Genomic DNA, 144,179 nt, shown 5'->3' with positions numbered 1-144,179 from the left:
CGGCACATTTTTGTTTAACTGCTTACTTTTGCAAGTGAGCTAGCTTGCTTAAAAAAAATGAAAACACGTAACATAATGATAATATATGAATGATAGTTCATATTGCAGTAAGAAGTCCTCACTTTCTCTTGCTACAAGATGCAAAGTCATCTCGAAGCTTGCTAGAATGTACTTTTAGCTCATTAAAAAAAATCTTTTGGTTTTCACACTGAGCCACTCACACTCAAATCCCTTAACATCTGGGCCTCCAGCTGCAAGGCTTTCACCTTGTTCCCCAATCTCCTGTGCTTGCTGCTGAACCCAAATGGTCTTTATGACAAGATGACAGCAATCATGCCTGTTTACAGTTAATTTGTTTTGACTGTTAGAACGTAGACTCAAGATTTCAATTCCCGGCACTGAAAACAATACTCAGCACCTTGTTCATAAAATAAGAAATAATTTTCAGTTTTTTTGAAACTAATATTTCCACTTAGAAAGCTCTTGTAGATATCCCCCCATGCAATTTTTTTGAACCTGTAATTTGCCTTTGTGTGTCCTTGTACCGTAGTTCTGCCCAGCTAGTAATTGTGTTATAGCTGCTCCATTATAGAATACGGTCTGTTCCTATCTCAAGTCTCTTTCACTTATATCAAATGTGTCATGTTTAATAACTTAAATGTTTAGGAACAAAAATTTTGACGGGGGAACCAATGCACTTACACAGAGATCATCCCCCATGGAAGGGATAATTCTCATATAGATGTAGTCACAGAAATAGATCCTTTTACAAGCTGTTTGACTTTTCAGTAGTTGGAAATGTACCTGATTCTGTTTGACTTTTCAGTAGTTGGAAATGTGCCTCAGAAACAGTCTTATTCACCTTTAGTGAGGTGTTTCCACAGGGTGTTTTTGCTTCACCTTGGATTTTTAGCTATGTGGATTTCCCCCCTCTCTTACACAGCATCATTTTAGTTGCTTTCCCAGTTTTTCTTTGAGCTTTCCACATTTTTTTGTGGTGGGATGGAAAAAACAAGACTTATCAATCCTCTGGTTGGGGCAGGGGATCCCCTTCCACTAGCAGGCACCTTCTACGGTCAGCTGGCTGGTGGGGGGGGGAAATAGTGGGAAATTGGGGAACAGCAGCAGCATCCTGACACACTGATGTCATTCCCTCTAAGCTATAGAGTTGTGGTCAAATACTAGAGCATCCTAGGTGTCTTCCAGCAATATGCTGGTGTCACTTCTGGGAACAGAGGAATGACATTCACATGTCCTGATGTTATGATTGATGATGTCATTGGCAAGCCCCCATATCTGGAAAGCTTCCCCACTAGTTGCCGGGGGGGGGGGGCTAGCAACTCTCAGAAAAATACAGGAAAGTGTTGAACAAAAACCAGGAGAGCAAAAATGACAAATTATATTGTTAATACAGGAGGGGGAAATCCTATGCAGTGAAGAAGCCAGTGTTACCCAAATAGTCTACATGTGTCTGCCTCTTGAGTATTGGAATGCCCTCCCCCTTCTAAGCATCTCAAGAATAGAAACATGTAACTCAGAAAATTATGGGATCCTGCCTGTATATACTGAGGTCTCAGATCTGGGCAGCGCATTTTATTGGAGAGGGGAGATTCGCAGAAACAAGCAGGCAGAAGACAAAATAAAATGAAAATATTTATTGAGTAACTAATAGAACAGGGAGACAGTGTGAGGCACACAAGAATCCAAACATGCCTGCAAACACACACACATGCAATAAAAATGCTAAACATAACACTACACAACTAAACAATATGCAAAAGGGGATGTGGCAACAGAGAGCATGAGACCTGTCCTGTAGCATGTGAAAATCCTGTAGGGTACTGATGTGGAGTATAGAAGAGTGGAGTGTAGAGACAGAGACCAGCTTGTGTCCCTAAAGAGCCTGTGCCAAGTCACACAGGGGCAGTAGCTGCTGCAAAGTAGAGATGGGCACAAAACAAACCATGGAACAAAATTCCCGATGGAACAGCTGGTTCATAGTCAAAGAAACACACTTTCCATGGGGCCATGTTTTTATGAAACAAATTTTATTTATTTTATTTATTTAATTACATTTTTAGACCGCCCTCCCCGTCAGATGGGCTCAGGGCGGTTTGACAACAAATTAAAAACAGTAAAAACATTATAAAAACATTAAAACATCATATAAAAAACCATTAAAATTGGCGGGTGTAGAATATTAAATATTAAAATGCAGGAAATGACTTTTTCCTACCATTCTGTTGCCAGTTCAGGAAGCCAGACACTTTGGCGCCATTCAATCCATTGCCCAGGCAATGGTGGCAGTCTTTTGGTTGCCCCCAATCTGAGGCCTCCATGCTTGATTGGCAGCTGTCCCTGCCAACTAGAGAGCTCCCATTCTGGCCTATCCAGCCAGGAAAAAGGCCAGCCCCTCAAAGTAGCTGCCAGCAGACACTCCAATTTTTACTACTATGAAGAGAAAATGACAGGAAGGGGGGGACCCATGGATCATGCCTTTCCTGGGGTTCAATCTCTCTGAAACTTAGAGGGATCTTTAGAGGTCAGTGAGGACTAGCTCCCCTGAAAATTTGGTGGGTATTGGACATTGGGAAACTGAGTTTGTAGCCCCTCACAGTAGCTGCCAGCAGACACTCCAGTTTTTACTACTGTGAAGAGAAAATGCCTTTCCCCGGGTTCAATCTCTCTGAAACTTGGAGGGATCTTTAGCGGTCAGTTAGGACTAGCTTCCCTGAAAATTTGGTGAGTATTGGACATTGGGAAGCTCAGTTTGAGCCCCTCAAAGTAGCTGCCAGCAGACACTTTAGTTTTTACTACTGTGAATAGAAAATGACAGGAAGGGGGGGACCCATGGATCATTCCTTTCCTGAGGTTCAAGGTTCTCTGAAACTTGCTCTCTGAAGCTTGCTCTCTGAAACTTGGGGGAGGTCTTTAGAGGACAGTGAGGACTAGCTCCCCTGCAAATTTGGTGGATTTTGTTTGCAAAATGCCACCCCTATCCAAATTAAAAGCAAAACAGTTTGAGTGTAAGCCATATCCAAGGGCAGAAAGAGGGGAGAGTGAAGCAGAAGCTGCTCAAAATTGACGTTCTGCCATGGCGACTCACTGAATATGACTATAGACACTTGACTACACCAGTTACCCAACATGTGCACTGACTGGGGCTACAGGACACGTGTTCATCAGGAGTAAAATGGACACGGGCAGGAAGGAACAGATATGATTCTAGACACTCACATGACCTCGTGTAATTGTCTTGTTTAGTTTGGCTGTGAGTGTGAAGGGGCCCGTTCTGGGTTCCCTCAAACCTTGAACCGTGAACTGGTTCACAAACTGGCTCAAGTTCAGCAAAGTTTGTGGTTCGTGTTCTGTGAAACTGAACAAACCACAAACCACGTGGTTCGTTTTCCCCCCAGTTTGTGCCCATGTCTACTGCAAAGTATTGGGGATTTGGGAGCTATATTTATACTGTAAAAATGCTGGAGAAGCTAAGATCAGGATGCTTATTGCTCAGGATTGGGTTGGAGCCAAAAAGTTTGAATTCTGTTGTGTGACTGAACGTTAACTGTCAGGTAGGAAAATTTTCAGGATAGTTCTGTCAGCTTGTACAGATGTTCATGATCAGGAATGAGCTTGTCATAGGGTGAGGCAGTAATAAATGAACAAAAGACTGGGAGTGACAGATAACTGCCTTCCAGGAATATGATGGGTTTATGATAAGGCTGATTACTTCCTGGATCCTGTCCTGCATTAAGGCTATCAGAAAACCTAATTCTGGAGAGTTGTCCAAAGTTCAAGTGGGAAGGAGTCTGGTATGAGAGCCTCTAGTTAAGCTAGACTGTTTCCTTCTGTTATCTGCTTGGAAATGTCTGGGGGTTGTTAAGAAAGTTAATGGAACGTCTCTTTAGTCCTACTGCACACAGTTGCTGCTAATTTCAGAGGATTCATAAAGTCTGGGCTATGCATGTAGATGGACTGTTTGTGGATCTGTCTGTAGGGTTGCCAGGTCCCGCTATCCTCCTGTCAGGAGGTTTGGGACCCAGCACTTACCTTCTGCAGCTGTCTTTCAAACCTTTTGCATGTGCACAAAGTGTGCACGCGCTCTGACACCAACGTGATGACATCACTTCCATAAGTGACATCACCACACCGGCTGCGCAGCGCCATCACTTCCATAAGTGATGTTATTGCACTGGCCGCGCAAGCGCTCCCATGATAGTGCTCCTGTTCTCTGCACTGCTCCGATTTGCCAGTTTGGGGCCCAAATCAGCCTCAAACAAAGAGCAGGGATGCTCCCACGGCTGGTACCATAACGTCACTTACGAAAGTGATGGCGCCGTGCTGGGTGGGAGTGTGTGCACGGTGCATGCTCCTGAGATGCCTGTTGGTGGCAGGCAAGCTCCAGGAGTTTGCCCCTCCTGCTGATTGTTGGGTGATTTGCAAATGGGGGGGGCAAATCCCTGGGAGTTTGCCCGCCACTGGTGGGCACCTGGAAACTCTATCTGGCTGGGTCCCCTTGGCTGGATATCACCAAGCTGGAGCAAAACCTGCTGCAGAAAAGCCCAGAAGAGGAATAACTATAAAGAATACATTTAGAGAAAGCTGACTTTTAAAAACATAGTTATACTTATAAATAAAATCATATATAGCTATAATCATATATAGCTATAGGTTCTGTAACAAGAGGAAAATGGCATCTCTAAACCTAATGTTTGCTGTTATTTAACTAAGGTCAGCATAACCTCTAAAGTGATAGGAAGTTTGAAAAGCTATCATTCAAACAGCTCCTAAGGTAGTTCCCCCCCTCCCCATCTTGTTTATTTTATTATCCATTTGAGAATTTGTATTATCCATTTAAGGAAGCTCACAAAAAGTAAGAAAGAAATACAAAACCCACACAATTGACAATTTCAATAATTAAGGCCACAAAAATATCAACAAAACAAATGGTAGTAGCTGGGAGGGTACTGATTCATGGACCACTGGGAACTAATCAGATCTGTCTAAATCTCTGGAAAATTGAAGAAGGAGAGAAAAAGTATTTTAGCCAGTGCAGCAATAACAATCAACATGGTCTAGTGGTTGGTATGTTGGTTAAAATTTGAGAGACTCATGTAACTAGTAACTGATCTAACTAGCTTGGATAGTTTTACATTGAAAGTAGGCCATATCTCTCAGGAGGAGACACCATGCTGCCTCTCCTGGTGCATGCAGGGAAGAAGAGAGAGAGGAGGAGGAGAGAAGGAAGGAAGTCCCCCTGGCAGAGCAAGAGACATTGACAGTCCCTTCTTCTAACATCCCCTCTCGATGGATCTTGGTTCAATGTACCAGGCCCATCTTCATTTGGAGAGCTTCAAAACATTCTCTCTCAAGAAGTTTAGTTAAAACATCAGCAATCATTTCGTTGCTAGTACAGTAGACTAATTTAATAGTCCCATCTTTGTACAGATTCTTAACTATGTGGTACTTCAGGTCAATGTGCTTTGAAGATGTACTGACGTCTTTGGTTTGTTACATACGAATGCATGTTTCATTATTCTCACATATGATGACAGGTGTAGGTATATTTAGGCCTAGATCTTCAGTTGAGTAGCCACTGAATTTCTCTGCATCCTAATGCTGCTGAAACATATTCAGCTTCTGCAGTAGATCCAGCAGTAATGGTCTCTTTCTTACTTGCCTAGCTTATGGCTCCACCGCCATAGAAGATTATGTTGCAGCTTATGGACTTCCTGTCAGATTTGTCCCTGGCATGATCTGTATCCATGTAAAGTGTCAATTTAGGCATGTTGTCTGCTGGTAGCCTGAGTTTAAGGCTTGCAGTTTGCTTTAAATATCTTACTAAAGTCATTAGGGCTTTCCATTATTTCTTTGTGGATTTGGTAAACTTTCTGCACAATAGTCCCACTGCTGAACTAATGTCTGGTCATATCAGGGTTGAAATGATTAAGATCTTACCCAATGTCTGGTACTATTATACAAAAATATTTCTGAACCAATTTTCTTATATATTTCTTATAATCACAGGTGCAAACAGGCAAGACAAGGGGCACAAAGCTCCCCCGACTCAACAAGATGCTATCAAGTAGCTTGTTTCAATCTTTCTTCCTCAGGAGTCATGGTAACAATTACACCTGAAAAGCAAAACACCACCATGAGACTCTTTGGTGGGAAGGTCAGCACCTCAAAAGGTACAGCTGCTGATGCAGATCAGTCACAACATCCATATTTGTCAACAATATTTTTCTGTCAAATTTTGTCAACAATATTTGTCAACAAATACGATGACTACAGAAATGCAGCTTGTGGGGAGGGTGAGATCTTACAAATTCCAGGTTTTAAAAAAAACAAACAAAATATCTTGTAGGACATTGATGCAATGGCATACTCTGAAATGTCCCTCTAAACAACTATACTTCCCTTTGACAGATGATACCTCTTGCTTCCTAGTTTCAAGTGGGTTGTCATGTTGGTGTGCAGTCAAAGAACACAATTCAGGACCCAAATCTTGCTTTCTTGCTTCCTGTTTTCAATACCAATTATAGATATCAATTTCTTGCTTAAGATGCAGATTACAATTACATCATAGGTATTTTTGCACCTCCACCTCCCCTGCAAATATAAAGAAACAAATGTCACTCAGTATGTTTGTGGTTCACTTTTATCCTTTTGTCTTAAGGTTCCCATAGCAAAAACAAAGCAGATGAATTCGCAGCCTAATATGATACACATATTTTTAATAAAAATATTCCAACTTTGGAGCCAATTGCTCTGAGCTGAAAGGGAGACGTTATTCCTGTAGTCCTGCTGAGAACAGCCCTGCATTCAGAGTTGAAATCATGCAGTGATAAGCATTAACAGTGGTTGTCTGCCCTGCTATCCTGCTAAAGACCTCGAGAGACAACGAAGGGCATTGGCCACAGCACTGTATATTAATCTCAGCTGCAAATTCTGACTCCTATTGTATCTTATGAAGTGATTAAATCTAGTGGGAAAGGAGGGCAATGGAGCACAGGCATGGCCCTCAATTTTTATCTGAAAAGGTATGCTAAAGTAAATGTAGAGGTAGGTTCGCATACATGCACATTAAAGCACCATCAAAACAAAAGCTTGTATATTAATATAAGATTGCTGCCTTATATTAAGCCAGATCTAGTTCAGTGTTGTATACTATGATTGGTAGCAGATATCCAGGGTTTCAAAAAAATTGGTATCTTTGACATCAACCCTTATATGAAAAACTAAGTGGAAAGGCCAGGGATTGAACCTGGGATCTTCTGCATTCAAAGGAGGAGCTCTGTCACTGGATGACAGGCTCCGTTTAGATGCTCCTAAGTAAAGGTTCTTAAGCACTCTCTGTTATGATCACAGTCTGCTCACAAACGGCAGTTTGTCTTTTTAATGTGTACAAATGCCCAGAATTCAATTGTAATATGCTATCTCATGATGATTTGCAATGGATGCTTCCTCCCCCAAACCACTTTCCACCCAAAAGGGGGAAAATCAAATTTAGAGTTTCTTTCTGAGTAAGCTACTGCCAGCTACACTAACCATGCAATCCTAAGAATATTTTCCTGGGTGTAAGCCCCACTGAACAGACCAAAGTAGGATTCTAAGGGCCAAAATAGATGTAATGGCATCCATGGATCCACCCCATGGATGCCACCACCAATTCAAAGCCTAAGGAGGTGATTTTTAAAAAGTTGTTGCATGTGTGCTGCTGTTGCAGCACTCAAAAAAGCATGGCAGGGGGAAACAAGAGCGTCTTATTCTGGCACACTCATGGGATTTTTAAATTGCCTCATCAGGCTTTAAAAGGGTGTTGTCACCCACAGGTCAGACTCATGGATGTATGTCTAGTTTGGCCCTCAGTAAGTCTGCTTAGGATTGCTCTCTAAAAGTGCTCACTCAGTGATCTGAAAGAGAAATTAACAAGGCTTTTTTAGCTACAGAGTGCTGTGTGGGCAACCAGAAATATATGTAACAGCAGGGCTTTTTTTCTGGGAAAAGAGGTGGTGGAACTCAGTGGGTTGCTCTCAGAGAAAATGGTCACATGGCTGGTGGCCCCGCCCCCTGATCTCCAGACAGAGGGGAGTATAGATTGCCCTCCGCACCGCTCAGCGCTCAGCGGTGCGGAGGGCCATCTAAACTCCCCTCTGTCTGGAGATCAGGGGGCAGGGCCACCAGCCATGTGACCATTTTCAAGAGGTTCTGGAACTCTGTTCCCCCATGTTCCCCCTGAAAAAAAGCCCTGTGTAATAGACATGTTTGTGTGAAGGAGGCCCATTTATTGATTGGGTCCAAACTCACTTTTGGGAGAACCAAGTCTTTATTTTGCCTCTTCCGAATCCTATTTCTAAATCCTATGCTTAGGTTCTAACACCTGGCACCTATAGGGAATAAGGATGACACATACAAATTTTAAGGTATCACTTTACAATAGGACAAAGCTCTGGACAAGTTGGAAGATAGCAATGACACAGAGAGGATTTTATTGAGCAGGATATATCGTGTATTAGTCAGAATCATATAAATCATGTAATTGCATCATATACTAGAATGTCCATAGTAAATGGAAATATTCCAAATAGCAATACCCATGTGCAGCATAAAACTCAAGAGAGACGTGGCTGGTGATTAGAGAGAAGCAGCAGCAGGAAAGCAGACAGGTATATTCTACTCAGATGTCAATTGAGAGAACTGTCTGGTGACGTTACAGGCATCTAGACAGCTGATTGCCTTCTGCACTGTACAAATGGAGAGATTTGGGGTTCCCCAAAGAGGTGCTTGCCTGGGTCAAAGTGGGAATCCAATTCAAAATTCCAGGTAAAATTGAAAGTAAAGTTCTAGGTAGAGTTTGAAACACACAAACTAGGAGTGACTACACCAAGGGTATGCAGAGTACCCAGCAGATTCAGCAGAGCAGAATGCTTTAAGATTGAGATAGTCAGCACGAATTGGGGGATGGTTACAGCTTCAGATTTGGAGGTGGGAGATGCGAGAGAATAATAGGATGTGAAGGAATCCCCCCCCCCCCAGGAAATCTAGGTTAAGTCAGAGGCAAGCCTTCTGATTGTCTGGAAATGTGGGTAAAGAAGTTCTTATGACATGGGAAAGCTTCCAGTTATGGAGAGGGAAGAAGGATCAAACAGGGAAGCACATTAGAGGCAGTCTTCTAAGGCCGTTTGGGCTCTCCTTTATTTTTTAATAGCTGGGTAACCCAGACCCAAATCTTTAAGAACCTGCATGTATAGTTTGACCCTTAGAGTGCCATTCTAAGAATACTTCTCTGAAAGTAGGCTAGATTGAATAGACCTGAGTAGGATTCTGAATAGTCTGTTAAGATTCTCTTTTTAGTCGTATATCTACAAATTAGAACAGTAGAAGTCAATCAAAATAGTACAAAATGAAAGTCAAAACTTACAAAGTGAAGGAGGAAATTTCAGTAGTTAGAGGTTGGTGTCACCAGAATCTCCCTTTGTTAGGGAGCATGCCAAGGACAAGGGACAGTTGTGCCAAGAGCACCTTGATTGAGCCGAAATACTTTGAATAATGGTCTAAAAGTGTTTTGTGCTTGAATGGATCAATATGCCTCTCAGCTGCATTGTGCTAGTTAATATATCTCTGGCATTGTCTTTGTGCCACTGTGGCTATAATGCAATCAGGCGGTATGTCTCCATTGTTGACCCTTCCTCTGCCATCTCACCTGTTTTATTCTGTAAAGGTCCCAAGGCTGCATTTTATGAGCCCCATGAGTGGCAGATACAAACTGCTCATGGAACCAAGATGGAGGGGGGTAAAGAAAGAAGCCCCCACAGTGGACAGTGGACACACTTTTGGAAAATAAAGAACATTTTTTTAAAGTAAAGGAAAAGGAAGAAACAGGAAAAGAGAGAGGAGTTTCACTTACTGATAAATGCTACCAACTGTGGAAGCAGGGCCCAACAACAGAAGAACTGCTTTGACAAGTAGCGTCTGGCGCATAGTAATCAACAATGATCTGCATTTCCTGGCCACGCCAGAGTCTGACACCACACAGCTGCAAAACTGTATCTGTGAATCTTGAAGGCAATCAACATTTTGAATGAGGACATTTGAATGTCAATTGCTTTTTTGCGACATTCTCAGCGTCCCTGGTTATAACTAATTTATTATTTTAATTCTGTTAGTAGAAGTGACTGGAAACATACAATTCAGAACTTCATTTGTATGTGTGGAAAGAAGCATCATGCAAATAAAACCCGGAGGAATTCATGCCCAAAGCTGTCCAATTCATCTGTACTATATATGTTTATAGATAGTCCTACTGGCTGATCCTGGTTTCCTCTAAAGATGTGGAATGCTGCATTATTGTTCCTGATTGGGCTGGATGGACAATCTAGTCCAATGAATCCCTTCAAAATATTTATTAAGGGGAATCATTGCAAGAGCCACCCAGTGAGTGTTCATTGTTTCACAAAACCTGACTTCAGTATAATTGGTTTAAGTTCAGAATCTGTATCTGAGATAAATAACAATGGTGCTTGTATTTTTTGTGATTCCCCCCCCCCTCAATGCTGTCCTTAAGAATTACTTCATGTGACTTCAGCATATTTTGTTGTTTAATGCTCTCTGACAAAGCTGCACACCTGGGAAATAATAGAAAAATCAGATTACAGTATTTTTGCCAGTGTGTAGAGCAATTAATGGAACAACTGGACTCTGAGGACTTCTCTGTAAAGAAGCCTAACAATGGCTAATTAATTTCATGGGTGCAAATACTGCTCACTGTAGGACAGATTTTCCAAATGTTTCCACAGTAGGGAAATGTAATTTTAAAAAGCAGATTAGGAAAACTGGAAAGAGTAAGGAGAGGGAAGAAGTGAAATGGTGTTGAATAAGTGGGATATACAAACAAAAATATGAAATAGGAACCAGGCTATTAGCGGAGGTCCCATAGCTTAATAGTAGAGCTCATGGTTTGCAAAAGATCCAGCACCCAATATCTGAGGTTTCAAGGCCATGCAAAGAAGATTTCAAAAGAGTCAGATATATCAGTGTAAGAGTACACAACACTGGCTAGCTTGATCAATGGTCTGATTCAGTGTATGGCAGGTTGCTATATTCATATTTCAGGCTTATGCTACAAGTGGATCCTGGTGATCTCAAGCTTTCCTTCAGGTAGCAGCACAGCTGCAACTCAATGAAGTCAGATAGGTAGAGAGACTCAGGTTTCCAATTTAAACTTAGAAAACTTAATAGCCAAATCCAACATTTTAGCAAATTCAGCATATTGCAATTCTGTCTTCGTTTCATAGATTGAAATCAGGCTTCCTTTGCTTTTATTAGCATTGCAAATGTTTTCAAAGGACATCTTTCCATCCCCACCCACTGAACACTCAGCATGGGGAACCTGGTTTTGATTAATAAAATTGACTGGGACATGAAGTAACACTTTGTTCCCTCCTTCCAGGACAGTTCCATTCAGCAGAGTATGATGGACAGAGAGGATTGACGTCTGTTTTGGCACTCACTTTGGCTTGGGAAATCCACATCCAGAATGTAATCTTTGCACAGCAATCTGTGATAATTATATTTAGTGGGTTTAAACATTACCTCTTTTCTGGTATCTTGTCAACAACACCCAACGCAGAACCACACTCAGGGCAAAGCTACAAGTGACGAATGACACTTGAACAGCAAGTGTATTTCTCCCTGTTCACTTGCGCTCCACTCAATCCACTTGCCGTTCAAGTGTCATTCGTCACATATAGCTTGGCCCTCAGTAAACTTTTTGTTACTAATTAGTGCATTCCAGATGGGTAGCATCAAAATAAAACAGGAATCTAGTGGCATCTTATTGGCTACTAGAATTCATTCTAGCATAGTTTTCCTCAGCGAGAGTTCATTACATCAATGCATGAAATATACATCTAATACTGGAATGACCTTGGCAGAAATCCTAATGGATGTATACACCATGTAGCTGATGAAGTGAGCTCTGACTCAGAAAAGCTAATGGGCTGAAATAAATTTTGTTAGCTTCCAGCTAGGAGATTGTAACCCACTACTTGAGAATCATAGGGCAGGTGCACTTGTATTTTCACTGTCCTGTTAATTCATCCTTCTGCTCAAACGATCTCTTCTCCCACTAATCCTACAAACAAGAATAGACCCTGAATTGATCCTAATGGCAAATGTGCAGTGTATATGGATAGTCACATGAATGAAATTTAAAATGATTTTGGCCAGTTAAGCAAAATTTCATACAAGGTTTCTGAACATCTCTAAGGTGCTACCAAAATGTTGATTATGAAATTTAGACAGTCAAATTTAGTGTCCTGCAGAGGTGAAATGTTTGTGGATATTTCAAGGACAGCAGAATAGACAATATAATTAAAATCTCTAAAGGTAAATTCACACTCAATTTTTCCTCCTCAGTACTACACTGAAGAACGTATACATTTTATAACCATTTCTTACACTCAAATTTGCACCAATATTTAATGGATATATGTTTAAGATCTCTGATACACAGAGTTTAATTAACATATTATTTTTAAAAGTCCAAATAACGGATCATTTTAATAACCAAAATTTCAGTAGATTTTCTGAAAAAGCAGCAGCATAACTTCAGGCATTAAAAATAGGTTAATTCAAGCATACGTAACTCTTAAAAGAATTTCTCAGTATGGCATCCAATATCTTTATTAGGTAGATTTAAAGAAATGAATACTGTTTTTAACTAAACCTGGACAAAAGCATAGATGATTTTTATTTAAAAGTGATTTATTTCAAACGGGCCATAAATTATGGGACAGCAAACTTGAGGCATTGCCAATATTTTTTGTTCTTATGAGACACAAGGATTGGAATAAGGTAGAGGATATGGAACCTTCACACTTTAGTTTTGCTTTATCTTCTAGTTGTACTGAAGGGATCTCTGACTCTTGAAAGCTTACACTTTGAAAATCTTGTTGGTCTTTAAGGTGCTACTGGACTCAAATCCTGCTGTAGTACTAAATCTAGTAATACCTTGAAGGAAGGAGTCACATTTTCTAAACTACTTTTTAATTCAATCACACTGGGAAAAAGATTTTTCTCTGAAGATTTTAAAGGAATAGCTTCGTAAAGATATGCCAAGCTGAAATGTTGAACATGTTGCAGTCCCAGTTTACTAGTTTGAATAGCTTGGACTCCCTCACATAGGAAGTGAGGCAACAAAATACCTGTAGTGTGATCACTTCACTTAGGGGCAGCATGGCTAGGGCATAAGCAAAAAATGATCTGGGCATGGCGAAAACAAATTCCCCTCTGAAGAAGCTGGACAGATTCCTACCAGCCTCCTAAGAAAGACATTGTCAACTGAAGGGCTTGGCAGAACCTCATCTTCCTGGTTGCTACAGAGATTGAGACATAACTGGTGGTCACTATACACATGTAGAGTTAGGCCAGAGTAATATGGAGAAATGTTTATTAAACGAATCTGCTTGTAACTCCAGGACTCACTGATTCTCCTGGATTTTCTCTCTGTGCTTTCTGTGCTAAGTCACTTACTGTAGTGGTTTCCTCATTCTGTTAGAGTTGCCAGTTCTACATCTGCCAATATTGGGTACTTCTGGGATCAGAGCCTGGTGAGGGGGAGAGCATCATTCCAGATTCTGTGATGTCACTCTTGGGTGATCACCTGGAATTGACATCACAGCAGCTTCATTTTTCTCCAGCTACTCAAGAATGAGTGATTGTGGATGAGGGCAGGAATTGGTGGGCAAATTTGTAAATTTACTTTCTATTTTCTTCTTTCCCTGAGTTATACCCCCATCTCCTTTCCTAACTTACTCCATTCAAGATACATTGATACATCATCAGAAGTTAAAGAACAACCAAGCTTGAAGCCTGTGGGAATAGCACAAACTGGGATTTAAGCCATACTAGAGAATTAGTTACAGTAAAGTTCCATCATCATTATTAGGACTGTTTGTTATCCTTTATCCGTATCATCCCAATCAATTCCTTCTACATTCACTTTCCTCCTTTCCTCCTTTTCTCTCCCTTGGAATGGTAACCTACTTGCTTTGTCGCCAGCCTGAGGTCTCCTAGGCTCGTAATGTTGTCTGCCAAAAGAGAGACTCCCCCTAGCCAGGTAGGCGAACACCTTTGTTTTCAGCTTGTTCTTCCTCAGCCATTTGATTACAACTACCGGGAGTTGGCTTAGGGCAGAGATAACAGCATCCAGAAGTTTATGTAATAAAATATGCTGCCAGGTGTTATCAGCAGCATAATGATGGTAAACTATTCAAAATCTACAGATTGTCTCATTCAAAGATCTTATATTAAACAGCAGGTGACACCACAGGCTAGATGCCATAGAACAGACCCATTATCTTCTACATCAATCTTCTAAAGATAGATAAATACAAAGAACTGAAAGCCATTTTAAAACTATTTTAAAACTATCTCCACAATCCCTAATCCAGTCACCAGCTGCTTTAACGGCACCAACTGGTCAACTATATTGAAGGCAACAGAGAGATTCAACAAGATTAACGAGGAACTATTCCCCCTAGCAATTCACAAATGCAGATTGTTCACCAGAGCCAGAAAAAACTATCTCTGTCCCATTCCCAGGCATGAAGCTAGACTGAACAGGGTCAAGAGCAGATGGGGAAAAGTGGTCAAGGTGGCTGGCAAGAGGAGCAGAGAGTCAGGCCAGAGCTAGGAGCAGGGAGGCAAGCTAGAGTTGGTGCCAATAGTGAGAGGGAGAGGGGGGGAAATGGAATTTGTTCTTCTCTTTTTCTTTTTTTATGGGGGAGGGGTTGGGTGAGTGGAGATGAAGATAGTAAATTGCCTAAGAGAGCCAGTTTGGTGTAGTGGTTAAGATCAGCAGGACTCTAATCTGGAGTACTGGTTTTGATTCCCCACTCCTCTGCTTGAAGCCAGCTGGGTGACCTTGGGTCAGTTACAGCTAGAGATGGCATGAACCACATTATGAACCTCAAAAACCCACGAAAATGGTGATCGTGCAATTGTGACCCGGCAGATCGTGATTGGCCACCGCCCCCAAACCAGCAGTCGGGAGAGGCCTGGTTCGGGGCGTTCGGGTGCAGTTCGGGAAGCCAGAAAGTCAGGCGCCAGCAATCTATTCCCCTGACAACGGAGCCAGGGGAATGCCTGAGCTCTGTCTGCCCTCCTTCTGTCGCCCTGGAAACCTGAATGGAAGCCCAGCTTTCCTTGATCAGCAGGGCTTCCTTCCAACCACGGAGCTGCAAAGCAGTTACAAGTTGGGAGAAGACACCCAGGGGAGGGAGGGGGAAGGGGGTGTTCTGTAGCCATGGACACTCCAATCTCATCCCTGCAAACCCTGATAGGCAGCTCTGATGGCCAAACACAGACGTCCTGTGTTGCTGAATGGGACCCATGCTTATAAATAGCCATGGTCTCCCAGGCTGGGTTTCACTTTCTGTGAGCAGTGGAGTGGGACAGAGCTCTTGCTTGCCACTTGTTAGCCTTTGGAGAGAGAGACTGAGAGAGTACAATTGAGCTTGGCTTTGGGGGATAGCGATCTATCTCCTCTGGTTCCAGGGCTGCTGCCTGGCTCTGGGGCCAAGCTCAGTGGGCACCTCAACTGAGGGCTCACATTGATTATTAATCAGTGCCTGATCTGTTCAGGTCTGTGGGAGCAGTGGGCTAGGGCTCTAGTCCCTCCCTCCCTCTGGTGCCAGGGCTGCTGCCAGGCCCTGGGGCTAAGCTCAGTGGGTACCTCAGCTGAGGGCTCCCATTAGTGCCTGATCTGTTTAGGTCTGTGGGAGCGGTGGGCTAGGGCTCTAGTCCCTCCCTCTCTCTGGTGCCAGGGCTGCTGCCAGGCCCTGGGACCAAGCTCGGTGGGTACCTTGGCTGAGGGCTCACATTATTAATCAGTGCCTGATCTGTTCATGTCTGTGGGAGCGGTGGGCTAGGGCTTTAGTCCCTCCCTCCCTCTGGTGCCAGGGCTGCTGCCAGGCCCTGGCGCCAAGCTCGGTGGGTACCTCGGCTAAGGGCTCACATTATTATTAATCAGTGCCTGATCTGTTTAGGTCTGTGGGAGTGGTGGGCTAGGGCTCTAGTCCCTCCCTCCCTCTGGTGCCAGGGCTGCTGCCAGGCCCTGGGGCCGAGCTCAGTGGGCACCTTGGTGGAGGGCACACAGAGTCATCTCCTTTCCTGTCCTCTTTAATTCTAGTTTGGTGGCACAATGAGTTTTCCTATGTTGGCTGCCAAGGGTGGTTGTGGGATGAAGTGTGATGGCAGTCCTTCTGGTTCAGTTGTGGAAAGCAGTTTTGGGTGTGGCTCAGGGGCTGCAGGGAGTCCTGCCTCTCCTCCCAATTCACCTATGTGGGCTGTGGAGGCCCAAGAGGTCTTTGCGCAGGAGGGAGAGAATCTCTCTCAACATTTTGAGGAGGGGTGGGTGGGAGATGGATCCCTGGAGGAATGTTATGTGTGCTATGAAAGATCCCTCCCATCCCCATCCCAAACTTTCAGTGGTGTCCCCTCCCGCAGTCCACCCCTCACCTCATCATCCGTGTCCAGCCCTGCAGCGCAGCCTGTAACTGTTTGTCCTCCTTCCCCTGGGACAGTTAGTGGCCGGCGTTACAATGCCTCCGTATGGAGGCACTTTCGGGCCCTTCCTGATGACCCCTGTGTGGTGCGGTGCTGTGCCTGTGATGTCCTGGTGCGCAGGGGCAAAAACCCAAAGCACCTCTCTTCGACGGCCCTGACTTGGCACCTGAAGAGGCACCACCCAAGCCTGTCTCGCTCCTCACCCAGTGAAACATCCATTGGGGGGAGAAAGGGGGCCACCAGCTCTTGCGAGCGGGGGTCAGTGGGAGGATCACTTTGCCCTGAGGGTGATGCTGGTGAGAGCAGAGTGCTCCAGCAGGCCGCACTGGCAGAGGTTGTCCCCTCGGGGTCTGGGACAGCGCCGCTTACAACCTCGAAGCTGATGGCTCAGGAGGCGGCCGCCGCCGCACTGTTCCTCAGTGGGACCCTTGGGTGAGGACCCGCGGTGGCCGGGGGATCAGGCCCCCGGTCCGAATGACATGTCCTCTCCCTCCCACTCCGGGAATACCAGCGTGCTCCTCTTTGGCCTGGCGGTTGCGGGGGGATCTTCCCACTTACCCCCCAACATGACAGGTCCTCTCCCTCCCATTCTTTCTGGCAAGGCAGGAAGGTGTGTGATGCTGCTGATGGCAGCCTCCTTTGGGCACTTGTGCAGCAGCTCAGGAACTGTTTTACATATAGTTCTGCCATGCGGAGCCCCATCCATCGCAAACGCAGAGCCCTCTGAGCAGGGGGGAATGGGTCGCTCGACTGATGTCCTTCTTGCAAAGGCAGGAAGGTGGCCGATGTCAGCTGCTGCTGCTGCTGCTGCTGCTGCTGTCCCTTTTCCGTCTCCCCCCCTCAGGACCCACTCTGGCCCATCCAAACAATGCCTCCTGTCCTGCCCATCCCCTACTTTCTGCAAAGGCAGGACAGCGGATCAGGTCAGTCCCTGCTTCATGAGGCACTATCCTGTTACTGCTCCCTCCTTGGTTACACAGCTCAGTTGCCCTCACGCAGCCGATTGTATTGTGTACGGATACAGTCGGTTGACAATGTGGTGGCACCCGTCAATGGGACTGATGGGACCTCTTTCAGCAGGGTGGAAAAGTCTCCCACAACTCCCGTCCTTTCCGGCAAGGCAGGAAGGTGTGTACTGTTGGCTGCCTCTGCCACACTGTTCCTCGTTGGGACCCTCAGGTGAGGACCCATGGATGGTGGGGGATCATCCTTCACCCCTCCTCATGATGACAGGACCTCTCCCACCCACTATGGGAATACCAGCATGCTCTTCTTTGGCCTGGAGGTTGGGGGTGGGATCTTCCCACTTACCCTCCACATGACAGGTCCTTCCTCTCCCTCCCATGTTTTCCGGCAAGGCAGATAAGCTGTGCACTGTTGGCTGCCTCCACAACACTGTTCCTCGGTGGGACCCTCGGGTGAGGACTTGCGGATGCTGGGGGATCTTCCCCCACCCCTCCTCATGATGACAGGTCCTATCCCTCCCATCCTTTCCGGCAAGGCAGGAAGGTGTGTACTGTTCACTGCCTCCACCACTCATCACCCACCGTCCTGTCATCGCAGGGAATACCAGCGCGCTCCAGTTTGGCCTGGCAGGCAGGCACATGGGGGGTGCCACCAGCAAGTGGCCAGACCCCCCTCCCCCTGAGGGGAGGTGGCTTATCGCCGCCTCGCCGTGCCCGCCAGGCCCAGCGGCTGCCCCCAGTACACACCTTTCCTTTCTCGCAGGGAATACCAGCACGCTCCTTTTCGGCCTGGCGGGTCTCTCCGTGCCCGCCATGTCCGGTGGCTGCCGCCAGCACCCACCGTTCCTGTATTGCTGGGAACACCGGGGCGCCCCGCTTTGGCCTCCATGAACCATGAACCACGGGCTGGGTCAGCAATGGGAGATGTTCGTTGTGGTTCGCTAATTCGGGATCGGCGGCGGCACCGAACCACGGTCCGTTGGTTCATTAAATTTTTTTGGTTCGTGCTCATGTCTAGTTACGGCTCTTTCAAACCTCTCTCAGCCCCACCCTCCTCACAGGGTGATTGTTGTAAGAATAATAATATCATACTTTTTAAAGTGCTCTGAATGAGCATTAAGTTGTCCTGAAGGATGGTATATATAAATCAAATGTTGTTGTTATAATAATAAGTAAACGTAGTGAGATTTGTATTGGAGATATCCCAGTTTACACAGCACATGCTTAGTCCCTAGACTGCTTTGCTGCATTTAGTTATGCACGGATGGATTCTACATAATTTATTTATTTATTTATTTTTTCAATTTATATACCGCCCATCCCCAGGGGCTCTGGGTGGTGAACAGTTAAAATCGATAAAAACAAAAACTAAAATCAATATACAAATAATAAAACAAATTAACAAGGTGCAGTGGTGGGGAGAAATGTTGAAAAATGTTGAAAAGTATATATAAAATTTCATGAATCAGGCTATATTCTGTTTTTGAAAGCCTGTTGAGTTTTATAGTAGATAAATGCTCTGTTCAATACTATTGACTATAAGAAAACAGCCTATAGGAAATCATTGTTTCTGTTTTGAATTATATTTGGCTCATGCATCTGAGTAGTCTAGAGGTAATTGTGTCTCTGGGGACTCTTATTAAGGATGTGAATTTATGTCAGGTGAGAGCCGCTGGGTCATGTTGAAGGACTGATTTCAGCATTGTCATTATAATAAATTAGTTCCGAGCAGCCTAATGAACCAAACTGTCAATGGAGATCAATACAATTTTGAAGTAATGAAAAGCTGCTGTTTAACCTCTGTCTACTTTACACAGCTTTTGGCCCCCATTGGATGCCACAGATTGCCATTTCAATTCAGTTGCTTTGTGCATTTAGACAGATAGACAGATGCACTCTTTCCATGACAGACAAATATATCATACAGAGCAAATGTTTGGCTCTTCTACATAGTCTAGTAGCACTCTCTCTGGAGGCACATAAAATGTTACACTAAAGAGTGAAAAGTGTCTGCTGCATGACCATGTTTGTTGTGGCTATTAGGAGCTGGTGTTGCTGCTGCTAAATTTTGAAGGAGGAAAAAAATTCCACTTGTTTTTCTGTGTATCATTTTTTGCCCCTCCACCTACACCCAGAAATAAAAGACACAAAGTTTGAAACCTGGATTAGATAAAGATTTATTTTTTTTAAAAGCTGAGCTGTGTGTATTTAAATTTCCTCACCATGCAATGCAGGTTTTCCTAAAAGACTTCTCAAAGAGGTTGTCAGCATCTGGGGAGTCCCACCATAGCTTCAAACATGGTCCAGCAGTATTGCGAGAGTTGCCAGTCCTCTGCTGGGGGCCACAAGCCGCCGTCCCCACCACTGCTCTAATGGGCATACACGCTCTTGCATCGCTGGAAAATGATGTCATTTCCAGCACGATGCACAACACTAAGCTTGGGGCTGATTTTTTAAGAATCACACACACCCCAGCACAACCTGTGTGGCTCCAGTAATAACATCGTTTTCCAGTGATATAGGACTATGCTACCCTCAACCCCCCCCCCCACTGCCCACTTTCCCTGGGTTGGCCCTTAGGGGAGCTGGTTACTCCGAGAACTGCAATGTCTCATTGTTCCTCACCAATACACAAACAGGTATCAGAACTGATACTGATCTTCCTCCCTGGTGGTGTTGTTATGTGTGTTTGTGGATTTATATGTTTTATTGAATACACATACACACTTTATTTTAAATGTTGTTTTAATGTTGAAATGTTTTAATATATTGATGTTTGTTGTCTTGGGGATTCTATTTGGGTGAAACAGCAACACATAAATTTTTTAAACAAATAAACCAACAACACCATTCCTCATCCCTGTCAGATCAAGGGTCCAACACTGAGAGAGTTCCCTCGAACTCCCTGGGTCTGGTTGGCCACAAGTGACTGGCCTCTCCCATTCTCAAATTCTTCATAATTACTTGTGTGAAAAATTTGCTGGGTTAGATGGATTCAGTAACAACTGCAACACTTCTAAAGAAGTAAAGCAATGATATAATTTGTAGATTACACATGACACATGAAGCTGCCTCATTCTGAACTAGATCATTGGTGCATCAAGGTCAGTATTGTTTACTAAGAGTGACATTCTGGGGCTTCAAGTAGAGGACTTTCATATCACCTACTACATTTTTTTTTAACTGGAGATGCTTGGAATTAAATCTGTGACCTTCTGCATACTAAGCAGATGCTCTAGCACTGAACTATGGCTCCTCCACCAAAAGAAAGAGGGGTCCTATTCCCTAAGTAGTTGGACATACTCTTCTTTGTCATATAAACTTACCAGATCACTTAAAGTCGCTCCAGCACATGGATCGCTCACATAGCTGACTTTAGCATATTTTTAAGTGCACCTCATTTTGAAGAGCATCTTGTATTTGGTAAGATAAATAAATAAAAGAAAACACTTTCTCTTTTAAGTACTGAATATTCCAAGAATCTAAATGTCATGAATGGATAAGGTTTTGTTATGAATGAAGAAAGTTTTCAGCAAAACTACTTGGTACAACCAAGTAGGAGTACCAGACCTGCACATGAAATAAATCATAGTGCTAAAGTTCAGAATAATGTAATACATAGGCAAGATAAATTATCCAGTTAGCAAGGTCTTTATTACTTATTAAGCACAAGTGACAAAGATGGTCATGAACATGAGAGATGGTTGCTTCACACACTCAAAGTGATTCACATTTTTGTCCCCAAAAATGCATTCATGTGCCAAATGTTGCATGATACATAGGGCCTCCATGTAGATTCCCAACAGTTAGTTATGAAACCATACTTTTCAGGCTTTGAAATAATATGAATAACGTATGGGTGGCTGCCCAATTCATGTTTCAGTGTATTCTCATATCTGTCAGTCCTTGGCAGGTAGAAACCTCAAGTTCTCCACAGCAAACATGCAGGTGTATTGGTTGAAGTAACTTTATTAGAGATCCATCAGGTTCAAGGTGCTCAGACAACTGAATTGGCAGAAGTGATGTGGACGGGGTTGGTAGTGTTAGTTATAGGGAAGGTTCCCACCATCAGGATAGGGACCGTTGAAGTTTGGGTGCGAAGGAGCCAGGGGGGGGGGGGTGAAGAGGAGAAGCTAGGTTTAGGCTAGACAGAACAAAGAATGAAATCACCCCAGTTCCCAAGAAGGACACATTTCGAGCCGGCCGCAACCGACCTTCAAGGACACTTGCTGGAGGCAGTGGGGAAAGAAAAAGTAAATACTTGCAAGATAACCTACTGCCTTAACGTCAATAAGAAACTTCTCATGCCCTCAGAGGACCAGTACATAACACAGAATACATTCATGGCAGATATGCAGACAGGCATATATGACAATATCACATTAACTGGCAACATCTATGTGAAGGAATCACATGGGCAATTTATTTATTTATTTCCACATTTCATATCAGGCAGATGCCTTTTACAAAAGTTACTTTTAAAAGAACCAAAAATTGAAATCCAAAACAAACTTTTAATATGTGTATGGCTGTCTCTTCTGCATTCTAGAAGTTGATAACAAGCAAACTTGATTACTTGGAAGTATTGGTTTGCGGGTGGTCCACATGTAGCAGCAAGCATACCGGAACATCCAACAAGCTGATCATTTAGCTCTGAACAGTACACATATGTTCCTGATGGTGCAAAAAAACCCAACAACCCACCCCTAATGCAGCATATTTTCATACAGCTTTCCCCTATTCATCTGCTGTTGCTTATATATGCAGTTCACCATATTCTTTAACTACCCAAAACATTTACGTCTCACAGTGTGTGACTTCCAGATGTGAAAGCATCCGTCCCTTTCTGCTGTCTGACCTAGTGTTTGTTAATTAGGGAATAATTTGGGCATAAGCATTCTAACAACACTTTCTGATGGCTGTTCCTTCTCCAAAACTGTTTTCCACCTCAAAAGGAAAAATATGAACTTACAAAATAGGCTCAGTCGCCATTAGAGATGGATTCCGTACAGCCAAGAACCTTCCTTTCCTTTTCTGGATGGGGAGTGAGGTTCTATTTCTAAAGGTGGCCTCCTTTTTGTAGGAAGAAGTTTTGGTCGATTTCATTCCAGGCTTGCAAGAATCCAATACAGAGTTGAAGAAATGCTAAAGGAATTCTTTATGCTAAAGGAGCATAAGGAATTCTACGATTGCAGCCTATGGAACCTTGCAAAATAATTCCTACTCTGGATTAGAGATGGCAAGAACTAGAAAAAAAAAGAACCATGTGGTTTGTGGTTTGTCATGTTTCACGAACCACAAGCCACGAACTTTCACGGACCTGCCCCAGTTCACGAACTGGTTTGTTTTGGTTCATGAAAATGGCACTTCCAGGCAGCAAACCACCACTTCTGGGTCAGCATAAGGTCATTTCCGGGTCAGCATAAGGTCTGCAGAAAGCCCAGCCCCTGTTGCCTAGGAAACTGATTGATTGGCACCAGGCTGTCTGCAGTGACAAACCAAAAAAACAAAACAAACGAACCACCCTAAAGTTCATGGCGGTTCATCAGAAATCGGCTCTGATGAACTGGACTGGTTCGTGATGAACTTTGGTTTGTATTTTGGTTCATGCCCATCTCTACTCTGGACATAGCTGATTTCCCGCAGCAACCCATTGAGTCTGTTCCATGAGGAACAATTTAAACCAATTCAAAGCATATCCCTCAATACCGACTTTTGCCTCCAAACTCCTCAGCAAGATGGTATGATCTACTGTATTGAATGTGGAGAGGAACAACAGAGAAGCATAGTCTTTGTCTACATCAGATGGAGATTATCAACTAAAACCACCAAAGCCCTATCTGTCCCATTGCCTGGCCTAACTCCAGACTGAAAAGGGTCCAAAGCACCAGAGGTTTCTAAGAAGACCTGAACTGGTCAGTTACTGCTCTCTCAATCACTTGCACAGAAAGGGCAGGTTGGATACTGGGCAATAATTGGGCATGTCATTTTTGTCTAGGGATTTTTTTTTTATTTAGAGGGCTCCTAACTGCTTGTTTGTCCAGGAGAAGGTGCCCTGAGTTAGTAATTGATTTATGTCTGCTTTTGAAAGTGTAAAGGTTCAGATTTAGGAGTTAGAAGATGTCAAGATGCTTTGCACAACTGGGATGTTTGTGAACTAGCTGATGCAATGGTTGGAAAGAAATAACTTTCCTTTTCTGTTTTCATTGGCATTTCATAGGTCTTCTAAAGGGGTCCATAGCATGCTCTATCAGTTTCAGCATGAATTTTCTGCCAGTGTCTTTCCAGACTTCTTCCAGTTATCTTAAGGTCACACAGCTCACAAACAAACAAAACAAAGAGAAAAGGAAAGGTTCCTAGATGTAAAGAGCAAGAGCAGCCTTCCAACTGCACAGGCACAAAAGCAACACATGCAACCTAGTTGTCAATGCAATCCTAAATGGAGTTATACCCTTCTAATCTCATGGATGTAACTCTGTTTAGCATTACACTGTTAATTGCTTTTAAAAGAAACATCCCACAATTTCTTGGGTGATAGAGATCAATCATGCATGATGAGTTGTTACTCAGCTGCCATTTTGAATGCTACCTCTTCATAGATTGTCAAAGCAATCAAATGAAAGGCTCAAAACAAGAGAAATTGGCATTGTGAACAAAGTCCAGCTGTTTGTGAAATTCTCATCTTTTTTGCGGATGGCATTGCCCAAGTTCTAGGTGCTTTCCTCGGAGCTGAGAGTATAGGAATAGCTGACAGATAATGGCAGATAGACAATAAACATGCCAGTTTATAGAAACTGCCCTTTTAATTTAAATATGTGGTTATTTTCCATCTATCCATATGTAAAATATGAATCCCTCCCCCCTGCCTTGAGTGGGAGGGACTGCAGTAAAAGCCCTTAACAGTAACTAAGAACTGTAATTACTGACATAAAAGAAAGAACCTTATACTTGGTCAAGTGACTTTTGTCACTTGTTTGCTTGCCATGAGAAGTATGAGATCAGTTTGGAACAAACTCAGTCACAAATGCCAATATGAATGTGTTGGAACAATTATTTTTATTCATCACACATGGGATGTCAGTACAGTGGGTGACATGAGAAGCTGAATTACAATTTATTTTTCCTTTGTACAGATTGCTAGGGTTGCAATCCGAAGAATATTGAGGATTTAATAAAATGAATGGGGACTAAGTTCTGAGCAGACTTGCTTAGGGTTACCCTGTAGTTCTCCCAATAAGCTAGCACTGAGTGTCTCTTCCCCATCCCCCAGACACAAACAAACATGCACATTCCTTTTTCTTCTTCCACTAAGAAACAGGCATTTGCTGAATTTGCACTTAGATGTCAATGCCTGTGGTTGGAACAAAATAGTCTTTATTAAACTCCAGAGCCCTACAGGGTCATAATCTGCCCCTTGTGCATTTGTATGCGTGCCTTCCAGATGGAAAAGACAAGCTAGATAAATTCTGGTAATACGGGAGACTTTGGATTATACCTGAAGAAGTGACCTTTTTGGTCCAAGAGCTTGTGTGCAATAAATTATTTGTTTGCCCAGCCTTACTTGTATTTTTGGTGTAGCAGTGAAAGTGCTCAGCCTATCAGAAAAAAGTCTAGGAGATGAAACTGCATGGAACATAAATCTTTCCCATAAAGAAATGGGGGGAAAGCACACCGCAGCTTAGCATGACTCTCAACAAAAATAATAAAACTGTCAGTTTCTGCATCCTTGTATAAATGTATGCAGTCTGTTTTTATTTCGTATTGTGCCTTAGGTATGTATACAGAGTGGCCAAATACTTGAGGTGCTCAAAAACATTTCTCAAAACATGAGAGTCTGTTTCTTTGTCACATTGGCCAGCTGCCTCCAGCTTTCCAAGCTCTAAATGAGTGCCTAGAAGAAATAAATGATTCTGCAGTGTGATAGACCCAAACCAAACGTGGGTATTTGGGTAAAAGGGTATCTGACTTCATATCTACTCTCATTGTAAAATTTGATTTTTTTTTGTTGCTCATAATTTTTGTTAATTATAACTTTTCATTCCTTGTGTGGCCAAGATGAACTAATGTGAAGAATTAACAAAGTGGGAAAAGCAAAAGATTTGTATAATCTGATGAGAAACTAGAGCAATGACTAAAGTAACTGCATAGTGAACAACATAATTGAAGATATATCTTATATACTAATAGCTAAGCGGCAAAGATCTGAGGATACTTAAATCTGGAGCCAATGGCTGTGCCGCCCTCCTGACAGGCACTCGAGGGGCATGCAGTGGCTTAGCCAATGCATGGGCCATGATCCCCGCTGGTCAGTAACACTGCCCTGCTTACCAGAGAGCAGGCAGCTGGGAACCACATGCCCCTACAGCCACAGCCCCTGTGGACACAGCGCCCGCACTGGGGCACCCGGCCAGGGAAGGGGGCCTGGTTGAGCAGCAGGTGGGGCCCCCCAGGGAACAGGGTGAGAGCTGCGGCCTGCCAGGATGTGGGGCTGATAAGTTGTGACCAAGAGAGAATGTTTCTCAGTTGCAGTTGACAGGGCCATGAGTGGCAGGAGCAGTTGCCAACTGCCAGGGATACTTTCACCCAGCAGAGAGCAAGTGAACAGGGCTCGCTGCACCCCAACAGAGGTGCCTGCCTCAAGAAGAGCCCTGCTCCATTAGGGGGAGGAACACCGCCAGTGCAGACAGGGCAACCTCCCACCGCTGCTCCAAGTAACATGCACTCCCTCCTTGAACAGTATGACCGGAAAGGTGGTGGGACCCAACAAGGGTCAGGCCCGGAGTCCCTGGCACTCAGGAGCAGCCCTCCAAGTCCCAGAGGGGCAGCTCCTCAGAGGTGGGCAAGGGATGGGTTCTGAAATGAATTACAGGAATGTCTATTGGAAACCATGAGAGAGGCTGGAAGGTCCATTGTGTGTGATGGGATTGCCCAATGATTGACCATTGACCAGTGGCAGCCATGCTCCAAAACCAGAATGATGGCCCCTACAGTGGGATGACAGCCTGTGGGACCAGAGAAACTGCTTGGCAGCCAGCATCCCATCCTTGGCACCATATTCCCAAAGTTCATCCCTGGTTCCACAAACAATGAAAGGGAGCATGATCTGGCCTCGCAGGATAGGAGCCCCAGAGATCCCAGGTCATACAAACCCTCCTGGCAGCAACCTCATCTCCACATGCAATGGTCCTCTGGCTGGCTCATCAGATGCCAGTTGCACTTACGAAGAATGAGAATCCTCTGTGGTGCCCCCTCTCACCAGACACACACAGCCCCCCCCCCAAGCCCCATCCAGCTGCCTGCAGTGAAGTCGAGGGGGGAAGAGGGGAGGGAAGCTGGACAGGCCATGAGCCTCCAAGGTGCCAGTGGACACCCACTCCTCTTGGCAGCAGAGCCACACATAGCCAGCTTTTGGGGCCACCCCGTCCATACTTGCCCAGGGCCACAGACCATTCACTAGCATGTGTGAAAGGGCAGACCAACAGGAAAGTGGAGAGGAAGCTATTGTCATGCACAGGCGAGCAAACAGATGGAGAGGGAGTTATTCAACGAAGACTTTATTTAACAGCTAAAAGGGGTGAGAATGCCCCACTGCTCTTGTTTGGATAGGGAGATGTGCCTGGCAGTGCAGAAGTTGGAGCCAGGAGAGCCATCTCTCATGCTGCTATCTCCAGAGCAGTTGAGTCACAGACTGCCCAGACGAAGGCTCCATGGGCTGGGATCATATGGCAACCGGGACGGATCTCTGGGGGCTGGTACAACTATGCTCCTTGGCCTCCCTGACAGCTAACCACTTGCATGGAAGGGAAACAAACACATGTGTAGAAAGGGGCTGGGCCTTGTATTTGCCGCGGGTGAGTCTGCCACATTCTGGAAGTCTGTCCCTTGCTAGGAGCGGCGGCGGCAGCATATATGTGCTTGACATCCCTCTGGCATTGAGATGTTCCGCTGCTGCATGTCTGCTTGGGGCTCTGATCCTGTGAAGGGGGACAGTCATTGGATTGTGCACCCACAATAGCAGGGAAGTTACAAGAGCAAGCAGCCAGTCACCCCAACCTGCAGCCACACTCTCTCCTCTGCTGGGAGTGGTGGGAGCCCAGCCAAGGGAGTCTGACCGGAACACCAAAATAGGCTGCTGGAAGCCCCCTGGAATGGCTGTGTCAAGTGCGGCTCCCTGGGAAACTGCTCCCCTGGCAGGCATGGGCTGCGCTAGCTCACAGGCAGGGGCCGTGCCCCTGTGCTGGTAAGCCTTGCCCACAAAGGCTGGCATTTGGGAGGGTGTGCATGAGAGGAGGGTGATGTGAATGAGCAAGCCGGGGTGACAACCTCTCCAGCTTCTTCTTATCTGTTATAGTGCCCTTGCCCCTCCCCAAGCCAGGACTCAGAGGCTGGGTAACCTGCAAAAGAACTCAGGTGGTAGTTGTTAGTCAGACATTATGAACTTAGCACTCCTCCCTGAATAAATGCAAAGTACAACCATTTACCACAAAGTTTCTACAGCAGACTCTTTCCCCTCCACCATGTGCAGTCTTTCCCACCTTGCGCTCTAAGTTCCCATGGCTGGGGGCTCTCAGGCAGAGCCTCCAGCTGCCTCCCTACTTACCTAGCATGATGCATGCTCTGGCCAGAGATTACGTAGGGTGTGTGGAGGACTGATTGGCTTCTGAGGTGGGGGGCTCAGCCACTGTGGGGACCTGAGCGGATTGGTCTCCACAGTAGTTAGCAACTTATGCTCCTCCTGGCCGCTTGGGTGGGGCCGGGCATGGGAGTGAGAGCGAGTTCCTCCCATAAAACAGGCGCCAATGGGCTATGCTGCCTTTTTGTGCCATAACATTCCACTGCTGTAGGGGGCATTCCCAGGCCTGGAGCAGCTTAGGGAGCTGACTGATTTGTGCCATGCCCCCCAGCAGACACCCCCAGGCACTGGCGCAGGGACTTACACTGCACTTACATCCGCATGTGGCAGATGCGGCTGCGTGCAGGCAAGGGGCTTTAGAGCAGCACCACCGTGGCAGGATGTCGTCGGGGGGGGGGGGTTTACACCCACATAAGTCTGGGATCTGCTAGCGCGAACCTTAGTGCATTCCCTGAGCAGTTTCTAACCCCCACCTCCGCTTCTGGATTGAGCTGTAAATGTGGATCTGAATTACTGCCAACACTTTTATTAAAGAGAAAAGCTGTCCTAATTGTCCTAAAATCTGTTTTTCACCCAGCACAGTAAAATCCAGTGATCTTCAGTCTTTCCAAGTACGGGACACACCTATGTACAAGCATGTCACAGGAAGCAACATGACATCATAGTCATGTGACATTAGAATTATTTGACAGGAAGAAAAGGAGTCCTGCCTGTGCTAAAAAAGAATTCTCACCCCCTACTGTAACCTTGCTGTCCTGCTTCATTTGCAAAGAGGGGCAGTTGATTATTGTCGTTGTCTTCTCACTACACCTACTCACTTGCAGCAATCAAATATAATGGCTTTATAGGGTCTCATCATGACTGGTAGGTGGGATGCCATATCCTGATCCAGCAGCTGAAGACTTCTGGTTTAATCCAATTACATCTCCATTTTAAGATTTATATTGGGGGCTTTTCCACCATTTTGATTTTATTGAGCACCCAGCCTAAAATAGTGTTCTGAGGAAATGTATCTTTGCTACTTTGCATTGTTTTATATGACCCTAATACAGTGGAATAATAATATAATAATGTAGTTGTTTTGAAGCCAACTATTGTTACTACTCTCTTTTATTGGAACACTTTACTTCCTGGACTCTATCTTATTCTGTTCGAATGCCTATTAAAAATTCTTAATTTAATTTTTTTTTAAATCTCTTAACTCAGTCATGACTGATCTTAAAATGATCTCTGTTTTTTGTCTTTTCCATCCACTTTCCATCTCCTGTGTTCGAGTTTCATAGGTTGTAAATTTGAAAGTACTGAATGGCTTTTCTTTTGTCCGCTGTACATTCAGCAGGAGGGATGGCGGCATGGGTATATCTCAATCTCATTAGATCTTAGAAGCTCAGCAGGATCAGTACTTGGATGGGGGACCACCAGGGAAGACTCTGCAGAAGAAGGCACTGGCTCAGCTTCTCACTTGCCTTGAAAGTACCTTGCTGGGGTTTGCTTAACTACATTCAGCACTTAGTTACTGTAGGCACTACTGAAGAAGTGCCTGTTAACTTAAGAAGCTACTGTTAACTTAAGAAGCTACTGTTAACAATACAAATATGGGAAGTAACAATGTACCAAATGATTGAGCACACATTTGAATTAAATGAATTTATATAATTCTAAATTATGAATATGCCTCTGAACCTATTTTGTTGGAATGATTCCTTTTTGTGCTCTTTTTGCTGATGCACATTGCAGAGGCATTTCTAGTGGCAATGTCGAATCTACATGGAGGTATTCTACATCGTATCCTCTTTGTTAGCAGGAACTGGCTGTGCACCAGCAGAAGGAGGAGGCTACTTTTAGAATAAAGTCTACACAATGCTTGTTGCTTTAGAAAAGGAATGCATACTCTTTATTGTTAGAGAAAATCACACTGACATAGGAAAGGAGAGGTAGGCATTCTATCTGTATTTAGGATACAGAGCGATTCAGAGAGTATAAGTCAGAAACAGAGAACAAAAACAGGAAGGAAAGGAACCAACCAGAAGGAAGGACGTCCCTGAAATTAGCATTCTGGGTAAACAGAGGCATTTCCAAGCTACAGCCATGCTCCTTTGGGGCGGGGGGAACCCCATCCAGATTATGAGATATCCCCATTCCTGATCCTGAGTCAAACCTTGCCCCCACCTATAGCACCTTCATTTGTCAGGATTAAGTTTTAGCTAGTTAGCTGTCATCCATCTCAAAACTGCCTCCAGGCACTGGACAGGCACTCTTGGAAAGCAATCCATTATAATTTCTGACTAACAGACTGACAAAAGTTCTCTCTGCATTAAGGGAAAATATTTATTATAAAATTAATTTTGTTCTTTCCCTTTGTTTTTTAAAAAGATGGACATTGTGGTCACTGTAGAGTTAACTATTTTCAGTTACTGTACTTTGCAGATTAAACCTTCCATTATAGGTAGTTAGTACAGTGTGATCTGGCTGCCTTGCCCTGAGTTGTATGCTGAATATCTGAAGCATATAAGCACCAACAAAAAAGGCCAAACACATTAGATCAAATGTGAACTAGTGATGGTGAGACCTTGGCTGGAGATGGGATATTCCACTCCTACAATTTCTACATGAGCTGACAAAACAGTTGTCTTTTGCTTGGCATGTTCTCTTTCTCAAATTTCATGTTCTTATGGCATTTTATAGCAGCATATAAAATGTTTATAGATTGAAGGTTTGCTAGACTTAGTAGTAAAGCTGGCTTTATGTTGATGCTAGAGACGTTGATCTTGAGCTGCGGCATTAGGTTTGCATCAGTGTCATCAAACTAGCTCTAAGGTATCAGCAAGGCAACAGGCTGCATCCTGAAAGTATCCAGGTTTATTCTTTACCATATAACTTATTTTTAATGTGAGTATTAACTACTGTATATGTATCGTGCACCAGACAACCAGAACTAGGATACTGGCATCATAATGTCTGCAACAGAAATTATTGTATTCTTTTATACAGACTTACAAAGGAACAAATTTGCAAGATGGCTTCATCTCTATTGGTCTCCATTTCCTCTGTTTTACTAAGAACAGGCCTTTTTTCTGGAACATGTCCACAATAAAACAGAAGCCTTTTAAATTGTGCCTTTTAAAACTTATTAGCATTTTTAAACACATGCACTAGAGTTCTTCAGCTTTTTCATCCCATGGGTCTTATAAATTGTTACCAGAACTGCTATTTGGGGGGAAATTAGCGTGCAGTCTGGGTTTAATTAGTGTGGACCTTAACCAGCTATACCAGAGTCCGTCTTCCAGATTACTTGTGCAATAAAGAGGCAATGACTAATAAAGATAAAATGTGTTTTACTAAGAATGTTGCATATGCCTACAATAGCACATACATGCAGAGTATATACAAGAGCTAAGAAATAAAGATCAGGAAAAATAGAGCCGTTTGCATTAGCAGGGAACCCACTTGAGATCGAAGAAGTGGGGCGATACGTACCTGGTCATGGCGAGAAGCAAAGAAACAGCAGCGAAGCAGGGCAATATCTAATGCCTGCACTAGACACGCAGAGTGATGGTCAGGGTTCAAGATAGGAATGGCGCGCACCTCATGGCAGGGAAAGCCTGCTTAAGTACCCAAAAACGTACCCTGAGGTGAGTGCCTTCCATGTGGTTCTCAAGGGGGGAGACAAAGGCTTAATGGGTCTACAACTATCGCTAATGGGCCACTTTAGTGTTTGAATATATGATTGTGACACCTTGGGAAGAAGGGACAAAGGAGGGGAGGGGAGTGCCGGGCAGGTTGATTGAATCTGCCAGGAAGCTGGAGTTGTTTTGATGGCATCTGCTCTGGAATGTGGTGGTTGTATTGAAATGCGTTAATTAGGTGTTCTGGGCAGCTGGCATGTAGCTTCTATTCCAGGGCAGCTTCTAGCGATATGCATAGCAGGGCGAGGCTGGGCTCCATGGACGTGACAGGAGCCGGGTCTTGAGATGGCAGCCTCAGAGTAAACTGTCCATGTTGGTTCTTTGCTGCCTGGGGAAATGGCTTCTTCCTTGGCATGTCTTGGGCCTGCTAGCAGGCTGCCTGGTGGTGAGGGCAGACCCAGTGACCGTCCTGCGAGGGGCTCTCCACGGGAACTGACCAGGGGGTGCCTGGCCAGGCTCGTGGAGGGTCCCTCCAGCTGGCACTGTGCTGCTAGTGGCATGGCTCTGGGACCAGGTGAGGTAGGTGTCCAAGGAGGCAGGAAACAGGCATAGGTGACACAATCCATAACAGCATAGAGGCAGGAAGCAAGCAGGGGCAATGCTGCCCTTAACAGAGTATTAGGTATAGCTTCAAAACGGTAAGACAGGACATTGGCATAATCCAGAGTGGGCTCCAAAACGGGTGTTTGTGTGTGTCCCCTGGCAACAAAATATGTTCCAAGTATGATTGCACAATTCTAAGTTCACTAAGGAACTAAAACACATTGATCTCAGTTACATGCTTAAGTTTCTTTTGTGAGTTTCTGACCAGATATATCTCTTTTTATTTTGGTTCACATCCATTCAAATGCTCAAATGCCAGTGCACTGGCTTCCACCATCCATTACCATCTACCCAGACAGTAAATGCTTATGTTTGAGTTGTTGCTGTTCTACAATAAATATGGGTAGAGCCACTAAGGCATGAAAAATGTTATTCTTTACTTACTTATTTGATGATAACAAATTTCATTGAATCCACTAGGATTTACTTCTGAGTAAATACATTGCAAACATTAGATTGTAAATATCACTTCAAGTTTTAAAAGGCAAACAACTATGGTCAATTTTCTAATGTACTGAGATTCGGGTGTAGGACTGGCTGTTCAAGAACAAATGGATACAATATGTGGTAGGCAGCAAAGAGCCTTCAGCAATATGCAAGGGGATGGGAAAGGTATTCGTGTAGTGATTCATGGTGTGAGAACATGGGTGTTTCAGATATATAAAAGTGTAGCTATTTTCATCTGGAAAATGTTAAGAGTGCATGCTTCTCTTTCCAGAGGGAGGCTGGATGCTTTTTCTGGTCAAACCATTTGCTGTTAGTAAAGAAAGCACAAGTTAGCCTGCTGCTGCAAATGGGGTTGTGCAATGGCATAAATACAAAGATTATTGTTCATGAACAATTATCCAGATGGCTGTTCTCCAAAAGAAGGTGGTAAGCTTATGTAAGGAGTCATTTACTTCATTTTTTTTTCTCCCCATGAGACAGTGCATAATTTATTTATGATTTTTTAAAATTCCACCCTTCAATTTCAGAAGTCTCACAAGCCAGATCAGGGCTTAGTAAAAGTGGCTTCAGACAAGGCCATTTGTAGCCTAGGACTCACATATTTATGGGATCACCTTTCATAATATGATCCACAAGAACAGCTTTGCACATCTGACCAGAACCTTCTGATGGTGCCTCCCTGCAAATGGGTAAGATTGACAGTTGCCCATACCTGAGCATTCTCTGTCATGGCTCCCACCTGATGGAATGGGCTGTCTAATGAAGTCATGGGTTATCCCATACTTTTACAATTCTGTATAATGTATAAAACATAACTCTTCAAGAAGATATACTTATAACAGAGAATACGTTGCAAATGGGTAAGACTGACAATTGCCCGTATCTAAGCTCTGATGAGGCCAAGAAAGCACTCATGCTCTTACCATTCCAAGTTCTTGGAAGTTAAGCAGGGGCAGTTCTTGGATGGATAACCACCAAAGTATATTCTGAAGAGAAAGGCAAGCCATCTCTGCTTCTCACTTTGCCCCTTTACCGAGGCTGCCATAAGTTGATCACAACTTAATGGCACATGCACTTGCACACACACAGTGCATTATTCTCTTAATATTGCAACTCATTCTTATTCACTGTGGTTGTAAATAGAGGTGGGCACGATCCAAAAAAAATACCGATCAAGCTGATTGTGGATCGGCGCCGGCGACGATCCCGAATTAACGATCCACACCCATCATCTCCTGTTTCCGATCCGTGGATCATGGATCGTGGATCATGGATCGTGGAGGCAAAAGCGGAGGGGTGCCTCACTGTTCCCAGCAATACAGGAACGGTGGCTGATGCCGGCGGCATCTGTGTTTGTGTTTGGCTGCCTGTGTTTCGCCGTCAGAGCTGCCTATCAGGGTTTGCAGGGATGAGATTGGAGTGCCCATGACTACAGAACACCCCCTTCCCCCTCCCTCCCTTGGGTGTCTTCTCCCAGCTGGTGACTGCTTTGCTGCTCCGTGGTTGGAAGGAAGCCCTGCTGATCAAGGCAAGCTGGGCTTCCATTCGCATTTCCAGGGCGACAGAAGGAGGGCAAACACAGCTCATGCATTCCCCTGGCTCCGTTGCCAGGGCAATAGATTGCTGGTGCCTGAATGTCTGGCTACCCGATCCAAACACGATCACCCCGATCAAGCCCCGATCAAGCCCCCCTCCCAACCGCTGGATCATTGGCCGTTCCCGAGCACGATCCGCCGGGTCCTGATCACGCGATTGCCATTATCGTGGGTTTTTTTCTATCATAATGCGGATCGTGCCCATCTTTAGTTGTAAATTCTCTATTATTATTATTATTATTATTATTATTATTATTATTATTATTATTATTATTATTATTATTTATTGTTTTAAACTATGTAATCCACCCTGAGCATCAGTGAGAAAGGCAGACAATAAATGGATTAACTAAATGAATAAAGAAATTACCATATCAACATTTCCAAATTTACTTGGAGATATTCATAAAAATTCAAAAAGTTGAATCACAAACAACAGAGAAGCTGACCTTCTGGTTTTACACTGAAGACAGTCATAGGCCTTAATATTGTATGGCTACAGAGCAGCAGTGCACTAAAGTCATTATGGTGAAAACCCTGTATGCTTTTAAAGGGTGTTATTTTTTTTCTTTCAGTCTGCTGATTAATGAGACTCTTTTAAAGCTGCTTTATTCCATTTTTATGCTCTTGCTGGGGCTTTGATGGTCAGGTTTTAATTGTTAATAACTTTTTATGATTTTTATTTATATTTTATTTTGTAAGGCACTTTGAGAAGGTTCTCTGGAGAGGCAGCACAGGATTCTTATAAATAAATAAATAAAAAAGCAAATTAAGATTTTGGAACATTTATATGCTAGCTGGTAATCTTAGGAGAGGAGACTGCTGGGAAATATCCCTGTTTCTGGGGTGGCTTGGGCAGCAGCCTTCTATGCTGTCTGTGGCAGCCATCTTATTCCCCCAACCAATAAGAATGAAGAGGTGTGGTTCGTTGGAGTTTCCTAGAAAATCATATCACTCCGCTGAACACAAAGGAGACTAGAACCAGGCAAGCTTGTAGCTTCTATGTTCCCCATATTGGCAGAAGAAGGCAGATTGCCAGTGGCTGGAGAATGAGAGGTATTATTTAGCACATGATAATTCCGCCTCTGACATTATGTATAGACAGAAGGTTACCCCATAGTAACCAGGTTATTAAAGCCAGAAAAAAGGCAGTATGAACAGCTGCTATAAATATTCAACACTAATGAAGTGTTTTGTCATTCTTTGCTGAACATTATCATAAAGTAGATGTGATGGGTGAATTCCCCTCAACTCAATCTGGAATTGGGTCAATAGTTACAAGCCTCATTGGAAAATGCTAGTAACTCCCCCCACCCCTCCAGCACCTTCTAAATGGACTTGGAATGTAAAAAGAACTTTTAAATTTAATACAGAAGCATCTAGAAGGAATTCTTTCTGCCTTCTCACAATGACTGAAATAATCAAGGAAAATAAGCGGGGAAGGGGAACAAAGACAGAAAGGAAAGGATGTTAGGAAGCCTTCTTCAAATTCAGATGGCACTAAGCTTGGTCTTTTGTTTCCCAAACTTCTGAGTATCCATAGACTTGCTCTGCTTTTAAGGGTCTAATTACATGTCATGTTTTCTCTGGGACATCCCTGAGGCTAGTGGGGAGGCATATCCTGAAATTACATGTTTTCCAGGAGCGCATGGTCCTAATTCACATAAGGATCATGGCACATGGAGAAGGGAGCTTAGATATTCTTCCGATGCTGTTCTCCTGGCCTAAAATGATCTGGAAAGTGCTAGTACCTGGAAACTAAATATGGAAACTCTCCAAATACCATCATCCCAGTCTGAAGTGTATAACTCTGCTTAAGATGTCACTGCTAACTTTGGTATCCTGACTCAACAGGGTGGATTCTAAATATTTGCCAGTATAGTTTCTACAGAACCATGAAAATAGTTTTTCTTAAAAATGTTACATATGCAAATGATTTTAAGATTCCATTGGATGGTAATTGAAAGCAAACTATGTTAAGTAAAAAAAAATTAGTCAATTCAGTCATTAAAAAAGAGTTTTTTATTATCATACAGTGCCAAAGTACTCAGCTTTTAAAATTCAGTTATTGTTTTACATTGCAGCTGTCAGCTCATTCACCCTTTACCCACACAAATTTTTATACCACTCCCTTGTGGGTTTTCCTGCCTAAAAGGCAATGTTTCAGAAATACCACAGAGGAAATTGTTCTTCCAGCAGTGAGTTAGATAAGCAATGGGAGATGGTTGCAGTAGGGAAATTACTTGGGAAAGTTTTTGAATATATTAAGGAGAAACAGAAGAACTGACAATAGAACTTTAGAATTTTAAATGAAATGCTTATAATTGTCGTGGAATACATAACACTGGCATTGTTATAACAAGACAGATGATTACCAGTTAAGTGGCAAAGAATAATGAATATAAAATTCCCATGTGCAGGCTTTTAATTTTATTGGAGAACTTCCATAAGGGAAATTTTCAATATTCTAAGCCCTGATTTTCCAGCATCACAATGTGTTGACTTGTATAGTTGTACAATAGTGTAACTCTATGTTAATAGCATTTGTGTACATCTGTGATTATCAAAACATGTGGATTGTTCTCCAAACAGTTGTGAAGATGCAGGAAATGAGGGACAACAGGCCACTATGCATTCTTGGCATGCTGGTAATAGAGACTGTGAGATCTTTGTTCTGGAATGAACTTCTTGCATAAAGATGCATGCAAATTTTCATCTTATTGATAATGCTTTGTCAAAGAAACACTTCAAAATCTCATTCTGTTTTCTCTTATTTATTCATCACCACTCTACTATGAAGAGCTCAAAGGGATGCACAAGCACCATTTATCATCATTTATATGCACGGTACTTTTCACAGCACAAGAACACAGGATCCTGCCTCCCCAAAATACATTACTTGGTCACAAATCATCTATCTGTTTCCAGAAACTCACTCTGTATATTTGGAGATTATACCATTGTACCTTAACTGCCGGGCAAACTGGTCTTTATTTTAGCAAGTCCCTCAGTGTAGGATTGACTCTTCCCAGATATTTTATTTTTATTCTATCCTCCTAATCTTTTATAAAATACCTATAGAAGTTCCTTCTCAAAGTTTCTTCAAGAGATCCAGCACTGTTCCTCCTTACTGAATATCCCCTGTTCAGTCTCCTTTTTCTCTATTTAAAGTCTTTTAATTGGATTTTATGTGATTTTATTATATTATGTAAAGCATCCTGGATGCCAAAAGAATTTTTATTATATTATGTAAAGCTAGTTGCACACCTACAGGTCAAGGTTGTTGGGTGGGACATAATTTATTATATTTTTGGTGGAACAGGGAAGAATATTCATTCCAGAAAACAATAGCTAGAATATTTAAGTTATTGACTGCACATCATAAATGAATAACTGAAACAATTCTGGAGATTTATTTCAAACAGTATCATCAGAACATAAGAACTACATAACTGATCAAGTGCACCGGAATACCCTGTGTTTCACTCCGTGAAGCCAAGCTCCCTCTTCATTACTTCCTCATTTGGATATTGTATACAGCAGCCTCCAAATTTTCACCTAATGTAAAATTCAACAAAAATTTGGAGGTTCTGCCTGAGGTAAAATATGTGAAGAATTTTGATGGTAGCTTAACAAACTTTGAAAAGGCTAAGGAAATCTATCAGGATTTGGAAGTTCATCAGCATTCCTGAAGGATTCTCTCAGACTCTTGATAGGACAAAGAACAATCTGAACCAACTTATCAAAATATGCAAGCCAGTCTTGGACTGGGAGCTCAACCCATGGGATGTTTCCCCAACACAGTATACTACCAGATGTTTTCTGCTTTCCTAAGTACATTAAAATAGCTGCAATCAAATATTATTAAAACGAGAACTACTTAAATAGTTTTTGTTTTTTTTAGTAAACTTTAACTCTGAAAACTCACATATGTTTGCTCTGAGTTTACATAGACTCTTTTCTACAGTCTTCACCCCAAATCCCAGAGCTGGCAATCCTAAACAAATGCGAGGATAGGTTAACTGATTATTTCTGTTGAAACTTCTGGTTATGATTACAGGTTTATCTGTGTTATTTGGCCTGTGTTCATAGTTGCAAGTTGCCTTGTGCAAAACGGAAAAATAGAATATAAATATTTCAGATAAATAAATGAATATGAATTTATTTAACAAAACCTGAAAAGCCAGCTCTAAGTGTTTAGCAATACAGCATTTCTCCATATCTGCAGCTATTATTTAATATCTTCAAAACAAATATGATATATTTCTTGGACCAGCTCTTCTTGATGAAGCAGACAGCAAGCTCTTGAGGTGTAAAGGGCTTCCCATGCTGTAAGTGTTAAAGAGATCAAAAACTCCTAGTTATTAAGGGGAAGAATCAGATCATTGACAGACAGAAACATAAAAACACAGAGATGGAAGAGTAATCTACTCCAACCCTCTGCACAATGCAGGAAATTCACAGCTACCCCCCTCACCTCCCCAGTGACTACTGCTCTATGCCCAAAGGAAGGCAAAAACCTTCCATGATTCCTGGCCAATCTGGCCTGGAGTAAGATTCCTTTCTGACCCCAAGGTGGTGATCAGCATTGCCCTGAGCGTATAAGAAAGGGCCACAAGAGTTGAGCACTGGCTCATCCATTCCTGCCTTTCCTCCCACGATTTGTCTAAATTCATCCACAGTCATAGAATTAGCATTGCTGTCAGATTAGAGCTGCTGTAGCATAGTGGTTAAGTGGCTGGATTCCAAATCAGCATTCTGCTAGTTCAGCTCCCACTACTGCCATGAACTCTGCAGTTGGCCTTGGGTAAGCCACTCCTCTCAGCACCAGCTCTGCAGCTGTATTGTGGGGATAATAATAACACTAACTTTGTTTACTGCTCTCAGTGTGGCACTATATATATAAGCACTATTGTTGTTGTTGTGACCTAGCCTGTGCTTTAAAACCTCCAAAGAAGGAGAACCCACCACCTCCCAGGGAAACCTGTTCCGCCCTGAGTCTGCTGATGTGGGGAGGGCGGAATATAAATTGAATATAAATCAATAAATTGAAGAACTGCTCTGACAGGAAGTTATTCCTAATATTTAGATGAAAACTCTTTTGGTTTAATTTTAACCCATTAGTTCTGGTCCAACTCTTAGAGGCAATAGAAAACAACTCTGTTCCATCCTCTATGTGACAGCCCTTCAAATGTTTAAAGATAGCTATCATAACTCCTCTCAGTTGTCTCCTCTCCAGGCTAAACATGCCCAGGTCCTTCAACCTTTCCTCATAAGACTTGGTCTTAAGCATAGACATGCTCACAAGATGCTGGTCAAAGGTGGGGAAAAATTACTAGCGAGAAGCAATTCTTCTTAGGGTGAGGTCTTTGGATAAGTAAAGGGGAGATAGAAACTTACTTAAGGTTAAAAGGGGGTATATTTTACTGTATCCTATTGGATTAGTATAGAGTTATAGTATTATAGTATTAAAAAGTTAAGAGTAAGATAGTATATTCATATGGGAAAATATAAGATTGAATAATAAGGTTGTATAGGTTATAGGGTGTATATATGATATTTTAGTGATGTTATAGAAAGAATAGATTTATAATATAGATAATAGGTACCTAAGGAATAGTATATTACACATATATATGTATCTTTTTTTTATTTAGTTAGTATATGTACTTACTATATACTTATATAATTTTTATACTTTTAATTAAGATAAGCAGTATATTAAGGGTAGATAGTTAGGATAAGTAAATAGATTAGATTAGTATGTATAATATAGATATATATTATAGACTTTAAGAATTTATATGATATATTCTTTAGCTTAAGTTGGGTATGGAAAACTGCGGGGAGTCACTAGAAAAGGGGGGGGGAAGGATGGGGAAAATGCAATGGGGTGGAAAATGATAATGATTTTTATGTTTATGTTTGTAAACCCATCCAATAAATTAAAAAAAAAAAGATTCTTCTTAGGGTGAAAGGTAAACACGCACTAGATAGAAATAAGCAGTTAATAATACACTTATTCCTTCCTCTGAGAAAAAGCTGGGCACACAGTGCAATGCAGTATATTGAACAGAAGAGCATGCTTGATGATGTAGATGTTGCCTATACAATGCTCCATTTTCTGTTCTTTTTATAACTCCTTGATGCATACTACTCTCTGCATCATCAGACAATCAATAATGCCAGTAGAAAGAGATACAAGGTGCCTGCTTCTTTTTTCTTTTTAAGTGCATGCTGCAAAATATTGCAATAAAGCTGCACAACAAAATAATGGTACCAAACCTCCAAGAGTGTATGATGTTTCAGAAAAGGTCTTTTTTCCTTCCCGTTTACTCAAGTTTAAAATGAATACAATATACACCTATAATATGACATAGCTCTCTGACTCTATGGAAGCCTCAAGTTAGTTTCAGAATGAAGGAATACATTTAAAATATTGCCTTAAAGGGGGGAGGCATAAGATTTTGATTTTGGATTCTAGGCTTCAATTTAGCTTTTGCTGTAAGACTTATGTGAGACTTGTCACTTAATTGCTTAGTAATTGTGCTTCTATTTATATAAAATGTCATACATACTTCATTCCTGTCATTTTTCAGCCCTTAAGATTCTTTAAATAGTATAAGATGGAGAAATTATCCTCCTTTCCCCCCCAACCCTGCCATCTTCAAATGGGAGAAATAATAAATAAAATTATAGGTAATAAATAAGAACAAATAGGAGTGTTTTGTGTATGTAAAGTTTCCTGGTGCTTAGGCTAGTGAGTATTACTGCCTTGGTGTGAAAATTTCTTTAAAAATCTGAACTTTTTTTTTTTGCAAACATCATTTGATATTTTTATTATTTTCACATAAGAAACTAATCAGATACCCTTGGGAGAGACAATCTGTTTTACAGCTATGGTGACAGCCAGTGTAGTGTAGTGGTTAAAGTGTCAGACCAGGTTATGGAGAACCAGTTTTGAATTCCTGTTCTGCCGTGGGAGATTGCTGGGTGACCTTGGGCCTAACCTACCTCACAGGAGTCCAGAAGTCCAGTAACACCTATAAGACCAACAAAACTTTCAGTTGAGTATGAGTTTTTGTAAGCTACAGCTGAAGTGAGCTGTGGTTTACAAAAGCTCATACCCTACCACAAATTTTGTTCATCTTATAGGTGCTACTAGACTCTTGCTCTTTTCTACTACTACAGACAAACATGGCTACCCATCTTGATCTACCTCACAGGGTTATTGTGGGGATAAAATGAGAAAGAAGAATAAATTAATGAGAAGAATTATGTAAACCTTCTTGGGTCCTCACTGGGAAGAAAGGTAGGGTACAAATTAAATAAATAAATAAGACAATAGAGTGATGAAATTTGTTAGCCAGCAAACAGAGTGGCAGGGTCTAAATATTTAAATAAATAATTACATATTTTTTATTTTAGAATGACAATATACTATATAAGTGAAGGAGGCCTAACATTTCCTTACTGTTGAGTAAAATTACAACCGATGGCAAGGATTGTCCATTTTACGTTCACTTTGGCTATGGAGAGTGCACCTGACCAGAGTTTTCTACACACACTCCTGCATGATCCACTGTTCCTCTTATATTGTTTCCCAACTGTGCTACTGGAAGGATTTGAAAGAGCTTTTTTGAAAAATCTGTACTATAGCAATTGCTGATTTTTTTTAAAAAAGCCCTCAAAAATCTTCTGTGGATTGGAAGGAAAAATGTTAGCTGTGAGGAGCTGATGAACAGAAAATGGAACCAATGTGGATGGGTGGTTCAAAATGCAAAGTTTGTGGAAACAGATGGTGGGTAAATGCTCTTGGGTTGTGCTGTTTCTGAAGAAATCAAAGTAAAGCAGGTTTTCTTACAAAAAGTGTACCGAAAATGGGGGAAACTTGGAAAATGAACAATTAGAGTATGGTGTTGTATGGTTGTTCCCCCCCCAAAAAGCACTCCCATTTGAAAGCAAAAGAGGAAGAAACAATCCACATGGAAGCAGCTTGAGGTGGGAAGGAAGACATAAATATAAAGAAATTGTGAAGACTAAGTACAGGATAGAAAATTTTTAAACTAAATTAATTTAGACAGATGTGATATAAATCCTTCCTAGGTAACAGTTCTCAGAACATGTGCACTATAAAAAAGGGAAATATGCATGAAAATGAGAAAGGGATGTGCACTGAGAAAATGTCAATTTCAGATTCAGTTTCAGGGGTTCTAGAATCATTCCGTTCTATTCCTAATTTGTTTCAGGTAGGCGGTACTGGCTTGGATCTGATCTGTTTGGTTTTTTCCATTTTCATGAGTTTCAGCCTGTTGCAGAGCACAGGGCAGGCATTAGCTATGCATGCATAAATGCACTAGGATGGGGAAATGAGGCTCTGTGGCAACTGTGGCTCTCCACATAGAGCCACCAAAATCACACAGAACACAGTCCTTCCTCTAAACCATCGACCTACTGAGTTTGGGAGTACACAACAATGAAGTTCCCTGAGGAATGTTTGGGGAGGGAGCACATCAAGGCAAGTTTTGTGCAGCTGCACATGTGCGCACGCATTGAAACACACAGAGATCTTTTCAAGGAGGCAAGTTGGGAAACAAGGCTCTATTAATGCTTAACCGAAAACCACATCGTCCAAAAATTCATTGATCCAATGAGTTTCTCCTCAAACACGTGAAAACTCACACAACAGAGGATCCCAAAGAAGGTGAATGTTGGCAGGCATGGTGCACACAATGCAGGAAACTTACTGGTAATGTGGAGTTGACATGGCACACCAATGGTGCACAAGCAGGAAAGCACACCATTGCCAACCAGCCCAGTGCAGCAAAATAAAAAATATATTGTTTCTTTATGATAGCAAATCCATTTATGCTGTTATGTCATGTTTCCCTGTTCCTTGAAGTTTTGTTTCCACAATGAGGGGCAGGTGAATCCCCCTTACCCTAATCTGCTTTGCAGGAGCCCAAGACTCCCTGTTTAAACCTGCCAGCTGCCAGCCTGTCCTTGTGCTGTGAGTAAGAGTCCACAGGAAGAAAGGGCTAGATGTTGGGTTTTTTCCTTCATGGGAAGGAAAGTGGACAGAGGACGGCCCTCTTTTTTTCTATTTTTTACTAGAAAAAGCGGGAGATTGGATAGGTTGCTGGCTGCCAGTCTCCCTTTCCAACTAAAACTGTTAACCCAGAGTTAATTGAAGAAGAAGACAAAATGGCAGGCAGAACTTTGTGGGAAAGATTAAATTCATCCTGGTGCACCTTGACCCACTATCTTCGGAGGACTTCCTAAGTCACAGTGAGTGGCCCTGGCATAATGGCACCTCACTCAGGGATAGGAGCAGCAAATGACCACTGAATGGGCCTCAGCCAGCTCCACATGTCTGGGAGGGACATCGTCAATGCAGCTATCCCTTAATAATTGCATTTTCTTTCCAATTTTCACCCTAATCTGCATAGCATGAACATTTGCGGCAGCTGCATTATAGGGACATTTTGGGGCTGCCACAGGAGGAGGGAGGTGAGAAAGTCACATTCCTTAGGCAGAAATCCTTCTGTCTACCAAAAGGTTCTGCTGGAACCAAACCAACAAGTACTGAGAGATGCAAAGCCAATGAGAATGTGACTTACTAATCAGTTTTCCAACTGTAGCTAGTAAGGCCCAAACTGGGAAAGTCAGTAAAGAGATTGCACTAATTTATTCCAGTTCATGGATTAACTGTGGCCTGGAGAATTCAGCTGTGTTTATACCACAAGGCTTGAGGATAGGCTACACCATTGAGAAATAATGTACAAAACAGTTTCATACCTAATTCAGATAAATTCTCCAATTAATCCTGTATTCCCCAATCATTCTAGTTTTACCTCCTGAAAGCATTTTTTACTTTAAGCTGTACATGTAAAGTGGCATTCAAGTGGCATTTTGCTTTTGTTTTTTATTCCGCGGGCCTTTTCCCATTAATGTTTATGAGGAAATAAAAGTAAATGTCTAGCTAGGGCTTGTTGGATCTCTCAGATTGTGCACCTGACTTAATGCAATTCATTAATCTTTCTTATTAGAACATTGCTTCTTGATGGTTTTTTGATACATTTCCTTGTTTTCAGATATGGGTAAAAATAGAAATGTATTTATTTATTACTTGGGAACTCAACTTGGAGATGTAAGATTCCTAATTTTTTTATCGAAGACTATGCCGTTCTTCAATGGAAATCTTAAATTAGTAGACATTCTGGTTTTTCCAAAAGATATTTTATTCCACAGATATTACATTATCATTTTTCTGGTTTGAAAGATATGACATATATCTTTCTATCACATGTGCATAAAGTTTTTTTTATCTAAATTTGGAATGTTAGACAACAATTGTTTACCACTGATACTGCTACATACTGTCACTGATGTGTGGTAAAATTTTGTTTAAGATTGGAAAGGATGATACAAATGATCACCTTGCAAAGGAATGATGTTTAATTCATTTCTAGACTATCTTTTTCTTTGAGACTTAAGACGGTTTACAAAATATAGAAAGTATTTCAATCAGGCAGCATAAGATATCCAATAAACACAGCAGTAAAACTAGGATTGCAGACTTGGAAAATAATGCTAACAAGAACAACAAAAAAAACCTCTGAGTCATGACATAGCATATTGCAGAAAGTGGGTTACAAAAGTTGAAGGCAATGCAGTAAAAGCAAGGTAACAGAAAATAGGTTGCAATAGACTACAATCCCATTCGTTTAGAAAAAACAACCTACTGAGTTATTCCATTATACTATAGTCCAAATCCTTTTTATGAAATTCCCTGAAATTTCTGTTTTGCACATCCTATGAAATGATAAGTGAGAGAGCCTTCTTAACTAGAGAGGGTCATGAAATGTGAAAAAAAAAGAAATGAGCGTTTCGTGTTTTGTCACGTCCCATGAATCATGGAACATGAACTTTCACAAAATTGTCCCATTTTGTGATATGATTCATTAGTTTTGTGATTTGTCAGAACCCGGGGCACTTCAACAGCACCCTTCATACCCAGAGATGCCAAACACGCAGGAAGACTTCAGCGGACTCTCTTCCACCCACCCTCCCAGTTTGGCCAAGATTGCAAAACATTGACCAGGAAGCAGTCAATGAGAAGTGTGGGAAGTGCTGCCAGAGTACTTGACTGAAATGGGGACCGGGACTTGCTAGGTCAGAACAGGAGGAGGATGAAGGTTTACTAGCAGTGGTGTGGCACTGGGCTGGGAAGATGGGGTAAGGGGTGGACTGCAGGAACAGACAGTCCCAAGAGTTTGGGATGTGGAGGACCTGGATGTTTCTCCAAAACCCCACCACCTAAAAGGTGCTCAGGGGGTGGGGGGTGGCCTGCAGCACCACCCCTCTGCCCCAGTAGGCACCCACTATTTCTGAAAGATGGGTTCTGTCAGTGGCTGCCCCCTTCTCAGTGGTGCCACCTTCCCCTCTGCCCCAACAGGCATCCAGCACTTCCTTCAGATGGGTTCTGTCAGGGGCTGCCCCCTCCTCATGGGCCCAGGAGGTGGTTGACACACTGGACCACCTCCCTTCTGCCCCCCCCCCGGTGCCATGGATGGATGCCTCCCCCTCTTTGGGTGGAGGGTACTCTGTCCCACTCTTGGGAGGGTATCTCCCCCATCCGGGGACGTGAACAAATGGATGGACGGACTGATGGATAACTCCACCTCTTTGGGGGGAGGTTACTCTAATTTCCATTCTTAGGGTGGCGTCCCCACTACCCCAGGACCTGTACTGAATGTGAACAGATGAACAGACGGATGAACAGATTCCCACTCTTGGGGTGCCATCTCCCCCGCCTCAGGACCTGTACTGAACATGAATGGACAAATGGATGGATGGACAGATGTCTCCCACTCTTTAGGGGGTGGGTACTTTAATTCCTACTCTTGGGGATGGCTGCTGACAGAACCCACCTGCCAGATGTGGCGGCACTGACAAAACCCCTGCCCCGGGTCGGGGAGGGAGAGAGATAGTCCACTGCATGGAGACAGCAGGGCAGCACAGCTGAGTTATGCCTGTCCCCCGTGCTGAGGAGTGGTGGCTGCCAACAGAACCCACCTGCTAGACATGGTGGCACCGACAGATGCCCTCCCCTGGTTTGGGGAGAAAGAGCCTATGTCCCCCTGATGGGAACAACAGAGAAACGCAGTAGATTCAAGCCTTCCAGATGTGGCATAACCGATGGATGTCCTCCACACCCACCCAGGAGGGATAGGTGCACAAAATAATAATAATAATTATTATTATTATTATTTACATTTCTAACCCACCCTTCCTGCAAGTGGGCTCAGGGCAAGGCACAACAATAAGACTCTTGCCCACCTCCTGTCAGCAAAACCCACCTGCTGGACGTGGCAGCACCGAATGGACGGACAGACAGATGCCTCCCTTTCTTTGGGAGGAAGGTACTCTAACTCCCACTTACAGGAGGGCTCATCCACCCACTGGGAAGCAACAATAGAAAGTGATGCCCCCCTCATGCTGAGGAGTGGTGGCTGCTGACAGAACCCACCTGCCTGACATGCTGGCAGTGACAGATGCCTCCCCCTCTTTGGGGGGAGGGAATTCTGTCTCACTCTTAGAGGGGCTGTCTCTGTTAATGTCTGGGACATTAACAGAATGGATGGATGGACAGATGGACACCTCCCCCTCTTTTGGGGAAGGTTACTCTTATATCTACTCTTAGAGGGGCTGTCAGACACCTCCCCCTCTTTGGTTTGCAGCAGTACCTACTGCAGCACATGATTGAAACATTGTTAGCCCCCCCCAACTGAGTGGACATGGCCACCATTGCAGAGCAGTGCCCCGCAGTACATTCTGCAGCACACAGTTGAGACATTGTGAACCCCCCCCCAATTGACAGGATGTGGCCACCATCACAGAGCAGCACACTGCAGTACCTTATGCAGCACACAATTAAGACATTGTAAGGCCCCTACAACTGAGAGGACGTGGCTGCTGTCACAAACTAGCGCACTGCAGTACCTTCTGAAGCACACAATTGAGACCCACCCCCCATGAGAAGATATTTGCCACTGCTACAGACAGACTGACACAGCCTTCCTCCATGTGAATGTGTGGGTGGTCCAGAGTCTGACTGTCATGAGTCAGCCTTGCCCTGTGCTCAGTGAAGAGTCATCAGATGAAGAGCTGCCTGCAGTTCACACCCACACTGACCCAGCTGCAGCTGATCTTGAGTTTGATGAACAGCAATTGCCATCTAATCAATCAGCAGAGCCTTCAGCTTTAACAGACTCAGCTGCAGAAGGCCACGCTTCCCCTCCGTCTTTGCCAACACCCTTGCAGCGCTGGTGCTGTCAGAGACAGGTAGAGCTGCAAGAACGCAGGAGGAGTGCATGACTCATGAGTCAGCGGCAACTGTCAATCGACCAGGATGAATGAGTGAGGTCAGGATGTCTACCTAGTAAGTGGCTGACAGTTTAGCTCATTAAGACTTTGCTATAAAAACAGCTGGAAGGAGCAGCAGTTTGTGAAAGCAACCAGTACTGCTCTGGCTAGTGTGCAAATGCTGGACTGCTGATCCTTGGACTGAATTTGACTCTTGGCTTTTCTGGAACTCTGACCCTTGAACTGGACTCTGTTTATTATTTGCTCCCTGGTCATGACTGGCCCCTGCAGTCCAGCCCCTGGGGGACTATCCCAGTACACTGATGGTATATGACTTTACTTTTGGCTAAGCAGGCATGTAACCTGCAGACCCCTACCAATTCAGGACAGGTGCTCCAAGAAAGAATAACAGTCCTATGAGCCCTTGGGGAAGGAACCCACTAAGCTTGGCCCCAGAGCCAGGCAGTGGCCCCCAAGACTGGGGAGGGAGGAGAGCCCCCAAACACCACACAGACACCTTCCTATTAAAGACAGGTGCTCAAAATAAGAATAAAGAGGAAAGAAAACAAAAGGTAGTCCTGTGAGCCCCCAGTGGAAGTGCCCACTCAGCTTTGCTTCAGAGCCAGGCAGTAGCCCAGAGCCTAGAACTGACAGTAAGGAAGAACATTTTGATTTATATACCACCCTTCAGGACAACTTAAAGTCCACTCAGAGTGGTTTACAAAGTATGTCATTATTATCCCCATAACAAACACCCTGTGAGGTGGATGGGGCTGAGAGAGCGCCAGATAGCTGTGACTAGCTCAAGGTCACCCAGCTGGCTTCAAGTGGAGGAGTGGGGAATCAAACATTCGCTGCAAAGTTCTCAGCATACTTAGTCGGGTACCTCTTTGTACCACCAGTGCCTATCCATAAACCCAGCTGTTCTTGGAATTAGTGCTTGCTATTACTTCTCAAATGATTACACAGGCACAAATATGCACTAGCTGGTCATTTAAAAGATTCACCCAGTTGTGCAGGTACAAAAATAGGTCAAACTGTGTATTCCAATACAAGCTGATCAATTTAATGACATAGTCATGATTTGAGGGAGGGGTTCTTGCTCTTTTCTGGTAAATGAGAAGACTAGGCAAAAACAGCTGCAAGTGGCAACAACCAGTAGCATACATGGCTGCTGTGCAGGCAAAAAGTTGTTTAACGTAGAAATATGTTCAAGACAAACTTTGCCAAAGACCATTGAGGTAAGCCAATCAGATGCTCATCTCTCATGTGACTTCAGATGTTATTATTATTTATTATTACCCTGGGCATGTAAGGAAGGGCCACAAGAACTAAGAACTGATGTAATGCTTCCTGCCATCTCTTTCATCATATGCCTAGGATCACAGAATCAGCATTGCTGTCAGAGGGCCACCTAACCTCTACTTAAAAACCTCCAAAGAAGGAGAGTCCACCAGCTCTTGAGGAAGCCTGTTTCACTTCTATCTGAGTAGCTGGTATTTTCCTTTCATTCCCACTCATTTCATTCCCGGTATCATTGGAAAGTTGTACGGGATCAGGAGATTACTGGCTGCAACATACATCAAATACTTGGCTTCTCAATCTTGTATGAAAAGAAACCTCAGCAATTTGCTTATGATCAAAAGCCAGAATTGCATAGTAATCTCAGAGGGTAAAACTGTTATCTTTTCTACTATATTGCTATTAAATTCCAGTTAGACATTTGTGTGTGTGAGAGAGAGACAGACAGACAGACAGAGATCATCTGTACATTGACATTGGATCTGGATAGCACAAGTTGACTATCAGTTACACAGAGATACAAATCTTCCAAATTTTAAGGTGATAGGTAAGAGTATAAAAGGGCAAATTTTGGAGAAAGGTTTTTTTAAAAAAAGTCTTAAATGAAATCTGGAAATAATAAAACTACTATATGTGAGCTTAAACAGAATTCCAAGCAGTAGTGATAAGCATTGCTCAGTTTCTTGAAAGAGCAAGTGGTGGTTTTGTGTTGCTTTTGAAAAAGATAGTATTCATCTTTATTTGCACTACAGCTTTGATAGAATGAACTTAAAAGGCAAGACATTATGAGCTGCACTCAATCTTTAGTGGGAATGACAAGATGATTTTATCACTGCCAGAAGCAATGGGTAGTCTTGTTTTCAGTAACCGTAGAGAAATCAAGATATGTTTTAAATGAAAGTATTTTATATTTAGGGGGAACCAAAGAGAGCTCAGCAATGAATAATTTCAGCATAACCAGGCAGTAGCGCTGCAAGTTAATACTGCATGGCTATGTGTGGGTACATACAATGACATCACTGAAGTGTGCAATTCTTTATAGCACCATTGGGATTTCAGCAATTCATAACAGTCACATTAGATGTTAGGTGAACATTATCAGCCCCTTAAACTTTCTCTGGCTTAGATTTTAATCAGGGATGCTGAGAATTCTGAAAAAAACTTCTATCAACATCAACTCTTATGTGGTGACTCACCTCATGGGGCCAGGGTTTGCAGCACAGTGGTCCTCAGCACAGTGTGGGGCATTATGGACCCCAGAAGGGGCAAGTCCTGGAGGTAGCCTCAGGCCCCCTAGCTTGAGTGGAGGCAGTGGAGACTGAATGGAATCACCATGCCCTGCATGACCAAGCCGGAAGGGAGAGGGATGGACTAGGAGAAACGGTGGATGCCATCAGAAGGGCAGAGACCAGCTGGGAAGGTGGGAGCTTTAAAAGGGAGAGGGCAAGAGAGGCAAGAGGTGGCAGTGGGAGGAGAGAGACAGAGTGTGAGGAAGGTGTGATGCAAGAGTAAAATAGAAGAAGGTCAAAGGAAGGGGCAAGTGAAGGGGCTCTGTTGAAAACTAAGGATGGGCAGCTACCTGGTAGGAGTTCACTTCTCTGCAGGGACCCAAGATTGCGAGAGTGTTCGGGGATGCCCAGCTAGCTGGTGAGGCAGTGGCCCCACCACCAAGAGGACAAAGGCTCGAGAGGGATGACCTGAGACCACACTCAGCTACATGGAAGACATTCAGGAGATCCCAACCACTACAAAGCACATCCTAGTTGTTGGCGAGAACACACTGCGGTGAGGCTGGGGATGAGAAGTGAGACGCCGACAACCTCAGACCAAGCGTCCTGCCTCTGAGGTCTAGGAAAAACCATCACAGCTTAACCTGTTCAAAACACCCATTGTTTTGATACCCTTGAAGATTTGCTCACAAGCAATATGACAAGGGCTTTGCATCTGTGCAAAGGCAACATGTGGGATGCTGTCAGATAACTGATGGTGACACATGCTGGACCACTATGCCCTGGATAATCATGGGTGGTTTCATTTAAAAACTCACAAGTTAGGTTGTATGTTCTGTTTTTGGGCCTGCATGGCTGGCAGTGTTCCTCCATCACTGCTTCTTTCCTTGCTTTTCCTATGGAGGATCTTTTAATTTCTTTTTGTTGTTTTTGATTTATACATACCAATATTGTACATCTCTGTGCCTAAGTGAGCATTGATCATCTTTATTTCAAATTTTTAGCCTTGTTTCTGTGTTTCTCTAAACTACTAATACACTAGCAGAGCAACCTTAAGCAACTAACCCCTAGAAGGGCAATACTTTGCTTTGGATTGCATTGTAAAAGTGCCGGCACCCAGGGCAACCCTAGTCCGACCTTGCGTGCACGCTGTGCGTGCGCGCGCTACTGGCAGTGTGATGACGTCATTTTGGTGACGTCATCTCGCAGGGCAGTGGAAGCGGCATGCAGGGCTGGGAAGCCGCTCGTGCCATTTGCCTCCCTGCAGGCGAATGGCGTGTGTGGTCTCGCAGCCTCCCACGCTGCCTTTCGCTTGACCCGCAGGACAGGGGGCAGCCAGCTTGTCGCACACCCCTTGTCCTGTAGGGCAGGCAAAAGGCAGTGCAGGGGGCTGTGAGGCAACCCGCGCCATGCACCTACCCCGCAGGACAGGGGGCAGCCAGCTGCCACCTCTCCTGCGGGGCAGGCGAATGGCGTGGGCGGCTGCACTGCCCTTTGCCTGCCCTGCAGGACAGGGGGTGCGTGGAAAGCCGGCTGCCCCCTGTCCCACGGGGCAGGTGAAAGTTAGCTTGGGGCTCTCTGAGGCTGCCCACGCTGCTGCCCGCGCGCTCCAGCAGCTGGCAGCTACTCCCGGCGCCCCCAGGAGTGTATTAGTTTGCAGGAGTGCAACTCTGAGCCTAGTAAACTAAAATGCTTTCTTATCCATGAAAATACATGACTTGGAACTCATCTAGCAGAAGGAGTGTGCAAGGCCTGCCTGTTTCGTTAAACCTGATTCGGTTTTAACTGAATCAGGAAACCGTTTCGGTATTCAGGGAATACCGAAACAGCAAGCCAATTCGGTATTCGCGTTTCGGCTTGATTCGGCCATTGTTTTCAATGAGAAAACCTTCTCCCGGCTTTCCGGGTGTCTGGGGGGGCATTTTCTGTCCAAATCACACCAAACTTGGTGGAGACCTTCCCCTAACTCTCCTCTAACTACCCCCCCCCCAAGTTTTAGAAATATTGGACTTTGGGGGAGCCATGTTATGGCCCCCAAACAAGGTGCCCCCATCCTCCTACAATCTCCATGGTTCTCTATGGGGAAAAACAAGTCATCTTTCTAGGGGGCTTGGGGTGGCATTTTGCAAGCTAAATGCACCCAACTTTCAGGGGACCTGCTCCCACCTGTCCTCCCACCCTCCATTAAGGTTCAGTTAGATTCCACTTTGGGGGGCCATTTTATGGCCTCCCAAAGAAGGTGCCCCTATCCACCTCCACTCCACTATTCCCTATGGGGGAAATAAGAGAGGCTTGTGTGGCTAGGGGTGGTATTTTGCATGCAAAATTCCCCCAACCTTCAGGGGCCCATCTCCCACCTGTCCTCCCTCCCTCCACCAAGGCTCAAGCAGATCTCACTTTGGGGGGCCATTTTATGGCTTCCCAAAGATGCTGCTCTTAGCCCCCCTTTCTCCATTATTTCCTATGGGAGAAATAAGAGGCTTGTCTGGCTAGGGGTGGCATTTTGCATGCAAAATGCCCCCAAACTTCAGGGACCCATCTCCCACCTGTCCTCCCACCCTCTACCGAGGCCCAGGCTGATCCCACTTTGGGGGGGGGCATTTTATAACACAACTGACATCACCGTTTTTGACAGCAATTGTGTTTGGGTGATTCTCTTATGTGGAGTGAGTTGTGTTATTTTTGTGTAGAAGACTGCTTTTATGCCCTGTTGTGCCCTCCTACTGTGTAATCTAAAGCAGTTAAAGAAATAAAGTGTTTTTGACAGCAATTGTGTTTTGGGTGATTCTTTAATGTGAAGTGAGTTGTGTTATTTTTGTGTAAGATACTGTTGGCATGCCCTTTGGTGTGCCCCCTGCTGTGTTACCTAAAGCTGTTCAAGAAATAAAGTGTTTTGGACAGGAATTGTGTTTTTGTGATTCTTTAATGTGAAGTGAGATGTGTTATTTTTGTATAGGGGAATGCTGGAATGCCCTTTGGTGTGCTGCCCTGCTGTGTAACCTACAGCTGTTAAAGAAATAAAGTGTTTTTGACAGGAATTGTCTTTTTGTGATTCTCTGATGTTGTGTTATTTTTCTGTATGGGGGACTGCTGGTGTAATGTGTCACAATGCTTTGCCTACCTGTACTTTGAAAGTGAGAAAATATTTTTTTAAAAACTTTATTCAATGTGTGTGTTTTGTTCTTTGTTGTGCAGTTGGTTCCCATCATAGGGAACAATGGGGCTGGCCAGCCAGCCATCTCTGTAGGTGGTGGGGGCATTTGGGAGAGGGTGTCTGTGGTTCAGGTGCACTTTCACAGGGACAAGCTCGCACTCAGGAGTGTGCCCACCATTGTGACACCCCTGGGCTGTGCATAATTGCCCTGGGAAAGAGAGTTTAAAAGTTCCCATCACAGGGAACAATGGGGGACGGCTGGCCAGCTTGCTCCTGGGGTAGTGGCTGGTGTGGGAATGTTGGGGAGGGTGTCTTTGGGTCAGTGTGGGGCTGTGGGGGGTGGATTTAAAAGGGGGACTGTACCTGTGGCCACAGATGCCACATTCCATGGGTTCCTGCTGTGAGAGATTTTCCCATAAGAGGAATCAATAGAAAGTGGCTAGCCACAGGAGAGGGGACGTTAGGTTTGGAGGAGGGTGTGTGTGGTATTTAGCAGTGTGGGTGCAGGTGGACTGTGTCTGTGGCAATTGGCAGCCCCAATCCCATGTGTTTCTGCGGTGTGGAAGTCTTCCTCACACTAGAAAGACAAAGTGGTGTGGCAGGAGAACCACCTTTGGGGGTGGGGCATAAAATGGTAGGAGATGGGCCCCTGAAGGTTGGGGGCATTTTGCATGCAAAATGCCGCCCCTAGCCAGACAAGCCTCTCTTATTTCCCTCATAGGAAATAATGGAGAAAGGGGAGGCTAAGAGCAGCATCTTTGGGAGGCCATAAAATGCCCCCCCAAAGTGGGATCTGCTTGAGCCTTGGTAGAGGGAGGGAGGACAGAGGAGGTCCCCTGAAGTTTGGGGGAGGGTGTGTGTGGTATTTAGCAGTGTGAGTGCAGGTGGACTGTGTCTGTGGCAATTGGCAGCCCCAATCCCATGTGTTTCTGTGGTGTGGAAGTCTTCCTCACACTAGAAAGACAAAGTGGTGTGGCAGGAGAACCACCTTTGGGGGTGGGGCATAAAATGGTAGGAGATGGGCACCTGAAGGTTGGGGGCATTTTGCATGCAAAATGCCGCCCCTAGCCAGACAAGCCTCTCTTATTTCCCCCATAGGAAATAATGGAGAAAGGGGGGCTAAGAGCAGCATCTTTGGGAAGCCATAAAATGCCCCCCCAAAGTAGGATCAGCTTGGGCCTTGGTGGAGGGTGGGAGGACAGGTGGGAGATGGGCCCCTGAAGGTTGGGGGAATTTTGCATGCAAATTGCCACCCCTAGCCACACAAGCCTCTCTTATTTCCCCCATAGGGAATAGTGGAGTGGAGGTGGATAGGGGCACCTTCTTTGGGAGGCCATAAAATGGCCCCCCAAAGTGGAATCTGCCTGAAACTTGGTGGAGGGTGGGAGGACAGATGGGAGCAGGTCCCCTGAAAGTCTCTGTTTCAGTATTACAGAAATTTTTCAGTATTCAGAAAAAGTTTCGGTAATACTGAAAAAAACCAAAATGGCCCTGATTCGATATTTTTAACCTAATCAGAATACCGAATTTCACATCCCTAATCCTGACCAGGGAGAAGTCACCTCTTAGATGCCTGTTTTGTAAATTCCTTTATTCCCATTGAGAAGAAACCAGTTTCGTGGAGGGGTCAGCTATGACAAAACATTGTGAGAACATAGATGCCCAAATTATTTCCAGTCGGGACAGTTTGCCTACCTTTCCTATTAACAAAAACTGTATCAGGCAGCAGTAAAGGACAGAAAGAAAACCTCACAAATCACATCTAAGTCACTTACTATGAAATGTAAATAATTTAGTTATTTAAAGCCTGTAGTGAACAACAGACTGGGAAAGAAGGTGGTGCAATAGATGGGAGAGAGGGAAAGCCACAGGAAAACAGACGGAGAACATGACTTGTATGATCAGCTTTTTTGCACAATCAAAAACATATGCAAATACATAGAACACAAATGAACTGTGCTGAATTTTGACCTGGTTAATCAAAACTATCCAAGTGATCAAGTATTTCTGAAAAAGTGCTCTTCCCTCCTATCCAGTTCATCTGCTGGTGAAGTGAGGTCTCTGCCTTGCTTCCTTTTCTGCTTCCTGTCCAGCATTTCAAACATAGCAGCAGCCTATACCAAGGATATGAAACACGACGGGAGAGTTATATTTCCCTGATATTCTGGTGTTTGGGGCACTGACCAAACAGTATTCATTCTGGGGAAATGATGGCTTAGAGATGGACATCTCTCGTCTTTGCTCCCTTCACCACTTCTGCAACAGCTGCAGCCATCATAGGAAAGCCAATACTGAAGATTTTGATGAACAGAGAGTCTGCATGGAGGAAGCATCAAAAAAGGCAAAGAAATAATGAATGAGAAAAAGTATTCCAGCAATAACGTATGCAAAGCCATGCGTATCTGACACTGGGGAAAAATATGATGCTAAGTAAATACAAATCTGATTCATGTCGAATTCTGAACCTTCTATACATCATTGTTTTGTTATTAATTTTGGTTAAAATGTTTTTATCTGGTGCTTCCAGACTAAATATCTCCAGGGGAGGCTTATAAAAGTTAAAAATAAAAATACAGTAGTAAAATGAAGCTCAACATGAATGTATACAGGTAATAATTCTTGGATGTATGATTCAAATTTCATTTCCCTGAGAAATTTATGTGCAGAAGGTACCTTTAACTTAATACTTTTTGTACACTGCAGAGCATGTTAAGAGTGCACACAGACCTCCCTTTTCTCCCTTCACCACTTCTGGAGCAGCTACAGACACTGCCAGAGCCATGATGAAATCTCTTTAAATGATTTGTGTTTGTCTTTTGCTTACATGCTCTTCTCATATCAAATCATAAATAATTTGCAGTTAAGTATGGCATTAACATACATTAGAGCTCTTTTAGTGCTCTAAATTTTTCACATATACATTGTTGCACTGTCATGTGGGAATTGTACTGTGTGGCTAGGGAAAGCAATGCACTCTGTTTGGCGGGCACTGAGGAACCATACAACTCGCCAAGTTGCTTTTTTCCCAGTGCTAACTAAATCCCACAGAAGTTCATTCACTTAACATTTTCCCTTCAGGGTCCACAGGCTCTGTTGGGAAAATATGGGAGGGAGGATGAGAGAAAAGTAGACCATTCTTTCTTGAGGTTCTACTCCTTGAGTTCTTCCCAAATTAGTGATGAATTGTCAGAAGAAATCCCCACTAAGGAGAGAGATCTAATCTCAAACAATGGGAAAACTCTCTCAACCCTATTCTATCCCTGATTATTTCCTGCTAGATTTAACAGGAAACATGTTCCCTGCTAAACTTCTCCTCCTTCTCATCCAATTAGGACGGAATTCTCAGGACTGCACTGACAAGTTGGAGGGAAAGTATCTATCACAGACCATACGAAGTGCAGTGCTAAGCAGAACTGAATTACTCAAAAGGGTTTTTTTACTCAGCTAGGAGGGCTGTACTGTAAAGAACAGATCTCAAAGAGATGCATTAATGAAGGGATAGGGACTATAGACTTTCCTACTATATACAGTCTGTTGCTGTAAGTATGATCCTACTGGATCATTTCTATGTTGTTTAATACGTCAGTTTTAGAATTGTTTATGCTCTGTTTTAGCATTTTTTCAACTCTGTATTGGATTCTTGATATTTTAAATCTTTGCAAATTTGCATTTAAATGCCCTGTGACATTTTTTATTTGAATGGCTTTGAAACTGACTGTACTGACTCACAATGTGTAATCTGCCTTGGGTTTCAGTGAGAAAGGTGGAATACAAACACAGAAACAAACCTTTAAAATGGAGCATATGGTGTTTAGAACACACACACACACCCACTCTCCTGTTCAGTTCTGATACCTGAAATGACCATTCCTGGAATGGAAAGAAATGGAGTGCAGGGTGTGGAAGTGGGTAGGATTCAGTTTCCCTTTCCCATATATTGCTATTATTTAACAGTAAAAACACATAACCTTGCTTCTTTCCAGGCATACTTGCAGACTGAAAGGTATTTCAAAGAAAAGACACAAATGTTTTTAACATGGTGCTGTTGCAAACACATGATTTGATAATGAAACCTGTCACCTGCAGAGTGGTGTACCTCACTGCATGGAATATTTGATATTTGTTTACAGAAACATTTGACATGATTAGACTGCAGTCAAATAATAGGCAGTCAACTGACCAGTCAATTCACAATACATGACACTCAACCTGTAGTCCATGATACAATCAAGCATGGCAATGACATCAAAGGTCTCAAACTAAAACCAAATAAACTATTGTCAATGTTGGAAGTGAAAGATTTTGCTTTCTCTGTTAGGCTCAGGTTTGGGGGGGGGACTGCAAGAGATACAGAGGTCAAGGGTCTGTGTATCCTTTCTATTATCCTGATGCTATCCTTTCGAAGTGAATATTGGTACTCTTAGGGACTTCCTTCTGTCTTCACCGCCCCTTCCCTCTCTTTCTTCTCCATCGTGCAACAATAGGAGCAAGACATGTTTCTTGCAACTCTTGGCATTCTAACCAAAATAGATTAGAATGCTATCTCTGCTTCTTTCCTATCTCAACTGGAGTTCCTTAAATAAAGGACTCATATTTCTTTGCTAAAGATAAAGCCAGGCTGTGTATTGATAGATGTTCCTCAACACCAGCACACACACACTTTGCTCCACTCACTAGACTACTCTGGCTATCAGTCAATAATGATGTCACAAAATGAATGTTGAACATGTTAATTTGTTACAATTGGCAGTTTGAGGCTCATTTTACAGGGCACATTACTTAATTTCATGAGTGAAACAATTTCAGAGTTCTGACTTTTCTCCACTTAATTGTTTCTTTTTTAAAAACCTTTTAAATATCATATTTGTGATGATGAAATACCAGTAAACAAACAAAATTTATAAACAGGACAAAACAAACCCACCTTTCATTGAAAGCATTCTTGGCAGTATATTTCCATTTCTAAGCTAGTCAAATTGGCTGGTTTTAGCAATTTTTTTCATTTTATACTATGAAACCTTTGTTTCTAGATTCTTTGTTATCTTTGGCCAATGTTTACGGTATACAGTATTTATGGATGCTCTTAGTGTTTCAGACAAGACAACAAATAGAATTCCACTTTTTTTTGGTTCCATTTCAGTTTTGTGTGTTGGTTTGAGCTTTGTTTGCCAAATTTGCTTCTTTCCTAAAGAATTCACTATAGTATTGCTATTAAATTCCACGTGCATTTGCTTTTTTGACATTATGCATATAAGTCCATTAGGCCTTCATATATCAGCAAGTGCTGGAAACTAATATTAATGTGCACAGTGCATCTTAGTTTATGTATAGATTTAGGTATATAAAACACTGGGTTTTTTAGTAGCAAAATAATGGGTTTGTTTTATAACAGGATATGTGTATATATCTATATATATCATTATAAAGGGCACACAAATTTCACAAAATACTTTAAGGAGAAGGTATATTGGATCATGAACAGAGCATAAGGACCATAAATTATGCAGTTGTCTAAAAAATTATTATAAAGGCTACTAGGCTTGATTTTAGACTGTGAAATCTCTGAGGCTATTAAAATAAGTTATCAGCTACTCATACAATTCCAAAGAAATATGACATTCCCTGAAACAATAACATTGAAGAATTTAAAGTTTCACAACTTGATCCCTCAACAAGTTTTACTGTATGCAGGCTGGAGATTTGCTATTATGGTGGAATGCCCAAAGCCCTCTACATGTCTGGTTTCCATTACTTAGAGTGCTATCTTATATAGTGTTACTCCAGTCAATTTCTATGGGCTTATATTGGATAACTCTGCATAGAATTGCACTGTTAGTTGCAATGTGTGTATAAAATCATTTTTGTGTTGGAATTGTGTAAGACATCAGAAAAAACAGGATGTACCTTCCACCATTTATGCCACTATGCACATATTCCAACCAATCCATGGATGGTAGGCATAAGGGGGTTGGACCAGTGGTACAATAAATACCATCTCTCCCACTAACACACATCTAGAAGAATGCTTTTAAAGGGTTTTGAAGACTAAACTAATGCTAAATTGTGTTTTATATGGTTTAATTGGCAGCACTGAGAGCTGGCTTCTACAAGAAACAAATATAAGACTGACATATTTTGTGATTAAAATCAATGCAATGTTTCTGAAAACATGTAACATTGTGGCTAAATGACATAGTGAACTAGGAAGTCTTCTGCAGTCCAATAGTTGTATACAGACTAAACTGGCAATTTCCACTGATCCTCCTTTCCCAGTGCAGATGCCCCTCATGTCATACCTCAGGAACGCATGTCTCTGAGAAGCATTTTATGGAGATCAGTGGGTTGCATTGGAAGGTGGAGGCAGGAATGTTCCATTCTGCCAAAGGAAAATTTAGCCTGGATCCAAATCCATATTTCTTCATTGCCATCTGTTCATGACATTGTGTGTGGTATGCTCTTGTGTGTGTGTGTTATGTGCCATCAAGTCACTTCCAGTTTACAATGATCCTATGACTTAATGACACAGCCATAATCCTGCTTTGGCATTTTCTCTCTTAACCATCAGTAATCAGTCTTCACTATTTTCTGCCAGTAATGAGATATCATCAGCATATCTTAAATTGTTAATGTTTCTTCTACCAATTTTCACTCCACCTATTTAAAAATCTAATCCAGCTTTCCTTATTATATGTTCTGCAAATATGTTGAGCATATAGAGAATCATAGGATCATAAGTTTGGAAGGTACCTCTAGGATCATCTAGTTCAACCCCCTGCACAATGCAGGAAATTCACAGTTACCTCCCCCCCCCCCCACATATACATCCTTGTCTGACGTTTGCCAACTGGAAACCATTCTCTTTCCCCATATTCTGTCCTAACAGTAGCCTCTTGTCTAGTGTACAGGTTGTGGCACACCCATTTCTTTTAACACAATCAGTAGCTTTTCATGGTCCACAGAGTTGAAAGCTTTGCTGTAATCTATAAAGCACAGGTTGATTTTCTTCTGAAATTCTCTGGTATGCTCCATTAAAGGTAGAGGTAGTCCCCTGTGCAAGCACCAAGTCATTACTGACCCATAAGGGGATGTTGCATCATGACATTTTCTTGGCAGACTTTTTGTTACAAGGTGGTTTGATTGCCATTGCCTTCTCCAGTCATCTACACTTTACCCCTAGGAAACTGGGTACTCATTTTACTGACCTCAGAAGGATGGAAGGCTGTGTCAACCTTGAGCCAGCTACCTGAACTCAGCTTCTGCCAGGATTGAACTCAAGTCGTCATGAGCAGAGCTTGGGCTGCAGTACTACAGCTTACCACTCTGCACCATGGGGCTCCTATGTGCTATTAACCATCTTAAATTTGCAATATGATCTCTAGTTCCTCTTCATTGTCTGAATCCAGCTTTAACATCTGGCATTTCTTGTTCCATATATGGCAATGGTCTTTCTTGTAGAATCTTGAGCATCACATTGCTTACATGGTAAAATTAATATGATAGTGTGATAGTTGCTGCAGTCTTTGGAATCTCCTTTTTTTGGAAGTGGAAGGCAGACTGAGCATTTCTAGTTTGTGGGCCATTGTTTTGTTTTTCATATTTCTTGACATGTTAAGATTTTGATCGATTCATTTTCTGTAGCTTGAAATAGCTCTATTGGTATCCCATCTAATCCAGGTGATTTGTTTCTCCCAATTGCTTTGAGTGTACTTTTCACTTCACTTTCTAAAACTGCAGGCTGTTCAGCAATGGATTCTTCTTTGGAGGAATCTACCTGCCTTTCACATCTTCTGTATAGTTCTTCAATTATTGTTTCCATCTTTTCTTTATTTTGTCTTAGTTACTGTATTTCTATGTTGATCTTTCAGCATCCCTAGCCTCTGATTAGTTCTCCAAAACAATATAAACATAGTAATGCAGCCAAAAATGAACATACCTACATCAGATGAACCCTTGAATGTATGAGTATTTAACAGATAAGTACATTTTACAAAATACTGTGTCTTTAGCTATTTAGAAAAGAGCATTCATTTTCAAACTATATTCAAGCAGACACAAGTTTTTCCCAGAAGTCTATCATGGATTCATAACTGAAAAGATGAATGCTAACAGACTTCCAGTGTAATACTTAGTAGAGTTACTCCAGTCTAAGCCCATTAATTTCTTAGGATTGCACTATTAGTTTCTTAAGAGATACTTGCCACCATTTCCATTTCCCCCCTGCAAAGTATTGTCACAGAGGAGTTAACAACATGTTCTAGAACATACTGCCTTGAGTAATTCTAAACATCCCCCCAAATCTGTATAACATGCAAGTTTTCATTGCCACACAAATCAATATGGAAAACTGTGACACTGAGAGATCTCTGTCTTTTGGTGCTACACCTCTGAAGATGCCAGCCACAGCTGCTGGCAAAACGTCAGGAACTACAATGCCAAGACCATGGCAATACAGCCCGGAAAACCCACAACAACCATCGTTCTCCAGCCGTGAAAGCCTTCGACAATACAACAATATGGAAAACCTTTCAGAAGATGGAAAATTTGAAATGCAACAAATTAAATTAATACATAATACATAATTTAATACATAATTTAATTTAATACATAATATGTAAAGCTTTTGATAAGGTCCCCCATGACATTCTAATGGGTAAACTGGAAGACTGCAGACTGGACTATAGGACAGTTTGATGGATAGGGAACTGGTTAGAGGACTGCACCCAAAGAGTGGTGGTCAACGGTGTTTCATCAGATTGGAGGGAGGTGTCCATTGGGGTGCCACAGGGCTTGGTTTTGGGTACTTTTCAATATTTTTATCAATGATCTGGATGAAGGGGTAAACAGGCTACTCATTAAATTTGCAGATGATACCAGATTGGGAGGAGTGGCAAACACCCAAGAAGATAGTGTTAAAATTCAACAAGACCTGAATACTCTGTAGAAGTGGGCAGTTGTGAACAGGATGCAATTCAACATAGATAAGTGCACAGTATTACATCTGGGCCACAAAAATGTGTAGCACAAATACTGGATGGGGGATACACTTCTGGGTAGTAGTGTATGCAAAAGAGATCTTGGAGTAAGAGTGGACTGTAAACTAAATATGAGCAGTTAGTGTGATGCAGTGGCAAAAAAGACAAACTCAGTCTTAGGTTATATCAAAAGGGCCTTTGCATCGAAATCGGAGGAGGTCATAGTTGCTCTCAATACTGCCTTGGTCAGGCCACACCTGGAGTACTGTGTGCAGTTCTGGAGGCCTCACTTCAAAAAGGATGTGAACGAAATTGAGAGGGCACAGAAGAGAGAGATGACAATAATCAGGGACCTGGAGACTGAGCCCTACAAGGAAAGGTCGAGGGCCTTGGGAATGTTTAGTTTGGAGAAGAGGAGATTGAGGGGGGACATGATTGCTGTCTTTAAATATTTGAAAGGCTGTCATTTGGAGGAGGGCAAGGAGCTGTTCCAGTTGGCAGCAGAGGATAGGACTCGAAGCACTGGGCTTAAGTTACATGCAGAAAGGTACCGGGTGGATATTAGGGTAGTTCAAAGGTGGAATCAGCTGCCTAAGGAGGTGGTGAGCTTCCCTTCACTGGCAGTTTTCAAGAAGAGGCTGGATGAATATTTGTCAGGGATGCTTTAGGGTCATCCTGCACTGGGCAGGGGGTTGGACTAGAAGGTCTGTATGGCCCCTTCCAACTCTATGATTCTGTGTAATTGTCCTCATTACTTAAACCCTCAAGATAGTTTTGGATGGTTAGCCATTTTGGTGTGCAGTAGAAGAGCAAGAACCAGCCATAGATCATATTGATTTATATTACGAACACTTTGATTCTCAGTGAGAAAGGTGAAGTATAAATAGAGTAAATAAATAAATAAAAAGACAACAAGATTTCCAGGGTATAGTTTCAAGAGTCACGCCGCCTTTATCAGATGAAGGAAGTTTTGACTTTTGGAAGCTTATACCCTAGAAATCGTGTTGGCTTTAAGGTTCTACGGGAGTTAAATCTTGTTCTTAAATCCTCAAGGAGATGATAGATTGTATATGCCTGCCACAATCCAGAGATCCAGAAGAGTTAGCCGTGTTAGTCTGTAGTAGCAAAATAGTAAAGAGTCCAGTAGCACAATCCAGAGATTTCCCCATTTCTTTTCCATATTTTGGCTGTTCTGCAGGAAGTTATTATATTTTGTGGTGGGCTACATTTATATGCCACACATTTATTACAAATATAGTTTTAAAAATTTCAGAAAATATATCAAACATTGATGCACTGTAATGACATTGACATTATGGGAAATGACAGCACAATCCATCTGAGGTATAATTTACCTTGCCACATTACATGTTTATTTCAATAAGATGAAAGCTGCTCACATTTGAAACATGATAATTTATATAATCATCACACTTATAAATACCTTCATGAGGAGAACAGCCTTTTACTTCAGAGCCAAATTTGGTACAGTTTCTAATAAGAATGGAAGTGAAAAAATAGATTAAATTTGTAAAGTTTTGGTTCTTTGGGGGTTCTTTGGTTTGGTTCTTTGGAGACCATGTTTCATCCTTCCCTGAGTAAAACTTGCACGTATCTAACCCATTTGTAGGATTCTTTTACAGTAGTATTTTTTAATGAATTGTACTTACTCTCAATTTATATTTTAACCGTCTTTTGAACATTGTTTTTTAAACCTTTCCACAAGCTGTACTTTCACATTGCATTTGTACAAGCTTTATAAATTGGTTTCTTTCCAAATTAAGATAATGTTTATATTTAAAATACATAAATATGTTCAAACATGAGAGTGCTACATTTTCGACTTTCATCCAGTGTTTGAAATTGCTCAGGCAGGTGTTACTTTTTTAAAAGCTGACTCCCAACACATTTTTTTTTAAAAAAATTCTACAATCTAATTATTTTTTAAGCTTCCAAATGGCTTCATATGGTTTAATTTCAAAGGTCTGATAAGCAGTGCTGTGCTTTTGTTTTTAATCACACCTCTGGCATTTTTAACTGTAAATACCTTATAGGTATGATGAAGAAAGAATGTAAGGAGAACAAATGTTTCTCACAATGAATCTGAAGAAGCTGACTTTAATGCAAGAAAGTTTTTGCCAGAATAAAATCTTGTTATCTTTAAAGCTGGCACTATAACTTTGTTTATTTTTACTGACCTATTATCACTGTAAAAATAACCAAGCCTCTTTTTGGAGAGGACCGATGTGCACCTTGGTCTAGTCAGAGACCACCTTGAGTACCTGCTGGAGCATGTTTTGAACTTAGGTGACTTGCTCAGGAGTGGGCTCCAGATCTAGATTGGGGTTAGGATCAGGGGAAGTCATCTTTGGATAGTTCCAGGGGGTCTTCAGCCAGCTGACAAGTTGGTTCTGGTCTTGCCTTTCACTCCTTCAGGTCAAAGACATGGAGCTTCTTTAGGTGTTTCTGTGAGGGATCGCACTGGACCTCATACAAGAGAGAGCCCAACATCCTGGGTGATGGGGAATGACCCTTGCTGGGGATCCCCCTTGCCTGGGCCCAATACTCTGTGATTGACCAGGACCTAGGTGCCCTCCACTAGCTGTCAGGCTCATACTTCCTACTTGTGCAAGGATTTTTTGTAAGCTTGGGCAGCCTGGAGGTGCTTGCTGACCTCCTCTCAGATGCTGGGCTCTCGGGTGTTGAGAATATTCAGAGGGGACTTCTCCAGGCTTGTCATCCATTGGGGGCCACTGGCCCTTGACTACATCCAAGATCCCCCTGGGCTTTTACTCATTCAACATTTGAAAACAGAACAAAGCCATTGAAGCTTGCAGGGTCTCCTATAACATGAATAGCAAGGGGTCCATGAACAGATCCCACTGAGTTGGTTTCTCATGCACAAGCTTCCTGAGCATGGCCTTGAGAGTCTGATTAAACTTTTCTACCAGACTATTGGTCTCAGGGTGGTAGATGGTGTAAAAATTTGATGGATCCCAAGGATTCAACACAGTGGTTCAGTGATGGCAGCAGTAAAAGGGGTCTCACAATCTGTCAGCTGCTCTCTTGGTAGGCACACCTCATAGATGATGAGAAACACAGTCTCTGGACATAAAGGTTGTGGAACATAAAGGAGACAGCTGAAGGAGGCTGTTGAACCAGGGATGTGGCTCAGGAGGAGCAGAATGAGAGGGCTTTTATCATGCTGGCCCTGATAGCCATACACCAGAAACATGATCCACTATCAGAGGGCCAAGCTACAAGTGACAAATGACACTTGAACAGCAAGTGGATTGAGTGGAGAGCAAGTGGAGGGCAAGTGAACAGGGAGGAATACACTTGCTGTTCAAGTGTCATTTGTCACTTGTAGTTTGGCCCTCAGGCATTAATGCTTTTTAACCAACCACTGGTTCCTAACATGGGTCACAACAGTTAAAACTCACTACAATTAACTAGTTAAATTAAGACTCAGCTGACATTTATCCTTATCTAAATTTCACCATCATGTTCATGAGCCTTGAAGAAATCTCTGAGCCTAGGCACAGAGCATAGGCCATATACCTTATGCAGCTGTAGCAACTATGTTTTGCATAGGTACTGAACTCCAGTTGTTTTGTGACTGCACAGCATGATACCAGAATAAGAGCAGGAAGCAGTGACCTCCTTTATAACCATGCCACATGCCAATTAAAGATGCTCAAACACCCTCTCACTCATCTGCCTGAAAGTCATGAGCAGGAAATTAACCACTTGACTGGCTACTCTTCCACTAATGTGGGGTCTGACCCTATTCACTGGGCCTCCACTACCCCCACTACTCAGCAAGGCCTCCACAACTCACCCTCAAAGACTTATTGCTTCTGCTTGCTGTTCAGTTTCTCCCTGAGGCCAGCTGTCTAAAAGGCATCCATTTCTGACACTGAAACATGTACCTTCTACCACATGTACTGAAACATTGTCATATATAGTGAATCATTGAAACCATTATGCGTTCCTGCTGTACCACAACACTTTTAATGAAAAATGCTTGAAAAATATGGTCTCTTTGAATGGAGTCACAGGATTGCACCATATCCCACAAACACACAGCAAGATGGTGATACAATGTTTGGCAATAGGCTTGAAGCTCTACTGGAGCCCATGTCAGGCTGTTCCTAATAACAGATACAGCGAAGTCACTGTCATCACCTTGGGCTTGAGATAACACAACCGTAGGACACGGATGTTTTTGTATGTTTTTGATGAGTCAAAACTGCTGCCACATCTGTCTTAGTCCAAGTCTGTGGATAGAGGTTGTTTCTCTGTGCCTAATCCAGTCCGGCAACTTCCCCCAGTACACTCTCATCCCTCCCTTCCTGTTGATTCTTAGCAGCTTGATGTGGAAGAGGCAGTGGCTCCAATAGTTTTCTTGGGGCTCCAGAGTCATCCTGCTGGATAAATTAAATTAATGATCAATGTATGATGCACTGGCAGTGTAGGGCAGTTCAATGGAATGCAAAGGGTCTTAGCAGCATCACTATAAAGTATTTTTCTCTTTTTAATGCCTTTTAGAATTGTATACTTTAAATTCATTTGCAGTTACAAACAAACTGTTGTGCATTGAACATTCAGGACTCACACAATACATTTTTTAAAAAAACTACTAGAAAAATTGTATTGATTCATTCAACAAAACATTTCATGTTCAGTTGATGGCTTTGTTGTTCTCTTTATTTAAGTGAACAAATCACTTTTATAGAACTAAACTATATTTTACAGCTTTAGATTTAGAGATAAATTTTTCTCAAATGGTCTTCAGTGCTCTATGAAAGATTCTATTTCTTTAAGAGCCACTGGCTTACCACATAAATCCCCCTTCCACTTTTTAATAGACTTTTTTGTGGTGGGTTTTGGATGAATGGTGCTTCTTTTAAAATTTTGAGCCATTATATTTCTAATTGGGAATAGTAAGTTATTATAATAGTTATGGACGTGACAAGAGTAAAACCTTTAATAAGATATATGTGTATTTGCAAGACTACAATGAGTTTGAAAAAGACTACAATGACACCCCACCCCCACCTTTTGACTTAAACAACTTAAAATGCCACTAGAGGTGTTTTTAAATTAAAAAATAACAAAAATATTTAACATAGAAGGGAAAGGTCAAGTGAAATCAGGGCTGAAAATTTCTGAGGTAACTCAATATAGATAACTCTGAGTAAAATCAGTACATTCACAGACTTAAGGTCTAATGTTTCAGAATAATGAGAGTTTCTTAAGCTCTTCACAGTTACTTAAATCTTTATATTTAGAGGCTTTTGTTCTAGTGTTCCCATACATTCTAGTACATTTTCTTTGAGTATTCTCTTACTCTTTTTGGTTTCCAGAAAGCTGGTATCCTCTTTCCAGTACCCCAACCCCTTCTCTTGAAACACCAGTACTCATTTTGAGTTTTTAACTGACTCTTAAGGTCTCCAAAGGCAGTTTCTAGACCAGGGATCTCTTCACTCATCAGAGCTAACTCCCTGTTTGACTTGAGTAGGGAAATTTTCCTCCCACAAGAAGTTCTATCCCCTTTCTTTGACCCAAATGAGAGTCTGCTCCTACTTTCCAAACTTCCTTGCCAACTTTCCTCCAGTTCTCCTGTCTGTGTTAAACTGCTCTCAGTCAGGGCTGAATCTTGAAACTGTCAGTACTCAGCTCCTCTCAGCTAGGGCTGAAATCAGACTCCCTTCTCCCCAGCATCCAGTTCAGAAGTCTTTCTCTGTTCAGCTCATGCTATCCAATCAGATTCCTTGGATTAGTCTGTCATTCAGGGCTCCCTGTTTCTGTGAAGAATTAACCCTTCACAGTTCTTCAGCTGTTTTCCCACCACTTCTAAGCTTTTAAAAAGTGCAGTTAGTCACGGCTGCTAAGATTTTCAATTTTCTTTCTTGGAACAGCAGACCTCAATGCCTTGTGAAAAAAATCTGCAGAAATTCCTATTAATTTCAAAAAAGTTTTGCCATATGGTGTGGAGGGTGCTGCTTGAGAGAGACAAGCAGAAAATCCTCTTAGGTACATAAGAATAGTTCTTTTTATCCTGGCTTGGGTCAGGGTTTTAAAAGATCTGTACTATTCTAAGCACAGGAAAGGCAAGCACAGAGGAAACTGCTTTAAAGATTGAAGGATGGAATAGTATTTTCCTTTCTCTGAGGTCCACTTGTTTGTGTTGTGTTAAATTTTCTGTGTGCTAATCTTGATATTTTGTTGAGCATAACAATAGCCTACTTTTTTTGTCAGCATCTGTGTTTGCAAATAATAAAGTCAAATTATATGTTGGTTTCTTCCCATGTCAACAAAAAAATCATCTTTTTATCAAGAAGTAAAAGTAAATTATTTAATGGTTATTTGTCAAAGTCCTTTTTAGACAATAAAATATGGCCATTTCCACATGGATTATCTGCCCCAGGTTCAGTGCTGTTAGGAAGTGGAGATGACCTCTGCTAGGCAACTGAGGCAGGGAAACGTTATATATGGAAGCCCCATTGTCACTCTGCTATGTTGGTAGCTGCATCAGCAACAGGAGAACCACACAATCCTGTCCCTATGCCATCATCACCAGCAACCCACAAGCCCAGTACATACAGGATCCTTCAAATGAAATTGTGTGTAGTGGTTTGCATATCTAACTAAGGATATGGAAAAATGTGTAAAAAAAATGTGATTGGCATTCAAACTAACCTTGTTTAGAATACCTGTTTCTGTCAAGCTTTTCTTCCAATCACCTTGAACATTTGCTTGCTGTCCAGTACTGCAAGCGGTTTTGCAATTGGCATGGCAATCAGATAATGGCCAATCATATGTCCTGACTCCTGAGTTATCATGGGGTGTCTAGGCAGCTAAATTAGGTTGCATGGGTTGCTTTGGCACCTTCACAGTTGGTAGCATTCTTCCATCCTGTCTTCTTCCTTTGCTTAGCTTAGGCAAGAGACTTTTGTTTTCCTTTTATTTTTAAATTCTAAAGGTGCAATATAGAGCAGTGCAGCTGGAAGTCCTTTACACCTAGTCATTTCAAATTCCTGGAAAAATATAATCTGAAATTCCTAGTATTGGAAGTCCTGAATTGTGATCTTCCATACAAATATATTGAGTGCTTACCCAGTGTGTTCAAAATGCAGTTGACCAAGGCTTTGGTTAATTTCATCTTTAAGAACTGAATTAGCAATTTCAGTGTCATCCTTAACAGAGTTACACCTTTTGAAAGCCATTGTAACTGCTCAGGATAGTACTAATAGTATATTATTATAGAGGAGTGCAGCTGGAAACCTGGAAATTGACCAAGGCTTTTTTTTTAAGCCATGGAAAGACATGCCTTCAGGAAATACAGACCTCTACTCCCCAACAAATATTCCTGTTTCTAACTCATTCACTTTGAAATGTAAATGCTTTTTGTACTATATGGCCCACTGTAGACAAGGCAAGGAGATGGGGGAAGCCATAGATAAACTTCATGAGAGCATGCTTGCACAATTAGTTTTTTTTTTTTGTACAATTGAGAACATGCAAATTATCTGAATAGAAATGAGCAGTTAGTTGAATGTTCGACTGTGTTGATTGCAACTTGCAGATGGCTTGTGAACCAAACCATCTGGGTGATCAAGATCCTCCTGCTTCCTTGTTTATCTCTGCTGTTCTGAATATAAGAAGTCAAGCACTGCTAGAGGGTGAGTGAGAAGGTGAAGATTACAGTTGACTAGCTGTGAGTCACCTGGAAAGGGATTTTTTGCCATTTGTAGCTGGATTTCTGTATGAAGCAAGACATGGTGGCTTTTGACCATTTCTCAGTGACATTTTAATAATTCTCTCTGAGATGCTGGAAGTGTTATTCAGTTTAGGTGCATGCTGACTCGCTGATATGACATTCTGTCTCATGCACTTTCATCTGAATGTCATATCAAGTAAATTTGACTGTGCCATAAATGTTCCTAGGAAACTGGGGGTTGGAAGTCCTTTTATCATGAAGAGGGAAATGACTACCTGATAGTCCCTTTGCCAGGCACAATCTCTGCTACCTCAATCTCTTTGCTGCCTAACATTGCCATCTCACAAAGAACAGCTGCTGGTGAATTGTAAGTTTGCCCTTCTAGGATATTTTATAAGGAGTGACAGACTAAGGATCTTCCTTATAAGTAATCTGAGCTTGGATGTCAGCATGTTTCTGATTTCTTGTGGGTGTAATTGATAGACAACACAGAGGAGAGAGATGAGAGACAAGGGAACATAAAAATATGTATGTGGTAGAGAACCAGTGTGGGGTAGTGGTTAGGTGTCTGATAAGGATCTGGAAGACTTTGTTTCAATTCCAACATTGCCATAAAGCTTTGTGGATGACCTTGGGTCAGTCACTTTCTCTCAGCCTACTTCACTGGCTTGCTGTGAGGGTAAAATTAGGAAGGAGTGCCATGTACACTACGCCAAGCTCTAGGAAGATGAGAGCATTTAAAAATGACTATAGAATAATGGGGGAAATATCTGAGTCTTCATTATTTTTTCTTAGAATTACTGTACTTATATGGTAGCTGCTGGTCACCTGTGTTGAAAGCATTCTAGTGCACCTAGATTTATTGTTGAATTTGAGATTGTGGAAGTGGCCGTCACTTTTTATCAACATACAGTGGAATGTAGTGAGGGAATTTGGCATTACAGCTTGAAGAACAGTAGCACGTGGAAGAGGCAGACAGGCACGGCAAGAGCATTTGATGGCCAAAGGAGGGCAAGGCTTCTGGGCAGACATGCAGCAGGAGAAGGATCTTGAGATAATTTGCCTGGACAGGGGATAAAGTTTGGAGAACAGCAGGCAAGCACTTGAGTGCAGACTGCAAGGGAAAACTTGGCATAGCAGGGTAGGCATTGGGAGGAGAGTGAAAAGCTAAGTCCCAATGTAAGGAGCAGTCCTTGTTCTACCTATCACAGAGTAAAACTTTGGTTCAGGCTTCATGTCTTGCAAGAAATCTTACTAGGCCTGTTTACTGGGAAAGGCACAGGCTCTGTTAATTAACTGTACCTGTGTTGCTTTCTTCCAGTGAGAGAGTGGCCTTGAGAAGGCCAGTGACTGGTGCTGATCTCAGCTCTAGCCATACTCCCTAAACTTTCACACTGTGGTAATGTCCAATTAAGTAACAAGCTCTGATTGGTTCCTTTCAGTGGGCTGATGCCCCCTCCAGATTTGAAGAAGCTTCTCTGTTTCTAGGTAGTTTACCACTCTATACCATTCCAGACCAGTCTTGACTAGCTTTGCTGCCTTGCAGCCACTATCAACTACCAGCTATGCAAGAGGAGAGCTTCTAGTTCCATGTCATCTCCAGGATGCCTAGAGTGAGCTGGCATGAATGGACTTTGGTAAGATCAACCAGCTTTGGAACCAACTCAGGGAATGTTTAGTTAGTCAGCCAGCAAGTAGTATTTTAGCTAGTTAGAACATAGTTAGATCAGCAAGTTATTTGTTTTCTGCCTTGCCTTAATGCTTTCATGAGCAGTTTCTGCCTAGCATATGCTCCTATGTTCTTACTTTAATAAACTCCAATAATATATTTTACCAGCCTGTGTCCAGTGTTGCTTGCTAAGGAGGTATACACACTCATAAGAACCCAGGAAGCTGGAGTGCTTCAAAACAAATGACCAGAGCTCTTAGAGGCTCCTAGGGGACCTGAGTGGCCAGGAGAGCCATCAGGGACAGGGGATGAGAGTCTCTGGGTCAATTCACCCAACCCTATGTTCTTCAGGATTGGAATACCTCACACGTGTATTTAATTCTAATGGATGCAGCTTGCAGTCACTCAAGACAGCCCAAATCATCTCTCTCTCCCTCCACTTTGTCTTTATTTGGAAAACCCAGTATGAAACCAGCAGAGTCAGCAAGAGGCTACAATTTAATAACAAAAGAAACAGAACAAAATGAAAGAGAATCATGTGTCCCCCCCCCCCCGTAAGCTATTTAGATGGGGGATTTGTTTTGTTTTTATATTAATTACAATAATTACAAAACATTCCATTTTGTAATTATTGTAGTTAATAACAAAATAAATGCACAAGTATAGTTCTCAGTACTGTTTTTGCAAATGGCTGTATGCAAGGTACATGCTTATTTAGAGAAATGAATATTATTTATCTGCGTGAACTCCTTTGCGTAAACTCTTTTAATTTGTCTTTGAATGTCAGATATGGATGCTATTACAATTCTTATCACATAGTGTTATCGCATGCAACCAAATGTACATTCAGAAGGGAGCTGCAGCATTGCAGAGTCACTTGACAAATGTGCTGCTGTTATATACATATTTGCAAATGCTTTTGTTGTATTCATATTTTACATTTATGTGTATACTGAACCATTTTCTAACATGTAATGTATGAAGTGGTGCTATGATATGTTTTCCTTGCTATGCTATACTGAGAGTGGTAATTGTGACTTTTGTCCTCTGGGTGTCTATGCTGCAACACAGTTCCTTTCCCAATAGTTGTGAGAGGAAAAGGAAGCAACTGTAATGTATGTCTTCTCAAGGTCAGGTGTTTCATATCTCACAAATCAAACCTCTAATATTAATTTACTTGGACAAATTTAAATCCACTAGTCAATTGATGTTTTAGCTTGCATTTTGGGAAAATTTCTAGAACAACAACAACTGTGATTATATACTGCTCTTCTAGACAGATTAGTGCCCCACTCAGAGCGGTGAACAAAATCACTGTTATTATCTCCACAATACAGCTGGGGAGCAGGGACTGAGAGGAGTGGCTTACCCAAGTCCACCACTGCCATGAGCTCATGGCAGTGGTGGGATCAAATCCCCAGAGTGCTGATTTGCAGCCCTGTCACTTAACCACTACACTCCAGAGAGCTCTCCATAAAAATCATCATAGGAACATGACTCCTCCCTTCCTTGCAGTTGTTGTAGGATTTGTACAAGTTTAGATGGATTTGCAGCCCTAATTATTCTTCTTTTATCCTTTTTTAGTTGAGGAATTAGGAAAAGGCCCATGGGAAATTTGGGGTACAATATTGGGGTATGGTTTTTCATGAAGATCTTCCCCCAAGGAAGTAGAATTGACGTGTTGCCAGGCCCACAAATGCTGCTGGGTGGAGAGGGGGATCTAAATGACCAATGACCTTGTACAGCAAACTGGCTATAACTCCCTTAAGAATGCTCATACAACAGCTCTTCATAGGTCAGCTCAATGGTAATTTTATGCTCTTTAATATTTCCATAAGGTGTAAATTGATTTTAAAAATTCAGCTGATGTGCTGTATGCAAATGAAACTCCATGAAAACGTGTAATCAAACCTCTTGTACAAAGAATCACCTATGTTTTTGCCCTGATTTTCTAGGAGTAAGGAGACTAACATTTCTCATGGAAATCAAATACAAGTTTTTTCAGTGTATCAACTGCAAATTTAAATTGTTTTATTATTTATATAATAAATTTACTAACCTCATGTGGTAAGTAGCACTGATACATTAATAATAACATACTTCGTAAACCGATCTGAGTGGGTGTTAAGTTTTCCAGAACGGCAGTATATAAATCGAATATTGTTGTTGTTGTTATATAAATGATTTGAATTTTAAAATTAATGATAAATGACCAATACACCCCAATGACACATATACTGGAAAAAATAATGAAGGGAAAAATACTTCTAAAGCCTTGAGCTCCTATAATCCATTAATCATATGGTTATATCCTGGAACTTGAAGGAACAAAATGAACTTTGATTTCCCAAAACTGCTACGATCTCTGGTAGGAAAGGCATCAATGTTTTGAAGTTACTGTAATCTACTTGAAATTCCTGGTATGAAAAGAAACAATGTTATCCGTGCAAAAAAAAGGAAACGTTGATAACTCTTCAAGGAAAACTTTTTTGCTCTGTTCTGCTAACTACCTTCTCTTCTCTTTCCTCAGGTACTCTTCTTCTCTTCCCTTTTTTCCCTTTAGGGAATTTCCCCCCCTCATTTTATCCTTTTTTAGTTGAAGAGTTAGGACAAAACCCATGGGAAATTTGGGGTACAATATTGGGGTATGGTTTTTCTTGAAGATCTTCCCCCACAGGAAGTAAAATTGGAAATTATATTTTTCCCCTTTAGGGAAAAAAAAGCAGCACCCACAAAAAAGCAATTTCCCTAACTGTCCTTCCAATCTGCACTGAAATGTTCCAAGCTGACGGCCCCTCGTAATTAGAAAAGGGGAAAGCCCGTACCTGTGGTACGTTACACCCGATGGAGCCTAGCCTCAAGATCCTGGCAGAAAGGGACCGGTCTACCACAGCCACAGTCCCCACAACTGTGCCATGCACTATAGCAGTAAAAAAGGAGGTTAGAAACTAGCACATAACCTTGCACTTTCTTTGTTCATTACTGTCAGGTATCAGGGATAACATCATCACATTATCCTTCCTTTCATTCTGAATCCTTCATTTGGCCATTAATTTTCTCAGGTTTTAAATCATAATTTTGCCTCACAATAAGTCTTATTCATTATTACCTGGCATTTGATTCTGATGGGAGTGTAAACATGATTGTGAAAAAATTAATGTTGAAATGTTAGGATTGTTATGAGGTGGTGAATTTTTTTATGAAGTTAACTTTTTAAGATATAGCCATAGATCTGTGAGTTTCTCCGTCAGCAGGGGGCGCCGCGTCCGTCGGGTCCGTTGTGGCGGGGGTGCGGTCAGCGCAGCCGGCGGGTCCGGGGGGTTGTCCCGCTGCTACCTAGGCCGGGCAGGCGGCCTGTCTGCTGGCTCCAGGGGTCTCAGCTTCCCTTTTGATTGGCCTCAGATGGCTCCAGGGCTGTTAAACCGTGTCTGGCAACAGGTAAGCACAGCCTCTGGGCCCAGGGATGGTCCTTCCCTCAGGACAGCCTCCCTGTTTCTCCTCCCTGGCCAGGGAGCCTCTGACCCCTTTTATCCCCTCCCTCGCTAGGGGCAGCCCCGCCCCGCTCCCCAACCGCCAGCGCCCCAGGTGAGGCTCATTATCTGTCCCAACGCCGGCAGCAACACCTGCCTCCAGCCTTTCCGGGGTGGGAAGCCTGGTGCTCCTTCCTCCCGCCTCCCAGCTGCCATTGGGCGCCCTTCCCCCGTCTCCCTGGTGGGCGGGCGGGCCGGCCTATCGCCTGCCGACGCCGGGGCCGGTTCCCACCCCCTCGCTGCCTCGCGGCCCCGGGCGAGGCTCGGCCTCGCAAGCGCGGGCCTCGCGGCTGCGCCGCCTCGCCTCTGCCGTCGTCGCCGCCACCGCATTGGGGCCGTCTGCCCTGGAGGCGTCCGCTCCGGCGGCCGCCCAGCCTGCCGGTTTGCTTCCCCCGGGTCGCTTCCTCCCGCCCGGGTTGCTGCCGCCGCCGCCTCCTCCGCGGCGCCGCGACAGCGCTTCGCCCGGCCGCCGGGCCGGCTGCCGCGGCCGCGCCCGTCCGCCGCCGCGCCTGCCCCGGCTAGGTGAGTTGTGGGGCCCCTGGAGGCGGGGGGGGCGGCGGCGAGGAGGGAGGGGAGGCTCGTCCCCGGACACGCCCTCCCCCTTTCGCTCCCAGATGCAGGTGGGTCTTCCTCGTGCATTCTTGACAGGAAGTCGGCGTTCCGGTGCAGGTGCCCTGGTCGGTGTCTCGTCACAAAACTGAAAGGTAAGAGCGACATATACCATCTAAGTATGCGGGCATTGTGGTCCTTCATCCGCGCCATCCACAAGAGGGGGGCATGGTCCGTAACCAGGGTGAAGGGGTTATTGGTGAGGTAATACTGGAGGGCCCCCACCGCCCACTTGACGGCCAAGGCCTCCTTCTCCACTGTGGCATACTGCCGCTCGGCCTTCTGCAACTTGCGACTTAGGAAGAGGACTGGCCGCTCCACCCCGTCGATTTCCTGAGAGAGCACGGCTCCGAGCCCCGTGTCCGAGGCATCAGTGTGGACGACGAAAGGCTCATTGAAGTTGGGATTGTGGATGACCGGGGCGTTGGACAGGGCCCCCCGGAGCGCCCGGAAGGCCTCATCGGCCGTTGCCGTCCAGGGGAGCTTGGTAGGCAGTCCTTTCCGGAGGAGATCTGTCAGGGGGCTGGCCCGGGATGCGAAGTTCGGAATGAACTTGCTGTAATATCCGACCAATCCCAGGAAGCGTCGGAGCTGCTTCTTGGTGGTCGGACGGGGACAGTCCTCCAGCGTGGCCACCTTCTCGGGGACCGGCCTCAGCACGCCGCGGCCAACTATAAATCCCAGGTATTTGACCTCCTGGAAGCCCACCCGGCTCTTCTGCGGGTTTGCCCGTAGGCCGGCAGCGTCCAGGGCTTGCAGAACCCGGCGAAGGTGTTGCATGTGGGAGGGCCAGTCGGGGCTGAAGACGAGAATATCGTCGATGTAGGCGGCGGTAAACCCCTGGCACTGGGCTAATGCCGTGTCTACCAGCCGCTGGAAGGTGGCGGCCGCCCCGTGTAGCCCGAAGGGCATCATGCGAAATTGGAACAGCCCCTGGGGCGTGGCGAAGGCTGTCTTCTCCTTGTCACCTTCCGCCATGGGCACTTGCCAATAGCCCTTCGTCAGATCCAGGGCTGTCAGATATCGGGCGGTGCCCAGTTGGTCGATGAGGGTTTCCGCCCGCGGCATGGGGTAGGCGTCAAACTGCGCGATGCGGTTGACCTCCCGGAAGTCAATGCAGAAGCGGACGGATCCGTCGGGCTTCGGCACTAGCACCACAGGGCTCCTCCATGGGCTGCGGGAGGGCTCGATAACCCCGAGCTGGAGCATGTCAGCTACCTCGCGGTCCACTTCATCCCACTGCTTCCGGGGCAAGGGCCGCCAGGGTGCCCGGACCACCCGCCCCGGCGGGGTAGGTATGGCATGGGTCACCGTCGTGGTGCATCCTGGGATCCGTGAGAAGCTGTGGGGGAAGTCCCTCAGCAACTGTTCCACCTGCTCACGCTGTTCCGGGAGGAGCGCCGGGTCTAGCGTGGGGGCCTCCGGGGGGCCCCCCCGGGGGGTCCAGGGCAGGTTTCCATCGGCGGGCTCCAGGGGGTCGGCGGCGAGTTGACACGCCTGCGGCTCCCGCTCCCGCCACGCCTTGATGTCGTTGACGTGCAGCCTCTTGGCTTGTCGCCGCGAGGGGCCCCACTGGACCAGATATGTCAGAGGGCCCAGCACCCGGGTGATTGTAAAGGGGCCCCTCCAGGGGTCTCCGGCTTGTTGCGGGCCAAAGACTCGCCGGTTGACCAGGACCTTGTCGCCTTCCTGGAAGGTGCGTAGCCGGGCTCCCTTGTCATAGCGCTCTTTTTGGGCCTCCTGGGCCTCAGCCAGATTGCGCTGAGCCGTCTCCCGGGCGAGCTGGAGGCGTTCCTTCAACTCCCGCACGTAGTCCGGCGCTGCTGTTGCGGGGTCGTCTCGGGGGGTCGCCCATTGCTCCTCGACCACCCCCAAGATGCCTCGTGGCCGCCGGCCGTACAACAGCTCGAAGGGGGCGTAGCCGGTGGATGCCTGAGGGGTTTCCCGTAGGGCGAAGAGGAGGGGATCGACCAGAAGATCCCATTGGTTTGGCTTGTCCCGTGCCAGCTTCCGCAACATGGCTTTGATGGTCTGGTTGAGGCGCTCCACCAGGCCGTCGGTCTGCGGGTGATAGATGGACGTAAAGATCTGGCGGATGCCTAGGGTTGAGCAGAGCTGTCGTGTCAAGGAGGCCGTGAAGGGTGTCCCACAGTCGGTGAGGATTTCCCGGGGCAACCCCACGTGGGCGAAGAACCGCATCAGTGCTCTAGCGACGCCGGCCGCCTGCATGGACCGCAGGGGAATCGCCTCGGGATAGCGGGTGGCGTAGTCAACCAAGACCAGTAGGAACCGGCAGCCGCGGGCCGTACGTGGCAGTGGTCCCACGAAGTCCATGGCTAGGCGGTCGAAGGGGGTCTGTACGAGCGGCAGGGGCATCAGTGGGGCTTTGGGGGCCGGTCGGGTGGATGCTCGCTGGCACACTGGGCAGGAGCGGCAGAAGGCCTTGACGTCAGCAGCCACGGACGGCCAGAAGAAGTGGGCCAGGACCCGGGCCAGCGTATTATTGGCCCCCTGATGGCCGGCCCAGGCGTGGTCGTGGGCGTAGGAGAGGACGGAGGCCCGGAAGGCCTGCGGGACCAGCAACTGCCGGGTCTCAACCCCCCGACTGGCAGTCAGCCTGTACCAGAGGCCCATTTCCTTGACAATTCGGGGGTAGCGGCCAGCCCTCCGCCCGTCCCGGATGCACCCCTCACTTACCGCCACGGCGTCCCGGAGGGACTCGAGGGTAACATCAGTCGCCTGGGCCTCCCGGAAGGCGGGATCGGCACCCCAGGAGGGTGGCGAGGGATCATCAGGCGATGCCGAGGTCCCGGCACGGGGCTCGGGGTCAGTGGTGGCGGGGAGGGCCTCCGCTGGCGAGGTCTGCAACCGCACCTCCAGGCCTGGCGCATCTCGGCCCAGCAGTACCGGGTAGGGGAGCGCGGGCACTCGGGCGAGCTCCAACTCCCACTCCTGTCCTTGGTAGCGCACCGGAACTCTCACCACCGGGTACTCTTCTGCGTGTCCGTGGAGGCACGCGACGGACGTGCGCCGCACGACAGGCAGGCCCTCGGGCAAGAGCCTGGTCCGTATCATTGAGACGGAACTGCCGCTATCTAGGAGTGCTGACAGCCGCCGGCCCGCAATTTCAACGATGACCAGTAGGGGCGGGGGCCGGACCGCGCGGGTGGCCAGTGGTAGGGCTTCCTCCCACCCGGCATCGCACTCCATTAGGGGGCAGTCCCTCATCAGGTGGCCCCGCTGTCCGCAGCGAAAGCAGGGCCCTCGGTCGGCAGTGCTGGCAGGGGCCGGGCCGCCGGGGGCCTTCACGTTGGGTGGCGGTGGTCGTGGCCAGCGGGGCGGGATTCCGCTGCTGCTAGGTTTGGCCCCGGTGGGGGGGAGGGCAGCGGAATCAGCCCCCAGGGGTCCACGGGGCCCTACCCGGGCCCTCCCGGTGGGTCGGCCGTCGCGCCCTGGTGTAGCTCCGTCCTTGTTGGGCTCCCTTGGCTCTGCCGCCATGAAGTTTTCCAGCAGGGCCGTGGCCTCCTTGAGATCGGCCGGCTTGCTACAGGCCACCCAGTATCGTGCCTTGGCTGGCAGAACGTTCAGGAGCTGCTCCAGGACGACCTGATCCGTGATGGCCTTTTCGCCCGGCGTCTCTGGCTTGAGCCATCGGTAGGCCAGGTCCCGGAGGGTGGTTACGAACCCCCGCGGCCGATCACCCTTGTTATAGCTCAGGGCCCGGAACCTCTGGCGGTACGTGTCGGGGGTGATGGCGTAGCGGTCCAGAATGGCCTCTTTCAGCCTCGCGTAGTCGGCCACCTCCTCCTTTGGGAGAGCCTTGAGCGCGGCCTGCGCTTCCCCGGTCAGGTAGGGTCCGAGAATGAAGGCCCACTGGGCGGGGGGCCACTGGGCAGCCTCCGCGGTGCGCTCAAAGGTTTCCAGGAACGCGTCCACATCATCCTCTGGCCCCAGCTTGGTGAGTTGGAACGGGGCGGCCCTGTGGGGGCCCCCCGGGCCAGCTGGGGCTCCGGCGCCGCCTTGGGCGTCCCTTAAGGTGCGGCAGACATCCCGGAGGAGGGCTGCCTGGGCGTCGCGCTGTTGGGCCACGATGTCTTGCAGAATCCGCCCCTGCTGCTCCGTCTGCTGCGAGGTTATGTCGCGCAACAGGCGCCCCTGTTGCTCGGCCATCCACTGCCCGAACTGGGCAAAGTCAAACGAGCCGCTGGGGTTGGCAGGCGCTGCCCCTCCGCCTCCTCCTCCCTGGTCCATAGCTGTCGGGGGTGTAGGCGGTGTGGTGGTGGGTCCCGGAAACGTTGGCGGACGGAGGAAAGACCGGCTGCTGGCCCACCCCGCAGGCGTGGGTAGGTAGGGGAGGCGCTTCACTAGCGGTCGAAGGCCTGCATTCTCCACCACGTTGTGAGTTTCTCCGTCAGCAGGGGGCGCCGCGTCCGTCGGGTCCGTTGTGGCGGGGGTGCGGTCAGCGCAGCCGGCGGGTCCGGGGGGTTGTCCCGCTGCTACCTAGGCCGGGCAGGCGGCCTGTCTGCTGGCTCCAGGGGTCTCAGCTTCCCTTTTGATTGGCCTCAGATGGCTCCAGGGCTGTTAAACCGTGTCTGGCAACAGGTAAGCACAGCCTCTGGGCCCAGGGATGGTCCTTCCCTCAGGACAGCCTCCCTGTTTCTCCTCCCTGGCCAGGGAGCCTCTGACCCCTTTTATCCCCTCCCTCGCTAGGGGCAGCCCCGCCCCGCTCCCCAATCGCCAGCGCCCCAGGTGAGGCTCATTATCTGTCCCAACGCCGGCAGCAACACCTGCCTCCAGCCTTTCCGGGGTGGGAAGCCTGGTGCTCCTTCCTCCCGCCTCCCAGCTGCCATTGGGCGCCCTTCCCCCGTCTCCCTGGTGGGCGGGCGGGCCGGCCTATCGCCTGCCGACGCCGGGGCCGGTTCCCACCCCCTCGCTGCCTCGCGGCCCCGGGCGAGGCTCGGCCTCGCAAGCGCGGGCCTCGCGGCTGCGCCGCCTCGCCTCTGCCGTCGTCGCCGCCACCGCATTGGGGCCGTCTGCCCTGGAGGCGTCCGCTCCGGCGGCCGCCCAGCCTGCCGGTTTGCTTCCCCCGGGTCGCTTCCTCCCGCCCGGGTTGCTGCCGCCGCCGCCTCCTCCGCGGCGCCGCGACAGCGCTTCGCCCGGCCGCCGGGCCGGCTGCCGCGGCCGCGCCCGTCCGCCGCCGCGCCTGCCCCGGCTAGGTGAGTTGTGGGGCCCCTGGAGGCGGGGGGGGGCGGCGGCGAGGAGGGAGGGGAGGCTCGTCCCCGGACAGATCTATTTTTTTCTCTTTTAAGAGCAGGATTTCTCTTTCATTTTTCTTCAAAAAGGAATCAAGGCACCATGATGTAATGCTACCGCTTGCAGTTTTTTAATGTTATATTCCCCAGGGTGGTGCTCTAGCAGGAAGATAGGAAGACTGGGAAAGATATTACCTTCCTCTGAGCAGCTACAGAGTGAAATTGTGAACTTTTGCAGAACCCCCCCCCCTTTCTGCCCCTCATATCTTCATATTTCTCTTTGATAAAAAAGGATTAGAAACTGACTCCAAAGTCCTAAAAAGAAGACAAGAAAAGGATTGATGTATTTCTGGGAGAAACTGGGTAAAGAGAAATTGAGACAATTTCTTTTAGAAACACTACAGAACTCCTAATTATTTTATTTTATTTTAGTTATTTATACTCCATTTTTCTTATTAAGACTCAAAGTGGATTACACAGTGTAAGCCAAAATGATCAATGACTGGGACATTCAATAAAAAAATACAATAGGGTATAGATTGCAGATATTTGAAAAGAAGCAGACATCTGAAACAGAGCTGGAAACACTGCTGAGACAAAATACAAACAAATTAATATGGCATAGTAAACTACGGGAGTACCCAGTAGAAGCATACTTTCAGCTAGGGATACGGGTTCAGTATTCCTTTAAAAATACTGAATTTTACCTGATTCGGTAAAATTCAGTATTACCAAACTCAAAAGGGAATGCCAAATCAGGTTTGATATTCTCAAACTCAAGTTTACCAAATTTATTTGGGTTAATTTAGTAAACTTCAGTAATAGCAGCTAGGCTGTTCCTTTGATGTTCCTTTGCTAAGGAGTAGCAAAGAAACACCATTTCATGCCTTTTTTATCAGATGGGAGAGGGAAGGAGGAAGGGAGGGGGAGTGAGTGGCCAATTCTTGCAGGAGCTCTGCTTCTCCAGCCAATAGATTCTCTAGAAGGAGAGTGCCTTTTTAAAACTACCCTGCAAGGAGTTAAATAGGCAGGCTTGCCTGAGAGCAGCCTCCATTTTGTGTGGTGTGTGCACTGGATGCCTGAAGAGATCATCTGAAGAGATCAGCAGCCCTGTCTGCTGCTGGCTGTGGGCTCTGTAGTCTGGCCTGGGCTGTTTTGGACTCAATGTGGACTGCGACTAGATCCTGCTGCCCACTGAGTGGATTCCTGCTGCTGCCTGCAGAAATCTACTGCTGCACCTGGAGGACTTCTGCTCCTGGAGGACTTCTGCTGCTGTCTGGTTTGAGAGTTGTAGACTTATTGATTTTTTTCTCTCTTTGGAGGGAATTGGCTTGGTGTCTGGGAGGGATAAGGTTGGAGGGGGAAGGATTTTTTTTTACCTTGCATTTTGAAAAACTTTTTTTGTTGTGTGCATGGTGCTTTGTTTGGGCTTTTGTGTGTGGGTGAGTGCTTTGGTTAGTGTTTATTTTGCTGTTTGTCTGTGGGGGTTCTTCTGTTTTATCCTGTTGTTGGGATGCTTTGTTTGCTGTTTTATAGTGCCTTCTTCACTTGTTCTTCTGGAGGGAGTGGAAGTGTTCTGTGTTTTCCCCTGTTCTGGATGTTTTGTTGCTATAAAATTTTGCTAGTTCCTTGGGGAGGGGCTGTTGTTGTCCCCTGTTATTAGGCTGCTCTTTCTTTATAATAATGTGGTTGATGTTTCTGTTTTCCGTTGGCATAGAGGTTTGGCTAGGTATTCACTATAGATTTTTGTTGGTTGGTTGTTCTTCTTCAGGTAGGGTAAATTGTAGGGGAGCTGCTTGGTTCACTTTTACCTAGTGCTGTTTGTGTACTTTGGGTATTCAAAGAGCATTCTGTGAACTTTTAAAAAGTCTTTTTCAGATAGGCTAGTGTAGGTCTTCTAAAGCAAAATTGGTAGCTTTTAAGGACCAAAGAGAGTTTTTTCCTTCACTTTAATAGGCTTGTGTAGGCATTCCAAAGAGTTTATCTATTGAATTCCAAATTCTGTAGATAAATAGGCCGCCCATTCGTGACATTTAACTAGGTTTCCCCTGCCCATCTCTGACTCCCTTGAAGCCAGGCCAGGAACATTAGAAGTAGGAGGGGGGGGGGGGGGTTGGTCATAGGCTTACTTGGGGTAGGTTGATTCCTGAAGAGGAATTAAGCAGCTTGTTAGTGTAGTGACAACACATACATAATAGGGCTTTTAAAAAAGAGATTTGTGTGTCCATCTCCAGGTTTAGACCCACAAAGAAGCAAGCTTTCAGATTAGGTAGGTAGATTTGAGTGGGTTGGTAATTTAACTGTTTAATAAGGTTAGTTACTACTTACTGTAGGTTCCAGGGGCAGAAAAATGAGTGACAGGAAGCAAGAGAAGGGCGCTGGAGGAAAGGCAAAGGATAAGACTAGATGGGTGGAGAGGAGGGGGAGGGGGAGGGCTGCTTCTCTCCTCCCATCTGCACAGAGCAGGTCTGCCCCAGTGCAGCTGCTATTCACCAGCCTGGCTTCTGGTGACAGGAAGAGGGTTTGCAAGGCCCTCGTTTCTGAGGCAGCTGCAGGAGCACCACTCAGTTACTACAGGTAACTGAGGCAAGAGCTTGCTGCTGAGGCCCCTCAGCTGTTGAGACCAAGCAGTGGAAGGAGGAACAACAGCATGAGGAGTTTTTTGGGATGGGCTTGGAGAAAGTGAGTCTTGCCATGTGCCTTGCAGGAGGCTTCTCCTGTGGTGTCTGCAACTGCAGGTCAGTGTGGGCCTCCCTTGTCCTCCAATGTTTGGGAGCATTTGCAAAAGACAGAGGACCCCCATTATGCACAGTGACAGCACTCTAGGGCCCAAGTAAGTTGAGGGAAGGAGGTGAATCATCTTTCGACAAGCAGTCTCAGGAACCACATAAAGAAGCATCACCAGACAGTGCTTCTCCAGGGGGAGAGAGAGGCTGATACAACATGGCTGCCAGCAAGCCGGGGGGGGGGGTCATCCTATTACCACCTCTGGTGATCTCCCCCCAGGTTTCATGTAGAGATGGGACGCCAAGCATTTCTGCCAGAGATGTTTGGTGTGCATAGCACTAGTGTGCTAAAAGGGTGTATCCAGAGGGCATCTAGACTCATCACTCAAAAGCTCATGGAGATGATTGCCATAGATGGGCAGCCTTTCTTTATAGCAGAGGACTTAGGCTACTGAGGGCTGTTCCAGCTAGTCTGTCCTTGGTACGTGCCTCCTGCTCACACCACACTGAGCAGGACCATGGTGCCCTCTCTTTAATGGACTGCCAAGAAGTATGTGAAGGCAAAGTTGTCTTGCACCACCGGGAGAACTGTGCTCTTCACATTAGACACCTGGACCTGCCCTTTCAGCATATGCACCTTGCACACTGGTGGCAACTCGATGACATTCAGGGTGGGGGGTAGGATGACCAGCATCAGACAGGGCCGGATGGGAGACCGTCTAGCTAGCTACTGCAAGGCTTTGCTCCAAGCCAAGATGTCACAAATCTATCTTAAATAATTGGCATGGTCGTGTGAACCAGCTGATGCAACGGTTGCAGAGAAATATAGTTTTTTGCTGCTATCACTGCCACTTCAAAGGTTTTCCAATGGAAAAATAAGCATTATGGACTGAATATTAAGTAGCTGCTGTGGCTACCTTATGAGTAACTCTGTTTGTTTGAAGCAGTACACACTAAGAGATTCTCTTTAGAGCATCTCTTTGGAATCTGCCCAAGAGAATTTATTCATGTACATAAATGTGTACTGTCTTATGCCACCATGTGCAGACTCTGAGCAGTTTCCAGATTCTGTATAAACATACCAAAACATGGCACAGGAAAAGGCTTTCTGAAAATGAATGGTACAGGGGAAGAAACCAGCCACTTCTCTTTCTGGGTGGGAGGATGATCTCTTCTCATAGATACTAACCCATGCAATTAATCCAAGTATGAAGAAGATCTTCAAAACTCATAAAGCTGAACAAGGCCACAGGCACTGAATTAAAAATTAAGTCCTTTGGCTCTTGCCCTTTGGCTTGCACCTATGGCTTATTCTTGGAGTAGTCTCTGGGTTTTTCAATGTTGAAAGAACGGATTGGTAAATGCTTCTTTTGCTATTAACAGTACCAATAGTTAGGCTGTTAGTTCAAAATGAGCATTTTGGACTGACTCCTGAATTTAATATGGATTCAAATAGCTAAATCCCAAATGCTAATTTTAGAAACCTAGCAATAGGTACAATAATCCACTTGTATTGTTCTCTAGGAACAGTGAGCTATAATTTTGGATTATTTTCAGTTAAAATTGTGATGCCACTGAGTTGGATCCAGACTAAATTTTCCACTAATGGAAGGCACTTTCATTAATGGAACAGAACTTGCCTGTCTCCTACTGAAGCCCCTTGATTTCCCCCCAAAAGTTGCTCTTGAGCACCAGGAACTAGAGATGGGCACGATCCAAAAAAAAATACCGATTAAGCCATTCGTGGATCCGGGCCGCTGCTGAACCCAGGCCACCGATTCTAACCGATCAAGTCCTGTTTCCGGTCCGGAATCAGGAAGGCCAAAGTGGGAGGGCACCCCGCTGTTTCCAGAGATATAGGAACGGTGGTTGGTGGCAGCGGCCGCCAGGCCCAGCGGGCAGGGGGAGGCGGCGATGAGCCACCTCCCTTCAGGGAGGGAGGGGACATTCACACACATACTTAGAGTAGAGGGGGGGGAAGTTTTTAACCCGGCAACGAGCTGCCTCCCTTCAGGGAGGGGACATTCCCAGGGCTGGATCTACGGTTGCCAGGGCCAAGGCAACCGTAGTCAGGCTCTTGCATGCACACGCACGCTCCTGGGTCGCCCCCCCGCCCATGTAGCAAGCCGGCTGTCCCGGTGCGCTGCGGAGCTGGCAGCAGCATGAGTGGCTCAGCGGCTGCCCGCGCCGTTCACCTGCCCCGCAAGACAAGGGGCGGACGGCTTGCCCGTGCACCCCTTATCCTGGGGAAAGGCGAACGGCGTAGGTGGCCTCCCAGCCTCCCACGCTGCCTTTTGCCTTTCCCCAGGACAAGGGGCGGCTGGCTTGCTCGCGCACCCCTTGTCCTGGGGAAAGACGAATGGCGTGGGCGGCCATCCCAGCCACCTGCACTGCCTTTTGCCTTTCCCCAGCACAAGGGGCGGCTGGCTTGCCCACGCACCCCTTGTCCTGGGGAAAGACAAATGGCGTGGGCGGCCTCCCAGCCTCCCGCGCTGCCTTTTGCCTTTCCTTTGTGCCCATGGCTTCAGAACACCCCCCTTCCCCCTCCCTCCCCTGGGTTGCTGCTCCGTGGTTGGAAGGAAGCCTGCTAATCAAGGAAAGCTGGGCTTCCATTCGTGTTTTGAGGGCGACAGAAGGAGGACAAACACAGCTCATTCCCCTAGCTCCGTTGCCCTGGGAATAAATTAGTGGCGCAAAAGTGTCTGCAATTCCAAACAGAAACCGATATATCCGATCAAGTCCCGAACAAGCAAACCCCCAACTGCTGGATCGGTTGCCATGGACAGAACCGATTAGCTGAGTCACGATGGCGCAGACGCCAAAATCGGGGTTTTTTTGAAATTGTAATTCAGATCGTGCCCATGTCTACTAGGAATCCTCCCAGAATGGCATGATGGGCAAATTGGAGGTCTGCAGCAGGAAAGGAGAATGGGTGAAAATTACACCCTTTCTTCTATTAGCAGAAAATTTAGTCTAGGTCCAACCTTCTGCTTCAGGTCTAAGCTGTGTGTGGAGTAGGGGTAGTAATGAGAAGGTAAATGAGTAAGGTATAAATTCACTACAATCTGGTTGAATAATATTTCTATCTTCCCAAAGATCCTTGACTTATAGTTCAAGGGAGGGGGGAATCCCCCACAGAAAATGCTTATAAAATTCCAAAGTTTTTCTGGGGGGAAACCATGACAATTGAACAGATATATGTTTCTAATACAAACATCTTTGTTTATTTGTGTGACCAGTGTATTCACCAATCTGATAAGGCAGAGAATGGAAGAAGAGAGAGAGAAATGTCTTTCACTTAATTTAGAACAGATTATTTAGACCTGGTTATAGTAGTTAGACCTGCTTATAGAAATCTGGCTCCAAATGATTATAATAAATGGAGAACAGTGTGTAGAGAAACACGTGTGGAGAAACAAAACACAGATTTTACTTGGTTTATCATAAGAATATAGTGCAAGGACTGGATGTGATAAATAAAGACATGGTACCTAAACTGAGAAAGATGAGTTTTTGTATGCCAATCTATTACCTCAGGAGAGTGTATTAAAAGAGCTCTGGAACTTCCTTCTTCAGTTGTACTACATGAAAGAACTTGTATTACAGCAACTGACCCATGGGCTATCTTTTCAGAAACAGGTCACTGAATGTAGTGAATCCCAACAGGGGACAAATGTTTTGGAGGAAGCGATTAGTAGTATCTTGGGAGTACAGGGTCATCTAAGAAAGCTGTCAGAAATAGATGAACACACACAAAGAGCAATTTATCTACAAGGTCAAATGAGTGACTGTGGAAAAAGTGTCCAGAAAAGCTGGAGCAATACGCAGGCAGAATGGAAACTTGATGGATAAGAGTGGACAGATGCTAAGGAAAGCAGATGAAAGAGGGAAAGAAATCCAGAGGGTTTAAAAGCAAGGGGGGGGGGGGCGGGCGGGAGGGAGAGATCATATATCAACTGTCTGATGTTTCCTCTTGTACAAGAGAATGAACTTTGCACTTCTCTCTCATGTTACTTCCTCACTTTTCTCCCCAATAAAGCAGCTTACAAAAATACCAATACAATACTTTGTATTTACCAATACAAAGTAAATAAACAGGAAGAAAACAAAAGGTATCCTAAATATCCTGTGTTGGTAGGAGGTCCAGCAGCACAGTGCATCCAGGCCACAGTCTGTAACTCACAGGCCAATACTCCTTTGGTTCTTGCGCTTCAGATCATGTCAAAAGTCTTAAAACTGTCAATTCTCAGCCTTAAAGTATCCATAATAGGAGGATCTTGATCTCCTCAAAGCATGGAAGTTAAGCAAGGTTAGCCCTGGTTATTACTTGGGTAGGAGGCCACCAATGAAGTTCAGTTGCAATATGAAGACAGGATGGAAAACCACCTCTGAACATCTCTTGCCTTGAAAACTCTATGAAGTCACTGTAAGTAAACTGCATCTTGGCAGGAAAAAAGTAGGCTATGAAGGCCTGAATTCTCTTGGACAAGAATTAAAGCTAGTAGTTGCATAGCATCAAGGACTGGATGTGATAAATAAAGACATGGTACCTAATCTGAGAAAAATGAGATGAAAACTCCACCACAGAAATCCAGCGCTGGGAATCCATGAGTAATGTCAAGCAAGGGAATTTTCCAGCAGAAGCACTAGTGTTCTGGATTTCAGCTTTGATTCTACATCTTAACCTGTTTTAAAGGAGCAGAGCTCAGGACTATAGTCATAGTTTGGAGTCGCATTAACCTCCTAAGATTTCCTCCATTGTCCAAATCTAGCACTGGTTGGTAATTTATATTTTATTTCTGCTTGCTAATATGAGGCTTTTAAAATTGTTGCTATAAGTTTAAAGGTAGGCCTCTGAGGAAAGGGGGTGGGGGCTGGATGGGTGATTGGCGTGTAATTGGCTTGGGTGGTAGCTATACCCTAGATAGTGGAGTGAACTACAGTTTTAATCAGTGTTGAGGGAAAGATTTGCAGTCAGTTTTTGTACATCTTGAGAGCAATTCATTTTGGTCAAAATTGGCAAACTGTGTGGAGCCTGAGAGTCTGTGTGTAAGCATTTCTGAGAGAAAATATTTATTTTAGTTAAGTCAGGCAAACTGTGCAGAAGCCTAAAAGGGGTCTCATTCTGCCAAGTTTAGTGAATTTATGTGGTATTCAGAAAAAATTCTGTATAAGTCAGGCAAACTATGTGTACGCCTGCGTCAGTCTGTGTATATCTGAGTGAGAGAGTAATCTATCTAGGCAGGCAAACTCTGTGGAGAGGGATGGTTGTTGTGGGTTTTTCCGGGCTGTATTGCCGTGGTCTTGGCATTGTAGTTCCTGACGTTTCGCCAGCAGCTGTGGCTGGCATCTTCAGAGGTGTAGCACCAAAGAGGTGGAGAGGCCTGAGTGAATCTATGTCTATGAGAGTTTTTAGTCCACTAATGAAAACCTGTATGGAAAATTACACTGTGTGACTAGGTTTTTGAATATGTGTCTTTGAAACCACCCAGCTTAAGAACAATTCTGAAACCAATACACTTATCAAAACTCTACAGCCTTCACATTTATCTACAAATAAATTTTACTTTTGTTTAAGAAACAAAATCTTTTTTTTTAACTTCATAGTCACCCTTATGTGATGACCATTCTGTAAAAATGCCATCTCTAACAAAACCTTCCTGTAATACCAGTTAAGCAGAAGAGATCTAAGGTGAAAGCCTTTGGTGGCCTTTTGGAGTGGCAGCAATATATATATCACATAAACAAAAAAAGAGGAGGTGTTCTTGAGGTATAAGCCTGGGTAAAGTAGCAAACACCTAAGTTCTGTGAGAATGGAATTAAAAAGTAAGTCAGCTGTGTTAATGTAAGTTAATGTAAGGAGGAGCTGAATCTACGGTCTAGAGATGGGCACAAACTAGGAAAATACCACAAACCACAGTTCGTGGATCATCGCATTTCATGAACCACAAACTTTCACGAACTTGCTCCAGTTCACGAATTGGTTTGTTTGGTATATGGTTTGTCACTTCTGGTCAGAGATACCAAACTCACAGGGAGTCTTCAGCAGGCTCTCCTCCAGCCACCCTCCAAGTTTGGTGAAGATTGGCTTTCAGATGTCTGAGTTATAAAAGTTGCCATGATAACATGGGATGGAGAGGAAGATTCTGTAACTTCTTCTTCAGAGGAAGATTCGGTAACCCCATCCCACATTTCCATGGCAACTTTTTGGTGCTGCAATGTATTTCAATGGAGCCAATGCAAGTTAATTGGCAATGGAACTTTCCTAGGGGCAGCTGCTTTAGGGGTGGATAACTTGGACATCTTTGCCAAACTTGGAGGGTGGCTGGAGGAGAGCCTGTTGAAGACGCCTTGTGAGTTTGGCATCTCTGACTGTCCAGGGGGCTGTTCTACAGCCCCTGAAGGGACAAATCACAAACCAAATGAACTGCTCTAAAGTTCATCATGGTTTGTCAGAAATGCATTCTCATGAACCGCCAGTTTGCAAACCACAAACCGGCCCAGTTTGTCATGAACTTTGGTTCATATTTTGGTTTGTGTTCACCTCAAGTAGGGTCCAAAGCCAAAGTTTTAAGGTTAAAATAAATAGCAAATCATTTTAGGGCGGTTCAAAACTGAGCAAAATATTACAAAAAGGTTAAATATTTTCTGTTCCTTGGCTCAATCATCAACCAAAGGAGAGACTGTACCCAAGAAATCAGAAGGTGATTGAGACTTAGAAGGGCAGCTATGAAAGAATGAGAAAAGATCCTTAAGTGTAAGGAAATGTTGCTGGAGACAGATCAAGATAATTCATACTATATAGTGTTCCCCATTACTGTGTAAGGATGTCAAAGGTGAAAGGAAGAAAACTGATTAATTTAAAATATGGTGCTGGAGGAAAGTTGCACTGATACTATGGACTGCCAAAAATAAATAAGTGTTCTAGATCAAATCAAGCATGAATTCTCCCTAGAAGCTAAAATAGCGAAACTGAGGCTATCCTAATTTAGCCACATCATGAGACGGCTCACTGGAAAATATAATAATGCTAGGAAAAATTGAAGACAGTAGGAAAAGGAGACCTAAAATGAGATGTACTGAGTCAACAAACGAAACCAATTTTGCAAGACCTGAGCAAGGTTATCAATGGTAGCAGGGGGGGAGGGCTGGGGCTGGGCCAGAGGTATTGCTATGCTAGTGACATCACAGGGAGGAGCCAATGACATCACAGGGAGGGGCTTCCATTGCCACCATTTATAGAGGCGGGGCCATGGGAGATTTAGGGAGGGGCTCCGCACAAATTTAGGGGGACCCAGGCACCCATGGGGACCCCCCTAACAATGCCCCTGAGCTGGGCCAAACCTAGGAAAATGTGGGAGTTGGTCAGTGGTTACAGTGCCATCTCAGCAATCTCTTGCTGTGTCTTGTTTTTGAAATTCACTTTTAGGATAGTCACTTTATAATCTATAATTATACATACCATGTGTATATGACAAACTAATGGTCACAAATTTGACACTAAGAAAGTCAACACAGAAAAGCCTGTAAGGGAACATTTTTTAAGTTTTCCTGGGCGTTCATTTACAGGAGTCTTGATTCTGCCTTATTCATAAGGGTGACTTAGTACTGAAATTTACTAAATTATGGCATTGCAGATGCCTTCGTTTGGTAAATGCATGGCTGAAGTCTGAACCAGGGCAGAATACAAAACAGTTGCCGTGCACTCAATTTCTGAGCAGTGTACAGAGTGCAAAGTAGTAGCAAACTCCCATCTTCTCACTTCAAACTCATATCCTATGTGAGTACAAGCACATTTTGAGGCAATTCAGAACAGTGCTAGTCATGACCCCAAAGAAAACTCACAGTTATACTACCTAGGATTTTATAGACCTTGCTTTCTTAGCACACTGCTTAAACTCCACCTTAAAAGACATTATTAACTAAATCACAGCCTGGACACAGGGCAAAAGGAAATTTTTAAAAGGCCTCTGATCTGCATCCCCCTCTTCCAATCTTGTTCATGCAGATAGGGCTTCTCATTGCTTCAGAGAGACAGCACTCATTTTTAGGAATTGTCCTTTTCTGCAATAGATACCACCTCTCCATTTAAACATGGAATGGAAATTGAAATTGCCTGGCAGGGCCCTTTAAACTGCCCAAACCCCAGTCCCCCTACCCCCCAGCCCCAGCCCAGCCCCACACTTACCTTATCCCGCAGTGCAGCATTCTTCCTCTCCTCCCAGGAGGGGCGGGAAGGCCATTTTCGGCCTCTTCCACCTCCCTGGGGGCCTGCAGGGCAATGAAAGAGGCTGAAAACGGCCTTCCTGCCCCTCAAATGGCTGCCGCAGCAGCCATTTGAAGGGCAGGGAGGCCGTTTTCAGCCTCTTGAAGGGCAGGAAGACCGCAGGGGTTTGAGCAGTTTAAAGGGCTCTGCCAGGCAGGTCCCTTTAAACTATCAGCTGGCAGGCGGTGGGGGGGGGGGACCTGCTGCAGCAGGGCCCTTAAAGTGACAGTTTAAATGGCCATTTAACTGGGGAAATGGCCATTTAAACTGCCCCTGTAAATACGACCCAACGAACAAGCATACAGTTCGTGGAAGTTCCGTGGAAAGAAACTTCCACGAACCCTGGTTCGTGGGTTTTTTTGGGTTGTATTTAAGTTCGTGCCCATCTCTACTCCTGAGTAGTAATCTACACATCAAAGGGCAGTAAGGGAATTGCCACCCCATTCAGAAAAGAGACGGACACCAAGTTGGATCTAAGGGCCACTTTATTAACTTAATACAGACAGAACAAGCCAAACAGCGGCAAGGACCTAAAGCGGTACAGGTCAAGCCACGGTGTCCCACCTGGACCACCGCCTTGACCTGTCTGGGCGAGCCCCGAAGCCCCAGGTGGGACCCATCCGGTGGATGGGGCGGACCCAGCCGGCCAGGCAAATTTGGTCACCCCCCCCTTTAAGCTCCTGACACCTCAGCCGTATAGCAGTGAGGGAAAGGACTCGCAGGCAGGGGTTCCCGAAGGCAGCCTGCCTGTGGGCCTGGCAGCCGTCACAGCAGTACCAGCCCTTTAGGCAGGCCCCTCTTCCCACACAGGGAAGCGCCAAGGGTGCTCACCGTCCCGCACCCTACTCCTACAAACCAGCCATGACTCACCTAACGGGCACCACCTCGCCAAATTTCTCAATCCCCATACATCGATGCAAGATAGGCGAAAAAACCCCCTTTACCCAAGCCAATACGGAAAGGGGGAAAAAAATTCCTACCTGGCTCCAAAACGGCAGCCGGCTACTCCTGCACCAATAACTTAGGGAGAGGCGGGTGGGCCGAGCGACTGAGCTGCAATGAGCTGGGAAGGGCAGAGCTGCGTCACAAAGCTCGCTCTGCCCTCCCAGCCACTCCTTATAAGGAATGGAGGGGGTGGTGCCGTCCATCCCTCAGGAGTGGCAATAAACGGCCCCTGGCTGAGCAGCGTAGCTGCTTGCCAGGAAGGGGCTGAATTGCCACCCCATTCAGAAAAGAGACGGACACCAAGTTGGATCTAAGGGCCACTTTATTAACTTAATACAGACAGAACAAGCCAAACAGCGGCAAGGACCTAAAGCGGTACAGGTCAAGCCACGGTGTCCCACCTGGACCACCGCCTTGACCTGTCTGGGCGAGCCCCGAAGCCCCAGGTGGGACCCATCCGGTGGATGGGGCGGACCCAGCCGGCCAGGCAAATTTGGTCACCCCCCCTTTAAGCTCCTGACACCTCAGCCGTATAGCAGTGAGGGAAAGGACTCGCAGGCAGGGGTTCCCGAAGGCAGCCTGCCTGTGGGCCTGGCAGCCGTCACAGCAGTACCAGCCCTTTAGGCAGGCCCCTCTTCCCACACAGGGAAGCGCCAAGGGTGCTCACCGTCCCGCACCCTACTCCTACAAACCAGCCAACGCCCGGGCCAAGCCTCTGCTTAGGCCCAGGCGCCCCACTGATGGCCTAAGGCCAACTGAAGTCCTTGCCGCAGATCATCAAGAAAGATCTGGTTGCCTGTCTGAGACAAGTGCACCCCATCACCCCTGTAGAGGTCGGGGAATTCGGCCCTGATCCTGGGGTGAGGCAAATAAACGCCTAACCCCCTCCCCAAACCCCTTTGGATAGCCCGATTGGCTTTCATCCTGGCCCGCTCGATGGCCTGGCGATTTTCAGCCTCCCTCCAGACTCGCCGGGGGACCATAGCTGACCACATGATCAGCACCCCTGGCCAACGCGCCGCAATAAGGCGCATATCAGATAGCGCCTGGGAAGATAATGCCTTACCCTGCAGTAATCCCAAATCGTTTCCCCCTAAATGTATCACAAGGATGTGGGGTGGCCTGTCACACCCAACTCCAAACAACAATGGCAACAGGCCCGGCCACCGAAGGCCCCGCCGGCCCCGCCATTCAACCGTAGCCCGGTCGCTAAGCCCCAGCTGGGACCCAACCGGCGTCCTGCGTGCTTGATGGGCAGCCCAGAATACAAAACTGTGCCCACATATCAAGATGCGCTGACGTCCAACCCGCGACGCAGGACCTAAGAAAAACAACAATTAGTAACGTTTAAACATGCTTTAAAGGACGCACATAAGAGCGGTAAGCCGCAGACCGCCACCTACCAACCTTCTGGATAACCTGACCAGAATAACCCATAGCAGCAGCTGTCGAAGCCGCTCCAATTCTAAAGGAATGAGTTCCAAAACTCACCCCCTGCAGTCCAAGCGCCGCCAGAGCTCGCTTAGTCACTGCCCAGAACTGGTAGCGAGTTAAGGGGAAGCCATCTAGGTGCCGAAAAAGGCATCCCTGCCCACTGCCCCTCACTTGCCAATACCTCTTCAATGCACGGACTGGGCACAGCTCCGCGTCAGAGCAAGAGCCCAACCGAATGCAAGCCCCCTTACGCATCTGGTCTGTTTTAGACCAACGTATTGTCAGAGAAACCGAATCCCCCTTAAAAGTTAGGTCGCTAGCCATAAGAGCGCGGCCAGAGGTATCCTTACAGGATGAAGCCACCAGCTCCCCAACCCGGAGGGCCCCAAAAAAGGCAGTCAACGCAGCCGCGTGAAAGAGCCTCGCCTCATAGCCAGAGGTACAAACTGTTTTCCAAACCGCACTAAGGCCCCTAAGCACAGACGGAGAAATGGGTTGACGCGGATCCTTATGGACCGCGCCCTCCCTGGCCCAACCCTCGAGCATCTTCCGTACCCGGAAATCGCCCGTGGCCTCAGGCAATCCCCGAGCCTTGCTAACAAAGGCCAGGGCGGCCAGTTGCCCTTTAATGGACTTCACCGCCAGCCCCCGAGCCTTCTGGTGTACACAGAACTGAAGAATGTGCTCCACCGGAATGGGCCAAGTGTCCTCAATCCCAGCTTCCCGTCTGAACCCCTCCAACTGGCCTACCGCTCTCCAATACGCCCTCCGAGTACTGGGCGCGATGGCTAGCTGGATGGCGCGGCACGCCTCGACCTCCCAAGCAGCCAAAGCTCTGGAGGCATCACTGCTGGACGAGAATCCGCCTCTGGGGCAAGCTGCCAGAAACGCTCCATCTGTTGGCGAGACAAAGCGTCCGCCACGCCGTTGCACACGCCAGGAACGTGCCTAGCCTTAAACAATATATTGCGCCGAAGGCACAATAACGTAAATGCCCTCACCAAACGCATAACCCTGGGGGACTTTGAGGACAAGGAATTGACGACGTGAACCACAGCCAAATTGTCACACCAAAAGTGGACAGTGTGGTTCGCCAGCTCCTCACCCCATAGATGGACTGCTACCAGAATGGGAAAAAACTCTAAAAAGGTCAAGTCTTTAACCACATCTGATGCCAGCCAATCTGCAGGCCACTGCTCAGCGCACCAGTGCCTTCGGAAATAAACTCCGAAGCCAGTGGAACCCGAGGCGTCAGACGTGACTTGCAACTCAGCCTCGAGCAACAAATCATCCCGCCAAAAGGTAATACCATTAAAGTCGCTCAAAAATTCCGACCACACCTCTAAGTCAGCATGCATGCCACCCGTCACTCGCAACCTGTGATGGGGTGCACGCAGACGAGCCATGGCGTCACAAAAGCGACGCAAAAACGGCCTACCAGGCGCAACAGCTTTGCACGCAAAATTAAGGTGCCCAACGAGCTGCTGCAACTCAACCAAGGAAGCCTTGTGCTTACCCTTGAAGTCCCTCAGGTGGGCCCTAAGGTCCTCAACTTTATCCAAAGGCAATCGTAACGATTGCTGAACAGTGTCCAACTCAATACCCAAGAAGGTGAGAACCGTAGAGGGGCCCTCCGTCTTCTCGTGAGCCAATGGAACCCCCAGCTCATCTGCCAGCTCAATAAAGGTGGCCAAAAGCCTGGCACATTGAGACGACTGTGCCCGCCCAACGAATAAAAAATCATCTAAATAGTGGGCGGAGTCACTGCTAATAGCGCGCCGCCTCAGTTCCCACTCCAGGAATGAGCTGAATCGTTCAAAGGCTGCACAAGACACGGAGCAACCCATCGGTAGGGCACGGTCCATGTAATAATCGCCTTCAAAGGCAAACCCCAAAAGCTCAAAGTCCAGCGGGTGGACCGGGAGAAGACGAAATGCAGATTTAATATCGCATTTCGCCAGCTCCGCGCCCACCCCACACCTGCGCACTACCTGCACAGCCTGATCAAAAGAGGTGTACCGGACAGAGCATAAATGCTCTGGAATGGCATCATTAACTGAAGCCCCTTTAGGATAAGAAAGGTGATGGATGAGGCGGTACTCACCCGCCACCTTCTTGGGGACCACCCCCAAAGGAGACACCTTAAAATTGGGGGTTGGAGGGGTCGCAAACGGCCCCAAAACTCTGCCCTCCGCACATTCCTTTTGAATTTTATGCCTGACAATATCCTCCATGCCGCAAACTGAACGTAAGTTCTCGGCCATAAACGGGGCCCTAGAACCCTGAACGGGGATTCTGAAACCATCCCTAAAACCTTCCAACAAATAAACTGCATCATCCCTAAGAGGATAATCACGTAACAGGCGTTCAAGGACCCTCAGCTTTACCGGGCTGGGGCCCTTTTCCAGGAGGCTGCTGGCCGCCTGAACCGCCAGCACCTTGCTTTTTGCCTCCCCACCCTTGCCGGGCTTTACCGTACGCATTGTAAGGGTGCTGGCCCCCACAAGATGGGCATTCATGCCGGAATCGGCATGGTTTTCTAGGGCAGGTTCCCTTATAAGCATACTCCCAGCAGAGCAGCCGGGGTTGAACCTGCTGCCCCACTCCGCCGCGGGCATTGGACGATTGGGTGTTGCGAGAAACCACATGGCCGCTGTCTGAACGATCCCCTAGGTTAGGCTTAGCAGGGGACATCACCGACAACCACAGCTGTTGGTGAATACGGTCCCACGGTAGGCTGGGGTTCATAGCCGCCCGCATACGGAACTCCTCATCGTACTGCATCCATGCAGCACCTAAGAAGCCCGTATAACCTTTCAAAATGATGTCGAGGTACTGAAACAGAGACGCAGCCCGACTGGGCTGCGCCCTGGCGATTACCCCAGCATAAATCAAGAAGCCAGGCAGCCAATTGTTCCAAGTCCTATCAACCCGCCTCCTTTTCAAACGTTCCTTGTCTCTATCATCCATCTCGTCCTTGTCCTTCTTCTCTAACTCACGATAGAGAAGGGAAAAGACGTCCACATACTCCCCACGAAGAATTTTCTCCCTCGTGGCCTGCGCCAGATGGTCGCCTAATGGAAGGGCCGTATCACCAAAAGGCAGAGCATGAAAAGGAACCTGGCCATAGTCCAGTGCTGGGTAAGGATAATAGCCCCAAGGGCCGGCCGAAAAGCCAGGCCAACCAAAAGGAGGACCCCCCCAAACCTGAAGGGGAACCGCCTGTTGTTGCTGCGTACCTGGAGGAACGCTCTGATTGAAAGCAGGCTGCCCCCCACCCGCAAGAGCGGCTGCAGCATTGGATGGAGCATCCTGTACTCTGCTAATTGACCCGCTGGCAGTTCCCTGCGCCCATGGGCCCCAAGGCCACGGGTAAGTGTAGTGTGGTGCATGGTCCTTACCAGTCGCCTCTACTGGGTCCACTGCCACTGCCACAGGCGGCAACTCATCAGGCGCATCCACAACTTCTGCCACCGGTTCCTGGACATCAGACACCATCGCTGCGTGGCCACTGCTGGCTCCAGCCGCCGGGGATCCAGTAGCGCCCTCCAAAGCGGATAAACGACGCAAAATATCACGATTAGTTGCGTCCCTAGCTGCACGCCGCACAGGCCGTACTGCACGCCCCCCTTGCGGCGCAGAGCCCTTATCCCCTTTTGACTGCTCAAGAGCCTCCAGGCGCCTCAAAATATCCTGCTGATCCCCCAAAGAATCATCCTCATCCGAAGATGAAATAGCTGGGGGAGGGGGCCGCTTAGACGGTGCCCTCCTAGCAGGCTGCTTCCCCTTGGAAGTTCCCTTGCCTTTCTTGGGAGCCATACTCCAGGCACACCCACTCATATAATACCAAGCACCCAAAACAACTTCCCCCAGGCCAAAGGCCGGGTCCAGCCCCCAACCCACCAAGCAAGGCTAACCCTGCTTAGCTTCCAAGATCTGATGGGACAGATAAGTCGCCTATGAGGCAACAAGGAACCAAGATGTCCTAGCTCCGGTTCCGCTAACCACTAGGCAATGCTCCCCAGCCGCGTGCTAAACCAAAAGAAGGTACAGCCAAAGAGGGCAAGCAGTAAGATTCCAACCATGTAAGGTAGCCCAATGCCCCTTAAGTAAGCCGACCTTCTCACTAGGCCACACTGCCTTGCTGCGCAGTAGCAGCCTAAATGGCCCTCCAAACAGGGCCGCACACAAAATGGCCGCCGGCCTCTAACAACGCCAAAATGGCGGCCGGCAACAGAGGGCTATCCAATGGGTTCGCCCTCCAACGGACCCTAAGGACTGGCGCTCTCCCAAGGCCAATTAATGGCGCTCTCCCAAGGCCTGGCTATGCGGCCGCGTTAAGGGGGACCCCAGGGGCACACTGGACGGTAGCCGCCCCAGCCGCGCCACGCCTCCAACGGCCAGCAAACTTCCGTGCCACGGAACGGCCCGCCCAAGCTCCCAAGCCGTCCCGAGGCCCTTGTAGCCTAAACGCTTCGGCTAGGGTGCACTCTCACGCGTGGACCCAGCCAACAAATGAAGAGGCCGCGCGGCCGTGCCGTGCCTCCGCCGGCCGGCGGACTTCCGAGCTCCGGAGCGACCCTCGCGCCTCCCAAGCCGCTCCGGTGACGATCGGCCTCGCTTCCGCCGCTCTCCCCGCGCGTAGGCTAGCCCACAGGCCCAGGCCTAAGCACAGGGCCCTCAGTCGTTCGCAGGAGATGTCCTCCTGTACCGAGCAACTGAGCTGCAATGAGCTGGGAAGGGCAGAGCTGCGTCACAAAGCTCGCTCTGCCCTCCCAGCCACTCCTTATAAGGAATGGAGGGGGTGGTGCCGTCCATCCCTCAGGAGTGGCAATAAACGGCCCCTGGCTGAGCAGCGTAGCTGCTTGCCAGGAAGGGGCCGAATAAACAGTAAACAGATGCTCTGACCAGTCTATCTTTCTAACTCTCTGGTTTCTCCCCCTATGAAACCTGAGCAACGGGACAGCATTAGAAGTGGAATCTTCTAACATTCCCTGAATGTAAATTGTAGCCATGCACTTATATTGCACTTATATCCAACAGAGGTCTTGCAATCTGATGGTTGCTACATTGAAAATGGGTGGAGCCAGCCAGGGTTAAGGACTAAGCTAATTAGTGTGTCAGAGTCAAAGGTATTTTCAGGCAGTGTATAAATTATTTTTTATATAAAATTTATTTTTATAAATATAAGCAGAACAGAAAAAAGAAAATAAAAACAATAGCACAATTATAATTATGTCAAAAGAAAAAGAGTAAATATAATATAGAAAACAATATAAATAACTCATGTTTTTTATATCCAGCACATATCAATCCTTGAATGTGTTTGATGTCTGTCAGAAAAGAAAGTATAGATTTTTGATCCTACAAGCATCTTCCAATTGTAACATTTCCGTATAATTAAACACATTTTGGAGAAGATGGGGGGAAGTGAAGAGAGGGGAGAGACTACTGAGGTAAATGCTCTCTGGATTCATGGCTGTCAAAATCTCACATGCTCTCTGGTCCTTTCTTTTATTTATGTAAACCGCTTCAGTCGCCCACAATGTAAAAGAGACACAAGCTTGGCTGACAGTTCATAAGCTTTGTGTTCCCTTCGTAGGATCAAAAATCTTTTAGACATTTAACCCACTGAAGCCATCATATACTATTTAAGATATTAATTCAAAAAATAGTTTCTTGATAGGAGGGGAGAGAGCACATTTTGGGGGAGTTTGCCTTCTTTGTTTTTATTTTTCCCACCTATCTTTTTCTTAGATCCATTACCCCATTCATGACTCCAAAGATCATTATCTTCTTGAAAATTGAAAATAGATTGGAAAACATTTTCATAAAAACTTTCTCTTGCATTGTTTGGTGCATATATTGTTGCTAGTGTGTAAATCTTGCCTTCCAGGAGCCTGATTTTCAAAATCAAATATCTTCTATCAGAGTCTCTTAATTCTTCTGTAACATTTATTTGTAAATTGTTTATACAAACCACAATACCTTTAAAAATGAAAAATTCTTAATAAACACACTAATACATACAAGCAAAAAACAGGAACAAAGCCCCAAAGAATCATCGAAATTATAATATGATATAACATATCATAGGAAGGGGGGGACAATCCTGTGCTTCATCAGCTATTGTAACTGAGACCCTCATGTGAGATCTGAGGGGGCTTGAGCCCCTTAGCCCCCATGTAGTTCACTGGCTGCCCAGGGGGGGGGGCTGAGCCCCCCCTGGCCAAATCCGGGGGAGGGCTCGAGCCCCTCAGCCCCCCCGTAGTTTACACCTATGAATGGTAGGACATTTTAGTGGTTATTCATTCATAGGTTTGCAATAAGTCAAAAGTAATTTGATGGCACGCAACTCACACTGCCATTGGGAGTCATTTGAAAGAGGTGGGTGTGAACGCTGGGGTTGAAAGAGAGGTAGCATGAAGTGAAACTCAACTGGTGTGGTCTCTACCCCAACTATGTAAACGACAAACTTAACCCAAGGGGCTTCTGAATGTAATAAGTTCAGCAGCCATGAGGACAAAAGTAACAGTAACTTTTATTTACTTCCAAGGATAGGGATATAAGGGTGTTTGAAAAGAACATAGAAACTATTTACAGATGTAGCACAGCCTTGCAGGGCCTGTTCATTTATAAGGTTACCATTGTTAATTTAGGAATGTTAGTAGCCAAGTTTTTCCCAGAGAATAAATGCCAAGACACCACAGTCTCCTAGTAGAGGATTTCTTTCTGCCCTCTCCTCTGGAGGCACAATCCTCTCCACATCTTTACAATTGTCACCAGTTCCTACTCAAAAGGCAGACCCTGAGACTTTTGAAGTTACCTGAGATAGAACCTCTCTACTCCAGCCTAACACTCTAGAAACACAAACCCTATGTAACTGAAACTGAGAAGTCTCCTTTTGTTACTATCACCCCCTCCCCAAATTGGACTCCTCCATGAATTGTGATTGGCTGCTAGCTGTTCTGCTTATGAACCAAACATGACTAAAGGGGGATTGGTGTTGTTCAAAAAGGGGCAGGAACTTAGCAAATCCGTCCCATTGTCAGATCCAATTATTCAACAAGTTAGTGCAGATACTGATAAAAGGCTCAGGAAGCTACTGGTTTGTTCTTAGAATCGAATTATTTCCTTCATCTGCAGCCACTGAAACAGAAATGCCTATACAGATTTTTGTCTTAAAATTATGGCCGATTCCAGACGGCCCTCCCCACCCCGAAACGTCGTGTGTCGTCACGCGTCATCGTGTGGAAAACGCGAAATATCGCATTTTCTCGCACGAGTTTTGCGCAACGTCACGCAAAACTCGCGCGAGAAAACGCGATATTTCGCATTTTCCGCATGACGACGCGCGACGATGCACGATGTTTCGGGGGTGGGGACGGCCGTCTGGAATCGGCCTATGTAACCAGAAGGAATAACACCAGCATTACCTCAAATTCTTGCCAGCTTGGGTCAAAGCACCAGTCAATAACAGGAAGCCAATATTTTTGGTGAAAGATTCATCTGTTAATTGATCCATTCTTGGCTATTCATTGCTTCACCATTGTAGTGGCTCACCTTGGCTGGGAACTCATGGCATGACAGTCCCCAGCACAGCACGAGGCACTGTGGACCACAGCAGGAGCAAGCCTTGGGGAGTGGCCTCAAATGCCCTAGTTCAGGCAGAGGCAGTAGTGGCCAAATGGCATCACCACACCCCAGGTGGCTAAGCCAAAAGGGCACAGGGAGAGGCGAAGAGAAGCACTGAGATGCCATTGAAGGGGTGGAGACCAGCCAGGGAGGTGGGAGTTTTAAAAGTGAGGGAGCAAGAGAGGCAAGAGGCGGCAGTGGTGAGGAAAGAGTTGGAATGTGAATGAGGTGCAAGGCAAGAAGAGGATAGCAGAAGGATGAAGGAAAGGAGAGGCGAGCAGGCTCCATCGAGAGCCAGGGGTTGGTGCCTGTCTACAGAGGCTCACCTTCCTGACAGGGAGCCAAAGGATGCAGGAGGGCTCAGGGCCACCAGGCTAGCCTAGTGGTTATGTCACTGAGAGGACAAAGAGGGGCAAGTGAACCCCTGCCAATCTGGTTGGTGGAGGGACCATGTCCAGGTGAGGCTGGGGATGAGAAATCAATGACACTGGCAATCTAAGTCAAAGTGTCCTGCCTCTGAGGCCTGAGGGAAAAAAATCACAACCATATTCTTTCCAAATAGTGCAATATTGTGCGATCAACATCTTGCACATGTACAATTTTACACAGCCCAATTGTATTCTATTTCTCCTACCTTGATGTGATGCTGCTCCATTCAGCAGGCAATTGTTTACATAGACAATAAAACCAGCCACAAATTATACAAATTAGTTATAAATAATGCTTTTCAAAAAACCTTGTGTTTAGAACAAATTCTACTGTTCATCTAAAATAATCTTCAGTAATATTAATGGCTGCTAATCTATTTGGCTTGCCTATACCATTCTGCATGCAAAGTTTTGAAAAATCATGATGCAAAACTGTTTAGAAGATGTTTGAGTCATCTGATGTTGAACTAATGTTGAACCCAGTGATTGCTTGATGTCTGACCTTAACAGTTGAAGAAGGTAAGTGCAACTATGGAACATGTACAATATTAAATTTGTGATATTCCTACTTAAAATAGTGCTGCTTGAGAAAGTGATAAAAAAACAATTCTAGCTTGTTCTCTGAGTGTCACTCTTTGGCTAACCCTTCTCTTTGTCTATTTTATTTGATCCTAGGACAAGGCAGTGATATATTAAGTATATTTCCTCTAGGCTTTTCTTTCTTATTGTTATTAAAACAATAGGAAACATAAAAATCTCAAATGACTGATCACAAATCTGCCAAAATAAATGTATCACCAGTTTAGTAGAAAGCCTTGTATTTAACGACATTCTGTTTGAAGGACGCAAGAGTCAATGAGAAGTAAAATAATACACCCAAGCTTGCAAGCGCTCAATATCCACTGTATTCTTGTGTGTGATATTCAATATTTGAGTTTAAACTGCTAGTTTTAACATCCAGTCTACTTTGGGAACTTCTTTTTCCATTGTGGGCCTTTGTGCCTATTGAAGCTGAAATTTTTAAAAAAATCTTCTCTTGTCGTTATTCTATCACTTTGGAAGGGATGATCTGTACAGACTTGTTGATAGGAACAAACTTTATGGAGTTCCCTACCCATGGAAGTCCATTTTTGTTCAGTCTTAGGCAGGGCTTTTTTTCTGGGAAAACAGGTGGTGGAACTCAGTGGTGGAAATCAGGACCGCGCAATGACGTCACTTTGGGTCAGCTGGAACAAGAGAGGAGTTTTTTAAAGTTTAAATCGCCCTTGGCGAAAATGGTCACATGGCCAGTGGCCCCGCCCCCTGATCTCCAGACAGAGAGGAGTTTAGATTGCCCTTCATGCTGCTTGGCACAAGGGCGATCTAAACTCCCCTCTGTCTGGAGATCAGGGGGTGGGGCCACTGGCCATGTGACCATTTTCAAGAGGTTACGGAACTCTGTTCCACTGCATTCCAGCTGAAAAAAACCCTGGTCTTAGGGAATTTGAAGAAGATTGATAAAAACACTCTTTTTAAATAGGGCAATGAATGTACATTCAGTAGAGCGATGCAAGAAATAAACATTTTAGTGGCTAATTTTACTGAAGTTTATGATCTTCCCAAGTTTGAATTATTCCAAGTATATGTACCCAGTGATGTCCTATTGGTTTCTGTAAGGCTCCTAGGGATCTTATGAGATTATGGTATTTTAACTCGCATCTCTGTTATTGGGGTTATTCTGTTTCCTGCAAACCTAACATTTGCAATAACTGATTAATTAGTAGATCCTTCCCAAAAATATTTTTAGTGCATTCCTGCTGGCCACAGATTTGAAAAATCTAGGATTTCAGTTACATATAAAAAGCCGAAACAGTTGATTCAAAATTGCTTATGTACACACGTTATTACTTTCTGAGTATAAGGGCAAGTTTTCAATAAATTCTTTGAGAGTTTTTAATCATGGTAGTCAGCAAGAGAGGACACCAGTTCCAAGTTTTTCCCCATATAAACCTGTTAGTTATAACATTTTACATCTACATTTGATACAGTCAAACAAAAGAGGTAAGATTTTTTGTTGACTAGACTTGAAAGTGTGCGTTTTCCTTCTTTTTGAAAAAAAGTGTTAAAAGTTAATTTTACATTTTGCACCTGGAGTAAAAGGCATTCAAACTAAAATAAAAGGCATTGATTAAAAATCTAATAATCTAGTGTCATCTAGGAACATTTGCTTCCTAAATCTGTATAACAAGCAATAAGTGAAAAAATGCTTTCCTTTTAAGATTACTTAAATACACACATCTTCCAATTGACTGCAGTGGGTGAACCAATATGCACTTTTAAAAACTAAAAGCAGTAGCATATAGGTATGGTTTATTATTACTGGTAGGATTTAGTTATCAAGCTGTAGTCAAGCTGTGATCAGCACAATGGAACATTTGACAGACTTTTATGTTTATATTTTTTTGTACTTGAGCAGCTTGCAAATGTTCTTAATTGCGCAAAAATGCTGATTGTGCATATATGCTCTCATACTACAGTCCCTCCCTTCCCTTCTTTGCTGCTACTGTCTTATCTTCCTGTCCAGTGTTCACCATATACTTCATTTATATTTCACAGGGAATAACTTAGAGATGTGTTCTTTCTGTCCCTCTGGTCATTAATAGGAAAGGCAAGTGAACTCTCCAGATAAACTATTTGGATATTTGCATTCTTGTAATTCTTTGCCAAGGCAGTCTCCTCCTCAAAGCTATTTGCTACCCAAAGAGAAAAATAACACAAATACGTAGTCTCCGTTAGGGATAAGCAATCCACAGAGAGGAACCTTGTTGTTGTTTTGTTTCCCAAAGATACAAATCTCCATGACTAAGAAAGCCTAGATCAACTTCATTTTCCTATTGCTAGGTTCTCAGCTATGCTCTCCCAAACTCAAACTTTAACACTGATCATTAAAGATGAAATTCATCAGTGCTTTCAATGGCTCCTCCTCTCCCTTTGTTCTTCTGCTGTTCCCTGCATCTGATTAAAAAAAAAACCTGCCTCTGACCTATGGTAACAACATAGGGGTTAGAACTTGAGGGGAAATCCTTTCCTTTTCTGTTTGTTTGCTATATCCCAAAGAACCTTTATGGCTAAGAAAGCCTTTGAAATCTTGTCTTTGACAAGCTGCCATGCCAGATGCTGCCACTTCACAGATACAAAACTGTTCACAATACTACTCCTGAACTTCTTCAAGAAGAGCCAAAATGATGCTTGACTCCCCTCCTCAAAGTGATATTGAACATGTTAAGTTTGAGTTCCAACTGCCATTTTTGTAAAGTTAGCATTTTTAATACTGTACAGGAATGGGATCACCAGATATTAAATTGAATGGTTTCGTATTCAAAAAAGACAGATTAGCACATGCTGAAGGCTGAAGCCTGAAGTTCTGCTGATGTGGGGAGTCGGGGGAGGGGGCTCCCTGATACCCATGGATTTTACTTCAAGCTGCATGCTATAACCAATGTCACAGGCAGATTTTTCTTTGTGTGGTGCATGGACCTGCAGAAGCAAGAAAAGGCAGAGAAGAACCATTCCTCAATACATTTCTGTTTGCAATTATTTGGATCCAGCCCCAAGTATCCTGTGTAGACTCCCCTAAAACTTAATGGCAGATGAGCCAAATCCTAGTTGTCACAACTACCCAGTGGTTAGTAGTTTGAATGGTGAATAAAACAATAATTATCTGAACAATTAAAATAATTATTGACAATTTATTGTGGTCATTTCTCAGAGTATAACAAGGAGCTTCAACATCTTATTAGGGGCTTCAGAGATCATATCCTCTCAGCTGATGCCTGCTGGACACTTTAAGTAATGTGAGTTCTCATAGAAGGTTAACTTTATAGATGGCCCTGCTAGGTAAGTCTGGCCTCATTGTTTGTTCCAGCGCTAGTTGCAGGATGCTGTTGTGGCCCATAGCTAGCCTCTCCAGTTTTTCCCCAGAGTTTCCTTGCACAGGGTTTTCCCAGGGTTTCCTGCAACCTCAGGTGAGCTATCCATTACCAATGATATGGCCTTTCCTGTGGCTGTTGTAACCAGATTTGTAAGCTCCCCTCTCCATAGATTTCAATGTCTTCCTTCAATCTTCCCTGATTCTCACTGAGACAGTAGCTAGTTTATATTGCCTCCAGCTCAGAGCCTTCCTGGTCCAGATTGTTATCTAGGAAATGGAGATTGCACCAGTAGGTGTCCCTTCATATGCACTTTTCCATCCTGGATTTATGGAGCCTACATATGTGTAAACAGAACGGTGTAGTTGGAGCAATATTTAAAACTAGCGACCAAACCTGTTTTTTTAAAAAATGGGCTCTACAAACAGCTCCTGCGCTCCACAGTGGGCTGATTTTGGCCCATTTGAGGTTGAATCAGGCCTGGTTGGGGCCGAAATTGACCCACTGTGGAGCACAGAAATGCTGCCAGGGTGGTGTGACAGGCCCTGGAGTGCTCCTGGACTTCCCAGTAAGCCGATTTTGGCCCCAAATGGGCCCAATTTGGCTTCAAATGGGTCAAAATCAGGCTGGTGCAGAGCTCAGGAGCACTCCAGGGCTCATCGTGCCACTCCAACAGCACTCTTGAACTCCACAGTGGCCTGATTTTGGTCCACTTGAGCCTGAATTGAGCCCATTTGGGCAGCTACAGAGCAGAGGAACACTGCAGGGCCAGTGCGCCGGGCTTCCTCATCACTGAGCCGGGCTTTTCTGAGCTGCCAGAGGCCCTGAGGAAGCAGCAAGAAGGCAAACCATATTGCCACTGACTTAATTCTTATCCCTGTGGAGTGCACCTGCACAGAGATAAAAAATGGTTTGCCTTTTATGTCTTAGGATAAGAAAGAGAATTCTAACAAGATGGCTACCGAAAAGGACACATTAAGGGCAAGAAAGAGAGGCTCATTTAAGTGCAATTAAAAGAAAGCATTTCAAACAATTTGTACCATGAGCAGTTGTGGCATCAAGATGACTAGTCCAAAGTAAAACCCACCTATGTGTTATGTATAGTTTCCCCATTGAGAAGGGAGAGGGGCTGCTGGTTGGAGACAGAGATGGAAGAGAGAAAAGGTGAACTGGCAAGGGCTAAGGTGATAAAATAAATAAAGTGTTGAGGCTGGGTTACACTTGGACACCAAGATGAACAAAACAGACTGAATTACACAAAACAGACAAATTCTAAATTAATTGCAGTCCCCAAAGAACCATAGCAGCTTAAGTGGAGTTGGCACAATTTAAACTCAAAAGGGCTCAGTAGGACAAGTACACACTCAGGCAACATGCACAATTACAACAAGTCACACACCCCCTTAAATAAAGAACTAATGAAGCAAATAAGATTGAGTGGGGATTAAATAAAAATTGGGATCCAAACAAAGAGCCAGAGAAGCAAGATGTAGAAGGCAAGCCACAGATCAAATAATAAAGCAGGGAAGAAGGGAGGGGGAAGCAAGCTTCAAGTAAAATCAGTAAATTGATTCAGAAAGAGAGAACACTGCACACTCAAAACAGAAAATATAAGGAGATAGCCAAGAAAGTAAGAATGGAATAATATATTATAAAATACTTTAGCACAAGATAACTTGCAAACTCTCTCTCTAAATTGATTCTCTACAAACAAGCTCTTTCTAGGATATGAAGCCAATTTTATCATACGGTTCAGGATTGGACTACCTCACACATATATGTAATATTATAGGCTACTGTGTACAATCAGTCAAGAAAACCCAGAGGCTCCCTCCACACTCCCCTTTAGGAACACAGCTTTTTGCCCTTATTAGAAAAACAAAGAGACAATGCCCCCTTGGCAATACAGCTAGAATTGGAGTGAACAACACAACCAAGGGTTAAATTCACAATTCTCTACTTTATATTCTAAGAACCATACAAAAGGTATCACCTACAAATAAGCTTATTAAAGTGCAAAATTACCGAAGATTCTCTAACAGTACATTGAGAACATACACAAAGCTATAAACCATAAGGGTAAGTGGCCAAGTGCAAAAGTGAACAATAAGTACACAGTGAATACATAACATATACAAACATTCACAACAGATTAAATTATCAAGCATTCCGGACAGTCCAAACAAGTAACAGGAAGTGGCAATAATGTCCAAAATGATACATGATATTCACTGGATTTTAACTTGTTATCTTTTCTTTTCCTAGAAGGAGTTAAATGGGAGGTGACAAGCTTCCAAAGTCTGAGGGCCCAACAAGGAACCAGTCATCAAGATGCTTGTTTCTGTGGTACTTGCTTCATCAGGGGTCTAGCAGACCTTGCCATCAATAACGGTAAAGGAACAATGTCTAATAAAGTACATATACGAATATTCATGTCACTGGTTTTTCTTGTTTAGACAATTGCTCTCACCCATGCTGCCGCATCACTATTCTCCAGCGGCAGCCGGACACACCCTCTCTTGGCTGTGCGTAATCGATTAGAAGCCAAAACCAGCATTTAAAGAATCTCTTTTAAAGGTGCCACACTTCTTATTAGAGAAACAGCAGACTGGAGACTAGAGGTGGGCATGGACCGGGAAAATGCCATGGACCGCTGGCCCATGGTCTATCAATTTTCACAGACCATGAACTTTTGATGGACCAGCCCAGTTTGTCAGTCTGTAGTCCATCAATTCTGGCTCTGCCCCCTTCATATCCAGAGAGCCCAAATTCACAGATAATTTTCAGCAACCTCTCCTCCAGCCAACCTCCAAGTTTGGTCAAGATTGCATTTTGGATGTCCAAGTTACAGATCCCCAGGAAACTTCAGTAGATACTGGAGTCACAAATGCCAATTGACTTCCATTGACTAGCAGCACCAAAAAGTTGCAATGAGGCAAAATCAAACAGAAAAGGGTGAGGGAAGAGCCACCTCACTCACCACACAGACATCTTCCCAGCTCTTGCCTAGGGGATTCATTCTTTCTCCTTGCTCGCATAGAGAAGAATTGGAGCTCTCTGCTTGGCAGGCAGAGCTGCCTATCAAGGTTTTGAGGGCTAAGATTGGCTGCAGAACATCCACCCCTTCTGTGCAGAATGGGAGCTCTCTGCTTGGCAGGTATTGCTGACAATCAAAGTTTTGAGAGCAAAGATTGGCTGCACCCCTCCCTTGCAGAAAGGGAGCTCTCTGCTTGGCCGGCAGAGCTGCCTATCAAGGTTTTGAGGGCTAGGATTGGCTGCAGAATGTCCACCCCTCCGTTGCCTAGGGAATTCATTCTTGCTCCTTGCTCCATAGAGCAGAATGGGAGTTCTCTGCTTGGCAGGCAGAGCTGCCTATTAAGTTTTTAAGGGCTGCAAAAGGGCTGCGGATGTCCCTCCATTGCCTAGGGAATTGATAAATTGGCGCCAGGATGTCTGGACTCACAGACCATGGACCAACAGACTGGCCCAAATGGACCAAAATTCATGAAAAAGGTGAGTCCCACAATCTGTGTGTTTGCGAACCATGAACCGGGCCGGACCATGTCTAATTTAGGTCCATTTTCCGGACCGTGCCCACCTCTACTGAAGACAGATAGAAACAAAAGTTCCTATTCAATAAGAAATTAAATAATGTGTTTTTTTCCACTATAGGCTGTTTAGATGGAGGGTTTATTTCATTTTTATGTTAATTACTATACTTAGGAAAACACTCCATTTTCATCTGAGTTTATGAAATGTCTTATCTCTTGGCCTTTCTGGAAGTGAGATAAAAAGGACACTCTTAAATATGAGGTTAATCCACAGCCAGGAAATGTAAATATCCCATTACTAATTTATGACATCACAGCATCCATACTACAATGTTATGACATTGCTATATGGCTCTATTGTGTGTGTGTGTATGTATATGAATACACACACCTCATGAAAGACCTGACAGCATGTAACAAATGGACTCTTTCCTACCTTACTTCCCCCACCCCCACCTCGTTACTACCTTCATATTCTTTTATGATCTTAGCGCCCTGGCTGAATTTACCTCAATTTGTAGATCCAATGCTAACTCTGAATAAATTGTTTGTTCCTTTAATTTTATAATTTTTAGAGTTTATTTTAGTTAATGTAGGTACTTTTATGTAATTGTATTACAGAATTGTATTAATTGTGTAAAGGGCAAGCAGTTTCTTTCCTATATCCTCCATGGTTCAGTTTATGGTATCTTATGAAACAAATGGTGTTATTCAATTTATATTTCTTGCACATAAGTATCTTGATCATGGAAACCTGCCTCCCATTAATCTCCTTGTACCCATATTCTTTTCTCCCCTTGAATATTTGAACATTTTTACACATCAGTTTTGCACCCTAACTTTCCAGCTGCATCCCTAACAACCTAGACTTCCAATCAATGACAGAATTATATAGTACAATCCAAACTGAGACACATGCCAAATAATAAACACCCTCATTTACATATTACGTATATACATTTGAGTACAAGTACAACACCTAAACAGGTGGCATGTGTGCAAGCATCAAAAGGTGAAAAGGATGCTAGAGTAAATAAAGTAAGTGTTCAAGTAGAAGCATGAACAAATAGAAGTAGGCTTTAAATAATTGGTCGGCACACACCTCTGCCAATTCACATCTGCTGAAAGCTTCTTTCCTGTCATCTAGGAAAAGCGCTGTCCAGGACAGGTCATACATTTTATATACCAGCACCCACATACACTAGGATTTTAGGATCATTAGGACTATGTAGGATAGTTGATATTAGCAACATATTTCCTGTATTTATTGTAAGCCTGGATCACTCTGATATGTAACATTCCCCTTTTCTTTTACATATTTGTTGTAAAGTACTTCCTGGTTTGTGTTTTTGTAGCCATTCCCCCGCTTGTCTATTTGATAGTAATAAAACTTCATCATCATATATAATTGTTAGTTATGCCCGAATAATTGTGTGAAAGTCCCATCATAATGTTTGCTGTGCAACATAAGGGACACTGGTATATATATGAAAAGATCCTGGTTATAAAGGTTAATGTTTGTGGTGCTGAGCTGCACTCTGGATGTGCTCAGGGGGATGTTCCTATGGCCAGAGGAAAAACATATGTAGGCATATAGGTAATTAACTCCTTTGAATATCTTTCCCACTATATCTTTTTATGCGGTTTGACTCTTCCTATCCAAATGCCTTTTTCTAGGATCCAGAATCCTACGTAAAACTGAACAAACTGTGAATGTATCTGGAAGCCATCCAATTGTTTGCTAGAACTATGTCTAAAACTTCTTGCTGTGCTTGTTACTGTATCTGGTTCTCCTTGTACTTTACCTGATAACTTGCTAATGCTTTTTGGTTGCCTACCATATACAGAATTCTCAGTCCTGGTAGCTGAGAATTTTGTATACTCCAGGCTAAAGGCTGATCTTCACAATTCTTGTCCCACTGTGTCATTCATCTCTACTTACATACCAATCTTGTCCTGGAAAAATATACAGTTACAACTAGCGAGAACTGTGTCTGTGATGAACATATGCCTGCATATATATCGATAAAGAAAACAACATTTCCAGTTCTAAACTATTTCAACTAGCCTTTTCCTAGTTCAATCACATATGCATGTGCCTGTCTTCTGCATTCTGAGGGTAGCTAGGAAGGGGTCATGCTTAGGTGAGAACCTGGAGAGATTTAGGTTCAATCTACTCTGTTTTGGACTAATCTTGGGCCAGTTACCATCTCTCAGCTTAACTTATTTCATGGAGTTGTTGAGAGGATAAAATGGTGACAGAAGACTCATTTCACCTTCCTGGAGGAAGGACAGGATAATTAGATAGGTATCAGATTATATTTGCAAATATATCTGGATTGAATTGCTGGGAAAGCAATGTGTTCATATATTTGATGCCTTCCTATAAAAATGATAAGCAGGATCCAATTTACTCAAGAACAGTGTATTTCCAATATATTCCTGCTGTAAATTTTTCCATCATCCTATTTTTAGCAGTTGTGAATTTGCTGACTTCAAAGCAATGGGCAAGGGAAATACGAATGTAAAAAAACCCCAGTATATTGTGAGCTCTCTTTTAAAAGTTTTTAGTAGTATCCTTCGATGTTGGTGAGAAAGGTGGAAAAGATTAGAATGTAGGAAACCACAAGTTTTTGAAAACTAGATGAACTTTGAAAAAAATTAAAGATCCCCCTCCCCCTCTGACTTTAATTTAAACAGAGCTCCCATCTCCCCTATGAGACAAGAGCCCTTTTAGCACACAGACTAACAAAGCTTTGTCTTCTAAAGCTTACAGAAGTGGCAGGGTGGATTTTCAATGCCTTTACAGATGAAGCAATAGCACTTGTTTCATGCTTGCAGGTCATGACAGTGCCTAAGCGGCATGAGATGCAATAATTAAAAGAATATATCTCTCTTCATCCTAAAATACTGTCTACCGTGGCAGAAAAATAATCTTAATAGGAATGATCTGAATGAAATTGAAAGACATAGGAAACCTTCAGATCTACAGTTCAAGTCAAGGAACACTGCTTTTGCCATGCTGGGTAAAAATGAAATATCTTGAGATCATAATCTAGCACTCAAGGTGAAAGTCCACAAAGATTAGACACGACCCAAGGAATGAGCAAAAGAAATAGAAAGTGTATTGAAATTGTTCGGAGATATTCAAGGATTATTTTAAGTTTACAAAGAAAGGCAAAGCCTAGCACTTATTAGTAAAGAAAAAAAAATCATTCCACTCATGTATGGAACCTGTAAATATTTTGAAACCCACCACTAGTCATGGCTAATGGCAGCACACTATAGTTTTATATGTCCCACTCTTTCTCCTGATTGCTCTGCTCCAGCAGTAAGTTCAAATCCAATATTTTTCTCACTTCCATCCTAATATTTGGGGTGAGAATGATCTCCTGATTTTCTAGCATTTTGATATCATGTCATCTAAAGTTTCACATCGGAGTGTTAAGATACAGCCATGTGTTTGGAGAGAGGAAGAAATCAACTTGTGTGTTTCACATACTAGCATTGGATTCTTAATATATCAGACAATAGACAATGGCACAGGAGGTTAATTTTAGTTTTCTCTTTTGAAATGTGAAGATCAACATGATTTTGTTTGGTGCTCACAGGAGAGGGCAGCAGTAATTTTGAAAGAGACTCTGAGCAAGCCAAACTGAGAGTACAGTCTTGAAAAGACTGGTGCGCAGTTTCGAAGGTTGCTTGACAGGATTGTAAATTATGTCATATGCAGTTCATCAATTATAGAGATAAAACTGTGAAGGAGAGTGGTTTGTCAGAAGAGATAAGGAAAGAAGGACTAAACCTAGATATATGTTCTATACTGATGGTCTGGTCGTTTTTAGAAGTGAAAAGAGACTGCTGAAAGAGCCACTTAATAAATTTAATGACTTGTTAGGAGGGACAGGATGAAGAAGAGCTAGGATAAAATGTTAAGTAAATTTGCAGCTGCAAAATCATGGGGTCCCTTTGTTATGCTTTCTAATGATTGTAGATTCAGTGGGTAAAAAAACTAGCATGAAAAGGTTAGATTATCCGAGCAATGAAAAGATCTATTTTTTCAGAGGTTTGGTTAGAATGCAAAACTGTATATTAAAAGTTTCCCTCTGGAACTGAGTCTGGAATTCTTGCTATCATAGCATAAGCATTATACCATAGAATGTCACACCATAGCATAAATGCATAAATGCACACAAATTCGCAAGCACACATTTTGAAGCTGGCAAAAGGGATCTTTTTGTTTGTATACACAAGCATCATTGGGTATGATATTTAGGTCAGAAAAAGACATTATTGTAAAATTCAACTTTCCTGGCTACATAAGGATATTCAAAAAGTCTATTCAGGAAAAAAATGAGTGTTTTGCTCCATTACCCCCAAATACAACATGAGACAATAAATACAAAGACTGAGTGTGGGTTCAAATAGTTTTGCAAATTTATTTAAATTCATTTAAATATCTTATCTACTTCACTGCTTATTTAAATAAGCCAACCATTTTGAGGCCAAGCTGCTCTAGGCAACTGCTTGGGGTGCCCACTGGGCACGTCCATCCTGGCTCCAAACTCAGCCAATGATTATTGCCAATTTTGTGTAGCGATTAAGGGCAGAAGGACTCTGGTCTGGAGAACCGGGTTTGATTCCCCCACTCCTCCACTTGAAGCCCGCTAGGTGACCTTGGGTCAGTCACAGGTTCTTGGAGCTCTCTCAGCCCCACCCACCTTACAGGGTGATTGTTGTGGGGATAATAATAACACACCTTGTAAACCACTCTGAGTGGGTGTTAAGTTGTCCTGAAGGGGAGTATATAAATCAAATGTTGTTGTTGTTATTCCAACCTGCACAGCCATTCTGTGCCAAGTGGTGCCCAGCTTCATCTGCCTCCCCTGATGGGTTGCAAGGCACCTACCAGGTTTGAGAGATGCCGCTCATCCCCCAGTGCACTCCTTCACAGCCTCACCCAGCAGCAGGGCATGTGATGGCCTGTTTCGAACACCCCATCACCATGATGCCTCAGAGTGTTTAATGATTGACCCTACCTATCCTGAGCAACCTGCCCTAATTCTGCCACACAAGGGGAGCCTAGATGAACACTCATTGTACCAACTGCTGACTTTAATGTCACACAGGCATTGACAAAGATCAGCCAGCTAAACATCACCTTCCTACCCTGAAAGTTGGAGCCTATCATTTCCATTCAGGTGCGACATATTGCTTTGAATCAAGAGAAAAGGGACATAAGCCCCCATACTTCCATATTGGCTTTCCATCTGGCCTCCCCAATTCTAAAAAGTCTGAAGGCTCCCCTCCAGATTCTCCTTTGAAGGAATCCCATCACTACAATCCACCTGCCCAGGTTCATTTAACAATCTTTCTACATCTCTCAATGCCCCAGTTATAAGTGCATTAACTCTGTTCTGTACCAAACTGCTCTCTTCCAAAGGAGTCATGTACCTCAGGAGTACTGCCTGGTGGAGAGAGGGCAGATGCTGGCCCTATAACATCCTACACTTGTCATACCATTGTATGATTGCAAAGGCCCAGTTGGTGCTGAATTCTGCACTTCCTTTTGTCCAGAACACAATGGGATTGCCCAAGATGAGAACCTTGACTGAGCTGCGCGATATGCCTGCACCTGAAAAAAAACCCCGAATTTATAATGTGTTACTCAAATGACCATTTTGTTATGAACCCCTGGCCAGGCAGTCCTCTAATTTAGCTTCTTGTAGCCGTAGACTGCTGCTGCTGCTGATTCATCATATCACTTGTCCAAATAGTCTCGAAACTGCCCCAGATCACCACCTGGCCTATTCACCTCGCTGCTTGGTGTTACTGTTCCTGAACTACCTCTGATAGCTACCTGGCCAGAATAAATAAAATGTTAAAAGATTTAGGAATCGATTTGTTATGTATTCAAGAAACCCATAAAAGTAGAAGGGATCTAAGACCATTGTTAAACTCCCCCAGTTGGAGTTTACAAATAGAATCAAGGGGAACAAAAAAAGCAAGAGGAGTAGCCATTCTCTTGCATTCCAGACTGAATGTAAATATTTTGGAACAATGTAAAGATAGAGAGGGAAGATTTATTTTCCTGAAATTTAGTATGAATGGTAAAAGATATACTTTGGCAAATATTTATGTGCCAAACAAAAGTCAGACCACATATTTGAATAAAATCATGCAAAGATTGCGGTTATTCTAGGAAGGGGAATTAATAATAGCAGGGGACTTTAATAATGATATTTCGTCAAATAAGAAGTTAAAGTTACAAAAATGGAGACTTAAAGAAATATATGACTTAATGCAAGAAGAGAAACAACCTACCTTCTTTTCAAAAAGACATCAAAAATTCTCCCATATTGACCATATATTAGTAAAAGAAACTAATAATATGGAAGTAACTAAAGTTGAAACAGGGCCAATATGGATATCTGATCATGCGTCACTTATTGTAGAAATTAAATTGGATGAGGAGTGCCGAATTAGAAGGTGAAGATTTAACTCCCAAATATTTTTACAACAGAAAGATAGGGAAGAATTTCTTAAAGGGGTGGAACTTTATTTCAAGGAAAATAGACAATCCACAGAGGAAGATATAATTTGGGAAGCGGCAAAAGTAGTGAGTGATTAGAGGGATCTGTATTACTAAAGAAATTCATTTTAGAAAAAATATGGGTATGAAAAGAGAACAAAAGTTAAAGGAAATATTAGACTTGCAGAGACAATTACAAACAAAGTATGATAAGCAGATTCAGGACCAAATAAATAAAATAAAAGTTGAATTGCAGGAATTAGATACCCTTTCAATGTGGAAAAAGGAGATGGTAGTGAAAAGTGAGTACTAAAGCATTAATATAAACACCATGAAGAGAATGGCTAATTATTTGAAGAAAAGAAGGGGAAATCAAAGGATAGGGTTTATGAAAGATGCCAGGGGAAATAGGATATTTAAAGACAACCAGATAAGAGAAATTTTTGCAAAATTTTACCAGAAGTTATTTAAAGTTGAGGAAAGCAATCAATTTGAGGAGGAGATAGACAACAAAATCAAGGAAGAGGACATGACAGTACTAAATCAGGATATTACACAACAAGAAATTAGGAACATTATTAAGAACCTAAGAAATGGGAAATCACCTGGCTTAGATGAATTCACAGGAGAATTTTATAAAATGGTGAGTAATACAAGAGTCCCAGAGTTGCAGAGATTATTCAACAAAATTTTAAAGGGTGGGAAAGCCCCTGATTCTTGGAGAAATGTTGAAATTATTACAATTTTGAAACAACAAAGGGACCCGGCGGATCCGGCCTCTTATAGACCCATAAGCTTGATAAACCAAGATTATAAAATTTTTGCAAAGGTATTAGCTAATAGATTGGAAAAATACCTCCTGAGATTAGTGGGAGAGGACCAATATGGATTTATAAAAGGAAGATATATCGGACGCCCCATAAGAAATGTGATCAAGGGGGGCGTGGCGTCGGCTCCGACAGGGATGGACGCTTGAAGCGCGGGCTCCCTCTCAACTCCACCTCGAAGCCTCTTAAACCCTCCATAATTTGCGTTCCCAACATCTTAATATGAAGGGTAAGCAAGATCAGAATATTAAAAAACAGAATTTAAAAGCATCGAAGTGCTTACAAAGCTTTTTCGCAGCGTCACAGCATTCGGCTTTTATGGGAGAGGCAGAGGAAGCAGCAGAAAACATGGCGGCCGCGGGAAACGCGGCAGCTGCTCAAGAAGTCCTCGCCTCTGATCCAGCATTGAAAGTCATGCTGAAGGACTTAGAAAAGAGCATTTTGGATAAAATATCAGTTATGCTAAATCCTTTAACTGAACAAATAAACGAGCTTACTGTGGCAATGAATACTGTTATCCAAAAAACGGATTGTGCGTTAGATCAATCTGTGGCATTACAAGAGGACATACGCGTGCTGCAAAAAGAAAGCGATAGTGCTCAAAACAGGATTTTGCATCTTGAACTTCAGGTCCGGAGCCAGAATTTGAAGTTCAGGGGTTTGGATGAATCTATAACTGCAAAGTCTGATCTCTCCCATTTTTTATCTACTTGGCTGGCAGAATTGTTGCAGCTGGAGGAGGATGCAGTTCCAGTCATATCTAAGGCTTATAGGGTTGGTCCTGTGAAGTCAGAAAAGCGAAAAGGCCCCAGAGATATAATAGCGGTTTTTACTGACTGGAGGTTAAGGAAAAAAATCCTGGAGATGGCAAGGGCACAAAAATCATTAACATACAAGGAAATGAGAGTCTCTGTATATACTGATTTACCCAAGGAAGTTTTGGAAAAAAGAAAAAGGCTTAAACAAATAACTGACGAGCTACAAAAAGCTCATGTGGAATATCGCTGGGTGAATCTTTGTAATCTGCGTGTCAAGTTTAATGGCAAGATATTTTATGCTTCCGATCTGGATTCAGGTTTTCTCCTCTTACAACAAGTTGGAATATCACCTGCAATGGAACTGGAACTTACATCTCAAAAAAGAAAAAGGAGCCAGCCTTTAACCCCACAGAAGGGTAGCAAAATTCCAGTTCTTAATAATTAATACTCATTATAGATGTCTGTGGATATAAGGATGCGAATGGAACGGGACTCTTTCAATTTGTTTTGTATGATCATGAGGCATGTGGGTGGAGTTGAGATGTTTAAGCCTGCCTAATAGCCTCTGAAGAGACAGTCCTTTTTGTTCGGTTTTTTATACGATAACCTCAGTGAGAAGATCCTCTCGCTGGGTTATTAAGGACTGTTTAGTATTTTTTTGGATTTCATAATTATATACACGAATTGATAATATTGTTAATTAATAGGTAATTAATACATAGTAGTTTATTAGCTTGTTATATTTAGAATTTATAAGGTAGTTAAGTAGTGTTCTTAAGATTAGGTGTAAATCTTTTAGATAAGGTTTTTTTGTTGTTGTTGTTTTTTTTTTTTTTTTTTTTTTTTAGTTTGTTTGATAAGACTTCCCAAATCTTTGTTAAATTGAAATAGTTTATATATATTAGGGGTAGTATATTCACTTTTGGGAAGTTTTCTAGAGTTGTATAGATAAATTTAACTTAAGGGAGGGAAGAAAGGGGGGGGTAACCTTGTTGCTAGGAAATTTGGTTAAATATTTATCAGGTATATAACGTATTTGGAATAAGTGTTGTCATACTAGACTAAGGATTTGGTTTATTAAAGACTGTTGTTTTTTTTGGTGTTGTTAATTCTTGATTGTTGAATAAAATTTGCTTACTTTAAAACTTTTAATAAGAAAAGAGAGAGAGAGAGTGAGAAGCGAGGAGTAAAGGGGGGGGAAGAGAGGTCAATTGGCTATAGACAGTGAGTACATTCAATAGTTGATATAATAAGAAATTGCCTTATATCAGGGTCTGAATTCATAGGAATGGCTACTATTTCGAATTTAAATATTATTTCTCAGAATGTTCGTGGTCTAAATAATTTAGTCAAGAGAAAACGTATTATGTCCAATTTGTCAAAAATTAATACGGATATAGCTTTATTACAAGAGACTCATCTTCATGCAACAAATGAAGCAGAACTTAAAGCTGCATGGTTGCAATATCAGTATCACGCTAAAGGATCCTCCAAGTCGAGGGGAGTTGCAATCTTGCTGTCTAAAAATATTCAATTTTTTCATAAAGCGACATTAAAGGACACGAGAGGGCGATATTTATTTGTCAAGGGGCAGATTAATGGTCATTTATACACCTTAGTATCAATGTATGCACCTAATGACAACCAATTAACATTTATAGAGGATGCATTTCAAAAATTAAAAAAATTTCAGGAGGGTTCTGTCATAGTGGGTGGAGACCTTAATTATATAGCAAACTACACTATGGATAAATCTCATTTCAAAAATAAGAAATTTAAAAATTCTAAGAAGGACACACGACTACCTGCAATATTTAATCAATTTCATTTAGTAGACATTTGGAGGGAACAAAACAAATTAGAAAAAGATTTCACTTATTTTTCACCTCGTCATAATATTTACACTAGAATAGATTACATACTCTTATCTGATAATCTGGTTAAAAAAACGCAGCAAGTTAAAATAGGAAACATTGAGTACTCTGATCATGCGTGGGTACGATGTGTACTGTCTATGGATATAGATGCTATAAAGGAAAGACACTGGACATTTAATAAAAATCTGATCTTTAATGAAAGTAATGTAAAAGCGATTGAGCAGTATATTAATCAGTATCTTGCAGAAAATCAAACTGAAACAATCTCACCACATTCGGTTTGGGACGCTCTTAAAGTGGTGATTCGAGGCCAATTAATAGCTTTGTCAGCATATTTAAACAAGAAGAAAAAACATCAGAAACAAGAAATCTTGAATAGAATTCAATATCTGGAAAACCTGCATAAAGAAAGGGGTAGTAAGAAAATTTATAAACAACTATTAAATGAACGAAAATTGTTAGATTCTTTGGAAACAAATCAGATTCAAAGAAATCTATTGTTTTTAAAACAAAAATATTGGTATAATTCTCCAAGGACTCTACGTTACTTATCTTGGAAAGTAAAAGAAAAGAGGATTGAAAGATCTATTAGAGTTATTCAAGATGATGCTGGCCAATGTTATACTAAGCCAGCAGCAATACTGCAGGTCTTTAAAGATTTTTACTCTAAATTATATTCATCTAGTAATCCTAATAAGACAAAGATTGAAGAATTCTTATTAAACCATAAAGCTATTAGGAAAATAACAGAAGTACATCGTCAAATAATGGAAAATCCAATTACTACTTCCGAATTATTAGACTCAATTAAAAATTTAAAGAATAATAAGGCTTCAGGGCCAGATGGCTATTCATCTGAGTTTTATAAAAAGTTTGCAATGATACTGACCCCTCCATTAGTGTCTGTGTGTAATAATATATTTAAATCAGGTACACACCCCCATTCTTGGTCAGAAGCTACTATAGCAATGATTCCCAAACAGGGTAAAAACATCTCAAAACCCGGTTCTTATAGACCAATATCACTTTTAAACGTAGATTATAAGATTTTTACGTCCATATTAGCCAAACGTCTTAGTTCATTTATTGGGAATTATATACATCACGATCAGGTAGGGTTTGTACCCAAAAGAGATATATCTGATAATATTTATAAAGCCCTTAATATTTTTTCGTTTAGTAAATTGCATCAAACTCAAACATTGTTTTTGTCATTAGATATTGAAAAAGCGTTTGATTCATTGGAAATCTCTTATTTAGAAGCACTTCTCCATCATATGAATTTTGGTAGTAATTTTCTACAAGCCATAAGGGCAATATATTTGCATCCTCAAGCTAAAATTAAAGCTAATGGTATGTTATCAGAACCCATTAGACTGCAGAGAGGTACAAGACAAGGTTGCCCTCTGTCCCCTATTTTGTTTGTGATTGCTATAGAACCACTGGCAGAGGCAATAAGAAATAACACTCAAATTCATGGTATTGTCTTTAGTAATAATATTTATAAGTTAAATCTGTTTGCAGATGATATCCTTTTATATATCACGAAACCATTAATATCACTGCAACACCTGCAATATGAGTTATCGGAATTTGGCCAAGTTTCAGGATTATTGATCAATCAGAGTAAATCTAGTATGATGCCCATTAATTTAGAAGGAACAACCCAAAATTTACTTAAACAAAAATATAAGTATCAATGGGCTATCTCACAATTTTCTTATCTTGGTATACAAATCCCTTCTGATTTGAATCAATTAATTCGAGTTAATCATATCCAAAAAATGAAAGAAATCAAAGACATTTTACATAAATGGAATAAACAACAATTATCATGGTTTGAAAGGTTTCACCTAATAAAATCTTTTATTTTTCCCAAAATCCTTTTTCTTTTTAGAACAATTCCTATTGAAATTCCCCTCAAATTAACCAAAAAGTGGCAAACCATATTAAACCAATTTTTATGGCAATTTAAGCGTCCAAGAATTGCTTTCAAAATTTTAAGAAAACAAACACAGCATGGAGGCTTTAATTTCCCAGATTTGGAACTATATAATGTCGCTTCCAGATTGGTAGATATTATTCAGATAGTACAAAAGAAAGGAACAATTGATTGGATTAATATATTAAATGCATGGTATTACCCTAAAACGACACTTGATATAATCTGGTCTAAGCATAATATTCGTCCACCTTCTATTAATAGTAATATTTTCTTTAGGGCAATTATTAAAACTTGGGACAAATATAAAAAAAAATTATTACCAGAAATATCTAGATTCTCAACAATAACATCACATAAGAGTTTTCCCCTTCAATATAGCCTCTTAAGCTCCAAGACTTGGGAACATTTTAAATCTTTGCGTTTGCTGGATATAGCTACCAAAAATGGCTTAATGGGAAGGTCTGATTTAGAGTTAGAATTTGGCAGAGATATCCCTTGGTTTTTGTATTTTCAATTAAGTTATCTTTTAAGCGAACTTAAAATTAAAGATGTTATGAAAAGCCCTGAAACGGAATTAGAACAAATTCTAAAAGCACCAGAGTTTATTCGTAAAGGTTTATTGTCCAAGATTTACAATATCCTTATTTGTAATATAAAATCTTTTAACATAGTATTACAGCAAAAATGGCAACAAGATTGTGGAAACATTATTTCGGACAAAGATTGGGAACAAATTTGGAAATCTAAATTAGTTACCTCTCCAGTTATTAATATAAGACTTCAGACTTACAAAATTATTCAACGATGGTATTTTACCCCACAGAAATTGGCTAAAATTTATTCAAATAGATCCCCCCTTTGTTGGAAGCGTTGTGGTGAACAAGGGACCTATGCACATTGCTGGTGGAAATGTAATTATGTTGCAGAATTTTGGCAATCGGTTTTTCACCAAATTTTTTTAATCACATCTTATTCAATTCCCTTTAAACCAGAACTAATTTTTTTGAATATCTGGGGGAACTATCCAATACCACAAATAAGGAAAGATTTGATATCAATATTGTTGTCAGCAGCTAAAACTGCAATTGCGTCACGATGGAAGTCGCATTTTCCCCCAAACCTTACTACGCGGTATATGAAGGTATGGGACCATTTGATCATGGAGAAGTTAACAGACAGGATGCAGTTACGAATGAATCCAGCCAAATCTTCAGATTTTTACGAGAAGTGGTTTCCTTTCCTAGATTTCCTCTCTAAGGAAAATCTACTCGTTACAAGGCTACCGTATTATGAGATCGTTAATCCGGAAATTTAATTTTGTGATTGAAACATAGCACTATATCTGTAGTAATTGAATCAATCTAGTTATAGTGTTGTATTGGAAATTTTATCACTACCACTATTGTTTAGTTATATAATCTTTGTTATGATAACATTGTACTGAAAAGTGGTCATTTCTTTATTTGTAATATTTTTTTCTTTAATAAAAAAAAAATATTAAAAAAAAAAAAAAAAAAAAGAAATGTGATCAATGCCTTATACCATGCAAATAATAAGAGAAAGATTGTACTACTGAAATTAGATGTTTATAAGGCATTTGATTCATTAAATCATGGATATCTTTTTCAGGTATTAAACAAAATTGGGTTTGAAGGACCTTTTATGATCACATTAAAAGAAATTTACAAAGAAGGGAAAGCCCTGATTAAAATTAACGATGGACATACTAAGGAAATATTAATTCAAAGAGGAGTGAAACAGGGATGCCCACTATCTCCAATGTTGTTTGTATTAGCTATGGAACCTTTGGCAGACAGAATTAGGAAGAGTGTTAGAATCAAAGGCTATAAAGTAGGAAAGGAAGAAATTAAACTACATTTATTTGCTGATGATGTACTATTAGTATTAGAAAACCCTTTGGAAGCATTGAGAGAGCTTATGATAATTTTAGAAGACTTTAAATCATATTCAGGATTAGGAGTAAATATTAAAAAGTCTGAATTAATGCTTAGCAGGATCAACCAAAAGGAACAAAAGGAAATAGGTAAATTAACAGGTATGAAATTAGGAGCAAAAAGGTTGAAATATTTGGGAGTGATAATTACAAAAAAAATATTAAAAATATGGTAGGGGTAAATTTCAAATTAACATGGAAAAAATAGTAAAAAGATTAAAACGATGGGAGAAAAAACATTTAAGTATATTGGGGAAGATAAGGGTAGTTAAAATGTTTATAATACCCCAGATGTTATATTTATTTCAGGTACTCCCGGAAGAGATATCTAGGAAGCAATTAATTATGTGGGACCAAACAATTAAAAAGTGGGTATTTGGTTGTAAGGAAGCCAGACTACCAAGAAAAGCGATTTACTCACCAAAGGACGATCTAGGGTGGGGCATTCCACAATTGGAAAGATATTATGAAGCTTTCCAATTAAGGATGATATTGGAAATTGATGGTAAAAGTTTGGATAAATGGGTGAGATGGGAAGATAATGTAAACAAAGAAGTAGGTAAGTTTGGAATATTTACAACAAAGGTGAAAAAAGAGATAGAGAATTCAATAGGCCCACAACAGACAGCATTAAAAATTTGGAATAAGAAAAAAGCTACCTGGTTGCCAGTACCTTCAAAATGGAATCCTATTGAATCCTTAAATGAAGCATTTAAAAATTTTGGAACAGATTTTGGGGAGGAATTAAAGCAGAAGGGTTTATACAGATTGAAAGATTTTTATGATTCTCAAGGAAATTTGATTCCAATGCAAGAAGTATTAGAGAGAACCAACCTTGGTTAAAGATCATGGGTCTATATAATTTTATGAAACACAGGAGATATAGCGAAATAGTAAATATGGAATATTTATACTATATATGAAAAATTATATAGTATAAAGGATGTCAATAAGAAGGGTATAGCAAGGAAATTATATAATTTGATGAATAAGGATAGAGAATATATGATCAGGTTGATAAAATCTAAATGGGAGAAAGAGCTAAAATTAACAGATCAGAAGATAGATAAATTAATGAAAGATATAAGGGTAATAAAAATGGAAAAATTTAAAGAACTGGAGATGAAAGTGAAATGGTATAGGACACCCTCCCAATTATCCTATATGATCAAGGGAATGAAATTGGATTGTTGGCATTGTAATAGAATAAAAGGCTATTATGCTCATTTATGGTGGGAATGCTCTAAAGTAACAGTCTTCTGGCAAATGATATTGGGAAAGCTGAAGGAGCTTTGCAATGTTGAGATAAATTTAAATGGAGAGATCCTATTTATGGGCATCTGGGAGAATAATAAAGAACAGGAAAACAGACAGCACTTGTTAAAAGCCATGATTATAGCTGCCCATGCTGTAATAGTATATGGATGAAAAGATGCCTCTAAATGGACTTCGGAAAGATGGAATTGGTATTTATATGAATGGATCCAATCAGACATTTTATCGATATTAAAACAGGGTAAGACATGGGAAAATAAGATGTTAATGATGAAGAAATGGTCTAGATATATAAGATGGGTAAGAGGAGGAGAGACCAACCAAATATTATTAACAAAACTCCAAAGAGTGTGCTCATGGTTAAAGATATAAAGTAGATGATTCTCATGGTCGTTCCTCTTGGGGGGCGGGAGAAAAGGGGAAAAACAAGTCTGTATTGGATGTATGGATTGTTAAACTTATTCTATATGTACATGAAGTATAGATTGTATGTGGAGGTAATATAATGCATACATCAGTACAACAACAAAAAAATTTAAAAAGATAGCTACCTGGCCAATCCACCATGTCAGTTAGCCTGACAATGCCCCAACTTGCCACAGATCATTACCCAACTGATTTCCCTTATTGTGCAGGATCCAGGCACCAACAAGCCTCGGGTCACCTCCTACTGGTCTGCCGCCTCTCTCAGCCTTGCCTCTCAGCAAGGCAGGTCCCACATCTTGCATCTCTCTCAGCCACTTCACACTTCTCCAAGCCAGGGAAGGAGGCATTTGTGTGTCTCTCTCAGCCAGGCCAGCCTGCACCATGCATCCCACTAAGTCAGGTAGGCCCCCACTTTGCAGGTCTCTCAGCAGGACTTTGTGTCTCCCTGGGTCTGGCAGGCCATGCAGGTGGCTTCTGTTGCTGGCACGAGGCAACATCTGCCATTCCTCTGTATCTTTTGGCCTGACAGACTCCCCCATATATAACCAGCTGATTGTCCCCTATGGAGACTCATTGCTGCTGGGTGGCCTTCTTCCAGGCTTTCATCCCCATTGCCAGCTTGGCCATGCTATGAGCATCCTCCTGTTTCTTCACAAGCTGTACCCCCCTGTGCAGTGCTTTCTTGGGATCCCATCCTGCTAAGCAACCTTTCATTGAGAGGGAAGGGGGTTGCCCTGGATCCCAGTCAACCATCTAACAAATGACCAGGTTAACCTTCTTATATGTGTTCCTCAGTAATTGAGATATTCCTGATTAAGAACATGAGGGGCTCTGTTGGATCCAATCAGTGGACCAGCTTGTCTAGCATCCTGTCTCAAACAGTGGCCAACCAGTTATTTTGGCATAGAGGCCAAGGCCTTCCCTTGAAGTAGCCTCTTGGCACCTATATTTGGAGGCTTCCTTTAGTTGCCATGGCTTGTACCCACTGATAGGCCAATCGTACCTGAATCTCTCCAATCCCCTTTTAAATCTGGCTACAATTGTGGCCATCACTACATCCTCTGGCAGCACGTTCTGCCTCTCAATTGCTCATTGTGTAAAGGAGGATTTCCTTTTGTCTCCCCCAAATCTGCTGTCCCTGAACCTCATGGGATGCTCATGCATTCTAATATTTTGGGAGGGGGGATTCTTTCCACCCTCTTTTACTTCATCTGGGATGTCATAAAACCTCTAACATGCCCCCGCTTTTTGCCACCTCCTTTCCAAACTGGAAGGTTCCTGACCCTTCAGCTTTTCCTCACAGGAAAGTTGCTCCACCCGCTAACTATCTCACTAGCACTTTGGTTGCCTTTTTCTGTACTTTGTCTAGCTCTCCATGTCCTATCTGGAAATTGGTGCCCAGAACAGCACACCACATTCCCAATGAGGCCACATCAGAAATCAATATAGGGGCATTATAGCATTGGCCACTTTATTTCTAATCCTCTGCCTAAGAATCGCCAGTAGAGTTTTGCCTGTTCATTGCTACAGCGCACTGGGTTGACACTTTACCTGAGCCATGCACTGTGACCTTAAGGCCACTTTACCTCTCACTGTCAGCAAGTCCACTCCAGACCCCATTAGCACATACTTGGAGTTGGGAGGTTTTTGTTCCAATGTGCATTACTTTACAATTGCGTGCATTGAATTTCACTTGCAGCAAGTGAAAGAGAGTGAGCTGGGGGCTGAGGAGAAGAGCTTCATGACAGGCATATTCTCATGGCCTAACAAAGGGCTAGAGATTTATTTATTAAGTTATTTTACTGCATTCCTAGTCCTCTTTTTTCAGGAAGATTCAAGGCAGATCATAATTATAACATTTAAAACCAATAAATTATAATACGTTTATAAATAATACATAGCAATAAATAAGCATAGTTAAAAAACATTTCCGTTTACCAAAAAAAAAAGCCTTTCTATCAAGTTTTGTTTTGCAAACTTACAGAAGGACAGTGGCACAAGAGGTTTTCTAACTTCTTATGACAACTTATGCTATTGGGTAGAAGCCACAATCAAAAAGACTCAGACATGGGCTTTGACAGATCTTAACTGGCTGCAGGAAGGGATCTTTTCTTTGTTATTTATTACTTAAATTTATTTTAAGCTTTTATACTTCATTTTTCTCTTCATTAAAAAATTAGCTTTTGGAATATCTCATAGCACTACCTATTTAATATAAAACAAACCTCAGAACATTTTTGTAATACTCACAAGGCCAAGTGGTTAGAGGGAGGGAAAAGGCAAGAAAAGAAAGATTCTCAATGATGGTATAATACAATAGTCTGAGTTGGCATAATACACATGCAAAGTTACAAAATGTCTTTTCCAGGATATTCTTACTCAGTTTTGAAATATAGAAACTAAGTATATTTGTGTCGAATATAAATAATAATGCCAGATTGGTTCTTAACTAGAGTCAGCACCAGATCTAGGATTGCCCACGCCTGGGGCAACCCTTGGCTGGCCACCTCGCGCACGTGCAGTGCGTGCACGCTCCCCGCGCTGCGTGATGATGTCACTTCGGTGACATCATCACACAGGACGGAACGGAGGCAGCATGCGGGGCTGAGAAGCCGCCTGCGCCATTCGCCTCCCTGCAGAATTGTGACTTTATAATTTCTTTTTAAATTATGTTTAATAGTAACAAATTATGTTAGTATCACATAAAGGCTTCAAATAAACAACTTTGTTACAAACAATTTTGTTTCATAAGTTAACAAAGGCAATTTTTATATGAAGAGTCTCTCTCTGTGTACCCTTTCCACACAGATCATTTTATTTTAACTATATTACATATTGTGGGGCCAGCTTAAGGCGTGAGAGTGAGGGTATGGGCTAAGAAGACATAGAGACCACAGCTGGAGTTTAAAAGGCCATAACTTTATTGCTTACATCTTATAGGAGCCTTGATGCTACATGAGGCATGGATCCCATAACTGGCTTGCCTGCCTGACAGTCCTCACCACTTCTGTCCCCAGCTGAGGGGCAGCACTATGGGATGATAGTAAGTGGGATTCCACTTGGGCATAGTCTGTGTTGGTTCCCTGATTACTTGGGAGTGAGCATGCCCAACAGCCCCCTAGCTAGGTTTGTCCCTCTCGTGCATTGACCCCAAGATCCCTTAAGGGGATCCCCAGCTAAGGGGAAACAGAACAAGCAGAACAAGTTACCCCCCAAAAGGATCCATGCCCCATGCCAAAACCACCTCCCCAGGTTGTGACAAAGTACAAACAGCAATCAAGAAATCACCCTTGACAACTACAGACCCCCAAACCACTTCCCCACAATGCAAGAGGACCCCCACCTGAAATGAGGGTGGGCTGGGTGGGCTGCCAGCCACAGGAGACTGTACACGGTGCCAGGGCAGCTTCCCCTGATAAGCCTGGCTGGTGGACTTGAGTGCAAAATGCATAGCTCAGGTCCATCAGCCAGACCCGCTACCTGGTCTAGGTCAGTCCATCCCATATTGGCTGTCTAGGTAGTTTGAATTCACGCCCCCCCCCCCGTGGTCATGCAAGGCCTCAGGGAACTACCCGGGTAAGGACAACGCAGCAGAAGCCTCCATCCCTGCACTCCGCACCTCATGGTCCACAAACTGGGCTCTCCGTGAGTTGTTGGGCTGAGACTTTTTAACTATGTTTCATAAAATCATAAATCCTTTCTAGTTTATGTTCAATTATTTCTCCACCAAAAGTAGTCATTCCCTGTGTTATTGTTAGTATATTTTCTAGCAATTACCTATTATCTGTTTCAATAGGGCCCTTCAGGTAATCTAGGGAAACTATTTTAGGGTCCACTGGAAGTATATAATTTGTCATTTTCAGGATCACTTTAGGAATACCATCCCAGATGAGTTACTGAGGGCCATGTTTGAATTATTGGGCAAAAGTTGCCTTCATTAAAATTTATTTAATTTTAATATTTTTTTGCTTCGAGTTAATATATTTAAATATTTTTACCCTCCTTTCATCCTGTTAACCTTCCCCACTGGAGCTTCCTGACCCACATGGCTATTAACCCACAGAGTCCTGGGGTTGAAACCTGTGGTTGGAGGGAGGAGAAAGCCAGGAAGACTGATGATAGTGCCTTGTGCTAATGGATCACAGGATACCACTTTGGGTTTCCCTGAAACTGTTCTGGGACAGTTAAATTTGTCATGAAGAGAACACCTTGATGGGCTTCCTCACAAGAACATAGCCCATTCATTGATTGTAAGGTTGCCATTTGTGTGTGAGAGAGATAGTGTTTGTGGAGGGGAGGTTAAAATAATTGTATTAGCTGCATTACCTCTTTACGTGAAGATGTAGTGCTAGGAAAGCTTCACGTTCTTGTCATGCTGTTGTTACAGTCAAAGGAATTGTGCAAAAATGGGGGCTACACTACTTCAGTGAGGGTGCCTTGGGAGGCGGGGAGGTACTAGCATCCCTAGCTGGCATTTGGACATACAAAACTCTGTGATAACTTTTCATGTTTTATTGATAAAGGCTACAATCTGGCACACAGTTGTGTAACCTAGAGTCCCAATAGATTAGCAAGTAAAACTGCTCATGCAGAAATTCAGTCTTACATTTTAATTCACAAATAGAGGAGAAAAAATCAAGGAGAAAAAAACATTCTACAGAGAACTGCCAAACTTTCCATTGTTTTATAAGTTTTCCTCACAGGAAATGTGATTCTTACAAATGCAAAGATATAAGCAGAAAAAGCAGACACGTCCTTTTGTTTCTACTGCAGTGAATGATCAAAACTGAAAAAAGAAAAAAATGTTTTATAGAAAGGAGAAGAATTAACTGTCTTGTACAAGCCACAGTTAGTTGAACTACAAGGGGCAGAGTAAAAGCAACAGCTGCTGGAAAGTAAGATGAAATGTTTCGTTTGACCAGCAATTATAGATAAAAGATTAACAGACATCTATACACCAAAGATGCACAAGCAATTCTTTGATCTGATCTGTGAAGAAATGAAGGTAGAACTAAGGTAGCTCAATGTACCTAACTGTAGGTACTAGTAGATAGCAAATGTGTGACAGGATAGATTCTTAAGCATAAATCTGAGGGAAAGGGATATCTGAAGGACCATCATCTTCTATACATTCCTGGCTGGGAGAGGCCCTCTTGATTGACCAAAGAAGCTCAGGTGGTGGGTATATGAGAAAAGGGCTTTTTGTGGCAGCCTCGCAATTATAGAACAGCCTCCCCAAGAAGATGTGCGTAGCCGCCTCACTTTTGATCTTTAGGAGGGAACAGAAGCCAGTTTTATTTGGAACTGCATTCAATTAGTTTATTGTGTATTTGGTATTTTTAGTGATCTCTCTGTGTGTGTATGTGTGTGTGTGTATGAGTAAATGTTTATGTATTTTTATGTATGGTATTTATGTATTTTTATGTATGATGTAAGCTTACTTGAGTACTGTAAGGTAGAAAGTTAGAAAGGTAGCTAACAAATCCTTTAAACAGATAAAATACATGAATGAATAAATATGTCATAGCCATATACACTGATATTTTTAGAAACTTGAAGGTGGTTTTGTAGTACTGTCATCACCCACAGTAAATCTGAAGATTTGCCCTCACATCCCTAATGAAAGATTCCAGACAACAAATAAAAATAAAAATAAAACCAGGGTTTGTTACAATTTTTATAGCCTAACTGCAACTAATAACTCATTCCATTTCCTTTAAGGCAGGTTCCCTAACAGACTACCCAAAGGGATTGCCAGCATATGGGTAGCCTCATCTCAGCTCCATGTTCTGAGCATACAGTGTGGCAAGAGAGGCTGACTATCAGCACTAGTTTCTGGTTCAGGGCTTTTACACATGGGCTATTTGACCTCCATTTATGCACAGCATTCAATACCTTCAGTTGTGATCCCGGCACTATGCAGCGGTTTGCCCAATGGATGCTGGTTTCTCCCAACTTTTTCCTCAAAGCAAGAACATGTCAAGTCTGACTCCCATGCTGATATTTACATTTGCCATTCCTCCACCCACCCTAGGCCTACCCCTTGCATGATGATTGGTCTGTTTGTGTCCTCTCCCCCTCTTTCCTCCACTTCTCCTTTCTCTCTCCCTCTGGCTCCTTGAGGGTGCTCAGTCCATCCATCGCACATCGCAGTCCTCTCGCCTTGTTTTGGTCATCTTGAGGAGCGTCTCTCTGATCAGCACCTATATTCTGTCTATACACGTGTAAACCAAACATTTCTGGATGACTTGAAACTCAAGTCATCTCTGCTAGACAGTGTAATTATACATCACTCTGTTTAGAGTAGCAGCAATTAGGATTACCCGGAGCAAAAATGCAAAATGAATTATCAAGGCTCAGCACCTGTACTATGAGGAGATCCCACAAGATTTCACAACAAATTCTAGCTTTAATGGCCAGGAAGATACTGCCCTAATCTCTCAGAACAAGATTGTCTTAGTCAGACAGACATTTGAGGGAGAAGAAAAAGGAGCAGATATTTATGCAATTTGTGCATTTGTGCAATTTGGCAACCATTTGCAGAGGATCGTTCTTCCAATCAGAATTCTTTTTCCAATAGGAAAAGGGGAAACTGTGTGGACAATTAAAATCGGAAAGAAATCTGACACTGACATGGAGGTGCATAATGTACCAAAAAGACCTAGGCCAAATAAATGAGCTTTCAGTTCAGAAACGATCAGAAGCAAGACAAGAGTGTGAAAAGAGCCTTAGGTTCAGGAACTGATGCCCAACAGTGAAAGAATTTCTTCTCAGTGTCTAGGTTGGTTGCCTGTCTCATGCCAGTCTAATAAACGTGAATCACCAAACCTCCACTAATCCTGCAAACGCTCAATTGGGGCCTAACTAATCTTCCCCAAGACCAGACATATTTAAAATTACCTCTCCCAGCACTTGTAGTGTGAAGTAGGTAAACAAACACGCTTTTCCTGTCCAGCTGGACAAAGGTCCAAAAATCCCTGCTTGGCCTCAGAGCGAACAGATAATCTCATGCTGCTGTTTGAGTGAGAGGAAGGGCAGGAAAACTTTTGCTGCAAGGGGCTATCCAAGAAATAGAAAGACTTTAAGTAGTCTTCACTTCAGTGTCCCCTGCTAGCCAGAATGTAAGCTTACATCCTATCCAATTTAACACTTGATATCTCCTCTTTTCAAAGCAGTTATGAGAAAAGATAACTCCCTCTTCCAAAAAGCAAAAGTGCTTTTTTTTAAGCAGGCATTGTTAAACAACAATTTCCATGACTGTAGCAGCTGAACAAAGCTCTGCTGTGATTACATAACTGCTGTCCTACATTATTTGAGATTGCCCAGTTCATGCATTATAGACCCCATTTACACAAAGGTTCCATATTGTGTATTGTCGTTTCTCATGTGACAGAACAGGCATAGGTAGATATTTGGTATCCTCAAAGACTTTTATTCACATAGTTTGTCTTGATCCATGTATAATTATCAGGCAGGCGTTATTACTAGAAAAACAAGTTAAGGCAGTGGCAAAAATGCTTTCTACAACCTCACTCTAGCCTGGCTTCTTATCTCGACACAGCCAACCTGGCCACTTGGATCCAAGCTATGGTAACATCAAGGCTTGACTATTGTAATGCTCTATACATAGGTCTCCCATCTAAGTTAACTAGGAGGCTCCAATTAGTGCAAAATGTTGTAGCTTGACTGTTAGCAGGAGCTAGTAGGAGCATGAACATCACTCCCATCCTACAGTTGCTCCATTGGCTACCCATCAGTTACTGTGTTCAGTTCAAGGTATTGGTTATTATATACAAAGTTCTTCACAGCTTTGGTTTGGCATACCTATGGGACCACCTCCCTCCCTATGTTCCTCCACAGCAGCTTTGCTCATCTGAACAGGTCTCCTGCAGGTGCCAGGCTGCACACGGGTGAAAGTAATAGCAGCCCATACACCAGCTTTCTCTGTGGTGGCCCCTATTCTGTGGAATGACCTGCATGAGGAGGTCAGGAGAGCCCCCACTCTCCTGGATTTCCATAAACAATGCAAAACTGAATTATTCAAAAAGGCTTTTTACTCAAATGGGAGGGCTGTATTGTAGTGATGCTTCGCTAGTGAGTTAGGGACCACAGACTTCACTAGGGGTATGCAGTGGGGAAATATTTGGGAATGATCCGGAATAACCCAAAACCTGAAGCAGCAAGCTGCTTTGGGTTCGGATTATCAGAAATTGCTTCAGTATGCTTTGTAATGATTCAAAGCATACCAAAGTGAGATTCCCACCTCTTCCCTGAGCCCCTCCTCGCACTTCCCCCAACCCCACTTACTTTTGGAAGGCTGGAGCAGGTGCCTCTGCCACTGCTGTGGCCAGCAGGGTGGCGGGGAAGGCTGGAGCCGGTGCCTCCACCGCCCGCGCCACCGCTTTGGTTTCTGCAGTGGCTGGCAGAGCGGCAGTGAACGTCAGTGCCTGCGCTGCCTGTGCCACCACTTCGGCCTCTGCAGCGACCAGCAAGGCAGCAGGGAAGGCCGCTTTTTCCACCGCCAGAAGGATTCCCCAGATAAGTGGGGTGGTGGTGGAAGGGTGGGCACTCTTTAAAAAGGCCCTGAAGCTTCCTGAAACAATCAGAATTGCTTCAGGAACCTTTGATTCAGTATTTCCAAATCGGGGCCATCATACTGGCCCCGATTTGGAAATACCGAATCTTTACTAATCGGGCCCGGTTTGGATTTTTTTTCTGAACTGGGAACACGAAGTATATACCCCTAGACTTCACCACTATATTGCCTTACATATTATCTATTGCTTTAAATATGTACTCCTATGTACCAGCTGTGCTCCATGTTGTCTAATGTCAGTCCTGGAATTGATTATATTCTGTTTCAGTATTTTTTTCTACTCTACATTGGCTTCTTGCTAATGCTATGTCTTTTAAACTTGCGTCTGTTTACCCTATGGCATTGTGGAAATGTACTTGATACTGATCGTACTAAACTGATACTGTGTAATCTGCCTTGAGTCTCAGTGAGAAAGGCGGACTATAAATGTCATAAACAAACAAACAAGCATACAAATAAAAATATATGAAGATCTGTTGCATATATTGTTATAGTAACCTTTAGGCTAGATTACTGTAACACATACCATGCAGTGCTGCCCTTGAAGATGATTAGGAAACTTCAACAGCTGGAAAACACACTAGTCCTGAAATCACTAGACTGGCACCTGTATATTTATGGGCCCAATTTAAGGTACTGGTGGCTACCTTGAAAACGTTCATGATCTGGGGCTTACATATTTGAATCACTATCTCTTCCAGTGTGCCTATGCAACAAATATGCCTAACAGAATCTGCTTGTTATCCTTTCAGGGTTGGTGTCATGGACTAGCCCAGCAGAGCAAAGAGGACAAACTTGATTCAGATCCACAGCCAGTGGCAGAGGCACTGCAGGAGGAGGCAATCTCTGAAGGATCAGACATAGATCCACAGCCAGGTCCCAGCACATCGGTCCCTCAGCTTCCCAGCCGTGGGCCAGCAACAGAGAGCCAGGCACCAACCAGCTCTCCCTCGTCACCAGAGTGTTGAGAGTACCATCAGAGGTGGGGCAAACTGACTCCACACCAAAAGGAGATGTTTACATTTACAAGCAAAGGAATGTTTTGATTGCCTTCACACTAATTGCATTCTGTCTTCTTGTGATATATGTCCTGTTCTTTCCCCTCCCCTCCTCTTCTGTATTTGACCAGTTCGGATCAGGCATCTGATGAAGAGAACTTGATTCTCGAAAGCTTATGCTACAATAAAATAAAATTGGTTAGTCTTAAAGGTGCTACTGGACTCTTTTTGATTTTGCTTGTTATCCTTTCAGGGTTGGTGTCATGGACTAGCCCAGCAGAGCAAAGAGGACAAACTTGATTCAGATCCACAGCCAGTGGCAGAGGCACTGCAGGAGGAGGCAATCTCTGAAGGATCAGACATAGATCCACAGCCAGGTCCCAGCACATCGGTCCCTCAGCTTCCCAGCCGTGGGCCAGCAACAGAGAGCCAGGCACCAACCAGCTCTCCCTCATCACCAGAGTCTTGAGAGTACCATCAGAGGTGGGCAAGGAGAGCCCTTCAAACCAGAAGGTGCAGTACCCAGCTAGCAGTTCACCACCAGTCCAGCATCAACAGTGAAGATGAGTACTTGCTGAAGCAGGGCGGAGACAGTTGTCAGGTACATAATGCAGCTCAGATGGCTGAGCTGCATGAAGCTTATAAGCAGCAGAGAAGGGAGTGGCTATGTGGGAGCATCATGGCTGCTTACTGCTGCTTGTGTTTGGAACGGATTCCTTTGTCTCTGACCTCGACCTATTATTGTAGACTTGATTCTGGAATACCCCCTTTGGACTCAAAGCTGTGAGTGTTGTCTAACCTGTGACGGAACCTTGGAACTGTGATGATTCGTCCTACTCTTCCCCCTGCCTGCTGCCTGTGTAAGTCAGTAACTGGACAGTTGTTCTTCATATGCAGGTTTTTAAAGAGTTGGATCTGGGTTCCCCAGACCCAACACAGGTTTCTGCAGCCATATACCAGTTAAAAATTAAATGGCTGTTAAAAAATAAAAGAGAGCCCAAATGGCCTCAGAATGCCTCTGTGGGTGGAAGTGGGGCTCTTCCCTTCCCCTCAAATTGTTTCCCCATGCCACAACATGGGGTTTCCCTCTCTGTTTTTACTGCTCCATATGCACAGAATATTCCACATGAAGCAGAAAAAATGGGAGTATCCTTCCTCCCCTGCTATTTTGACATGAGGAAATGGTTGTGGGGAGGGAGGACCTCCTCCTCCTCCCGAGGAGGCATTCTGAGACCATTCAGGCTCACTTTTATTTTCAACAGCTATTTTTCAAAGCTGCTGCGTAGCTACAGGAAAACCAAGTTGAGTCTGGGAAACTCAGATCCAACTCTTTAAAAACCTGCATGTCTAGTTTGGCCCTCAGTCTCAAGAGTATGATTAAATACAGCCTAATGCAGCAGTTCTTCAGAGACAGAAACAAGCAATTTAGAGATTGAAGATCCTAGTTGAAATTCAGATGGGAATGATTTCAGAAGTATCCTGTAAAGTATGCCATCTCAGGAGGTAGTTTTATATGTAAATGGTCTACATTTCCTTTCCTTCAAGATATACCAGGTGTTTCCTGTTAAAGAAAGCACAGCTATCAGTTGAACATTTCAAAACATTAAAAAATTGTTCTCCCAGGACAGGTCTTTGTTTCCCACAAGCTTTCCATGATGCCTCATCCCTTTAACTTTAGGGGAAAGCAATCCTTACTAGCCCCCTCTTTCTGATTAAGCTTACATCCTCCTTGGCATCTAAAGGAAATTCCAGCTATCTTGGAAGTTCTTTCATCACTTGGTCATCTGAACAATGGGCTGTGTTATTTCTTTCCACCTTTCTAACTCTTCCTTATCAAATAAAAGCTACTGCGTAAGTGTCTATGCCTTTAAGCCAGAGCCGGATTTAGATGAAGAGAGGCCCTAGGCTACTCCACTTGTCAGGCCCCTCCCAATCCCCCACCCTCACGATTAGAAGAAAATGGAAGAGTGTTATAAACAAAATTGAGTGAAGCCAAGGATGGTGACGGGTATTTAAAAATCAGCAATTCACAATTTCTCCTCTAAAGGACATAAGATGTTATTGTTAAATACCATAGTGATTGTAAAAAAATGCATAAATGTTAAAATTAACACTGAAAAACTTTTGCAATAACTGAACTTTGTAAACCTTTTGTGGAATAAGCATTAATTTTTAGGAAAATGAAGTTGTAATGTTATTCTTAAAAAAAAAAAACTCAAGTTTACAAATTATATTGCCTGGGAAGTGTAAATAATATGATGATGATTACCTGACAGTGTGGCACTTTTAGAATCAACTTTATGTTGTCATTAAACAGTCAGTTTTAAAATACATATTAAGAAGTAAACTACAACCATCAACTACAGTAAGACTAAAAATGTTTTTCTAGCCTTCCTCATAGCAAAATCATCCAAAAGTTCATCAAAATTTGTTTGCCTAAGTTTGTCACTTTCAATGTACAGAATGCTCAGTGCAGACAACCTCTCTTGAGACATTGTGGCCCGTAATTCATTTTTAATTCTTTTGAATTTTGAAAAACTCCTCTCTCCCGAGCAGTTAGTGACCATAAAGCTAAGAAACAGCCTCAAGATTGCTTCCATATTAGGAAAGGCCATCTGAATTTTTTCCTTGTATATAATTTGATAAAGGTCTGTATGAGACAGAGAGTGCTCTTCTGTAAGCCTATGGCTTTGTCTTATGTACAGGTGAAAGTGCAAAAGTTCATCAATAAGTTTCAGGTCAATATCTTCTGGGAATGTTTCCATCAACAGTTCAACACCTTGCTGAATTTCTTGCTTAGATGCTGTCAGATTAGCAAGAATGGAAACCCATTGTGCAACATAACAGTACACAGTACTTCTTCTCTTTAAATTGGCTTCAAGTGCATCTAATATAGGAATAAAGGATTTTGCCGCCTATGGCTGAGTGAGAAGACAGGCCGGGAAAGACGCAGCGTAATAAACAGGACACACACCAGTGCTGGGATAAAACATGGCCACAACTTTATTATCATACAAACAGCGACAAGGAGTATTGGCGCAGCATATGGATCGGATCCCTCACCATCGGCTGACCCGCCTGCCAGCCGATGCCCCCCACTGCCCCCCCAGCCCCTGGCTGAGGGGGGGACCAAGGAGTGGCATTCAGGGGGAGGTCACCCGGTGTTCACCCTCATGTGACCCCCCTGCCACCTGGGAGGGAGGATGCCCCGGCAGCCCCCCGAGCTGGGCATGCCTTCATATCTCCCTCCCAAGATTCCTTATTGGAATCCCCTCAATGGGGAACCCCCCCCAAGGGGGCGACTCCCCCCAAATGTGATCCGATCCAATGCCCCAACACTAGAAAGTTGTGACAACATATCAACCAGAGCATAACAGATAGAGCACGGAGGGTGAGTGTCAGCTCCTCAGAGCAAAGTGTGGGGTGGCGGGTCCAGCAGTGAGCTAAATACCCGACTGCCGGACCTTGGAGAAAACCGCGGCCCCGGGCCCCGCCCCCTCACCGCTCTGACCCCGGGCAGCTGCGATTGGCTGCCCGGGGTTTGAACTGATTGGTCGCGGGCCCGCCCGGGGCATGCCGGGCGATCCCGCGGCCACGGCTGTCGCGTCCTCCCGGCCCTCCTCCCCTCCGGCGGCAACCACGACCCCGGGTAAGTCCGGAGTCGCCGTTAATGCTAAACATACCTCTTGAAGAAAGTGCATCTAAGGCATCAGGTGCACTTCTGTCATTTCTTTGCCATCCCCTTACTCTTTGTCTCCTTGTTTTGTAGTTAACATCTGGCAAGGTGGCTTTTGCTTGTTTCTCATCAAAATCTTCTCTAATTTTCTTTAAAAAATCCAGAAGTGAACTGTGCAAACTCGCACAAGAACTCAATAACAGGTCTGATTTATGAAGGGCTTTGCTGACCTTATGAAAATGACCTAGCACATGGGTCCAAAAATGCAGCATAAACACAAATTTCAGTTCTTCCATTTTCTGCAAAAGATTGTTAGCTTAAAGCCTGATCTCCCCCTTCCCATTAACGTCAGAGTACAAATGACTGAGGGCATTAGTGATAGCATTGTAACTTTCCAAAACAGCTTCTGTGGCTTTTGTGTGTGCGTCCCACCTAGTGTCTGACAAATATTTAGGCACTTTAGACTGAGGTGGCAAAAATGATTTTAGATCTGCCCATCCCTTTGTGGAGGATGAAAAGAAGGTATAAATTTCATTGATAATGCTGAAACAGTTCACTGCATCAAGGCAGCAATCCACAGCTGAACGGCCCACCAGATTTAAAGAGTGACCTGCGCATGGAATAAATCTTGCAAATTGTTTTTTTTTAATGATTTTTTGCTGCATACTGTTGTACTTACCAGCCATGTTGGCAGTGTTATCATAAGACTGCCCACGGCATTTTCTGAAGTCAATTTCAAGCTCAGTAGTGAAATAGTTGAACAATAAATCAGCCATGCTTTCTCCTGAGTAGTGTTTTAGCTCAAGGAAAGTTAAAAATCTCTCAGTTGGCAAACCATCTTCAGGTGATACATATTTGATAATTAAAGACAACTGACCAGTATGTGAAATGTCAGGAGTGGAATCTACTGAAAAGCTGAAATATCCAGCCTGTCTCACATCAGCCAGAATTTCATCCTTAACTTTTTTTGCCATGAGTTGAATAATTTCCTCACATATAGTTTTTGACAAATAAGAGAGATTGCCTGATCCAGAATGTCCATACCAATTGATATGAGCAAGTAAAAATGGATCAAATGTTGCCACTAATTCTAAAAGACCAAGATAATTAACATTATTTGAAGATCCAAAGTGTTAATTGTCTCCTCTGAATGGTAAGCCTCGTTCTACAAGAGTGCATATTACAGCAATAATTGTCTCCATGACATGCCGCCAGTACTGCTGTTCTGCTTTTATTTGTTCCTCTAGCTTGGAAGTTAATGTTTGCCCTCACTTCCTTGTTAGGTAGGCCAACATGGCATTCCTATGCTTCTCTGAGTTTTCATGAGTTTTGATAAGAAGGGGGTTTTGCCAGTCATCAAACCCTTCAGTGGCTAAAGCTGTGGAAGAAGATGCAAGGTTTGGAAAGAGTTTACAAACAAAGCAATAAATCTGGCCTTTTGAAGGAGAATACTCTCCCTACCTGTGCATGTAACGTCCCAGCAGATCGCACAAAAAACGCGGAAGATTGTGTTTCCTTGCATGAGATTTGCACGATGTCACATGACGTCGCGCAAATCTCGCGCGAGGAAACACGATCTTCCGCGTTTTTTGTGTGATCTGACGGAACGTTACGCACACAGGTAAGCCGTGTGGAAATGGGCCAGGTGTGAACTGCAACATCTGACATTTTCTTGTGGCTCTTTAGCCTCTCCCTGTCCAGTAAGTGACTCTTGAATTAGTTCTATATTTTCAGTTTGAGTCAGCATTATGGCTGCTTCCTCATAATCAGCTTGCTGTTCCACATCCTGCTTCGCTGTTTCTCTTTCAGGGAGGTTTTTGTCTGGTTGCATGCTAGTAGTTGGCTCAGGCTGGATAGCTTCACTGCTGGCTCTTGTTGCTTCAATGAGTGGTTGATGCACAAAAGCAGTGATTGGTCTTAACTTCATTACCATAGCATTTTCAAGTCTCTGTCTCTTGCACTTGCTAGCACCACTTTCAAATCTTTTACTCATGCTCAGATTAGAATCTAAAAATTAAAATTAAAATTAATCTTCAACTGGATAAACACTTGGATCAGAGGTCCATCAGTGGCTATTGGCACAAGGTATAGATGGTTGCTGCTGAAGGTTTACAGAATTCAGTTTGGCACCTGCACATTTTTGGGCTTTTTCACTCCCAGGACCCTTCTTAAGGCACGGGTAGTGGGCAGAGCAGGGGAGACTCTGTGGTCAGAGCACCAGACTGGGGTTTTAAACAAAGAACAAAGATTTTATTGACTATTTACAAGTAACAGGATTTTAAACACAAAAAGGCACTTTAAATCAAACAGAAAGAAAAACTCCATCTGGCACAAATAAAATCAGACAAAACGCAGTTCCTCTGTCCCTGAACTGATCCCTGTATTTATTTTCCCTTAGGATGAGGTTCAGTTACCAATCTGCAGCCTGGCCTCCTGCGTGTTACAAGGAGTTCTGGATCCCTCTGAGGATCCCTTCCCACTGCTGCCTTCCCTGATCCCCAAGGCCTCTCTCTGCCTATGGGCAATCTGCAGCAAGAGCCTCCTGGCCTCTCTGAGGGTTGCAGGATGACTCCCCCCTCCCAGGCTGGCTGGAGCATTTATATCTTCTGACTCCGCCCCCTGGCTTTCCCGCACTTTTTGGCCATAGAGGCATCTGGGATCTGTGGGCCTACCCTGGAGTTTTGCCAAACTTTCCAGGGTGGCCGGCCATTTTAACTTAACTAAACAACCTAAATTAAAGCAAACACAAGATGTAGCCTTGCGTCACATCCAACAAGCCAACCCTATAACACAACATCATTTCCCATTCTAAACATTTTCAAAAGTTTACAAACTCCCAAAATTTCCAAAAGGATTCAAAATAATTTTCTCTAAGACATATGCAGTTAGAAGGCTTGAAAATGATGCAAAAACATAGGTTAATAATTAACTAGAATTTCTCATCTAATAATTCCAGCAGCAGCAAACACCAGGCTCTCCCATCCAACTATCAATACTAGCCATTTAAAAGAGCCAACTGCCAAAAAATGGTATATAAAATAAATATGTAAAACTTTGATAAGATTCTGCAATGGCTTTAGAACAATTTATCTACTATTAATGTATGAAGCAGTATTGTTTGGATTTATTGGCATGACAATTGACACCATCAATATTTCTTTTCATATCCAATAAGTTCTGAGAAAGGGGTTGCAAGTGCATGCTGCAGGCAGGGCTCTGTGAAGTGTGAAAGACAGACTTCCCTGCCTGGGAGGGGTGAGGCCAGTGCCAGTCACATGTGCTTGCCTTGCTCTGTTCAAGCCAAGGAGGAGGGAAGGAATGGAAGGGACTTGGGAGAGCTTGCTTACCTGGTTTATCTGCCCCAGCCGGCCCCCCACTCGCACTCTCCCACTGACTAAAGTGCAGCACGTACCACTACTGACCTGACTCTTGAGCTGGGGAAGGCTGTGCAGCTGGTTGTTGACTCTGGGCTGCTGGCTCTGGAGTCCTGGAGTCTGTACTCTGAATAGTGGCACCAGGGACCTAGAAGGGGCAGTGTTTGTCAGTCCAACCCCTGCACAGTCTCATCAGGGCTGGCCTTAAGGCAATTGGAGCAATTTGGCCAAATTGGGCCCAGCGGGCCGCTCCTAAGAGGGCCCCTGCACCAAGGCAATCTAGATGGATTTTATTTATATCTCTAAGATTCTGCAGACTTTGGCTGTGAACTGGGCCCCACAAAAAAATTTCAAGTTGGGCCCCAGAGTTTCAAATTGGGCCCCACTGGCTGGCCCTGAGTCTCACAGTTGCTGGGCCCGAGTTGTTGGCCCCTGCTCTCGCATGAAGTCTTGGGCTTGCAATTTTGGGAGAGCAGAGACTGCCTGCTTGGGGGGGGGAGGGCTGTGGAGGTCCCCTAGATTTAGAGTTCCTAGGCTTCAGCCTACTTAGCCTATACATAAATCCGGCACTGCTTTAAGAGAGGCCTCACAGATTAGTTTCTGACTCTTCCCTCCCCAAAAGCATGTATAGAAGGGGCTAGCCTTTGGGGGATGCACTCAAACCCCTTCACTACATTAAGGTGTGTATCCAAGAGGGGAAGATTTTCTATAAATTTTAATAATTATAATTTCTTTTGCTGGTAGCTTTCCACCAAAAGAGATAGCGTCAGTAGAAGATTATATCACATTTTCTATGTAACTAGCTCACAGTGTTAAACGGGAGCGGGAAGAAGAGAGAGAGAGAGAAGGAAAAACTCACCAATCATTACTGGAATAAAAAATCTGTCTAGAAGTCATATTCTCTCACTTTAACCTATATTTCATTAGAAATCATTACATAACAATGCTCTCTTGCTGAAATAAAGCCCTTTCTGTGATTTCAGGTCAACCAAAGGGCTAAATCGAGCAATTGCTTCTCTCTCACTCACATGTGCATATTGCTGGACTCCAGACGGGGCCTGGAGATCTTCCAAAATTATAACTGATCCCCAGAGACTATAGAGATCAGTACCCTTGGAGAAAGTGGTTGCTTTATACCTCAGTTAGGTTCTTTCCCTCCATAAACCCTGTTCTCCACCCTCAAATCTCTAGGAATTTTAAATCCAGAGGTGGCAACCCTATTACCAACCAGCCAGGGCCCAGGGAATTTTGTACCACCACGCACCTCAGCAGATCCTAGTTAGCTAACATTGCTAACTCTTCCAGGGAAGAAAACCATAACCACTAGACATTTATTCAAGTGACAGAAACTTGCCAAGTTTCTTTAATATAATTAACATGTGCAACCTAAAGCTTTTCTAGTTCATTCACTTTGGTGTGCTAATATAGTTTGTGGAATGCTGTTTCTCTGCATGGTGCACACATTTCCAAAATTAACTGAGTGAAATATAGCCTGTATACAATAAGAACACTGCATAGGTTACATTCCCAAGTTTTCCATTGTCTCCTGTTCAACCCAATGAGCCTAGTATGTGTCTTCAGAATGCTCTGAGATTCATTTTCTCATTAGTTAGTTTTGGAATCTGTCCCATTAAAATCCCCAAAGATTGAGAATTTGGGTTATAGTGTGGTTTGCATTTAATTTCCTGTTTTATTCTTGAGGCCTTTGTAAAATTGCTTACAGAATGAGACTGCTT

This window comes from Eublepharis macularius, chromosome 4 (genome assembly GCF_028583425.1).
Source record: "Eublepharis macularius isolate TG4126 chromosome 4, MPM_Emac_v1.0, whole genome shotgun sequence".
NCBI classification, from domain to species: domain Eukaryota; kingdom Metazoa; phylum Chordata; class Lepidosauria; order Squamata; family Eublepharidae; genus Eublepharis; species Eublepharis macularius.
Note: the sequence above shows the minus strand (reverse complement) of the source record.